At 41.7% G+C, this 144,179-nt stretch overlaps 1 protein-coding gene across 6 annotated transcripts; it reads right to left on the minus strand.

Moving 5' to 3' along the window:
- Positions 1-1,590: 1,590 nt before the first annotated feature.
- SEMA6A (semaphorin 6A) lies at positions 1,591-117,189 on the minus strand. 6 transcript variants are annotated; one of them, XM_052777343.1, is made up of 20 exons: positions 116,510-117,189; positions 65,760-65,897; positions 62,968-63,085; positions 57,740-57,800; positions 56,186-56,248; positions 55,227-55,328; positions 52,323-52,413; positions 49,250-49,369; positions 48,109-48,197; positions 46,988-47,205; positions 44,000-44,131; positions 41,016-41,171; positions 39,405-39,581; positions 38,544-38,684; positions 38,368-38,448; positions 36,896-36,954; positions 35,048-35,068; positions 34,865-34,915; positions 27,699-27,863; positions 1,591-5,692 (listed from the first exon to the last, which is right to left on the minus strand). In XM_052777343.1, exons 2-20 carry the CDS (start codon positions 65,857-65,859, stop codon positions 4,503-4,505), a joined length of 3,135 nt encoding a protein of 1,044 aa, XP_052633303.1. In that variant the 5' UTR covers positions 65,860-65,897; positions 116,510-117,189; the 3' UTR covers positions 1,591-4,502. The 6 variants fall into 6 exon arrangements, with proteins under 6 accessions (XP_052633303.1, XP_052633304.1, XP_052633305.1 ...); XM_052777344.1 differs by lacking the exon at positions 116,510-117,189 and adding an exon at positions 114,611-114,696; XM_052777345.1 differs by lacking the exon at positions 34,865-34,915.
- Positions 117,190-144,179: the final 26,990 nt, after the last annotated feature.

Consider the following 144,179-nt stretch of genomic DNA (forward strand, 5'->3'; position numbering starts at 1 on the left):
CCGCCCTCCCTCCTTCATGCCCGTGCTTTAAACGCACCTTCTTTCACTGGCAACGGATGAAGGAGCTCTGCAAAGGAGGCAGCCAGCGCCACTGCTGGAGGTGTTCTTGGGCCCTGTCCTCCAGGCAGCAGCCTGCAGTTGTTTATAGAGGAATATTATTACTAGTGTTAAAATAGAGGTAATCTTTGAATAGTTTCCCTAGGTATTGCTTATATGAAGCATTTCAAACAAAGCTGGACAAAGTAACTTCACAGAAGACTGGCTGCAGGACTGAAAATGACACACGTCTCTAAGCAGCCAGAGAGCTTTTGCTTTCCCATTTGCTGCGACTCTGGGAGCGTGCAGGTCAGGTGCAGCAGCATGGTGCACTGTGTGACTGTACAGTGCCCCCGGTCCCCAGACTGGTGGTCCCTTAGCATCACTCGGGGCAGCTGCCAGGTCCCAGCCCTTGTAGGCATCCTCCGTGCCCTCACACCGCACATCTGCATGCCAGTGTGCCTGGCTCAAAGGAAGCCTGCACCTGAGAAAAAACCAGACGTGTCTGTGGGCAAGGCACTGAAAAATGATGTTTGCACTGCTCTGCTCTTGCATGTCACTGCTACGCCAAGGCCGCCACCTTTGGAGCCCCGGTGTCCTTCAGGGCAGAGAGAGGGAGATGGAGCTGCAGAGGGGCCTGCTGCTTTCCACCAAGGAGAGCGTGACAAGGCTTTGTGACTTCTCTTTTTAAATCCATCATGTCCCACTCCTTAAGGAAAGCTAGTACTTCACCACTTTCTGTGGAGCCAGTGACAGGGCTATCCATGGTGCAAGGTGAGGGACTGGCATGTATCAGTAAGGATCTAAGTCCAGAACAGGGTGTCCTGACAGGGCAGGAAAGCCCAGGTATGTCCTGACCAAGGGTAAGTTACTGGATCGGATCTTGTGTTTCTACAGGGTCACACAAAACTCCTGTCACAAAAGAAAATCACTAAGCCCAGTAACCAGCGTAACCGAGCGCTTACCCGAACTGTAATGGCTGTGTATAAGTGATCCCCAATTACACAAAATCAATGTGGAGAATGCAGGTATATTTTAACAACTCCCAGGACTAGGGAGATTATATACTCTTTTGTTATTTAACGGTTTACTACCACTTTTTTGCAGAATTAGTCTCAGGCAACATCCTCTAGATCAGGCCCATGAAGCACAATAGATTTATGCCTGCTAAAAGAAAACACAGGCTCCTCCATTATTAATTTGTAAAGCCTGGAGATGAAGTCACATCTGTATGATGATCTATTTTGGTGGACCAAGCGTGCTTAAATCCCAGCCTTGATCTTTTAAACTATCAAGTCTGCCATAAATATTTGATGATGAACAAGCTCATAAAAAGAAAATGCAGAATATGAATAGAGGGAGAGCAAATCCGTGATTCAATTTTTAATTACCATCACCTTACTCGGAAGTCAAGCTCATCTTCCGTAACAGACATAAAGTAACAAATTTCTTTCTTGCCATAACCTGATCTAAATGATCAGCATCACATTGTTTGTATTTTTTTAAGGAAACGGAAAAATCATCACAGAAACAAAAGAACCAGGACACAAGAAATAAGGTAGAACAGTCTGGTTTTATTACCATATGTAATCAAGAGCTTTTATTTCCCCTTTTCTCCTCCTTTTTTCTTTTTCTTTCTTGCCTTTTTTTTTTTTTTTTTACAACATACATTAAGTTGTGAATCAGATGTTAGGGGGATGTGGAAATGAAGGGAAACTGGTGACATCACAATACTTTACAACTTTACAACAAATGAGAGTCTGAATTTGTTGCATCTACCAGTGTATAGCAAGGGTGGAAAGCAAAGGCACACATAGGTTCATGAACACCTCAAAACAGAGGGTGGAAGGGAACTGAGGGTGGGAAAGGACAAAACCAGAAGACCCACTGACTAGAAAATGTGTGTTTCAAGGTCAACCCGGTAACTGATGTGGTGTACATCGCGACAGCAGATCGCTGCACAAGCTGTTGCCATGATCATTTTGTCTCTACATTTTGGGAGAATGCTTTGCAGGGTAGTAACAAGGGGACCTGCGCATTTGGTGCTCCAGGGGTTTGGAGCTTGGTAAAAAGGTTGCAAGTTGGTTCTTTTAACACAAATGACCTTGCTACCTACTGTTTTCAAAGGGTTTTCTGTTTGTTTTTATTAAAACAACAACATTGCTTTGGATACAGATCTATCTACTCCCGTCTGCATAGTTCACTAAGGGTGAACAAAACTGTTTCATAAAAGAAGCCATGATGAAATGAAAGAACATGCGAGCACCCTTGTTACACACTTTGGTCTAGACCATCCAGACTTTATATATACCATCTATAAGCTAATGGACTTAAAATCTGTCTTTTCAATCATTCAGAAACAAAACCAAAACCCTGAAAAACAAATGGAAGTATAAAATTTTAAAAAACAAATTGAAACAGAAACAACCACCTTACTCAAACATACTGTTCAGTAGATATATATATATATATATATAAAAAGCTTAGAAGCGATCCCCATCATTTTTCTACAGTATGTTGACACAGTTATTGTAACAGATTAAAAACACATCTACGTTTTTGCATAAACTGAAAGACTGGAAAGGAACTTACACACCTGCGCGCACACACACACACGCACACACCTGTGTGCGCGCACACTCCCACGCTAGCTACATGCACAGTCACACAAAAGAAACAAAGGAAAAAAAAAATTACGTTTTTCCCCAAAGAAGTATATGCAGCATCCTTCTGGAGCAGCAGGTAGCTACAGCAGGAGCCTGCCTGCCTGTCCTAGCTCCATGTGCACTGCGTGCTGCAGGATGTGCAGCCGGGCTTTCTGCAGGGCTTGGCCCCTCTCACCGGCGCTTGTCCCCAGCCAGGGGACACACCAGCCCCGTGGACAAGGGTGTTGGTCACTTCCCTGCTGCCCAGTGAGAATGATCCCCATGCTGACATGTGGTAAAGGGGGAGCAGGAGGTGGGGGAAGGCAGAATCCCCAGCATGGTGCCTTGGGAGCATCGCTGCTTGTGGGTGGTTTTGAGAGAGGACTTGGCACAGCTAGAAAGTCAAGTTGAAGTGGAGGTTATGGTGCTAGCCTAATTTCTTGGGGGGCACGGGGTTATGACAATAACCACCACGTTGTTCTTTCAATGTCTTTACTCCAGTTCTTGAAGGGGCTTGGAGGAGGAAGGATCAATAAATATTTGCATTACTCAAAGGGGAAAAAGAAAAAGGTTTTACATACTACAGCTCACAAGTATACACAACTGAGGGTGTAAGGCACAAATTTACATGTGGAAGAAAACAGGCTATTCACAGATATATTCCCACGAAAAACCCGTGTGATAAGACCATAATTTATGCATGGTAACAGCCGGCATATTAACTAGTTCACACTGTTTGAGGATTTTGTTTGCCGTCTCACATGCAAGGTGAAATGAGATGGCACATCACAAGCTGGTGCCTTCACAGAAAGTATTAGCTACTGACAAAGCCATGTTGATAGCAATGGTGCACAAATGTGCGGCTTTTAAGAGTTTCTCTTGCAGTTAGAAGTTATGAACTTGCAGTATTTGTTTGTTGCTGTCTTAGGTCAGAGGCCCAGCCAGCTAATTAGCTGAGAGACTTAAATAGATATCCCCTTTTTTTTCAGCTAATCAGGCAGTCCAGGCACAAAGTTCAGAATTCCAGCTCCAACTTATCTAACTCAGTGAATTTATTGGAAAAATAAAAGAGTTTTAATTACTCCAGTTAATGGGTTTCATGTTAAATAGGTATAACTTTCAAGGTACTTCTCTGAAGAGCTGCTCACAGGATGATACGCAGAAGTAATTTCCTTAGGAAAAACAAAAGTTGAACAATAAATAAGAGGAGTTACTTGCGTTAACAGTCACATGTTATTAATTAAAAGAGAAGGGTAGCAGAAATCTATGACATAGTTTGCCCAACATGGCATTTAACTGCTGTAACCAAATGGCTGTAACACTGATGGGCATCATTTCACAGTACCTGCATGTAGTAAACTTCTGCCATTGTTAAGTCAGAGTTAGCTTTATCAATGGATTCTTTTTTTTCTTCTTTTTTTTTCTTTTTAAAATTTGTTTGTTTTTGTAATTATTTATTTTGCTTTTCAGAGCACTCCTTCCCAGTTCAGGAATGCGCTGTGCAGTTGGGGGCGGGGGGTGAAATGTCACAGTCATCTTTCACCTGTGTGCTTTTGGCTCAACGTTTGTGATGGAGGGTTAGTCTTTTGAGCAAGGAACTAGTGGGTTGTGGGGGTGAGTCCTGCAATTGCAAACCTTCAACCATGGGTCATATGGCTCGGGTCTAAAAAAATATTCCACTTTTCCCAGAGAGCAGAAATCCAACACATCTTCAGCTTGCAACAGCCATCTTCTCAGAGGAGCGAGTGATAACAGTTGCAGAACACTGGCTTTCAAGGGCAACCTCTGCTTAATTGCCGCCCCCCCCCCCCCCCGCCCCGATTATGTACACGCATCATTGGGCTTCATGGATGTGGAGAGCGGCGCAAAGGAAGGTTTGGGAGGTACGTCTGGCTTTAGCGAGGGTGTGCGTTTCAACCCTGACCTCGTCAGTGAGTTGTAGGCAGTGAGACTTGGCTGCCGAGATACAGTCACAGCCTGTGCCTGGGCAGCGTGAACTTGTATGGAGTCCACTCGCTGGGGGGCCGGCGGTGGGTTGTCGCCCCGGCCAAAGCTCTGATTGCGGGAAAGATGGGACGAGTTAGAGGAGTTAGTGTTGTTTCTTTTGAGGGTCGACGTCTGGTGACTTCTCGTGAGTGAGTTTGTAGGGTAGCTTCTCTTGTAGTCCACGTTGTAAGCAGAAGAGTGCATCTCCAGCCGCTTGCTCAGGCCACTCTGTGACAGCGAGGTGCTTGGGGGCCCGAGGGAAGCTTCCCGCTGGGGTACTTTTGGTGGCATGCTGTCGAGATTTTCCACCAGGTTAACCCCGTGGCTGGGACTTTTGCTACTGAGATGATCCTTGATAGTTTTGTACTCGAGGGTGGCATTCTGGTCCTCCACAGATACCTGAGCCCCATCACTCATTTTTGGCTGGTCAACGTACTCGTGCTGGTAGCCTTGCTGGGCTATGGGCAGGACCACAACACTGGGAATGTGGCTAGGAGAAGCCCTGAGCGGCAGGTCGGTTGGAATCACGGGCGAGGCCATCGGGGGGATATCTTTTGTGCAGGCATTGATGAGGTTCTGGTTTCTCTCCCACTCCCTGCTGCCACGGCTGGGCTTTCTCTTTTGTTGCAGGGTTGGGGTGGACTCAGGGGTTGGCAGGGCAGCCAGGTCCAGATGGTGCTGGTCAGCTTTGATTAGCATCTTGGCAGTGCTGCCTGGGGTAGCCAGCTTGCCATTGTGCATCAGAGGCGTGAGGATAGCTTCAGGCTTTGGCTCCTTGGACTGAGCATCCCCAAAGAGGCCACTGAGCTTGGTAACACTGCTCATGGAGCCGCGGCGGGAGTGGGTCAGCTCCTTCTCCTTCCTCTGCACAACAGCCACGTCTCTGCGGCGATGGTCGCAGACACAGTACACTATGATTCCTGAAAAGACGGCCCCCATGACAAAAGCAAGAATAACAGCAATGGCTAGCAGGGTGACTGGCACCAGCTGATCATGACCCTTCAGGTAACTCTCACGAATCACTCCTGTAATAAACAGCATATGGTGGTTAAACAAACTAAGGACAGGGAAAAGCTATTTATCATTAACTACTTTGTTCAAAGGCACGCCCTGGGAGGTTTGTTTGTGTTTTGTAAGGTGATTTTTGATCAGCTTGCCCAAATTTGGAGACATACTGTACCTGCCAGCTACATCTAGCATGTGCAGCCTTGGGCTTTCAGTACAGCTTTCAGATCTGGAGTTGAAAACTACAAAGTTCAGGAGGGGAGAGAGAATTTACTTGCAGGGCAAGTGCAATCGGTTTGAAATCCTGGCCCTGGGCAACTCACACTGACTTCAGCAGGTCAGAGCTAGTATTTCTCCTCCTTTGACATACTGCTCATTCCTCCCCTCCCTCCATCCAATCTCTCCTCAGCTAATACCGTATTATTTTTACTATGGTAAACCATTCAAATTGAAAAACCTTTAAAAGGAGGAAAGAAGAGAGAAGCTCTGCAAGTACCAGAGAAGTGCATCCTACATTGTTTAAGGCTGCTTTCTCTGTTCATCATTCTGTTATCTTTGTCATGTGTTTTAAAAGGCAGTGTCACATGCCTGAGCTTCAGGAGGATGCTTAAATAACTATGAAAGATACAAAACAGTGTTGAAATCTGTTGAGCCTGCTAGATGACTGTCCTTGCTATTTTAAGTTTAAAAGCTCTCTCTTGTTCTGAACACATGAATAGGTCGACCTCTGTGCTGAAGCCTATGCTTTCTCATCTGAAAGCCCTGACTCTGAAGGCCTCATTTTGTGGTCCTGTGCTATGGTCAGAGATCATTGTCAGATCTTACTTGGCCCTCCAAGCGCTCGCTGTCAGAGAAAGCATCTTTGGCAGAGTGCACCTTCTCCATCTGAAGTCCCTAATACAGCATTAATTAATACCCTGAATTTCTGAAGAAAGTAGTTTTTTCTGACATAGTTGGGCACCAAGCCAGCAGCACTAATGAAACATAAGCACGGAGCCTCTAGTTTTCTTTTTTTTTCATTTCTGGTTTTGTTCTTAGTGCTTAACAAGGAGCAGCCACAGCCTGACGAGGAGCTGAAGGAACATCTCTCCCACCTCTTTCTCCAGAGAGGGTCCAAGTGCCAGGGCATTAAAAGCTCCACATGCTCTAAGGAAAAGTAATCCTTGTCATTATTACAGGAGAGACAGACAGAAAAATGTACCTCCAAGGCTCTCCTGAGACTTCGTGAAGATAAAAAACTTCCATGTTGCAAATCAACTCCTTCTAGAATAATGTCTTTCCATGTATTTAGCAGAGAAGGTATTAGTGGCCCAGAATTAGAACCAAATGCAAAATATTCCTCAGAAAACTATGATGTCAAAAGAGCATTGAAAAGTTGCCACTATCTCACAGAAACCTTTGGTAAGTATTCTGGCTAGATACAGTTTTGCTTCTATAGCATATATTTTTCTGTCCTCATTTAATTGCAGTGTTTAGGTGGACAGGGGATATTTGCTTACAAGATAGGAACTTTATATTTAAAAGCAAAACAGCTTTTGAAATCATAAGCCCCTGCATGTGACATCACAGCTGGTTGCCATGGAAACTGTTGTGCTGTGACAAATAAAGGATTATGATTTCATGAGGAGAATAAATAGCAAGAGCGGATGATCGTTTAAGAAAGCAAGAGCCTACATTCATATAAATGTCTTAATAGTAAAAAAGTAAAGGGAGGAAAGCAAATCTCAGAAAACAATATATAATTAGAAACAATCTTCAAATTAAGTGTTTCTAAGAGAACCCTCTTTTAAAGCCCAGAAGCTTTTTAAGAGGCAGATTTTTCTATTCTTTGCCATCAGCACTTAAAAAGCAACAGTAGAACCTAGCTCTGTAATTTCAATCCACATGCAAAATTGCTGTATATAGAACAGAAGCACAATCTAGTGGTTACGGCACAGTCAGCAGTAACTACATTTCACTGCAAAGGTGTTGGTCCTCTGTGGACTTTCATCTGTTGATATTTACATGCTAGACTCTGCAGCATTTTGCGATATTTATTTACACTTGTAAAACTATCTGCTGTCATTAACTGGAGAACTGGAAACAGAGTCTTAAGTGGGTGGGAAGGATGGTCAGGGAAGTGTTAAGTCTTACCCAGAAATGCATTGCTGGGCATGAAGTTAAGAAAAGCTTCAACTTAAAAAGCCTAATTTCATGGACACCTTCCATGCACAAACTTCTCAAAGATATGCCCCCTTGAGCACTTAAGTCTAATGTTTTTTGCATGAAAAAGACTCAAAATCCTGCGAAGTGCCTACTTGAGGGTGTAAGCACCTACACCTTTTATGTATAGACTGGGGGAAAAGAGGCTGGAGTGCAGCCCTGCAGAATGGGATCTGGTAGTTTTGGTTGATGATGGTTGGTTGACCTCAATACAGGTCAACAATGTGCCCTTGTGGTCAAAAAGGCCAACTGTATAAAAATATTAGAATGTGTCCAAAGGAGGGCAACAAAGATGGTGAAAAGACTACAGGGCATGACTGATGAGGAGCGGCTGAAGATACAGTTTGTTCAGCTTAGAGAAGAGGAGACCTCATTGCTATCTAAAACTTCCTCATGATGGGGAATGGAGAGGCAAGTGCTGATCTCTCTCTCATGTGTCCAGTGATAGGATGCAAGGGAATGGCTTACAGCTCACATCTGTGCCTGACACTTCCTACTGGCTAAGTGAGGTTGTTCTACACCCTCAGCCTTCTGCTTTAGGCTAAGTCCTACTCTGCGAATGGCAGCCTTAAGCACAAACCTGCATCATTGCATACAAAAGCCATATGAAATCTTCAGTTCTACATTACCAACAGATATTGAATCATTACAACTCACTTTTACAAAATTAACACACAGTTCAGACTGAGCAACCATGTGTGTCCAAGAAAGGGGTAGCTGAAAGGACACACTGCAGGTGTTTTGTCAGCAGAAATTTATGAGGGTCTTAAAACAGCCTGATTCCAGCTAGTTCCTCTTGAGCTCAAACCTTCCTGATATTTATTATGTTTTCTATACTAGAGTTAAAGGATATTTAACATTAGTGGCTTTGCTCTAGGCAGGCAGATCTTCTCAGGACACAATGTCAGGTTAATGATGTAATCTATTTTTTATGATGGATCTCATCCATGTGTCTTTAGTTATGCAAGCAATCCCAACAAGTTTAACTTAAATGAAATAAGATGGGCAAGATTTGACCCTGCATTAATGTTTATGGAACAGATACAATTAAGTAATGAAAAAGTATGAGGAATGTTCAGCACCCGACTGTCATGACCACAGGGGAGGGAAATGTAATACGAAATAGGCTGGTAATTGCAGTCATTGCCAATCAACTTCTCAAGCCCCTAGCATCAGTATTAACTGCCTTCACAGGCTGGGATGAATAAAGAACTGTGTGATCCCAACTATGTCCTCAAAACAAGCCAGTTTGAAAGGAAACAGATAGGACAGTGTTCATGCCACTTTACAGACTGCATTGTGTACACTTTTACCTATTCTGCAGTTCTTAACACCACAGTCCCCAAGGCTCAGTCTAGCATCATTCACTAGCACTCATTATTCAAAGAATTAAAATAAATGGAGAAAATAATCAGAAAAATGTAGGGCCTACATTTTTGAAAGTCAAGTAAAGTATTCGGACTCCCAGCTTTGAGGAAATAGCTGCTATTGAAAAATCTTACAGCTATATATTATCTGACATCTTTCTAAGACATTGTGTACTGGAAAACTGACTGGGCTGGCTGCATAAAATGCTATGGCACCAGACTGTAAAATATGATTGATATAAATATCAGTATATTATTTTTATCTTATATTTAATAATAAAACAATTATTCTAAATTAAATACTTTTACTTTTAAAATATTATGTCTAGCACTTTCTTGTTTGCAATATCTTCTTTCCAAATGTGAAAATACATTGCTTATTTTATGTGGTCTGAACTGCTCATCCATGACTGTTTTGACTGTTTTCTGTAGTGCATGGAGATGTATCACCATGGATAATAACCAGCTATTCTTTGGAAAGGAATATTGTTGACAGAATTACCTGTATTAACATTATACTTGGGAGAGGTCTGGCGGTAAAAATAGTAGTAAAACTGAAAAAGCTTCAAAGACACAGACGAGGTTAAACATTCGCACCTTTGAGGATCAGACCTTCCATGTTGCTAATGCCACAAACATGCTGACACTTATCTATCTCCCTGAAGCCTTCCAGTTAAGTCAAGCTCTGTCCCTTGCAAATCACAACTGGGCTTACGACTTCAGGGTCTTCCCACATGCGATGTACTATTATTTCTGGCCACTACAAGAGCCAGGCTAGTCACCTGATATCCTCCACTTTTCATGGCCATTCTGATTGCTGTAGACAACCTGATCCTTCCTCGTCCACTAACTTTCTGTAATTTCATCCCATGTCCTTTTGTCTCCATCTCCTAACATCACCATTCATTTTCTCAGTCAGTATGCCCTGTCCTGTAACAATCTAGAACATGCAAAATCACCTCTTTTAGTCATCTAATGAAAGAAGACCTGATATGGTATTGTATTATTCTTTTATACATAATTCATTCTTTCTTCCAGTGGAGCTTGTACGTAAGGTACACAGTGTTGACTGGCTGGCTGGTTAAGAGGACATTAAGAAAAATGTTTCCAAACTTTCAAAGTAAGTGTTTCAATTCTGAAATGAGCTAGTGCTTGGCTAAATCACATGAGAAGAGTATTGATCTAGCTTGTTCATTAAAGGTAGCTGGGGAAAAAGAAAGGAGATGTTAAATTTTATATCAATAATACATATACTTTTTCTAAAGTTCTGGAAAAAGTGAGAAGCAGACTGTTGAATTGTCTCTGGGTGAAAATAGGAGAGAAAAGAAAAGACCAGAGGTGATACAATGATATAGATCTACTGTATACTAAATCATCATAAGCAGAGAGGGGATGAGGCTTCTTATTTTCACCAATTAACAAAAGTATTCAAGGGTTAGGACTGTACCTGTATATCTGCTAAAAAACAAGTTAAAAAGCAAGATGTGCACAGTGCTGAAAGTGTTATCGCATGAAAATGCTGATGAAGCTATTCTGGGCATGTTCTGCTCCTTCTAATTCTAACAGGAAAGAACTTCTGAGGGCAGAAATGTAATTAGGATGAAATAATCACAAAGGAATAGAGTTCATCATTCTAAAGAATACATGGCATGAGCATTGAAGCATTTACTCCTTTTCCTGCTTCACTTTTCAGCAAAAATTCCCACTCTGATCCGTGATCAGAAATGTAACAAAGTCAGGGAATAAGTGTCAACCAGAACAGAGAAAAGAGGTAGAAATATTTAGATAATGTATATGTTTTCAAATTGTCTAAAGGAATTCATCCCTGACTGCTTAAGGAGCTAGCCAAAGCAATTTCTAGACACTGTGCAGTATCTTTGAGAATGCTGGAGGAAGTATGAGCATCAAGAGCTCTGGAAAAGGACAAACACATTACCTGCCTTTGAGATGAGCTGAAGGGAGGACCTAACACAAGACAGACCTGCCAGTGCAGTTTTTAGAATGCGAATGACAATAGAACAAGTGATTCAACAATCAATTTTATGAGCATCCAAAGGATGATAAAGTAATTATAAAAAAACCAACAAAGCAAATATGCCAAAATTAAATTACATTAAACCAGATAAAGTTCCTTTCTTGACAGGAGAAAGGCTTACTTTTTATGGGGAAACATTAAGTATGATACCCTTTGACTTCTGTGAAGTCTTTGACCTATTTTCTCAGAAGCAAATGAAAGTGAGCTAAAACCTGATAAAAAGCTGCAGTTGGAAAGTACTGATCAAAGGTCTACCTGGAAAGAGATCTGAAGTAAGGTGTGTGTCTCAGGAGAACAGGAATTAACACGCATCTGCAGAAAGGAGACCTCAACTCCAGAGGCCCAGCAAAAGAGACCTCAACTCCAGAGGCCCAGCAAAAGAGCTGTGTCCTTTTAGCATGTACAGTGTAAAAAAGAACATCCCATGATGAAGCCTAAATTTCTTTGTCTCACCTGTGACCAGGGACAGGGATGGCAGAACATCAAGAAGAGCCCCACAATCACATGCTTCTACGCCTAGGTTCTGGCGTATGCTTTGGAGTGATCACAAACTGAAATTCCAGATTATAACCATCATAACTGCTTGATGAAAGAAAATGAACACCAAATGACTTCCCAGTTTGAACAGCTTAATGTGAGGCTGTTTTAGTGATACAGTAGTCCAAACGCTGCCTTCTTTCACAACCAAGCTGAAGTCAGTGAGAATAACTCACAGGGCAGAGAGCAGTACCTGGTCCTGTAGCTACAAGTTCCCATGTGTAAATAACTAGTTACCTGTCACCAAAAATAATGCCTTTCAGTTTGAGCATTACAGTTAGCTGTAATGTGGAGACAAAGACACCTCTGCCCCAGAAATGATTTATGGCTGTGAGAGGTGTATCCTGTACAATGAGATGACCACATGCCATGTGCACCAACACTCTGTGATGACCTCTGCAGGGAGCTGTCATTGTCTATACTTTCTAAAGTTGCCTGCAACAGATGGTAAACTAATAACCCAAAATGGTGGCACACACCAAGCCGAAACACAGAAGTGGGAAATGACGAATGATGTTTTGGCAGGGAAGTAAGGGAATAACTATCAGGGAATAAGGTATTATTTACGTCACACATTTACCACACATTAACAGAAGTCATGGAGTGAGTGTCATTGCTGTCTTAAACTTCACCTCTCTAGCTAAATGGGAATGACCCCACTTCTATCTCCAGCACCTACAAAATCACTTGAGACTTTCCACAGAACAAGTCATTGTTCTAGAAAGGTACAATGGTTTCTTTACTGTTGTTATTTGAGGGGAAAACCTTGCAGTTAATTTAATTCTTCAGTGCAAGCTTCTCTGTATGATGTATGTCTCCCTCTGCTTAGACGTGCAAGAAACGCTGGTATAGACTCATTATGAATGGAGGTTTTTATGGGCTTCAGAATATCTTTTTTAAATACCACTGAATAGGTTTTCAACATGTGTCTCCAGGTGTTAGAACTGTGTTTACAGGCAGTCTCATGCTGCTAAAAGACTATTTCAGCCTGGAAAATCCCTGCAGGTATTAACAAGGTTTCTCCCTCCTTTTTAACCAGCAATAGGAATAAAAAAAATTCAGATGAATTTAGACTGGACACACAGATTTAAAGTGATATCAAATTCAGGAATGACCAGAGTCTATCATGCATTTCTGAGATCTTATCTCACGTTTTTCTTGAAGGAATAATTTCAAGGCTTGACATAAACCAACCGCATTATAATCCCAATGATTTGATGTTGCCACTTTATTGGAACTGCTTTGCTGAAAACAGTAAGTAAGCTTTTTCCTTCATCTTCCTTCTGGCTGCAAGGACTCGTTCTGCTGACTCAGTGCAATTCTACCCAGTATCTGCTTTTCTGGATTCTTGGTGTCACCAGCTAGAAAAAAACAGCTCAAACATTCATAGTTAAAGCTGCTGGCATATGCTTTTTTTCCCCCTCCCCTTGCAGTAAAGCAGTATTGTTGATTTATAAAGGTCTGCAACTGTAAGTTTTGCATGACTCTGCTGAGAAGAGCAATCCATCTCCCCACAGATATTGCCCTATGGCTCTCAAAGCCAACTGGCTAGCCCAAGCTAGCAGTCTGAGATGATACACAGCAAACAAAAAGGACATGCATGTGCTTGGAGAGAAGAATGAATTTGGTAAAGAAAAAACCTTCAATTACAAGAGGCCTGGGGATCATTGGAAGTATGAGGAGAAATCGTACTTCAGAACTATGAAAAGAAAATCGATATATAACGTGCCTGAAGTAACACGTAACAAAGCCTTGAAAAGGATCTAAACAATCAGATCAGCCACAGTGGCCTCTGTCTGGGCTTTTTGGCCCTTAATCAGACATACTTCAGAAGCAATCCCTCCAGGATAGGTTCATCTATTGATCTCTAAGGGTGGTTTTATTTCTCCTTTCAACTGGTCCAAATTATATTACTTCTCTCCACTTTTGATGAATGACTGTCAACATGACTCTCTGTAGAAAAAAGGTGGTTGTAACTTACTAAAGGAGGGGAGATCAACAGGTAGCTTTGTTCTCAATGGGAAGATGGAGAACTCCACAATGTCCATATGAGATAACCTGTCAATCTTGACATAACATTTTCAGAATGGATTTCAATTATCTGTTTTTAGTTTGATTATAAGCCTGCAATCCAATTTTTCTGCATGCCACAACACCCATGCAAAACCTACGTGATGGCCACACTTGTGAATTTTGAGAAATTAGAAACAAGCAGTTCTTTTTTGAAAGGGATTATTACAGATGGAAATTACAAGATCTGAACCAGCAAGTTCATGCTCAGACAACTCCCATCCCCACTGAAACGAAGGGGAGGCAGACCTGAAAAAGACTGGAATAGCAAGCTCTTAGAGCTTTTTAAATTGCGTTACTTCTAAGCAGTATCTCTGTAAATAAACCAGTTTATTAAGTTTGCAGGTGTGGGAGAAGATTTGAGATACACAGCCTCCTGGATCTATATTGTAACAATGAAAGTCATTACAGTCCTGAAGCCAGCCTGATTTTATTTGTCCCAGTGGCTCGGCTCAAGGCCAGCTCTTGCACTAGAAGCACTTGCTTGACAACCTTTCTCCCACTGGCAGGTGGTATGCAGTAGCTGGTAATTTTGAACTTCCCTGACTTCAGTACTTTCCTTCACCTCTCACCCTTTCCCAGTGAGCACTGATAATTTTAGATGCCTCTGTGTGATGGGGAATAAGCAGACATAGCAGGTCCTTTAAAAAAGTAAAACACAGGCATTCACAGTAGTTAAAACAAGATGTATAAAATCCAAACGTCAAGGAAAATTAATTCTTTTATAGCTTGTCTCAGCAGAGGCAAACTTTATGCTGCTTTGCATCTTAAAACACAAATTTCCTTTAAAGTCTGCTGCATTTCCTCTAATGACGTAAAAAAAGCTCAGTGCACATTCTGGGACCTTTCTACTATGCCTGGGATGAGCTTAAACATATCCAGCTGCTCTTTATTAGTTTACTTTAGGGGATCTTTCACAGCTGGGCTAAACCAGATTTACATATGTTTGGCTGAATATGCATGATTTCAGGGCTCCAGAGAAGTTGTTGTAGCCTGCAAAGTGAATCTCTCATCCTCACAGTTCCCATTTCACTGCATGGAGTTCCTCTGATGGTGCAGAACAAATGCTGGTTGTTTTTTTTTGTTGTTTTTTTTTTTTTGTTGTTGGTTTTTTTCTTTTTCTTTTCCTCCTGTGGGTATTATGTATTCTGGGCAGCCCAGTGCCTTTCTAGAAGCAGTTTTTATGAACAGTGTCAAGGATAGGGAAGCTGTCACTGAGAAATTCTGTGGCTTTTCCTCTCCTTTTTTACAGCCTGTTTTGAACTATGGCCTTTCTGTGCAACAGGGAAAAGTGAAGTTTGCTGAATGTCAACATAAGCAGCTCTGCTTAGCAGGCTGAAGCTCAAAGCACCCTGATGAAAGAATTGGGGTTAAATTTCAAACACTGCATATGACCTAAAAGTAAAAATTGTTTCCTCATCAGCTCTGATCTTCTTTAAGGACAGAAAAATGGAAATGCTAGTTTTGAGCTACTAGCGTGACTGAACACATCACAGCTGAACTAAGAAAGGAGCCATCTATTAAACATCCAAGACATTTAAATAGTAAGACTGTACCCTATACATCCTATTCCCTGAGGTCCCTGGAAATGACTATTAAACTGCTGAACAACTATGTGACCAAGCCAACAATGTTTACTCCTGCACATAGACTGTATTTCTTAGGGATAGTCCTTCTGCCCACAGCTGTGTTGCTGGTGCACTTTAGGAGCATGGCTGGACCACATGTTAGGCCTGCTCTAACACAGAGGAAGGATGAAACCTCTTTTGTCGTTAAAACGCCAGCACTGTATATTTTGTGACAGAAAGCAAACACTGTGGATTAACTCTTCATTTCTCCTACACTCATGAACACTGCAGGTGTAGTCAAAAGACCTGGACTTAAGAATTAAAACATGTCCCCAAGTGATCAATAAAAGACAAGACTGCTTCTTCTAGAAATATTTGCAGGGCTGGTGTTGTAGGCAAAAAATAGCTTATACAGGTCTGTTGTTAGGTTTATCATTTCCCTCTGCACTGCAGTCCCATAGCCTCATCTGCCTTTGAATACATTAAGTGACTGAGGAATTGCAATGCGTTTGAAACACTGGCCATAACAGCAAGAATAATTGTACCGCTAGTTGTTTTTCTGTATCTCACTACTCTTCCAATACAAATATCAGAAGCCTTCTTTCCTCTCAGTTACATTCATTCGAATCCACAGTATCTCCAGTAAACCAAGCATGGTTACTCCAGCCATATCCTGAGGTAAAAGATGGCATTTCCCTGATGGAATTCTTGTCCTGGCGCTGCTATCATCTGTCTCTCCCTTCATTTTCTATCTCCAGTGGTGGCTTCTTTCATGCATTTTTCTGTCTGTCAAATTTATAGTTCTCTGCATTTTTTAACCTGATTTTTTTTTATCACCTCCCCACGTTGCAGGCACTGCATGTACATTTACACTTTGGTGCCATAACTTCATTGATGTTTCCTGTCTGTGCATTTTTTAACATGCTCAGTGATCACTATGGCCAGTCTGCTTCCCTGGGTGAGGTGAACCTGTAGCTTCATCGCAGAAGACATACTTTGGCAAGCAGGTACCTGCCCCAGCTCCAAGAAAGCTACCCTGGGGCCAGCAGCAACCTAACCACAGTAGTGTGTGCAAACCAGTGTCTTCTCCAACATACATTCAAACCCAATCCAGACACACTCTTGACTGTCCAGTGACAGGCCAGGTAGACATACCTGTGTATTTGCTTTATCACACATCTCACAAACAGCAGTGTTTCTGCAATACAACTCCCCTAGCCTTCCACTCAGTTCTGGTACTGGATCAAATCTCTGTTTTCTGGATTTACTGTAGTGTTTGTTCAGTTTCTGCTTATGCTCTTCCTTTAAGCCACTATTTTCCACTGCTGCAGGCAAACCAGGCAGCTTGCACTGCTAGTTAATCAACATGAAGGTAGGTGCTATAACAAGGAACATGACTGGCTTTTTCGTATCTGTAGACTGGTTCTCAAGATATGTTTACTGATCTACAGATATACATACTTCCATGTGAAAGGTTAAAGCCTCATTTTTTTCCTAGCATTGGGACCCTCACAAATTTTATCACAATCTCTCTTCTCTCAGGGATACATATTTATTCCCTCTCCTTCTTTCTAAACACAGTGTAGGTGAGACCAAACCTTTCAGGGAAGCACAGCTGATGTTATCAAGTTGTCTTGCCATGAGTAAGTAGAGATAAACTGTATTGTCTTTCCAGGTCTTGATGCTGGGTATATGAAAGTACCCGCTGATTTGATATTAGTAATTTAGTTCAATGAGTGAGAGCTGCACACTGAGATACACAAATCCCGCTGGGTATGGAAAGTTAATTGGTCTTACTGGATGACTGCCTCAGGGCATTGCCTGTAGCTTGGTCATATTTAGACAAAAAGCATATAGAGTGCTGCAGGACTGTAAGACCTCTTTAAGACACTGAATAGAGACTAGTGTTTTGTAGAGATAAAGCCAAATGCTATCTGCAAAAAAAAAGCAGTGCTCTTTATGTTCTTTATTATGAGCCATGATTGCCCAAACCTCTGGGCAGCCTCTGTGGTGAATGCAAGAGGTTCAGTAGGGAGAGCAGGCAGAAGAAGGGACAGAGGGCACTCCTGCTCTGATTGGGACTCATTCAGCAACGAATACACATGGAGAATTGTTGAACTGTTTGATGGGAGCTATAAGCTGGTTGCAGGAATTAAAATTTCTCAAGTGCTGACCACAGGCTCAAAGAAATTACCAACGGCCTTTTCTGCACCACACGACAAGACCACTTCTGTTAGCTTCTTTAAAAACAAGTGGTACTCAGTGTTTACCCAGCATTATGGCTTCTGTCTCACTCACGCTGCTTGCTTCCAAACAGGAACTCAGTATAGTTTTCTGGCTTAAAAAATACGGAAACACCTGGAAAATATGTGCTCCTCAAAAGACATCTGGAATTATTTTAATGAAGGCTTCGGTGTGCTGCTGTTCAGGAGGTGTTTCTGTGCACGCTTAAATTCCCTGTCTGTGCTGGTACTGTTTGTGTTTAGGAATTGCAGATCTTTCAGGCTCTCCAAAAAAACCCCTCTGTTTCTTTCTACAGGAACAAGATAGTGAATAACAGTAGCTTTGTAGGGCTTAAAAAATGTGCCTGCTTCCCTCCCTTTTTTTTAACAGCTGTTCTTTTATTTTCTATCACAATTGTGGGTAAGATGGGATGGAGCATGAACAAGATGGCATATTACTGACAGCATGCAGCTGGTGTTATTTTCCAATTAAAAAAATCCTTGTTGGGCATATGAAAGAACTGTCTAGTTCATGCCCAGTTGTGATAATGCTATCAAGCTGCACCTTCATCTGAGATTTTATTTCACAGAAGATAGCAATGTTTGGTTGCTGGTGGGAGAACTACAGTTTAATATCCAGGGCTAACCACTTTGGTAGATGTGGGAGGCTGGAACTGGTCTGGAGGCTATCCACTGAGACTCACTATTTCAGAGTGTTACAGGTATTCTTCCTGGCCAATACAAAGTTGGTGATGAATGTGCTGTTAGCCATTTCCAAATGTTTGCTGAGTTGTACAGCTGTGCCAGAAATGCCTCTTAATGCTTCCTGAGCAACTTCTCTATAAACTGCCCTAAGCTCTTCTAATGCCAATGGAGCTGTTAAAATCTACTTCAGCAGGGACTCTGACTTACTCTGATCTGCTGGGGCAAGGAGAGCTGTCAGACTATCAGCTGGTGGTTGAAGTGCTCATCAGTCACAGCACCAATGCTCAATGTATACGGAGTTGTCTGTGTGTTTAGTTGCCTAACTGTGACAAGTCTCTTCTGGGTATGAGGGACTGAGATTTTTCAAGAACTTACAGCTTGGCCAATGAAGTTCTTTTTTCCCCTCACAGAAATGTCAGGATGCACATGTTTGATATAATAGTAAATTTGCACTATCATCTGCTTCAAAACCTCTCAATAAAATGCCCTTGAGACTCCTTTTTGTAACATGACAATAACAACATATTTTTCCCTATCCTCTTTCTCAGCTACTGGCACAGAAAATCTTAGAACACATGATTAAAGTCTAGCAAAAATCATAGCAACAGTAATTGGATACCAGAGACTAGAGTGTCTCACTGAATGACTATTAAAGAGCTCGAAGTAACACCTGCCTAAACACCTGACTAAACTAAGGATATTCATAGGAATGACTACTTTCCAAATGCAATGACATTTGTTATCTGTATTTAATGTTCAATAAAATTAACATGGCAAAATCTAAATTATGCCCTCTCCGGGTTTTTCTTTTTTTAATTAACTGCATGCTGTTAATCAGTAAGCACCAGCCCATCCTGACATAAAGAATTAAGCTCGCCTTTTTGACAGTCTTAAAGAAAACTAAGAAAAAACAGGAAAAGGGTCAGTCAGGATCCTTCCTACATACTGAACGGGATGTTGATACCATTCACTAAAAGGTTATCTATATGAGAAGAATGTAGGTGGTGTTTTGTACAGAGCCATGTAATTAAAGAGTTCACAGTCCGCAAATCATATTAAAAGTGCTCTGAACCAGGACCGTCAAAGTTTAGGTTGTTGTAAAATTACCACAGGACATCTTACCTATTAATTAATACAATTGTTGAAACTAGGCACATCCTATATGAGAAAAATTAATTATTCAAATATCTTTAACAGCATACTGACATTTTAATTGTACACTGGCATTAACACCAAAAGGTGCTTTAAGCATCTTTCAGCTACTAGATTTTCTGCTCTTAAATCCCTTCAAATTTCAAAGCAGTTTCAGAAATCTCCTATTTAAAGGGCTAGGTTGCCCTCCCAATTCAGCATCTTTGCATGGCACAACATCTCCCTATACTCAATACAAACGCCACAAAATTGAAACTGGGTGTTACTTAACATCCTGTTCACCAATTATGCTTTGCTATTTCCAGATAGAGTAGTGGCCCTGTGTGGCCAGCATACCCTACAGCAAATTCCCAGCTCTTGATAAATATGTCAGTGCTACAAGGGTCAAACAAGAGCATGAGGCAGTCTGTGTTCCTCCACCGAGCTGTCCTCACCGGGTGACTGTGGATGAATGCAGCTGGGGATCTAGTCCATCACACAATAGCTCTAATGGCCTGAACCCTGAGCAGCTGCCTTGACAAATTAGACGTGGCCTCTTTTATTGAAAAAGCAGATCAAGGTCCTGGGGCAATGACAGTTTTTCTCTGTTTTAGTAAGACAAGGTTCTACTGCTCATTGCAGCCTGGAAACAGATAGCCTGACTCTCAGTCTATGCAGGCGGACAATTACAGGTCAAGGACACCTGCTGTTTCCGGCAGCCACATTTGACATTTGATGAGCTCTATTTAAACTTCACCCTTCTTTTATTTGTAGGATCCAGTAATCTGGGGACAGAAAAGCTCTGTTGATCGTTTTCATACCCAGCAGTTGCACATTGACACAACCTCTTCTATTACCAATGACGGTTTTTTTTCGCTACTAAATAGCAAATGGCTCTTGGGTCTAATCTTGCTCCTCACGTTTCCACTTCTGCTAGTCAATCTGAAATCCAAACTGTTAGTGAAACGTAGAAATATTTTGATTTCTGAAAATTTTAAGTTAGTGCCAGTGCTGAAGTATAGGCATTTCTTTAGGTGGGGCACAGGCAGTTGGTATGTCTTGGAATATACCCTCTCCGTTATTTAGATTTCCTCATCCTTGCCGATCTTTTGCAGTGAAAACTGTTCCTTTCCTTACACTTTCAGAAGGTTACTATGGAAAATCTGTGAGTAAATGAGCTGGGGCTTTTTTACATAAGGTTTGAAAAGAAGACTTAGTCACAGAGAAGACACACTAAATCACTGCCCTGTATTCTAATACAATCCCCAGGTTTGATTAAAATTGGCTTAAGGATGTGGCCCTGTCCGTGGACTTAGTTTCTGTCATCTTTTCTGCATGCCTTGTCTGCTCTGTCTCTTCGCTCTTGTTCTCATAGAAACTCACAAAAAGATAATGAAAACAAGTTTGAAGAAAGTCTGTTGTCAGAAACATCCTTCCAGCATTCTTCTTTCATCAATTTTATGTACAATCTCCATTTTATTAATTAGTATCTAGTTTTCTACTGCCACTGTTTGAACTGGACGATGCAGTCTGAGATGATTACCTGACTCTAGCCCTGGGAGCAGACAGCTCGTACATGCAAGACAGAACAGAGGAGGGATCAGTGTCGTTCCTCTGGACAAGTCTGGTGTGTTCACTTAATCCTGATTGCACAGCCCTCTGGTGTGTATCACAGCATACCAGTGACTCCAGCGTGGTGAGGTCATCAATCTTCTGGCACGTTTGCTAGTTATTAGCCTGGTCTGGTGACACAGGTATCTGGCCATTAAAAACTCTGCTGAGAAATTTGGTCTCATTTAATTGCTAACAACGGCTTTCTGGTATTTATCTGATACGGAGCTAAAATGGTGCTCCACAGCAGGTATGCCATGATTAGTCTCTGAGACATTCAGTTCCTGGACAAGTTGCTCATTAGAGCCATTCTAGACAAATATAGGGTTGTTTCTTTGTTTGTTGGTTTTTAAAAAACGATTTTTTTAGTATTTCACACAAGCAGCTAGTATATGCGACAAATGTAAATAAGGCCCCCCCTTCTAGAAACAGGGATGTTTACAGTAAGCTGATGCTAGTTTACCTAAGAACATTTTAGGAAGAAAATCTATAGGGCTTTGTGTAGCACAGACTCATCCCACCAACCTCTGATTAAATCCTAATGGGAAAAGTAAGTAGGTTTTAATCTAGATGTGGCTCTATAAAAGTTTAAATGGACTTAAGTCCCATGTCATTGTGTCTCATGTAGGTGAAATCTGTTTGTGAAGCACTACAGCTCTGAATAACACCTCTCACTTCAAATCTCAGCCAAATGCTACAGAATCATAGACAGAATCAGGGCAAATTCCCTACTCCCTTTCTCACAGCACTATTTTACTAGACTGTGGGCAAAAGACTTAAAAGTATAGTAAGTGAAGGATCTGGTCTGATTCGATCTTCATTGTTTCCTCAGCACTTGAAACTGTTAGTGAACTGCAAAGTACTTGCAATCTGCTTTATGTCTGAGCATATAATGGATTGAGACAGGGGAAAGTATAGCAATGTTTGCATAGCTTCCTCCCAGGCACACATGCTTTAAGTTTATAGCTCTTCCTGAGCCCCATCCAGGCAGAACTGACTATGGTGCAACTCCTTCTCCCATTAGCCTAACAGGTTTTTTTAGGATCAGTCAGTTTCTTCTAACAGTGCCAGGATGATGACACAGATCAAATACAGAGTATTTGCTTCAGCTTCAAAATCCAAGCTCTCCCCCTCAGACCTGCATACACCAACTCAAAAGATAAGTTTTGATAAATTTTGTGCCACTTTAAATCCTCTTCTGAATATGACAAAATGCCAGCAAGATAATAAAAACTTCTCCCTGCTTCCTCTGATATAAAATGCTTTGAATCTTTTAAATCCTTGCACATATTAGCATATAACAATATTTTTGTGTAAAAACATACTCTGCAAATGTACTTCCTGGTGCAAAACTCAGCCCTCCCATGATGAACACCAGTTGTTTAATTTATGCAAAAAGGAGTCCGAAGCTTTGCTTTGCCACAGATTTTTTTTTTCTCGTTTCATGTCTACTTGTAAAGTATCTTGTTAAATCAGCACTTTACATTCTTTATCATAACTGTACCTGAAGTTTCATATAAAACTGTCTCACTGCAGCAGAATCTGCCTGAACATTTGCAGACTCTCTGGAGACAAGCATTGTCAGCACTTGGCAAATCTTTCAAGTAGCGATAATCACAGTAAAATTTAGTAACACTGCCACTTGTGTACAATATGAAATATCTTCTGGATTCAGGTTTTGAAATGAACAGCCCTTGAGCTCCCCAGTAGCACAGCCCTCTCCAAATACAGGAGTTGACTATTGCTAATGATGTCTAATTCTGTACCAGAGGAAGGGCTGCAGTTATTAATAATATAGATTTTACAGTCTATAAAATAATAGGTGGTACCAGATACTGTATCGATAGGAGCATTCTTGACATCCAAAGACATCAGCAACTCTTAACTCTGTAAACTGTGTCCGCTTCTAATCAGCTTTTTCTACTATAGTTACATGGATATTGACAAAAGGCTTGTTAAGGAAAGGAGATACCACCTCATAATCTTCACTTAATGAGTGCTGAGACAAGTAAGAATACAAACATTAAGCCTGCTAACAGCAACGCTACACTTTCATCATTCAGCGCCCAGCTTGGCCACATCCACCTGAATGCTGCGGAGCAGAAGCTGTAGCAGAACCACGAAATTGTAAGCTGAATTTGCAACTGATTTATCAAAACTGTGATTAAAAGCAGGCTCCAGGCATTTAGGGAGCGAGTGAGAAAACTGAGCAGTTGGCTACATTTGTGCTAATGAACCCAGGACTTGAAAAGCATGAAGCATTTCTGAAGGGAGGCAGGAAGGACAGGAGGCAGCAGAGAAGGGCAGCAGGGTAATAAGGGGCAAGGCCAGCTACTCCTGAAGAAAATCACTTTGTTTTCTTCACGTAGGCCTCTCTATGAGCAGTACGTGCCTACTCCCCCCTTCGTTAGTAGGACGACTACAGAGAGACACAGCGCTATGGCACTACTGGGGTGTAGAGGGTAAAGCCTTGGAGTGCTCCACAGGAGGAGCATCACGACTGCAGAGGAGCCGGGGAGACCAAGTACAATGGCAGCAGGGGGAAGGTTAGACAGTGAGGTTAGGGAAACTGTTTCAACGAAGGTGAGAAACACACAATTAAATTAACACTAAAACACAGCAAGAAAGGAAACAAAACGTAAACATACTCCAGAACATGTTTTTTTTCTTTTTCTTTTTTTTTTTTTTTTTTTTCTGGGGAGGAGACGGAGGAGAAGAGGAAAGAGGGGTGCAGTTTGCCCAATCAGAGCTGATTTTTTTTTTTTTTCCTGTTCTGCAACAGGAAGGGCAGATTCCTTAATGGCCAAAATGAAAATGCCAGTTGAATGGCAACGCATATTCCCACTCTATGGGTTGCACTACACATTTTCATCTTGGCAAGATATGTGATGTAGCTCAGAAACAACAATCCCAGAGTATATTTAGCTACTAAAGCTGTGGCACACAAATGTCACATTCCCATGAGTCAACCCTTTCAAAGAACCCCCTTTTCACGCCCCCACAGATATTCCCCAAGATGCCTGCACTGAATTAAAAGTGAAGCATATGGATAGATGTGACATCATCAAAGCACCCGTGTTACAGAAAAGAAAGCAGCAAGTGAATTCTGTACAATTAGTACAATCAGTAAGAAGCCATTTGTGAGCACAGGAAAAGAAAGAAAACACTGTCCAAAGGATTAGACACAACCAATGACGAACAGCACAAAGCACCTTGCAAAACAAAGAGAAAATGTTAAAAAAAAAGAGAATATTTTTTCTTTGTGAATGTGTGAAAATAAAAGAAATCACAGCAAAAGTGAAAACAAAATCTTGATAAAAGGATAGCAAGCGTAACATTTTCTGATTTAATTTTGTGCAAGAACTCTTTCCTTTGCCCTTTTAAAACAACAAATCAATAGTAATTTTGGAGCCAACCGGCTCTGACTGGGCAAGGCAAGGAGTAACAACACACAAGTAGATGGTAATGGTAACAACCATGCGGTCACCTCTGCCGCCATTGTTTTGATTGCATGTAGACTGCTTCCAGCTTTGTCAATATTCATACTTAGGCACCAATGAATGCATGATATTTAAATGATCCCATCAAGTGCTACTAAGGCTGTTTGGTAACCATCAGTCCCTGGGTAGGGAACTATTGAATGTAAGCCACCTCATCAGTCAGTGAATTGAAGCGAAAATGATTAGAATCCATCAGCTATACATTTATTAATATTTTCACTGCATGCTCTTCTGAAAGCTGCTACTGGCATACAAGATGCTTTTAAGAGCTAGCTTTCCATCTATTAAGCATTGCTTTGCAAAGGATTTGCAAAGTAGGGACCCACACATAACAAATAGTGCCATTAAAATGCATACATGTCTCCGCATTCCTCTGGGTACATAAAGGGCCAGATCTTCCACTATTGGTGGTTTCTGACACCACTCCCCTGTTTGACGCCAGCAGAAGAGCTGGGTTCAAGGATCCCTTCCATCCTTCCTTCCTTCCCTCTTTTTTTTCTTCCTCCTTTCTTTCCTCCCTCCCTTCCTCCCTTCCTTCCTTCCACATCAAATCTGCTTAATGACATCCCCTCCTCTCAGGGTGGAGGAGAGAACAATATCACTTATTTTCAGAAGAGGGAACACTGGATTTTCTAAGAAGTGTCCTCTCACCTCAAGCATTTTAAATACCAGGTGTTACTAACAGACTGGACAGAAAAAGAAAAAAGCCTTATTTTTTGGCTGTCAGCATTATCACTGATTTATTGCTGAGAGGAAAGAGGAGTGCTAGGTAAATCACATGCCATCTTTAGAAGGGCATGCAGGTTTACCTGCCTTCTCTCCTCTACAAACACGATACCCAGAAATCACTTTTTCTGAATTGCCCTTCTACAACTGAAGACCAAGGGCTGACGAATTAAAAAATGACGACGATATCTCAAACTGAGCTTAAGTAGGAATTAGGAATCTGAGCTTTCATCTTCAGCACCCTCAGTCCCTCGCACCCTAAGTTACGGTTTTGAGTTTTGAGTACTGCAGCTGCCTGAAACTTTTCCTCTGCCAAGGCTCAGCAGCCCGCAGGTCTGCAGGGTGCAGAGGAGCCCTGTGCTTAACTCACATGTAAGTCTGATCGGGTTCTAGAAATTCACCTTTTTGCTCTGAAAAAAATTGTTTAAACAGGGGCCACTTCTAAGACCCAGTCGAAGGAAGAAGAGCAAATGGCAGTTTTTCCCTTTTTTATAGGAAAAGCTAATTGCTGGGAGGTGGGAGACAATCTCTGCCTGAGGGAATTCAAATCTTCATATTCCATTTCCTGCCATCAAGCCCAAAAGCCAAGGCTACAAGATTAATGTTTGCCATGGCATCTCAGGAAATTTTACTGCATCTCCTGCCTAATTTGACTGGTCTCCTCAGCTTGAAAAGTGCTTCAGGCTTCATTTCTGCTGGGCCAGCCAGGTGACACCCACTGCCTTCATGGCTAGGAACCGTGAAGGCTCTTTAAGGTCAAACCTGGGGAGTTCAGTGAGAAATCCCGGATATCCCAGGACTGTGGGAGTCACCATGTACTTGGGGCTGTTGTGAATAACAGGCACTGAGTTCACAGTCTGGGTCCAAACGGTCGCCAGCTGTTTGTGCAGCTCTGCTGAAGACTGTTCTGCAATGTTAACGTGCTCATCACCCTCTGCTGAAAGTCTCCACAGCTAATGCAGGGAATTCAAGATTCACTGGGTCAGACGGAGGGGAAGGAATATGATTTAGTAACCGACTAGTTTGGGCAGACAACGCAAAGCAGCAGGTCTGGCATGCCAGTAGCTTCTCCAGGAACAGCTGATGCTTTTGTCTAATGAGTTTTTCATGTAAAATGCATGAACAATAGAGACTGCAATCCACATTTCAATTAATATTTTAAGTGTTTTATATCAAGTATTCATAGCAGAAAGGACTGAAGCTCATGTGTGTTCTTGCCCCTGGTGAGTGCCCTAACCACTCAGCAAGTGAGTTTTGCTCATACCCATCCTCCTTCTGGCCCACTGAGTACTTAATTAGTCCATATAGAGTGAAACATCTTCAACAGAGAAGAGATTGAAAGAAGCAATCTAAGAACACCCTGGAGAAGAATAACAAGGACTCAGATCTCTCCAGGCAGTGGAGCTATTTGAACCTAAGTCCCCTATTTACAAAGGAACCATTTTAACCTCTTTGAGACACAGATTAAAAGGAGCTGGGAGAACGATGGAGGGCCAAGATGGAATGAGGGGGCACCACCACCCTTACATAGGAGAAAAGCTTCTTCTTCTCTAAGTATGTTCAAGCGGCAAATTTAGGCAATTCTCTGCCTAATTCTCTGTATGTATAGCAAGGGGGGACTGGAGGGCAAAGGACAGGGCTGTCACTTGTATTAGACCCAAGTGTGCTTCAGTACAGGTCTGAACACTGTGAAGTGACACCTAAATCCCAACCTTTTGGTGCTTTAAAAATGCAACACAGAATCTTTCTCCACCAGCAGTCACCTTCCCATCTTTTAAAATATGCTAATGACCTCCACAGCCCCCACTCTCAAAGGTATTTGATGCTCAGGTCTCACTGAAGACAGTGGGACTTAGGCCCAGTGGCTAGGACTATTGTCAGTTTTACTTCAATGGTTAAACTAGAGCAGACCTTCAGTATCTCTGTCTGTTGTCGAGAGACGGAAATAACGTGAAATTAGCTGAGATTTGCTGTCCTGCCCTGGGAATTCAGACAAAAAGGCATATAAAAGTGCACCCTTAAGAACAATGGGAAGCCACGGATCTTCCTCTGCCAGATCAACAGGGTAGATCAAGTTTAAAGAGAGCTAAATCCCCACTGTTTGCCTCCTTCCCGTACACATGCACAACACACTCTGCAAAGGCATACACTTCTGTTTGTTTTGTGTGGTTTCCTCAGGCAGTGAATTATCTAGGACTGAGTCTGAGATTGGCTGTTTAGTTTTAGGCTTTACGATAAGCTTTTAATTATAGCACAGGAGTTTCATTACATGTTACTCTGAGCCAGCTGGAAGCAGTTACACTTTAGTCCTCCCCCCCCCGCCACCACAGGACGTCATTTCCAAGGCCTTACCCTTCTTGTCTTGATGATTATGGGATGAAACTGCCACATATGGATCTGTATTTTCAGATGAACCAAGCGGATCCTTCCAATCCAGCATGCGTCCCCTAGCATCATAACCCTGTCGAGCGCGAGAGTCAGAAGTGGTGGTGCTTGGGACTAGGGAACTGGAGTGTCCTGTTTACATTATAAATACAGGTAGGGAAGACAAGTCTCATTAGTCTCTTACCATGCTACCTCTCCACGCTCAGGAATGCATGCACTGTTTTGCTTCCGTGATGGGTGAATGTCTCGTCTTATGCTGAGCAGAGCAATGTTTCAAAAGTCCTTCAAAGCATGGGCCCAAGGAAACAGGGGATTTGAACGTTCCAGATCAGGGTGTTAAGGGGTGCGTGCACGCCTCGGGCTGCCGCTGAGCTGGCAGTTGTGTCCTTTTACTCAACAGAGTTAAATGCGTGTGGAAGAGGGTGAGCACACTTCATCTGAGTCAAGCATCCTTCGGCTGGATTTGGTACACATGCCTGGCTGACACTGAAGTGTCGGCCCATGGTGTCTGGTATTGGTTTAGTTAAAAAGCAATTTTAAAACCCATTTAAAATGGAACAACTTCTAATATGGCCAAAACTGAAGGGGAATGCCAGAAGAGCTACAAAACGGTGACGTCTGTGGCTCTCTGCCCCATGCCCCCAAGGGAATGAAGGACTTGCCCAGCACCGGTGTGCTCGCACTGTGGCATCGCCCTCCGGATGGGCAATGCGCAGGACCTGTCAGCCGCTCGCACCCGCTTGCACCCTTGCCATCGGTCCTGTCTGAGCTGATGGTCCAAAATGGCTCTGAGGTAAGGATGAAACCAAACATCATTTCTGCTCAGAGAGACACTGAAGACAGCACCTTACTATGTGGATCTGCCCAAGAACCCGTGACTCCAGGGACTGCTGGACAAAGGTCTCGCATGCCTTTTTTCCATTACAACTACTCTAGACATTCTTACTCTTGTCCTGAATAAGGCTGATGAGCTCCTCGCCTATCAAATACACCCCAACAAACAGCATGTTCACAGGACATGCCCTGCTGGAAACACCGCACAATTTTAACAGTGGTTTGGCTGGGGAGGACACATGTTTGTAGACTCATACATCCTTTGCAGCTAGATCCTGAGAACTACGTCAGCACCCAAAATGCTTGGACTGCTTGGAGTCTACCGTCTCTGAATGATGGCTCCAACCTGGACTTCCCAGTGGCTCAGGCTGCTCCATGGCTGCCGGGGAGGGAGCACCAAAACTCCATCCACAGCACAACATTTTGACTGCAAAACCGCACACGTCTCTGAAAGTTCCCTTTTGGCACATGCACCAAAATGAATTCTTTTCAGCAGGACTCAAGGAGCTCTGGGCCTCTTAATTTGATGTGGAGTAACTATATTTCCCCTTAGCTATTTTCCTGAAAGAGCCAATCAAAAGAGGGGTTTTTGAAACATGCTCAAACACAAACTAACAGAATCAGATTATCCACAGACAGAATGGCAGATAACGCTTTCTCTTCAGATAACGCCAGACAGACTGACAGCAGCCCTCCTTTCTCCTGCCTCCTTTTAACAGCCCAGCAAATTAATTTTCCTTCCTTAAATGTGAGTCTCGCTTGGAGAGGAGTCCAATCACCAGGCTACAGACTACCCTAGCAGGGACCCTCTCCCCACTCCTTTCCTTGATGTTGTTTCACTGCTCAGAAAAATAATTTGAGACTCGCTGGGGCAGAGATAGAGCAACACAAGGAGACCAAATTTAAAGCCTCACGGAGAGGGCACAGAGCTGGGCAGGCAGAGACTGTGCTTCTGTAGTTTATTTTAAACATTCACTGGATAAGCATAAAACTTTTGGAAGCTGCATCTCAAAAAGGCTGGTTTAAATGGCTTCTAAAGCCATCCAATCCCAGCTCTCAGAAGCACACAGAGAGCTGATTAACCTAGCTCCCCAATTCCACTCCAGCAATCAGCAATAAATGCTGGCCACCAATGCTCCCAAGATTTTCAATGCACCCATGCGCTTTGTTTTATCCAGCCCTTTCACCAGCTTCATGGGGTTGAACTACTGATGAAGTCAGCAAAAAAAGCTGCAACTTCTATTAAGATGCTGCTATGATTTAAAGAAGTCCTGCTGAATATTAATGGTCTTAGAGGAAGAAAATGTCTGTGCTCCTCCATATATTTTTGAGGAGCCCTTTCGATTTACTGCACAGGATTATATATGGCAGCACTTCAGACTGGGTTTTGCATAGGACATTGACACAACTAACTCCTGTAACTGGCATGCTTAGCAGGGAAAATTGGTCAAATTCACAGTGTTCTCACCACAAAGCCAACCCTCAGCTACTACAGCTAATCATTAACACAATTTAGCTCTGGACCTCAGGCTGAAGGCTTATACTGACAATGGCACTGGATTATTTTTTACCTTTCATGATAGGAAGTGTGGTTTCTCCCAGCCATCTTTCTTTAATACATCAAATTAGAGGCTGCATTTTGTTGAAATCAGAGCTTTTAATGTTGCTGTCGCTCAGATAGAAAAGCGAAGCCAAACATTATCCACTTCTAAAAGGTTTCCATAAGCCACAGCACGGCTGGGAGCATTGGTAACACACAGTTAGTTGGATGATGGACTCTCATCCAAACGTACTGCCTGTTCCACAGCAGTCCTCCAGCAGGATGTTTGTTTCCAAAAGGACAGGTAGAGAGGTCCAGCAACTGAAAACACATGCCCTCTTGAAGTAAGAATATGCTGGAGCCTGAACGCATGCACCCCTACACCATTTTAGGCTTGTCAACTCCTGTGCCCATCCCCACGAAATATGAGAAATAATGGGACAGAGAACAGGCCAGAAAATGGAAATTATGAGATTTCCATGTCTTCTTTTCCCTAAGGAATAAACCACAGTGCCAGCATTCATGGGGTTGCAGTCTCCAAGTTAATACCCCATTCAGCAACCACAATAATCTGTACAATATTTGGTCAGCCTACAAATAGTGCTGCACTCAACATAAGAAAGCAATTAGTCATAGCTTGATAAGGAGGTAAAAGAGAAGAAAATCTTGCCAAGTAGCAATCATATTTTATGCCTGTGTTTCATATGCATTTATATGCCCATATCTCTGTCCAGACACTTGCACTTTAGGTGTGCTTAAAGGGGGAATTCTAAGGAAAAGCCATAAGTATGGTTAAAGAAAAACACTTCTTAATACACTAATCTAGAGGAAATATATGCCTAAGGGACACATTTTCTGAAGGAAAAAAAAAAAAGAAAAGATTTCCTGAACCATATGCTGCAAATACATAGAGAACTTCTTCGTAATGGAAAGCTAAGGCTTTGTGAAGATATTAATGTGTACCATATGGTTGTTAGGTAGAGAAGGGTTTCACACAAATGTGAGAAATCAGTCTATTCGCTCTGTTACTAATGTGTTAGTCTAGTACACACTGAGAAACAACCTTCCACACCTAATTGAGATAAACTTTCTTCCACTTGATTTTGAGGAAGCAGGGCAGAAGCAGATTAGAACTTAATAGCCTGTCCCACTTGCGTTAGAGCTGCATTCTGCAAACACTTAGTACTGGGCAGTGGCTGCTCCCGTAAGCAGTATCACTGTGTCCTGTAAGTGCCCAAATAGCCAGTCCTGCTGAGTGAAATTCACCTCTGAGCAGAGTGGCACCACAAATGTATGAGCTAGTTAAGTTTCTCTCATAAACAGAGAAAAGACTGAAGTGGCAGGCAACCCAGTCCTGGACCTCTCACACAAAGACATTATTAAACCTTTACAATCTGGTGTATAGTTTGCAACACGCAGTAGGCCTTTTTTTCCATTACACCATTTTTATGACTCTGACTGTGGAAATAGACTTTGCTGCAATTTAAAGAGGCTTTAGCATATCTGAGATGTGGTCAGTACCTCTATGTTAATATCGGTTAATACCTAAATATCTAAAAAACCGATTCTGCCTTTGTTTTAAAACAAACCATCTGAAAAACTGCAGACACAGTGCTTTTGAAACTTCTTTGTTTAAAGCAAACGTAAAAATCAAAATAGACACACTTTTAAAAGATCTGTTTTAGGTGCTTCCATTATTTGCAAAAACTTTTCATTTGGAGTGCTGTAATCAAGTAACAGAAGGAGAGTAAAAGCACTTAGTGTCTACAGGCATGGATAATGATTCAGAAGGGCTGCACTTCTGAATATAGCTCATTCTGAAGTGCACTTGTAAAATATAAGCAGTTTTTTTCAGGTTTAAAACAAAGACAGGGATTCAATACGTATTTGATAGTTGCTCTAATAAGCACAAGTCATTAGGTTCTCAGAGGTTAAGATGTCTGCACACTATCCTATAACAGCTATAGCAACCTAATTAGACAATTAGAGGGAAAGGCTAAATCAATACAACAGAGGGAGAAAGGACTATGGCTAGGGGGTAAAATAAGGGCCCAATTCACTAAGAATTGATGTTTCCAAAGGTAATTGAAGCCGCTTACAATTTTGCAGAGGAATCCAGCCTAATCTCCTTATTTAAATATGTGGCTCTTGCATCACTTCTCTCTGACCTTCTGCAGCCAGACCTTCAGCCTGCTATCTTCTCCTTGGGTGTCAAAAGGGATGCACTTGAACAGTCACCTGTGTGGACTTTGCACTCTACTTGTTTACAGCCAATCACATGACACTGCCCCAGAAAAGGGAGCCCACCTGCCAAATTCAGGAGGAGGCTGATGCCAAGAATACAAAGATTAAGGGCTTGGTTCTTGTTTCATTCACACTGCTACGGGTCGGCAGTAAGGCTGTTGAAGTGAGCTGATTTATAGTGGAGTAAATCAAGGGAATCAGGCCTTAAAGACTTCTTCTGCAACTGGAGTTTCAGATGCCTTTGGATATATTTAGCCCACCGGATCCAAAAGCACCGTGAGCATTCACTTAGCTGGTATTCTGGTATATCCAAGTGTTCTGAGGTTTAATCTATTATGAAATACCATTTACTTATGCATTTAACTGTACTCAATAACATTAAAACACACCATTTATAAAATTTTCATTTTCTCAAGAAAAAAATGACTCAGAGCAGTCACTACAGTTAGCAAATGTGCATGTTACTGAGACTGGTTTACTACCTCATGCTGGAATTTTTTACGCTCCTCACGTGGAAGATCAACAGAGGTGACTAACACATTTCCTTTCATATTTTGCCATGATAGGTGAAAAGAAAGACTGCCTGCAATAATATCAGAATGGGTATTTTAACTAAACCCATAAAAGGAAGAGACCATGATATCAGGATGTACCTGGGGAGGGTCAGTGAAATCATCTGTGAAAGACAGGGCATGAATGGGAACCAATGTTAATGTTGGGTCAGCATTTCTCCATTGCATCTGGCCATAGGGTCCTACTTTAAGAGTGGGTTAATTCATGGAGTCTGTCTTCGGGCTTGACATGCCTGGACAGTAAAATGGACTCCCTTTTGTTACCTGTACTCCCTGGGACTGCAGCTTTTTTCGCTCTGCTGCTTACTTGAATCACTCTTCTGCTTTCTTGGTCAGATTAAAATATCAGCTTTTGCTAAAGTCCCTGCTAATATGATGGCTGACAGGATCCAGAACCACAGGCCCATAGCTATAACTGTGCAGTCTATGAATGCACTTAGAAGCAGGAACCCTAGAACATTTCTGGCACTTCAGCACTATGCCCAAGGCCATTTTCTTTATCTTTACATTCAGCAGTATGGATTTTATTATTACTGTTCTTTAATTACTGCTCCCTGCATTGGAAATATAGCAATTTTCAAATGAAAGAAAGTACAAGCTGTATATGCACATGAAACCATCAGTCTTCCATACATTATGAAGTCTCAACTTGTCTTTGGTTTTGGAAGTTCCTTTCACTGGTTGTCATTATCATACTTTCAAACAAGTTTCACCTGCACCTTTTCCATTTCCTGGTAATAAAAAACATGGGGAATTTGATTTTATTTTTACAAATGTTGAACAGTGTTACTGTGCCTACAGTTATTTATATTCTGCTGTACTGAGCTGTCATTGGTTCTGTTTTGTACCTACGTATTTTGCAGGCATGAGATGAAAGGATCAATCAAATATTCATTGCAACTGCACGCTAACCTATCTCTTGCTACATTCAGCCAAATGTAAGGTGAATTTGCCCTAGCTCTGATGAACTGCTAGTCCTGTACAGTGTGAAAGCAACTTCACAAGCAAGATCCCATCCCACATGGAAATTTGCCATTGACTTCACTGGGAGCAATACCACACATCCTCTTAGCTTGTGAGTACTTGTCTTTGTTCAGGATGTCTATAAAGAGAAACTATTGCAATCTAAGTCTAGGTTTGAATTTAAAGTGATTATTTATTCTGCAATAATTCCTCATGAAGACACTTATTCTGCACTCCCAAGTACCAGCGTAATCCATTTCCAAATATACAGAACAAAGAGGTGGAAAGTACTGTGAGCACAGATTAACAGCTGCCTCATGGGAAACTGCTACTCTAATGCTCCTTGTCAGCTCAGGTCATTTAATTTGGTATGCAAATCCTTTTTTTTTACAGACCAGGGCTCATTCAGGCACTAAGATACTGCAAGCATGGACAACAAATGACTCACCCTAGAGGTGACAGGAACCTTCAGGAATCGAGGCATAACCCAGTCTCAACTCACATGGGTAACAGGTTAATTTTCCTTATGAGGTATCTTTCTGTAACCCAGGGACAGTTCTGCTCCTTTCCCTAAGGTATCTCTGACTGGCTGCTGTAGCAGTCATGACACCAGCCTGGACGACTCATGAGTGGGATATGAGCTGCTATCTTGTTTTTCCTGGTGAACAGATAAGATGCATCACTGTACCCAAGTGTTCCTTTGTCTGAGTGTTCAGATGAAGCATGCTCTTAATCATGTCTGCTGGCATGCCCTTAAAATAGCCATACCTGACTTTAATTCAATGGAGACAGTTTTGAGGGAGGAGTAGAAAAGAGGGATTGAAAATCAAGAGGTATGACTGAATCCTAGTTGTGATTAGTGAATCAGGCCCTCAAAACCAAGACAAAACAAGTAAAAAAGGGTAACGGCTATTTGAGTACAGAACTACTAGCTAACACAAGGATCTGGGGAGAATTTTTAAAAACACCCATAAACTGACCATACACTGTGTCGTAAGACATTTCATGATCAGGTGAAGCAGTTGAAATGTCTATGAACAAAATAAATTGGGAAGAAACATTAAATAAAACAAAACTATGAAAATACTGAAAAGTTTAGTAAAAAGTGATTCCTCCAAAATGGGTTTGCTGTCAGTAAATAATGAAACTAAGAACTTCCTTACCATTCAGGGCTACGAAGGAATCTGAAAGACAAATAACAGGGGAAAAATCATTATTTCTCTCTCATTTTTTCTTTTAATAGTTTGCTGCTAGCAAACTTTTATGCTTCAGCTGATATTTATATGTTTGTGATTAGTACCCTAAGGACCCAGGCAAAACTAATATTCAGACATACCTGACAACAATGTCTGGCTTTAAAAGTGTTCTGCACCAGCCCTGTGCAAGGGACAGCAAATGGGAAGGTCAGTGTCCTCCCTGCCATGGCTTTCTTTGCAAGTCCTAATCTAACGCAACGCACTACAAGTGATGCAGCCAGCAATGTGAGTCAATGAGGACAAAACTCACATGACCCAAGACCACATGAAGTAAAGATCAGCTGGCTTAGCAGGGATTGAGATCTACCCCTGTGCAGTGTCGAGGTTCAATGCATCATTCAGGGCTAAAGAGGGATTTAAGCAGGGTATGGGCTTTGCTCCTCTCTGCACAGGAGCAGATCTCTCTCCATGAGCACAATGTGCTGTTTCTGAATAATTTCTTACCCTTCTTTTATATTTAACTCATATCAGGTACACTCCACTCCCGTCTAACCTATTTGCCCAAGGAGAGCAAAACTGGCTGAAAAGGGCAAAGTTGCACCAGCTGGGAACTGACCTGATTTTGGTGCTAGCCCATTTTACAGGGAGCACAGGAGGGACTATGTGTACACCTCCTTCAAAAAACTTAGAGACAGCCTACATAACCCTATCTTAGCGCAGAGGCAGAGGCAGGTGTAGTTGAGATAGGGGGCATGCAGAGGCTGAAATCCTTGTATCCCCTCAAGCACAGTGATCACAGTAATAAACGGCTCTTGAACAAGGATGCACAAGGCATGAGAAGGCTCTGGCTTCCTCCAGAGGAGCTGGCCTGCACTGTATCCCATGGCACACTCTAGCCCTCCATCATTTTGCTCTGTATTCCAAAAGTGATGACTCTCTCACTGTACGTTACTTCCTCAGCTTCAGCAGTTTTATTGCATCTACAGGCATCAGTGCAAGCTGGGCTGAAAAGAATGTGATTCTTGATTTCATAAGGTTTATAAATAATATTTGGGGTTCAGAATTAAACCAACCCTGGCAAGAACATTTGGAACGAGAGCTATCCTGAACACAGATGTTGGTATTCCTGAAGGCTCAGAAATCAGCACACCAGGTTTCTTTGCATGCAGTGCAAGCTGTGCACTTTTAAGCACCTCAGTGCAAAATGTAAATGTTTAAAGACTGTGTTTAAGCTTCCAACTCATGCTGTCAGTACCTCAGGTTTCCCATCAAAATTTCTTAGGCAGAATCAGTAGTGCCTGACCCATAATAGCACTATGTTGTCCAGCCTGTGTGTAAAATCCACTAAGATTCACAAGCTAAGTAGTTGCCACTTCTTGATCTGGATCCAAAACTGAAGCTTTAGTTCACTGTCTCCCTGTCCTGTATGGGAATGTAGCCCAAGTCACAGTCTACACCAAGAAACCAAGCCACTTCTGTACATCTACATAAACAATCCAACCACCATGGCTAATTAAGGCAATGAACACCTAATTCATTATGTCATTTGTATAATCAATATCCTGTAGAACTGAGGTTTTCTCACTACATAATTGCTTTGAAGTCTGATGTTTGTATAAATCACACCACCTGGGCTATTTTCTTTAAATACATTTAAACAACCGTTCCTCTTCTGGACCTGCATTATTAGCCACAGTTGCTGCCCCTGTTGTGGCTTACATTGCTACAAAAGAACACCGGACAGGTAATGGTAATTTGAGGCATTCAGAAGGATGCTGTGACACATGGTAAACAGAGGGTAAAAGCTTTGCTTACTTTGGCAGTCACCCAGGCCATCTGTATTGCCATGTTCTATGTCCTGTTCAAATACCAGTCTAAATAATAGAAAGAAACAAAACAGTATGAATAACACTCACAGGCACTACCAGAAAGAAATTATCACATGTGCAACATTGAAATAAAGCCCCACCAGGAAACTGGCTGTTTCTTTGGAACTTCCACGCAAAGGCTGAAAAATTGCCACACAGACATTCGAGTTATTTGTCATTGATAAATGATTTCTTATGATCTTCTGATGATGCTTTGTCTTTTTTATTATTACTTTTTTTAAATCTACTGCATGCCTCATTGTCAAGGGAGGCGAACATTCATATTTTTTGAACTGTTAACTCTATAATACATGATATTATCAGAAGCAATTATGATCCTACCTTAACTTGTCCATATAGTAGACAAGGTGCACTAATACTTTGACGTGAGAAGGAAGCTAACCCATTGGGTAGGTACTGTGCTGGGGGAAGACAACCTGCAGTCCCCTACAACTTGCTATGGAAGTGCAAAAACACTCAAGAACTTTGGGCATGCTGAGAAAACCTGATAAGGACACAGGTGCATTTTAACATTATTCTACCAAATGTCCAGTCAGGAACAGTCCACACTCTTGTAGTAAAGCATATACAGACAGATATAGCTATAGCATCCCTGGCGGACAAAACAATTTGAACTGAAATAGCTAATTAAGAACAAGACATAAGCACAGGGATGGTAACTCATCCATTATATACTGAAGACCTGTACAGAAGCAGGGTTAAGGGCGACCAGCTGTGGGGCTGTCGAGGTTGTGTGATGTTTGCGCTACACTTCCACCACTACCTTGAGGAAGTACAGCTGTACCTCCGAGTGGGCAACCATGAGGTGTGTCAGATGTGGCCAAGAAATGAGAGCTCTGAAGTGGAGCTCCCAGCAAGGAAGCTTTAGTGACCACATTTAAACAAACCTTCACAGACCTTCATCATTATAAAATAATTAAATTCTACTGTTAAGCAAGGGGAGATCCAGCACTTCTCTGAATCTGCTTTAAGCTCTTACTGTGCTCTGTGATTCCTCTTAGTGATGCACAGTAAATTAGAAAGACTGGTTTTGTTTTCAGTGGACAAATTGCTTCAGTAATTTAATTTGGATTCTATTGCCTCTTTAATCAGCTGTGATGGCTCCAGTGTGGGCTGGTCCAGACATACCCATCCAGTTCCCTCCTTTCAATAACACGCGGACCTTAGTACAGCTCTTTCATTTTCTTCTTCCTCCTCTTTCAGCAGTTACCAATCAGCTGAGAGTTCACATCAAAAAAATTTGTGAGACATTTCAGAGGTGAATGCAAATGAGGTAGAAACAAACACTTCCCACATTTTTCCTTCCCTAAGAGCCCCATGTTTCACATAGCTCTGCCCAAGACCGCCTGGCGCCAACACCAGAGCTTCACGGCCCGTCCCGCCAGAGCCCTTACTCACTTGGAGCCAAGGACCAGCTGTGTGCATGACCCGCTCTCCTTCACCCACCCGCAGTAAGGGTCTCTGGACGCTATGCAGGCCCTGGAGAAAGAAGAACACAAGGCGGCATGCGTAAGCGCTCCCGCCTTCCCCACGCCTGCCGCGTGGGCTTCTGACAGCCACCGGAAAACACATACTTTTTGCATTTGCTGTGACGCTCGCAACGTCCCAGGGGAACCTCGATGACACAGGTGGAGAAGGCGACGTACAGGGCGCTGCTGGGCTTGTCAAGCTGCATGCCCACGATCCGCTTGTCCTCCATGCCGTCGTAGCTGCACCTGATTTGAAAAAAAGTGAGACGAGGTTATAAATAAGTTCTGCTGGGAAACCAGATGAAAATTTAATGATTCCACAAGCTGAACACCTCCCCTCCCCCATCAACTCCCACAAAAAACCCTCAGAAAGGTAGAATTGAACAAGTCGAGGAAAAAGAACACACATTAGCCACTAAAAACATTGATAGACATATAAGCGAGTATTAAAAATGCATGGGACAGGGGAGTAAGAAGTGAAGAGACATAGCACACCAGACAAGCTTTCTGAGGGCCCTTCATTTTTTCTGTTTATTTTTTTCCAGCACTCAAAATAGCTGAAATTTCTGCGTGATTATGGGCCACTTCAAAGTCCCCTTAGGCATATTTAAGTAAGGCTCAAATGTGGGAAATTTCCCTTGGAGAGTGGCTTGCTGGTTGTTGAATTATTTGGAGAGGAATCAGTTTTTTTCATAGGATTAGAAAATTAATCTTCCTTTGCAGAATTTCACTTTTAATTATCCATCAACTGCTGCATAGGATGGGCTATTTTCTACACATACTGAATAAAAAATATCTTATTGCAATGTAGAGACTGATAAGCAGACATCCCCTCCTCAAACAATTTAAAATTACTCAAAAAACTTGGCTTCTCTAACCACTTCCCTTTTCATGGGACTACCTACTCTCTGGGAAATCTGAAGTTCAAAGTCACCCATACATTAGTACAAAGAATCAGATACACACTTTTCAGGATTGTAAACATTCATCTCCTCCAGGAAAAGGCTGTCATTTAGGAAACCACTGTTTCCTGTCCGTGCCAAGAACTTCAGGATGATTCCCTTCTCCGATCCCAAGAAAACTACAGTGTAGTTCTGATACGGCCCAGCAGCAGAGTCCACAGCAATTTTGGTCAGGCGGTATCTAGAATAACAATACAGCATTTTGCATCGCTTGGGATTAGATTGCCATTTATTTTATCACTTTTTCCACTTCAGAAAATTGTGTGGTAGCCTTCTAGCAACCATATAACATATTTAAGCACTTTTCCTAGCTGAATAACCCTGTAAGTCAACACAAACTGTACCAGTTTGGCTCCCCAAATGGTGGGGAATTTTCCTGTGTTTGTCTGCACATCCGTATGTCCAATAGATAGCAGAAGTGTTTGCAGAAAACTGAAGGGGTACTAAGAGTCTCAGGCCATTTAGGAATTATCCTTCCAACCAAAAGTAAAGTACTAGCCTGGTGACTTATTCAGGCAGAGGAAGAAAATCAGCACAGTGAATTTTTTTTTTAATTTGAAGCTCTGTACCATTAAAAGCAGCAATAACTGTAACTGATCTACATTCAACTTTTTGGCAAGAAAAGCTGTGCCAGTGCAACAGTGAGACATTAAACACCATTCTACCTCACTAAAATAATCACACAACTGCCACTAAGCGAGTTCAGTGCTGAGATGATATTGAATCTTGGGATGACACGATTTATTGAAAGTGAGTACTGGTGATTTGGCACCAGTTATCTATCTGGTACTGGCGATCAAAGGAAAGTGCTCCTCTGCAAGACTTTGCTGCTCTCGTCTTTGGTTGGAGGTACAGCACCTGACATAAAAACCTGACAGAAGATACATTACTAAAACTAAGTGAGACCCTTCCAGAGCTAATCACTGCCCGGCACGAAACTCTACCCTTGTACGGAGGAAGAAAGGAAAATACGGAAAAAGTTAGTCACATTATTCTGTTCACAAGTGGAGGGTAGATAAGTAGTGTAGTGACCACTGCAGAGAGTGGGAATGTATTTTGATAGGAAGGGGATGGCATATTTGAGGCTTGCTGATTTATAAGTCTTTGTTCAAATCTCTTCATTATTATTTTTCTCTTGTTGCCATAGAAAGGATACAGATTATGTGATTACTTCTGCCTGTACACTTCTGTAAACATTAAAACATACCAGTACATATCCCGACAGACTTCATATCCTGTGAACATATCCTGGCAGACATGTTTGTACCCTGTGTACATATCCCTGGGTTGTCTGCTGATCCTTGCCCAAAGTTTTCTACAGAGCTGTCTCAAACACTGACCCATGAGCCAACAGGCGGGTTAACCTTCCCCACAAGGCATTTCCTCCAAGAGTGGGGTTTCAGCACAGCGTGGTTGGAAAGGACTGAGGTTTTTTTCCTATCTTGAAAGCTGCTCAGGGAGTTCTGAGGCATCTGCTCAGCGCTGCCATCATTCCTAGCTGGATTCATGCCCAGCATACCAAGGATGTTTACAGAGTTTGAGAGTATTCTGAGCAAGGCTATTAGCACAACTTCACAGCTACAATGAGGACAAGAGTCTACTTGGAGGTACATACCTGACCATTGTTCTCAGGAACCAGGGTCGATTGACAATGGAAGGTACAGCCTCATCCATCAGTGGATGTGTTTTGATGAAGTTCAGAGTATCATCCGGGAACTCGTTAGAGGTTACATATTTTTCTAATGATGTAGAGCCAGCACAGCAACCGGGCCTAAATAAAACAAGAGGGTAAAGCCAGAACACTTATTTGATGCCTAGTGCAAATCTCATTTTGTAATGAGGCCCTCAGTGAAATCTGATGTGCATTACAGGGGTTTAAATGGAGGACTGAGAAGTCTGGTGGACTTTTTCAGCCCCTCAGGGGAAGCCTAAAATCCTGCTCTATCCTCACTCAGCAGGACTTAAGATGTCACCGAAAAGCACAAAGACATTTCTTCAGCAGGAGTGTGACACACACAGTTTGTAGTTCATCCTCACATGGAACCTAATCACTGCATGTATGTATTTGGCTTGATGCTGCCCATTGGCATAGGTGCTTTCTGATCTCTAACTTGCCTAGCTGACTGCTCTTTCCTGGAATAAAAGCAGTCCCTAACATACAGAAGGAATCTGATTTTTTTAGAATGTGTGAAGGAATGCTGCTTTCAGTCCCGTCTGGTAGAAAGCCGACTATTAGAGAAGACAACCCAGCAAGCATCCATGTAGACATTGGTTTTACCCTTCTTTCAATTCGGATGAGACAATTTCAGTATGGTAGCACATTGACAACTTTCACTGAAATGTTCTCTAATTATTCTTCCACAACTTAAATGCAAATCTGCTCACCCTATTCCTAAAATCTACCCTGCTCCTCAGAGGCAACTTAACCTTCCTGCCTGGACAGGTCATCTCTACACAGGAAGCAGCAAAATGCTTTGCCTGTTATTAATATTTTTGTGGGTTATTTTCTCCAGCAAAAGGTCCATTTGATCCCATTTCCTAGAGCATTACGATTCTTCAAGTCTTTAAGCCACTGTGAGATGGGATGATGAAAGATGGACCACCCACTCATCAACATGCTGCAGTGTCCCATTTTCATCTGCTCTAACATGGGTAGAGTCACTGACATCAATGTAGTAATGCCAACTTGAACAAAATATAGTACGAGTCCTATCATACCTGTTGCTCAGATTTAGATAAATATTCAAACCTTAGGTAACTAAATGTTATGTAGGAAGGTAGCATAGGACTGGAGGGGACTAGCTGGGTCAATGAGTCGGGTTCAACACAGCTGCACAATGAACACTACATGCAGAGACTGTGTGCTCTTCCTCTTCGTATCCAAAATATTTTAGTTGTCTTGTAACGGCATATTGAATTAGGAATAGAGGGAAAGAAGGAGAAACCAACGGCATCACCTGGGTCCTTGCAAGGGCACTGATTCATGAGGTGACATTCCCAGAGAACTCTAGGGAGCAGCCTATGCCTTCTGGCAGCGCGGTGCCTAGGGTTTCTGTATATCTAATCTGGAGGCCTACTTCCTCCTAAATCCTAATCACACGATTGGATTAATCTTGTTTTAATCTCAAAACTGGTTTAATCGAGTAAACATAAAACTGAGTAAACTCTGCTGTGCACCTCAGCAGAAAAGGGAAGCGAGGCCCCTGAAACGCTCTGGTATGTTTCTGAGAAATGTTAGGATCATAGGAGCACTAATGTTTCTGCACCATACTGAGATATCCAAATAAAAATGACCTTATTTCAAAGGCGTCTTGTGCCTCTCATGCATTTCAACATGAGTTAGAAGTAATGATTATTTCTATTAAGCAGATTTGTGGCCAAATGTTACATGAAACAGTGTTCACCAACTCAGTTCACATTATCTCCTGATGGCTTAGAAGGAGCACTATTATCCTGTCCTCATCATAACTGTTAGCCTCCTATAGGCTCATCCCACAAACTCATAATGCAACTTTCTCTTCTTCCTTCCAACTGAAAGAGAAGATTTCTCTTTCTCCTTTCCCCCTTCCCTGCCAATACTTTCTGAGTAAGTTCCAAACATATGACCTTGGAGCCCTGGTGCAGCCTTGCACTACCAAGGCAGCCCATCATGTCAATGAGTTGTTGAAACACTGCAAAAAGGAGAATAAAATCCAGCAACAGTACTAGCAGGTGCCTTACTAAGGCTCAGACTGAAAACACACAGAATTTACCAGATTTTCCAGTTACCTCCAGTCTCTTCTCTTGAGTGACAACTTCAGAATAAAGACAGCAGAGGAATACTGTACTTGGCAACTCTAAGACATGATGGGCCAAATTTGGATTTAGGCAGAAGCTCAGTTGCCACCACAGAGCTTCAGATGTGTTTTTCTTTTGAAGTTATGTAAGATATCACAAGCGATGTAAAACATACATTAAAGTGGTAGAGCCTGACTGAGATAAACGAATTTGCTTTGTCTACATTCATATCATATTCTCAGAGCAAAATGCCACTGGTGTAAATGAGTTAACAAATGGCTGTCAACAGCAACTTGTACGAAATGGGTGCTTGTAGGAAATACAAATAGAGTGTAGTAGAGGAGCCACGTGCAAACAGGAGGGAAGTGGAAACAGGGAAAACAACTCATAGGAGGAACGAGGTAAACCGAATCTCCATTTTGATGGAACACTGTTTTTTTCTCCTCACGATGTGTCCTCTGTGGCACATAAATTGCATGTTAACCGCAGAACAGCAAACCACAGAACTGGTGCAGGTTTTGTAATGAGATACATCCATTACCAAACCAATTTGCAACAGGTGTGTAACTCACACCACTCTTAAGTGACAGATTATTCTGACCAAGTGGATCTGATGCTGGCCTGATTTATGTTACACAAATCTTGTTTAAGTGGAAAAATTCTCACTTGCATACCTTGGATCCAAATGCAACTCAACTTCTATTTTACTGTTACAACATGTATCTTCAGTTGTATTTGCACCTTACAAGGCTGTTCAAATTAGCAAAAAGTACTCTGTTCTGCATACAGGAACAGAACAGTATCACTATGCATGAAACATACCTGGGCTTGGGCACTCGTTCATCAGGAACTGGTGTCCATGTGGAGTCTGGAGACTTTTGTTCTTTGAATCTCCCAGTAAATACATTGGCGATGTCAAGCATGTCATAGGCACAGACTGCAGAGCCAGGGATGCTGCAAAGTGACATTTCCCAGAAATTGTTACTCATTCTGCAGTTATGCATAAAATCTTGAGTGAAAAACACGCTGTATAGAAGTCTTCCTGTCACAGGCTACTCAATCCTGAACTCTGTAACCTCTTGAGTATTGACAGGAAAAGCCAGCCCCATGGAAAAGCCTGAAATATACCAATCAGCAGACAGCTCCTGCCAGCACAATTTGTTTCAAAGCCTCTATAGAAACAAGTAATTACAATCATCTTGAAGAAGGGAAAGAATCTGGGAAACTCTGGGTACCACTGGCAATGCATGAGGAGTAATAGCTAGTCTCATTCAAAGCCCATTATTTGGGAATTTAAGTTCTTGTAAGTCACAACATCTCTCAGTATTAATTCTCACAGTCCCTGTCACGCGCCAAAAATACACCGCAGACAGTTCAGAAGTTGGTGCTGACCAAACTGGGAGCATGCTGCAACATGCCATTGACCTGGCATTTACACATTATTACTCCATCCTCCCACAGCCTGATCTCCACCAAATTTTCCCCATGGAAAGGAGTTAACTATGCTTAGGATTTGCTTAACTCAATGAGGTGTAAAGAGCTTAAAGAAGCAAATTCAATTTTATTTTTAGATCATAAAGTTGTAAATTTCAACTTTTTGATTATTTGCAAGCAACTGCATGATAGCATTGTCTAAATGTAATTATATCCTTACCTACATACTTTCTGAAAGGCTTAGGGGTTTCCCACGGTCAGTCGCCTGGAAGCATGAATTATTCATTTATCTACCTTTCATTTTTTTACACGTGAACTACTGTATTTGTGTCTGACTTTCACCACTTGATTTTATCAGGTAAATAGCATGAACACAGCTGGCTGAGGCTTTCAATCCTGCTTTTAGCTAGTAGGTTATTATACACCAAAGAAAAAATGTAGGAACTATACTGTTCCAGAGAATAAAACTAAACTCGTAAAGGTATATAAATTGATAGAAAAATAACTGTTTGAATATTAAAAGGTTTCAAAATGCTTATTACTGAAGGAAACAAGTAGGGAGTCTTACTTTGACCTTCACAGATTGGGTTTTTTTATATGGAAGGAAACTTCAAAGCTCTATATTAACGTGATACTACATAGCAAGAGTTTTAAATGGAGGCAGCCACACATATGCTGATGCAAGAGTTGGTCAAAGGTATATTTGGCCACACACAGGACCTCATCTTAAAAGACACCTCAAGACCCACACCAGCTAGAAGATTTTGCACTTTGCTAAATTAAGCCTTAAGAAAAAACAACCCTAAAATCTTGAGGTGTCCTATACAGAACTAAAAGCGCTGAGAACTGTGCTCAACACATAACTACACAGTGATGGAGGGATTGCTGCGGTGAGAAGACTGCAACAGCTTTTACTCTTGAGGATGGCAGTTTTCAGATCCACAGTGTGATAAAGCCGTAAGGATGGACTACTGTGGGTTGCAGCCAAGCCATCTCCCAACCACTGGACTACAACCCATCACCAGTTCCTACTCTGGGTGACCTCAGGTTAGACTGGGGAATCTCTTCCAGCTCACACTAGGGTGAGGCTTTGTTCCAGAGATCAAAGATATTTGTTGCAGCTTTTCCTCAGTGGAGGAGGAATGAGAAAGATGCGTCCATGTCAGAGGTAGGTCTGTTAATGAGGTGTCTCCAAGCCTATGTGCCTTCCTGTCATCTTCAATGTCTGGCAAAAACTGGAGCCTATAAAATAGTACCTTGATTTTAACACCAAGTACTTAGATTATAAAATTCAGGGTTTAAGAACAAGTATTATCCATGACACACCACAGGAAATACTAGCAGAGTGGGAGGACAATCTCAATTTTGAGATAATCTCAAGATACAACCTATTTTCTGATGCTGAATCTCTGTTCACTTGTTTTTATTAAGCTAGTTTGCATAAGAAGAGATCATCTTAATTTAAGCCTGTATTCCCTATTGGTGGCATAATTATTCCATTGCAGTTCCTATCGTTTTGATGTTAAAAGCAGTGATTATACATTACAGGCCTGGGCTTACTCTCATTTGAAGTCAGTTCTGTGCATGACCTCACTGAGGTCAGGCTTTGACAAGAGGTGGCGAGTGTACAGCAAAACCAGATGAATTTCAGCAATAAAGTTCCCCTTTCAGCTCAAACATTACTCTGTGAAACAGCAATATATTTTTTAATTAGAATGCTACTATTTTTTTAACTTCTCTGGGAGACCTCAATAATTAGATACAGTTACTCTTCTAATAACTTCTGGAGAAACATGTTATAATGTGTAATGGTAATAAATTCTTTGCAGATGAACTTTTGGAAAACCACGCGAACAATGAAATACGAGTGTTCTGGGGACCTCCTCCCCAGCCAGCAGGACAGCTTAAGATCTTGACTGTCCCAGGAGAAAATGCAAGAGTCAGTAGGGATGCATGAAATAAAGGGAAGGAGCACTAATGTGGTTCTTGGAGGTTTAGATGTAAACAGGACAGACCCAGTCCTTTTTCTGTGAGAAAAAACCTCCATATTTTCTCATTGGAATAACATTCTGCAAGTTACATGCTGCAAAACTTCTTGGTGGCTGGTCTGAATTATTCCCATGTAAAGAAAAGTTCATCCAAGGAATGTTTCCAGACAGTAAATGGCTGAAAGCTGCTCTAAATTATTAGGTATAAAATGCAGTAAGCAATATCAGAGTATCTTAAAATGAAACACGAACTATCGATAAGCGCGTGGTATATAATAATTACATTGTATGAGCAATCACTTCTTGTACCTTCATAAAGTAAATAGAAACTGCAGTGAAAAGCAAAACATAAAGGAAACAGAAGGTAAAAGGTTATTGCGCCTATTACCTATTATATGGAGTGGAGAAGGTTGCTAAAACAACATCCCGGCCGTTGAAATGGATAACATCTGTAACCGCCTGCAGTACGTTAAAGTAGAAGTGTGAATCGCCAGGAACTGAGCAGTTCAAGCGAGCCTTGAGAAATGAAGTCCACTGTTTTTCCAGCACTCTCTGAGATCCTCCCATGTCATTTTTGCAAACCTGAGCCACCCTTGGGAAAACTACCTGGAAGAAGTAGAGCAAAAATAATGGAGAAAATGAAATGTTTGTTTGAACTAAAATATTTTGTTGGAGTTGCACTTTTAGAACATTTGGAATAACACAGCAAGGTGCTTAATTTAATCCCATGTTTCCATAATCTGTGACAAATAAGAAACAGAGAAAAAAATTCAGCTTTGGAACAGTGTGCTATAAAAGATAAGGCTGTGGCATTTACTATACAGCCATAAATCCTTCAGGAGATCTGTTCTCAACCCATATAAAACTCATTTCCATACAGACTGCTTAGCTTTCTATTTCCCCAAACAAAAGCACATTTTATATTCACAGTCCCTGCAACCCACGCTGCCTGCTCTGACTCTTGTGTTTTCAGCACTTAAAACCTATGCAAATCTTGCTGGGCTTTTATTCCTGCCCTCCACCTTTGTGACCTTGGTCAGCTTTTCTGACTGCTTAGTCAGAAAGCTATTGTGAAACTAGCAAAAATGCAGAAAGTGTTTAATTATTCTTTGCAGAACAGCAGAACACAAAATTCCTGCCCCTGTTTACTCAGCACTCCAGATTTCTTAAAGAAAAATATCTCCCTGCTTTGGAATCCATTTTTAACAATTACCTACTATGCTGAACTAATTACATTTGCCTTGTGCTTTTTACGATTTGAGAAAAGAGATTCCAGCATACACGGTCACCATAAGAAACCACCCTGTTTCCTTTCAAGACAGTGCAATGTTTCACTCCAACCAACCTTTCGGCTTGAGCGATAGGAATCTTCTCAAAATGATGACCTTGTCATCATGATTTATAGTTCTCATTTCAAGGTCACTCCTAACAGCATTGGTCCAAGAATAGCATATGTTTTCCTCCTCTTGAATCTGACAAAGTCATTCAAGGCAATGTTTTTGCCCTTACCTTTCCCATGCTGTTGTACTCCACTGCTATTTCCCGGAAGAAGAAGTAAATGTAATTGCCATAGTCCACTGCCTGGACAAAGTATGGTTCTAGAAAGAAAACCCAGGCATCCTATTTAGGCACCATGTACAGCATATAGCATGCAAAGAGAAGCCAAATACATTCACACTAAACATCCAAAGGTGAAATGCCCGCATTAGGCAAACTTGTTCAGTTTTCAGAACTAGCAACATCACCACCACAGAAGAATCACTGTCTGGGGACAGGACAGTTGGGGTCAAGTCTGTGCAACATCACTGCAAGGTAGTTGAGGGTTTGTCAATAACACATCTGCCCCGCGTTGTACGAGGAAAGGTAAAGAGGCAATATATAATGGTATGCCCAAGGGGTCCAAGCAGTGCTCTTTATGGCATGCAGGCTGTGTGTGGAGGGAATAACAAACGATGTAACTGTTTCTGCCCACACATGTCTATAGCAGCAAGCAAAGTGGGACAGCTAAAATCGACACCTGGCAAAACATTTCTGCATGCAGAAAAAGACTTCAAACTATGGCTTTGCTCACTGTTAAAATCACTCCAAATGCTAACTATTCATAACGCCTACATGAAGCTAAACAGCTCCGTTCTTAACAATGAGGGCATTTAGAGCACAGAAATTGCCTAATTCAATGGCAGCTGTACAATCCCTACGACCATAAAAGAAAGGCTTTGTGCAATATTCCCACAATTTTATTTTCATTGATGAATCTTAATGTTACAGGACAAGCCCTCTATACTTCATGAAGCCTTGACTGTTACCTAACACAGTGCTGGGGCAGGAATATTTTCAAACACAGCCCAAGCACACCGAGCCCTGCAAGTTCCAACCTTTATATCCAACAGCTGTAAACTGATGGATTTCAGCTTGGAAAGCTTGCTGGAATATATATTCTGATCTACCATGCTCATAGTTTCTGTCAGGTCCAGTAACTTGGGGTCAGGAGAAGAGGGAAGAGATAAACACATCAGTGTAAGTAAGAGATGCAATTTACTTTCTTCTTGCTGCCAGAAAGCGTTGGTGAAATGAAACGACAGAAAGGTCTGTCAGGAACCCAAGACTCTCATCAGAGATGCCACTTTTTTCATTTTGTTTGTTTATCTACCTTTCAACCACTTTGAGTCATGTTTAACTGTCCGCAGAGTTGGGCTGTCTCCAAGGCTCCGGTATATGACTGCATCTATTGCAAGGAAGTCGGTCACTGTGGCAGAATACAGCTTTCCCTCTGGGGAGGAAGGAAAGAAGAAACAAGAGGGGAGGAGCACTGGAAATAATATAATGGCCTTCTCTCATCAGTAAGATGAGATGGGGCAAACAAAATCATCATAATCTCCTTAGGAACACGGAAGGGAAAAAAATCCAGCTAGGTAAATGGGACTGAGCACTGAACAAGCAAGTCACCAGTTTTCAAAACGGTAGTTTCAGAGGGATGCTGTGGGAGAAGAAACCTTATGGTGTAATTCTTCTCCACTTTAGGTAGGTCATACTGAACTACCCTATCCAGTTTCCCTACACACGCCTCTGGTTCAATGCTCATAAATTCTGCCTATGTATGTGAGCAAAATAATTATGGGGAAGCCGTGACAGAACCGTTAGTTTTAACTGGGAGGGCAAACCAGGCAGGTCTTAGGGACTGTCAGCTAATTGACACTTATGCAAATTTCTCCCTTTGAGAGCACTTCTCCTCTGCCAAAGATCACTAGCAAAAAATTAAACAGCGTGCAGGGAGCTCAGGCGAAACAGGGATGCAAAGAGATGGAGGAGGATTGCCTGTCTATGTTTCTTTTCTACAATGTGTTTTAGGCATTTCCTGCATGAATTATGCATTCCTCTCTCTTGAAGAACCAGAGGACAAGCGGTAAGAAAGGGTCTACAAAATGGCACCCCAAGGACAACCAAAAGATGCAAAGCTATCAGTAAAAGCATGAGCTCCAACAACATTTTTAAATGCTAATCTGTTTGTGGGTCACGGTAACTGTACAGGGATGTTTTCATGTGTGAGACAGATCTTGGAACATGATGTCTGGTAGGAGCACAAGCACCGTGGTATGAGGACAGCAGCTTGTGTCTCTGTTGCGTCTACATAAAAATCAGAATGGCCTACATCTCCTTTGACAGAGATTATTTTGGGTGCTGGGCCTTGAAGGCGCCAGTGCTGAGAACATACCAAGGACAAAGCAGAGAGGCTTCTATTCGTCAAGCTCTCCTCATTGCACATACAGACAATGTTTAATTTCAGCTCAAGATTTAAAAATCAGACTGTTTGTTATTAGCAGGACTGTAGTCTTTGTTCTGAGTCCCACAATTCCCATCACTATTTGGCTCTTAAAAAATGGACTTTTTTTCCTTAGCAAAACCAGAAAAAAATAATTACAAAAAAAAGCAGATACTAAAACCAATTTTAAAATAGAATAAAAAGCTGAATTGTTTAGATATGGATGTCTGAACTCATGTTAATACAATCACACATTTATTTTCTTTCCTGCCAAGTTCCTGAAGACTATGTGACCAATTACAATTCGCACATATCAGCTGTAATAGCTACAGTCTGCAAGAAGAGCCATATTCATCTAAGTGCACCCAACAGACTCAGATGACCTGGATTAGTGCCCTAAACTGCTCTGAAACCATTTTTTGCTGCACTCTGAAAAGTTATCATGGGTATCAATATGTATGGCATATCAAACAGTGATTTTCTGAAGCTAGCAGATTTACAAGGTATATTCTACAAGAATTCACTTGAATAGTATCAAATTTATTCTGAATCATCATGAAAGATTATGATCACTTCTATAAATATTCTTTTTATTTTCAAATAAAGCGAGGAATTCTTCAGTGACAGAGTAGGAGTTATCTTACCAAACTTCAACTGAATGCAAGGTAAGTGTTTACATTAAGTTGGTCATAAATGCTTTCTTGGCTAGTATAGTGAGAAAGGCCCTTCTGAAAGGTCATTCAAACTGCCCTAAGGCTAGGGAATCTGAGACACATAGGGTAAAACTTTCTCTGAAGGTGTCTCTCTCTTTCCATCATTTATGAATTACCTGCTACAATCAGATAATTTCTACTTTATGTTCTTTTGACTGTAATTAAGAAATTACATACTACCACCATCATCATCACCATTATTTTTGAAAAAAAAAGGACTGATTTATTTACACTATAAAGAGTAAAAAAAAGAAAAATAAAATTGCAACCTCCTATAAAATCTGTCCTTTGTGAGGCAGATGCCACCTCAAACACAGTAGTGCTTAATCAAGCCCTCTGGCTACAGACTCAGTTGAGAGTGGCTGAAACACTTGCCCTCTCTTAAATCTTCAAAGGAATAGCTAAAGTATTTCCATGTGAGCGCCCAGGCTCTGCTTTCTAGCATCACACCTGCTGAAGAGGACTGGCATTATCATAAGTGGCTTCTGTATTATCTTTACCACCTATTTTACAGCCAAATCTAAGAAAAGATAGGCAAGGTTTACACTAAGAGAAGTTCAATAAAGAAACAATTTAATCAGGAATTCATGAAGAGAAGTACCAAAATACCACATAATCAACAGCCCAAATTAACCCCATTAATAAGCACTCATTTTTTTTTTACCTATTGTAGTAGAAATCAGTTAACTGTATTCTGCTGCATGCAGCATAAATCATTATTAACCAACACACTTCTCTCCTTTGTCTACAACAGCTGGTAACACCACATTGAGATGTTTTCTGCTTGAAAATAAAATCACCTTCCCTTTCCTTCTAGATCTAGAAAAGGGCACATCACAGCATGTTCCCTAGCTTCCTTTTATTATGAAGATTACCTTAAGCTTACAGTTGTTAAAGAGCATATCCTGCCTGCTCCTCATTAAAGTTCACTCAAGCCTTGACTTCCCTTGACTTTCGCAGAAGCTGGATGCAGCCAGAAATGGTGCCTCACACTGGTCTGGCATCATATTATCACGAATCCAGGAAATACTGAACCAGGAAACTGAGGCTTCAGGTAATGTTTATGATAGTGAAGTCAATCCCAGAGAAGGGAAGGCTTCCATGCTAGTGACTCATGCCTCCTATTTTTAGCCATTATTCACTCCCTTGGCCACCTTTTAGATTTTGGCATTCTGGACTCAAGAGACACAGTGCTATGGTGAGCCTGGCTGCAGGAACAGAAAGAAAAAAGTTTATCTCCGTCACTTTACCTGCAAACAATGCAACATTGGCATGCTTTGCATCATAGGGACACCTGGCCATTCCACTGAATTCATCTCCCAGGAACTCCAAGGTATCCATCTGAAAAATGAAAGGGAGCTCCTCAGATAGAGAAACAAAACTTCTTATCCAGGATGAGGCTTATGACAGTGTTTCTTCTTTTCTGGGCAGAGAGGAAGGTCCTTTCTCTAACTGTGCTCCTGACTATGAATTAAAAACCTGACAAAAATCATGGTGTTAAATAAAATCAGTCTGAAGAAAACGTATCCAATAAGTCAGTCATTCTTTTGCAGCTAATCACTCTTACCCCGACACATTTTACAAAAGTCTTCAGTCTATATTTTATCTATACACAAGCTTCCTGTTGAACTACAGCAGGCTATGTGGTCTGTGGTTCTGGCAGAGATTCAAAATTTATCCTCAACAGTGATCCAACAGAAGCGCTCTTATACACAGAAAAGACTGCAAGCCACAGCAGTCAGAACAACACTAGGACAATTATCTGTGTGTGCATTTTTCTCCCCAAAGTCCGGAGATCCTTCTTGCTCTAGTCTCAACAGTGGTGCTCTCTTCCTTGATTTGCATACTCAGAAGGATGCTCTCCAAGTCTTACTGTATCAGTTGAGTCTGTGTCAGGGAGAAATCCTCTTACCATCAGGCAAGAATTAATCTGTGCAGGAATTGTAAAATCTGAGGCTTAAGTGTAACTCCTGGGAAATAAGTTCACCCGGGCACTGATAATGATACAAATACACAGATCAACTTTACGCTAAGTTCAGGAGGGTTTAGTGAGCTACAGGGGAAAGGTACAGCTCTTACCTCTTTAAGATTCTTATACCACCGTATTTTGGGAATAAGAGTCTTTCTAGCATATTCAAGTAACTTGAGCAGCTCATACTGTATAAATCACATACAGTACAGGTTCACAGAGCATGAAAAATAAGACACCCAGCACCATCAACTACTCCAATCAACTTTTCGCTTGTATGTTACAGCACCCAAGTCCTCCAGTGGACGATTTGTTATTATTTGTTTTCTGTCATGTATCCTTCCTGTCAAAATCCACTCTGAAGGGAATTAGTTGTGTTTACTCAAGGACTGAAAAGCATTTCACATGATAGTGAGAGGAAACGAGTTACAGCCCTGAGCAACTTTCACTGCACTGAGCCCCACACCCCAGGCTGATCAACACTTCCATTGTTAGAGTGAAGGGACAGCCCTGTTTTCTGTTCGGCACATCTTTTGTGCTCTCTCTATATAATGCAGAAATACATGGAGCAAAAGCCAGGTCAGGTGTTGGAGACCTGCTGCTGCCTCCCAGAGGTATCACTATCCAGCCCCTGCAGCTCAGCAACTGGTGAGGCAGTCTGCAGAGGCCATGCATCCATCAAAGGGAATGAAACACCTGCAGTAAGGATAAGGAGGGTGATTTATATCCCTCACATCAGGATGCCAAGGAAATCTGTATTTGTATTAAAAGACCTATAGCTTTCTAGCAAGTGGACTGGTTGAGATTTGTTAGCCACATTAATGGTATTGAGAGCTAAAAATGGACAAACTGTGCTGGAAGACTAAAACCAGCACTGAGAACGAGAAGCTTTGTTGCATGCTAGGAGCAGGATGCAAGGAAAATAGGAAAAGAAGAAATGGCTGTTAATAGAACAGCTATCTGTACCACACAGTTTGCAAGCCACAGGCTTGTATTTTTATTCAGATCTGATTATTCCTCCACAGACTGAAAGAAAAGACTGCCCTGAACTTCTCTCCTGTGTTTCCTAGACTATAGCCATCACAGTGGCTAAACAAGGTAAAGCAGCATTGCAGAAAGAGCAAGGAAGAGCAGCAGTCACAGCAAATACCACTAAGGCAGTTGTTTCCCTGGATGTTAATGTCTTTATTCTGTTTTTTACAATAACTCTGAAACCAATGACATGAATGAGAATTGTGCTGTGACTTTATCAGAAGCAGCACTAGCAAGCTGTTTTCTTTTTCCTAAAGAAGGATGAGAAACAACCTGTTGGACATAACAGTGCCTGGAAAAGAAGAGTCTGGATCTCAAGAGCCTAAGCAAATCAATTTCAAAGCTACTCCAGAGACATCCACTGTTGGGGGTTATATCAGATTATACTGGTGCAAGCCTGAGAAAATGGGAAATATTTGAATAAATGGGCCCTGTTAAAATGCGGATAACAGGGACACAGTATGTCGAAGGAAGAAATTGGGGTCAAGGAATTAATGTCAAGTGTCTATGGACCAGCACAGTTTTCTACACTGCTCTAAATAATGTTTTGGCTTTGCAGATCCCCAGCTAGTGAGGAACACATCACCTTCCTTCTGTACCTTTCCCTGTGGAGATCTGCTGTCAATCACTTTTACAGCATACAATGCCATAGGACCTCCACAGCTTCCATATCTGTGGGGTCCCCAACACTAATCTTCTCAGCTTTTTCTGTGCTAAGCCCTCAAGCATCTTGAGAACTGGCTTTGGGATTGAGAACAGTACAATAGAGACATTTAAAACATGCTGCCCCAGAGGTAATCCTCAGCATCAGTCTATGACTTGATGTGGGTTCAGTGAACAAGCTGAGAAACTTTCTGAGGAGTGACTACATCCCCAAGCCGGGGTCTGAAGGATTCTGCACCTATGGAGGGCAATGTAAAGTGGCAATAAACTCTTGACATGCAGGAGTTGCAAAGAAGTAGGTAATCTATGCAAGCAGTCCTCAGAAATCCACTCAACATTGAGGTCTGTAGCACTGAAGTGAGTCAGGATAAATGCTACAGAGTTGAATGATGCACTGTTGAATGACAACCTCATGCTGTTGCCAGCATAGTCACAATAAATCCAACAGAAAGACAAGGCATAAAGGAAATCCCATAAACAGATCACATACCTTGTAGTTCCTGCAAGAAGGGTTGAATGCATTTGTTCCACAGATAAACAGTGTATCCTCATTTCTTTTTAGGAGAACCTTAATAAAATTATGACATTCATCCTGAAGAAAAATAATAAAAAGTATTTTAACTACTGCATTTTGGGTGTCTGGTTTTATTTTTATGCCACGATATTTCATCGTCAGGTTTAAAATGAAATTGGCTGGTAGCCACTGTGATATTCTGGGCTTTATTTCAACTATGTTTAACTGACAATGAGCAAGACGCAACTGATTTATATTCTAGTGGATTAAAAATGGTTACAAAGAACTGAAGATACGATATTCATATTACAGCTCAGATTTTTCTATTGTTCACATAGGCGAATTTTGTTTGAAGGCTGTTGCTTTCCTCATGAGTGAAAAATCTGATCTTCTCATCTATCTTGCTGTAAGACAGTAGCATCACCAGTGCAATGTATTGGCATAAAGCATCTGTAACTAGAAGGGGAAGCAGGTGTAGAGAATCAAAGAGTCTGCATTTAATTCTGATACCACTTGTGCTAGTCATAGGTTACAGTAGGGTGAAATTGGTGTGAGAAACAGTCCTTCTATAACTGTACACATTCATGCTTTCTGATGCTTTACACAAACTTCTCGGTAAATTCTTGCAGGAGGATGGACAGCAGCACTTAGCTTTTGAGGCAGTAGTAAGCAAAATCAGTACACTAAGCATTATGTCCAAAATCCTCAGTGCTTTAAGTATTTCAGGATATTGCTGTGGCTCCTGTCATAATGTTTTACCACATTAAAAGTAAACTATTTTTGCAAATTAAAGCCTTCAGTAAGTTGATGAAAAAAAGCAATTATTGGCGAGAAGTGAATGGCATGATCCATTCCACATCACAGCCAGCAGCCTGGGATAATAGTGAAGCAACTAAACTAAAGTGGCAGATGCAGAAGAAACGAAAATTGCCTACCTTATGTTTTCCCTTCATTCTGCATGTGTCTACATCAGCTTGTCTAGATTTCCATGTCAATTTCTGCAAGGATCAAGAAAGAAATCAATTAGAGCCCAGAGGTTGTTGCATTTGATTTCAGAAGTAGAAGCCCCTTAGGGGAGAATAGCTGTTGAACATATATTTATTGAAAGCTTTCTGCACCCTTTCTCCATGATTAATTCACCACAACAATGAAAGATCAGTGATGTGGAGCATTCACTTAATTTTGTGTTGCCATCTATTCATTAGACTAGAAACCTATCCTTTCTTTTTAAAGCCTAAACCAATGTAATTCAGCAATAAGCCAACTTTCAAAAATATGTGCACTTTTCTTAAAAGTAGTAGATGCTCTCTTCTTTTGATTTGAATTTCTTCTGCACATAAGAATAAACATTTATGGACTATAAGCCCTAACTGGATTCTAAATGAAATATGTATTCTAGAAGACAACATTTTAGATTAGCAAAGAAATTAAATTCAGGTAATTCTTATCACTTCAATTCAGCTAAGAGGCTCAGAGAGCCCTCCACCTATCAAGACACCGCTGACTTTATCTGCTAACATTCTTTCTCCAGAATATCCAGCCTGGATATTTTTGCGGTGAGTTTCAGGAGTGGTCAAATGTGGTAGGCTGATTAATTATAATAAAACTTTATTTAAAACACATGGCCTAAGATAGTAACACCTTAGACTCTATTGCCACAATAGTCCTGACAGTGTTTGCCACCAGTAAACTAAGGCACAGTGCATTCATGAAGTGCTCCACATTGAAAGAGTAACCATGGATGTTTATTTGCTTTACAAGCCTGTGCCCTCACTTTTTGATGAGCAGTTGGGCATAAGCTCATCTTCAGTATCTTTCATAGTTATAATGAAACGCTCTCTCCTCCTACAGTGGAATTCATCCAATGCCCAAATTCATATGAACTTCTGCTGGACCAAGGCTGTGTTTGGCACATATTACACAATGTGAATGCAATGCAAAGGAGCTGACAAGAGGTTATTTCTAGTATGTTTATGTTAATACAAAAAATGGTAATGCAGACAAAGCTCCTCTTAGTTTGAATGTAACTTCCCATGGAGATAATGTGAATACATCTACAAAGTGGTGTTATAATAAGATTTTATTTAGTGAGTACTTGCATGAGTGAATAAAATTTGTGTGCATGAAAATATGTAAACACCACTTGCTTTTTATGATGAAAGTTTCTGTATACTTAATTGGGATAGCATAGCTGTTATAGAAAACTGCTGAATATAAATGAATAGATGTTTGACAGATGTTCCATCAGGGACCTCACTGTATTTAAGTACAGATTGCTTATCAGCCCAGCTAAATCACTTATCAGAAATTCACAGACGACATGATTGCTATTCTAGCTTTCCCCAAATATGATTAGCAATGCCATCTTACTTGCTTATTACAGTTTTTACAGCAGCACTCACAAGTTGTTTGAAACAATGTCATCTTCCTATTTATTTGAAGTTTGTTCTAGTGTCCTTGGTTTCTGGATGATGATAAAAGCTACTTACTTTGCTAAAATAAATTTCTTCTGTATGTGATGTGTCCATATCAACAGTATAAATATGGTCCCTGTAAACAAAGGCAAATGAATGCAAAGTCAAATGGAGTAGTCAGACAGTTCATTTTCTATGAAGAGAGCTATCTATCACAAGATAATCCATAATCCATTCAAAAAAAGATCACAGGTCTTACCAGGGAACATTACTGGCAGCATCACCTGCTTCTCCGAGAAAAGCACTTTCATGTATAAACTGTTTTCCTTCCCATTAAGAAAAAAGAAAAATGCTACAGAACTTCGAAGCAAGATTCTTTCCCAAAAGCAATTATTTGAACAAATGAGATTTTGGAAAGGCGATGAGCCTCATATAATTTCTGCTCTATAGGTCCTACAGCAGATGCCATGATCTAGCATGCAGATGTTTTTGCATATCCTGACATCAGCTGCAACAGCTCTTAGGCAGCCTTTGCCAGATTCCTGGGCTAGCAGTCAATGTGCCACATTTAGCCATTCAGGGTTAAAAAGAGGTTAATGCTTCTTTCTTTCTTTTTTTTTTTTTTTAAATTATGTGTCTAACCTCAGCTGTGATAATTTGATTGACAATATGGTAGGCAAAAGGCCGACAGCCACAAAACTATTCCCAGAAATCATTCTTTTCTTCACACACCAGTGGCCAAACTAAACTAAACTGTAAAATACTCTTCTGAAAAAAAGTTCACATTTCTTTCTTCCATTTACTTTCCTGTTTTCCTCAGAACCTGTCCCTCTCTACAATTAGCTGCCAATCTCTCCTTGGAAAGAGGAAATAGACTCAGCTACTCAGGTAAAGAGATATTTTTAAACATTCTCCTCTGTGTAAGCTGAGAACAAGGACATCTTTGTATGGAACCTAAAATTTGAAAAACCCACCAACCCACAATGCTGTCGCAACCACCACATCCAGTTGGGACTGAGCATCTCATTTTTCCTTGAAATAACACTGACTTTTTTCAAAATGCAGGAAGCTGTGCAGCTGGAGCATGATCCACAGCATTGGAGGGGTCTGCTAAAAGTAGGGTACAGACTGTTTCCAGTCTCTCAAGGTTAGCTTCATTTTATTGGGTTTTGGGGAAACAGTGCTAGTCTCTTAAATAAAGCAAACACAAAATACTACTGTAAGAGGAATAAGCAACACTTCTCTCACGTGGAGAAAAGAGGCAGCATTGTTGTGGGAACTGGCTTTTAAAAATCTACTGTCTGCCACGGCACTTGAGGCTGTTTGCTTTGTAAGATGCCAAACTGCGGAGCTGTGGGTTTTCTTCTCCTCCAGACTCTGTAAAACCAGAGCTGTCATTTACTTCCAAGATTAGTTTAATGCTTCAGTTTATTATTTGCCTGACTTTACTGGCAGAGCAGTGGTCAGGGTTGGTGCTTCACTAAAATTACCTATTAGCATGATACCAGCTTCAAAGATTACTGCACGGTTCCATTTTTATGTACATCACTCTTTGTTGCTGTCACTCCTACTATATAAAAGTGGGAACAAGACTTCTTGAATTGCAAATTAGGTGTGGCTGGAGCTCTAAAAACCTTCCAGCACAGCTCTTGATTTTAAGCATCAGTCTTGTTTTCCAGTGGTTATGATGCTTTCTTTTTAAACAAGACAATTAGAAAATATAGTGGTGGTACTCAGAATGAGTCTTGAGTTATTTAGTTGCACTCTCAATAAAACAACTCTCAGAGGACTTACTTTCTGGTTCAAGAAACCGCTCAAAGAAAACTCAGATGCTAAGTTACGGGATCATCTGAAAGAGGGTTAGTATCACGCAAATTACACAGCATTTTCTCATGCCGTTTGTGAAACATAGTTGCTGACAGTGTCATCAGCGAATGAAAGAGCTGTCAAATTCAGGGGAGAACTCTAACCACAGACAATGCAGGATTGTCCTTGCCCTCCTTTTCCCACTGCTGCCCAACTCCTACTATCTACTAGCTGTGGTATGTGTACAGCTCACTGCTAATTAAGTTATTCTAACACAAATTGACTTAATCCTAGGGCTTCCGTTTTTCCCACCTCCAGTCAGCAGAACCAAGTTTTGTTGCCATGGCATAATCTTGTGGAGGAAGGGAATTTAAATAATGCCACCGGCTGTGCATGACCCTTGGCCACTCAGTGCATGTCTGGAAATGTGTAACTGCAAATGAGGAGGGAGCCATCCTGATTCCTCGTGGGCTCAATAAACCATTTCGTACATACACATGAGGGGAGGCAGATAATGTGAACAAAAGCTGCCACCATACAAGACAATGGGAGGAGGAGACATGGCAAACTTAGAAAAGGGGGTGTGTGCATGGGTGTGGGTAAGTGTGAGAGAGGCAGCGAGGGAGTACCCTTCCCACCAGGAGCGAGAAAACAGAGCTGGCCCTTTGCAGACGGCAAGCCAGATATTCGGACAGTATGGGCTTCATGGGCTTCAGCTGAGTTATTCTAATTTACATTGGCTGGATATCTCTGCCTGATAACATGAAATAAAGCCTTTCTGAAGCAACACAAAATTTTATTTGGTAATAGCTAATACAAGAGTCATGTACCCCATACGACAAAATAAGCAACTGACAGACAGAAATTTTGTTTTATGCCAGTAGCTCAGTAATAAAGTGTTAGCAGTTCTCAAATCTGACTTTGTCCGCTCCTGCACACAGAAACTGTCTGCAAAGTAAACACTGGATTTTCTAAAACAAGCAAACAAACAAAACCACGCAACCCAAACCCAACAACCCCAAAATAAAACCTCTCAATGTTTAATAATTTGTTTTGATTGCTTTTCAGATAATTGGGTACAAACATAAACTTAGCATCACTATATTTCAATGTCTAAAAAAACCAGCATGAAAGCAACATCTGATATGATAGCTAAGGGATTTATGTTAGCTACAGTTTTCAATGAATCTTGTCACAAAACTCTGAGAAACACCTTTGACTGTGTACACGTTTGCTTCAGTCTCTAGATTTACTACTACCTCTAAAGGAAATGAGGTATTGCAGTTACAAACTTTCATTCACACTAGTTATCAAAGGATGACTCATTTTCTGAAGTTTATTACTTAAAGATAAAAATGACCTTTGAATTTTAACTTGTATCACATAGGTTTCTCAGCCCAGGGATTTTATTCAGTAACATGTGGAGGGGGAAAAGAATATGTCAAAGAGTTTTTAAGTTATCAAAGGAAAAAAGTATAAGAAGATTTTTTTGTGCTTGTGTAAGTACAAAACAGACCAGGTCTTTATTCTTTTTTGTAGGTCACAAGACCCTAGGAATATATAAGCACTCTCATTGTAGTAAACTGTTTTATACAAATATATAGCCACATAATATGTAAGAATGCATATTCAAATACCAGTACATATACTATTCCCCAAATATTAGCATTCTTTATCTAATTTGTGCACACAGTGGTTTCATATCCCAAAATGTTTCACTGGGTTTTTCTGCTGTAATGCCAGTTGCTGGGGCACTGCACCAGTCTAATTGCGTCACTCTCAGTCTGGGAACAAACTATGAATACAGCAGAGCAAAATCCACAAAGCGGATTTACCACCTTCCAACTGCAAATGATTTCCTAATTTAAAGCAAAACAAATAAGGAAAGCAAAGGGAACTCAGCCATGAAAAGGAGGAAATCCTGCCACCACCTTTCAAACCCCTTCAGCCTGCTCCCCCGCCTTGCTCATTATCACACTAAATGCAGCAAAAATACTAATCCCCAAGCTCAGGCAAAGTGCAGGGAGGCCTTGCTGTGGGGTTGCCTGCACTTTCTGCCCTACAACCAACACCACCACAGCTCCGATGGAAGGATGCATGCTCTTTGTCCAGACTTCACGTAAGGGCTTGGCATGAGTGAGAACCCAGAGCTCCGCCACCCAGACCCCATACAAACTGGTGTATACGAGAAGCCCAAAGAAGCCATGCTTTGCCATTACAGCTGCAATGCCTGGGTAGGGGAATGGGTAGAATTGTGCTCTTCTAGCAGCCAGGGACACGACTAGGTAAAAACGGCATTCGGTGACTTTGCTGGTGTAGCGCAGCTGATCGATTACTTGGTGCCGAGTGGAGATCAACAGACAGATCTCCACCACAGGACACATCTGACCACCCAGAAGACGGAGAGTGTCTGTTTGAGAAGAAAGCCAGGCAGCTCCCGAAGGCTGCCAAGGGCTTTGCGGACAGGGCTGGTAGTGAGAAGCTGCCTGTTCAGCAGCTGTTCCCTCTCACCTCCTGGCCATCCCACCCACCACCTCTCCCATCTGCATGAACAGCCTGGCTCTCTGTGGCACACGCAGAAGGGTGTGTATTTCTCCAGTGGAGGAGAAGGACCAGAAAACATGCAGGAAACAAGCTGCTACCAGAGGGGCAGCTTGCAGGGAGGTCCCAGACAGGATCTGGGTGCAAGAGCTCCTAAACTGGACTACCCACCCTTGCTAATTTGGACCCTTCTTGCTTTCATGCTGCATCCATCAGGTAATTCCCACTCTAAGATCGTCAATCTCCTTTGCTAACAACAGACAGGGAGAGGAAGTGTTAATGGCTGAGCTGTGCCAAGTTGGCAGCTGTATAAATCGGTATAGCTCCACTGAAGCTGATGGTGCCACGCTGAGCTATGCAAACTAAATGGGTGGCTTTAAATGCAATTTTTATAAAAAGGTATGTGCTTGTATCTGCACAGTATAGCTCTCCAAAAAAATCCAGACACCAAATTCAATTAACCTTGCTGAGTACATTGAAAGAAGAGCAGCAAACATGTTTGCCTCTTTTTTGTCTTAAGATATTAAAAACATGGCTAAGCCAGCAACATTACAGTTTAATAACTCTTATCTGAACATGCATTTGTGCACCATCAGACTCATTCTCTAAAATATGTTATTAATGGTGTGCACGAACAAAATTAGAGGATGAGAATGGACTCTCTCCTCTGTGGGGCTAAACAATTTCTCTGGCAACTTCGCTTTTGCCAGACTCAAAGGGAGGGAGAGGTGCGTACTCCTGAAAGGCCTGGCTCAGCACCTTGCAAAACTGAACCTTAGTTGACCGACTAACAAGGTTTCCAATATGTCTTACTAAGAGCCTGCAAAGCTCTCTCTGAATGTGAGAAAATCCTAAAAATAATGTGTCCGGCAGAGAACAACTCTGAATATCCCTCATCTTCTCCTTCCTCCTCTGAAAGCAGCAAGGGAAGAGTAGCAAAGTAGGGGACTACTGACCTAGCAGCAACGTAGAGGGTCCTGTTCATGACCATGACCAGCTGGATGTCCAGCCGGTGCCTCTGCGTGGTGTTCCGCCCTGGTTTGTGACCCACAAACACTGGATACTGTCTTGTATCTGCGGGAAGGGAAAAAAAGATCCAGGGTCAAAAGAGAATCGCAAACTGAAACAGTGATAACATGGAGCACCATGGACCCCAGCTATAGCCAAACCCTGTGGTTTCTGTTCTGCTCTGGCAGCACAGCCTGGAGTTGGAAGGCACGAGCATAGAGGGCTGGAGAGTTCTATAAGTTTACAGTCTTTGCAGCTGCAAAGGAGAAAGTCATGACGTTTGTAGAAGACAAAAATTGTGAGGTTTTTTTAGAGCGTAAAGCTGTTCTGGAGCTCTTGGCACACAGGTACACAGCACTTTCTCACAGTTTTTCTTTCACTGGTTGCAGAGCTTAAATGTTTGCTCCTGGCTGCCAAAGTGTGTCTAGCAGGACAAAGCTGTTTCACAGTGGCCCATCAATCACCACAATGACTGGACTGGTAGTGGTTAAAGCAAAAGACTTGGCTCTCCTTGATTCAAACTGCCAGCTCCCTGGGTTTCCTACAGAATTGGACTGCCGTTGTAGAACAGCTGTGGGGATTTCTGAGAAACAGTGGGAAACGACCACTTGGACTTTATAAAATGAAAGTCACTGCGTATTATTTTGGCAACCAGTCTGATACTCCAGTTCTGGCAACTGGACAACAATACTGACTGGAAGCCCTGTACTGAGCTTATGCTATCAACAAGTCAGCTTTCCCTCCCACTCTACAAGTCAGCAAGAGCATTTATTCACTGTGTTCCCATAATTTTTTTGGTGAGACCTCAGCATACATGGGGTGTGCTGCTGCTCCCCAGATGATCTGTGTGTACAACCTGTAACAACGGCGAACGCTTCTGACCAAGTGCCACCTTGCTGTTAGACTTCATATGTACATGTGATCATGACATCTAGATGCACAAACTAGGGAGCTAGTTAAGTAAACAAAATGACAGATGACAGCAGAGGATAAACCTCTGATGAGCACCATCATCAATGCAGAACTGCTGCATGTGCATGTTATACAGAGCTGACTAGCATCTAGCTATGCCTAAGCCTTTTCCTCATTAATATGCTTTCCCAGAAACCTGGAGCTGTTTGAGGGAGTCTATTTCTCCAGAAACTCATCTACTGCTTTAGTGTTTTCAGCTGTTTTCCTCTAAAAGTATTTTCCCTATTAAGCTTGGTCAAAGTATTGATTCACAGCATGGCTTCAGCAAAGCACCTGAGAGTGCCATGTGTCAGAAAGCCTGGTGATAAAACTGGATAGGAACAGGAACTTCCCTGCAAACCAGATGCTGAAAACTCCTGGAGAAACAAATTAGGACAGCCCAGGCAGGATTTACGTTCAGAAGCTTAATCCTTCTGACCAAGTCCTACATGCAAAATGCCAAGTTGAACCGTCAGGCTGTTCTCTGTCCAGTACCGTTTCCTCTGTAACTCATGGATCTAGCATGAGCCGGGGGCCTGTACATTCATGTGCACTTCAGCATGCCATGCTGCAGAGGAAAAAGTTATCCCATGTTCCACTGCTCCAAAAGCATCAAGACTGGCTATTTCTGCATTAGCAAGGACAGTTAGCATCACCCCTCTGGAGGGTGAAAATGTTGGTGCTGAAGACCCGGTGGTCACACTAGACATGTTTTAGCAGGGTTTGCTTCAGAGCAGTGCTGCCCTGTTCTTGTATCCCAGATGCCTATTAGCATTTGGAGCACATCAAGTGTGCCCCTGGGGTCTGTCTTTCAGCTTGCTGTTACCCAAGACAGACAAGTTTACGGGTGCCAGGGCCACCCCAAAGCACAGTAAGCAAGGACAATCGAGAGATTCAGTTTAAAATCAAATTCCTGACCCAAAGTAAGCTTAAACATAACCCTACTCATTGCTGACTTGCTACTCCTTAGCATACTTTTACAGACCCAGGCGCCAAAGACTTCCTTTTAAACATCTGAACCTTTGGGAATTCGGAAGCCTTTTCTTTGCAGTAATCATAATTGAGCTGAGGTAAATGTGAAAGAATCAGTTATGCTAAGCCTGACTTGCACGGTGAAATGCACAGAAAGCTTTCCACCTGTTTTGCCAGCAAATCTCAATACTAATTTGCAGCTGTCTGTGTTACCCTAGATTTTGGAGAGTTTGCCAATTACTGCTAGTAAGAAAGAAGACAGATTCTGTTACAAAAGATTCTTTGTCTTGATTTGGTTTTCAGCTACATTTCCAGCTCAGCAAAAAATGCCTAATGCTAAAGCTGAATCCATCAGAGTTTAAAGAAGTTCAGTTATTTGTGTTAGATCAACAAAGTATGTTTTCAGAGCTCGGTTTAGTGTGCTATGGTTGAAACTCTGAAGTGCTTCACTGGTTATCCAGAACTATATTTTCACAAGTCAGGTGAGGTCACTTTGATTATGGGGCAGAGCGGAGAGAAGGCTTCCTTCCTTTGCTGCTGGATAGAGGAAGATAATTGGTTTGATCATGCTACTGAAGTGTCTCTGTTTCAGGAGAAAGGATGTGGTTTTGGAAGATCAAGGAGTTTACCACCCAGTAGTCATAAGTTAATGTGAAAATGTCATGTTCCTATATTAGTATCTGAGAACATAAATTGCCTGATGTGGAAGACATCAAGAAAAACAACTTTATTCATTGCAACAGTAACAAAATACTGTTGATTTGAAGTCCCCTGATCAGTATTAAGCAAATGAAGTCCTCTGGCCTCTTATACTTACAGTTGCCATGCGAAATACTGATCGGCTCAGAATCTTCTGGGAAACCAGCCCCAGCAAAGTGTAGCAGTATGAAATATAGCAGCAAGGCTTCTGACCTCATAGTAGTTCAGCTGTGAGGCTTCACTTCTTCACTTCACCCTGTGGAAGACAAACAAGGGCTTAAGCACGTTCTGTCTATGCAGTTTTAACGACTGCATACAGAAAGCTAAAAAGAGTCAATGGGAAGTAGAGGGAGATTTCCTTCTCCTCAAGCCTCTCACCATACCTGAGGAGGTATGTCACGTTTCTCAGAAGAGACTGCCCTACCAGACCAGTTTCCCTTTAGCCCATGCCCCAGCAGTGCCACGTCTTGCTTGAGGGTAGACTGAAGTATCTGTGAGTTATGAAGAATTTTCTGCCTCAGCTGCTTTTATGCAATAAAGAAACTTTGTCTCCTGCACTGATGGACAGCTAAGAAGAGTTTTCCGGGAAATATTTTGTTTTCCCCTTCTTTCATTTACATAATTAGATGATGACACAATGACACACACCATAAATAAAAAAACCACACCACATTATTCTGGTTAAAAAGAGATTAAGGGTTATACTACAGGACTGATTCATACCCTGCAGAGTTGTGAATCAAGTGAAGAAACACTGAGAGAGCTTGATGGAGCATGCAGTGCATGTCATTGGGCTTTACCATAAAAATATGTACCCATAGATTTAGGTGCCATAAAACCGATACTACAACTTGTGATAAAATAAAGGAGAAAAGAACTGTCTAAAACCAGTGTTTTTTTCCCTGTGTTCCACTGACGCATTCACTCATTCACATTTCATGTACAAAAATATCCCTAAATCTTGAAGATAAAAGGAACCACAGGGGCCATTGGATACAGTGAAAAAAACCAGCACATAATACAGTAAATAGCTCATAATTCCCAGGCAAATTTCACAGAGACGCTGATCTGCAGGGGAAATCAGTGTAAAAGTGGGGTTTTCTTTTCATCCCTTCCAGAGTTTCAAACCTTTGATGCCGCCTGCCAAAGACTCCTTTTGAACAAAGCTATTTTACAGTAGTCTGTCAGTCATTCAAGATTTATGGGCAGAAAGTCAAACTTCATAACCTACATAGTCTTTGAAACTTAATTTGGCAAACAAAGTGCTAACTTGCTCTTCTGCAACACCATTTAATATTAGATACCTATGTCTCCTTTCTTGATGCCAAAAAAACCATTAACAAGTCTTGAGTGTTGCATTTTCAGTTGTAATTTCACAGACACAGCTGATTCCTCATCTTTTACCCAGTTTGAAAATGTCACAATAATTAACTTGCCTTATCAGATACTTGCTTTCAACTAAAATTTCAGCTCCTATAACTGGATTGGAATAGAGACTCTGTTGCAGGGCGATACAGTCCATAAGGACTAATGATTTATTACACTCTGTGTTTGCCTATTATTATTCAAACACACAAATTGGAAACTTGGCTGATTCTCTATTTCTATTAACAAAATAAGTGAGAGACTGAGTTACACTGAGACTAGAAAAAATAAAATTTAATGTAAGGCAATGACTGACACCTTAACTGAACGAAGTGTCGGATGGCAAAGGATAAAAATAACAAGAATAAATGCAACACAATGCAGACACTGTCTGTTTATTATACCTTGTATGAGAATGCATACTAGAAGATAGTACATACAAGCCCCAAGAGAAGCACTTCCATCTAGCGCCGATTAGGCCGATAGCTGAGTATGATTACTGACACAGCTATGTCTGCCTGCAGACACTTTCTTTACCTGTTTCCTCCATTTGTCTCTTTAAGCACCTCTTACATTTTCTCTTGACTGTTACCTCTCTGGGGCAGAAACTGTTTCTTTCTATTTGTTTCCATGCCCAGTGAAACATCATTTGGGGCTGTTAGGAATGCCCAAAGTAGACATAAGCAGCAGAAGTAAATATAATACTCGGAAACACAGTTTTCCCCCAAAGGTTTGAATTAAAATTAAGATATACACATTAAAGGGGTTAATTCCTTTCTTTCTACACAATTTTTTGAAATGTAATTTTGCAGCTTTAAAAGTTTTGCCCCTATAAGTACACTGCAAAGTGACAAAACAATGTCTTATTACACAAATACACAAATACACTTAATACACAAATAGATCGAAATTCTTTACTTCTTGAAATTGTTACAGCCCAATGCAGCAGTCTTTCCAGAAACGCACATGAAGAGCAACAGTTTAACTGGAAGAACTTATCAAGCAATCCAATTCTTCCACTTAAACTGTATTCATCCACTGTATCAGTCTGCAGGCTGACAATTTAAATCACTTGGCTCACAGTGAGACTCTGGAGCATAAGAATAGCTGCTTGCTGCTACTCCCTATCAGCACATCATCCACTATCTAACAATGTGTGTACGCTATGAGGAAAGCATTACAGTACTACAGACGTATCGCTGCCACTCCACTCTAGAGCTTGAAAAACTTTTCCCATGGGTGATTCTGCACCACCATTCCCTACTTGTCATTCACACATGTGTACTGCTCCACGTAAATATATAAGGGAGACAGCTTCCAGGAAAATGAACAATGAACAAGCCCAGCACGCTTACTTTGTCATTTTAGGTACATGTTATCAGGCCAGATCTTTCTTCTCTTACCTGAAAAGAATTAATTGACAAATGAACTGACATATTGCCTTCTAACAAAGACTAAAAACTTAGTAGGTTTTTAAGTGTATGAAATTCTCTGTTATTCTTAAGGGTACCTTCTGGGGAAGAAACGAGGGAGAAGAGAGAAAAAAAAAGCATAATTCTCTGCTGCTCTAGTGCTAACACAGTTGTTCAAATTCATACAAAGTAAATGCAAAGTGTCTACTTTGATCTGTCAACAATTCAGTTGATACATCTGTATGAATGCCTGTGCCAATAAAGTAACATTGAGTACGACTCAAGTTGCATCCAAAGGCAGCTTTTTACTAGGAGGTAATTATTCAAACATAACGTTACTTTTGCTGTTCTTACAATGGTGGAAAGAGCTGTACTGTTTCAGTGGAATTTCAGAAAAGTGCTGATTTGAGAAGGTCACACCTATTTTTAGTACAAATTTCCTTTTCAGCAAATACTCAGCTTTGGTTGGGCTCCTGGGAGTGATGCAAATGTTCTCACTTGCAACTGTGCTGAAACTACTTTCTCATCAAAAGTGCTTGTGAACGCAGTGTCTGATGAAGCATGAGCGAAGACAGTGATGCTGAGTGAGTACAGGCACTGTCTCCAAATGGAAGTTTTGCAAACATCAGTGGAGAGATCTTCAGTCACTGTAGACCACTGCAGTTCAATCTGGCCTCCATTAAGCCATACTGGTTGAGAGAGAACTGGCTCCGAGAACTCCAGTTCTCCCTGTTAAAAACATGATTACTGCTCCTGTTGAAGGAAGCTAGTGGTGACAAGAGGAATGCATTTTGGTGGTGGTTTTTTATTAGCAGACATGCTAATAAAATACAGCCCTGGAAATGTTTTAAGAGCATGTTTTATAATCTATGTCTAATGTAATGACTTGTAGACATTGAGTTGGTGGAGCAGATCAGATTTCTTCCACACTTCAGAAAACCCCCAAGTAATCTGCTTCGTGCATCCCTAAGACCAATGCAAATACAACTTTATGCAAGATACTTGGTGCTCTGATTCTTCTTTCTGAACCTGATGGTTTCAAATACCTGCGTAAGATGACTTGTTCTGGTTATTTCTGTGTTCCCTCCTTTTTGTCATACTATGATTAAGTATAAATAAACCATATGACCTCTTAATGTACATAGAAATTGAAGTTTTGCCTTCCTACATGGAGTAAGTTTTTCTGTTTGTACACTGCAGCCCAAAGGTGAACCACTTCCAAGTAGGACATTTAGATACTAGTGCAATATAGTTGCTATTACTATTATATTTACTCACTCAAAGCCTATGTGTACATATAAATACACATATTCATATACATATACCCCCCATGTAGATGCTTGAAATAAGGGCATTTAATTTTTAAAAATCGTACTGCTGGCACGAAGGGGTTTCTGAAGCTAAGAAAGTAATGATCATTCCAAATCAAGGAGAAAAGTCTGATTTTTCCGTGCCAAGTGCCCTCCACTATGGCTATCCACAGCTATCTGAGCCAACAAGAAGCCACCATGATGAGCTCTGCTTTTTGCTGTCTGATATTTTTAGTGTTTAGTGAACAACACTCTGGGTGGAAATGCATATAGAGTAGCTGCTTGGCTAAGGAAATATTTACATGGCTGCTGCCATAATACCCTAGTAACCAGGTTATTGTATCTATAGCTTATGAATTCCAGAAAGGTTATACAAATCACATGAAAAATCCTAAACGGAACAGCTAACTTCTTGGTAAACTCTATAAAAGTGTAAGGCCAGATTTGATCTTGAGAACAAATTCAACAGCAACAGCAGTGACTGCGTAGACACATTCTATAAATAACTGTTGAAAGGGACGTCTTCCATGTTAGAAAACCTCCCATGTTGTTGCTTTGGTCTCACTGTACTTTCAGCTAACCCCAGCGTAACTCCAAGTAAAATCACAGTATGTAACCATGTAAGAATTTTCCCATGGCACAGTAAGCCTGCTCAGTAATGGATAGATCTTGTTATATTCATTTATTACAAACCTTCTTTATACCATGATGGGTTGTGTTCATACATGACAGCTGCACTTCGATCCACAAATTATTAAGCTTAATGTGAGAATTACCAGACAAAATTCAATGGTCTGTGTTATGCATGAAGCAAGACCAGAAAACCTAATGGCCATAAAAAACCATGACTCTCTTAAACAAATTCTTTTGTTTCTACAAACATGTAGAAATAACTTATTCTTCAAAAAGACAGCAAGTCTAGTAAGAAGGAACAGCATTTAACCAAACAGTGAGGAAACTAAAAACTGAAGCTGGATGAATTTGAACTACTACAAAAGGAAAAATGCATGACCAGAAAAGTAGCAGCTTCTGTGAAGTGACCCTGGAAATACTCAGCAAATAGCCGTTCTCATCACATTCAGCATTTCTTACCCTGGGAAAAACAAAAGGACCATAAAAAAGCAGGGAAGAAAAAGATTTGAATTGCGTAACAGATGTAACAAAAAGATTTGAGATTCTCCTGCAGTAAGAGGTTTAAAGGCATGCAAGTGAATCAGAAACCTATGTCCTACTTCAGCGTCTCATTGAAAGAGACTTACAGAGCAAGATCTGTTTGCCTGTACATAAAAAAATACATATTCATCTACACAGCACATGCTTTGCCCTGCTGAAGGCAGAGCACAGAAACCAGTCGGCTGACCTGACTGCTGTTCCCTGCTATGGTGCAGATTTGCCATGAGATGCTGGCAAGCATCCTTCATGTCCTTTGGCTAAGTCTTTGGAAATCTCTGAGTGGAAGACGCTGCTACTGCTATTTACCCCTTTAAATTCACAGTTCCTAGAAAGTGAAAGACAAGAGTTCTGTGCAAGTCAGAGAAAGGAATTAAGAATAATGCAACAACAATAACAAAAACAGAGGAATACAACCTGCAGGCTGCAGCTTCCAGAAAACGAGAAAAGTTAGGCCGGCACAGCAGAGCTGTTCAGGAGAGCATCCTTTGTCTATGTGTGTTTGGGTGGTGGGCTAGCTGCTGCTCAGCCACCTCGCACGGCTGCACCTGGCAGCAGAAAGGATCATGCAAAATGCCCAGGCTGTGTGGTGCCAAGGGGATCAGACAGATGTGAGTGAACAGAAGCTCAGTGGGTGCTTGGGGAGCGCAAGAGAGAGGAGACACAAGTGGCTATCAGCAAGACACAGCATGGTGTGCCAGACATTACAACTGAATTGGCACGTGGCAGGACAGTGCCCAGAATGGCCAGCTTTTTTCTTGTGTCATCCTTTCCCTGACAGTTGCTGCTCAGTCACCTGAATGGTGGTGCAGGTGGCCACAGAGACTTAATGCCAGCTCTGTGCCCATCATGTCTACCAACCTCCATCATCTTTTTGTGACCGATGGTGTGGCCATCATTCATCCTTCCTCTCCTGTCCTCCTCCTGTTGTCTCTACAGCTGGCCATTCATTTCATGTGGCCAAAAAAGCACTCTAGCACTCCAGGTAGCTGGCCCTTATGCCAGAGAGGCTGGTGTGTGAATGCATTGGGGTAATCACCTGTACTCCTTCAAATCATGCAGTAACAAGGGGTTGCTCCTGAATGCTGGTGAGGGTAGGGAGGCAGCGCCCAAGGGAAGCCCCCACATGTCTAGCATCCCTGTTGACCCCAAATTATGTGTATGAAGCACACCCTCTCTCATCTTTTGTGCACTATCAAAAAATTCTCCCCGACCGTAAGAGGAATGCATGGGTGCCCTCTGCTATACACGCTTTACTACCATTTTAATTGGATTCAGTACTGCTTACTCATTGCCCAGCTGCCGCAGGCTGCACGCCAGATGTGACGATTAGGCCCAAGGGAAAGACACCAATGAGAGCGATTTTGCCTCATATAGTAAGCAACAGCATCCACCTCCATTAAAAAGCATAATATGAACTTCATTACTAGTCTGATGAAACACAGACGCATGGACCATGCGGATCTTCCCATGAAAACTTGCAAAAACGTGCGTCTAAAATAAAACTTCAGCCAAAATACAAAGTACTTTTCACGCATGTTTCAGGGGTACTTGCTTATTTTGTTCAGGTTTGTGCAAGCGTGAGTCCTTACCAGCTTTCCTCTCCCCTCATTTGCAACTTTACAAGGCCATACATCACGCACAATAATGTCAGCTGTGATACGTAACATCACTACCTCCTGCTTCAGTAAGCGATAAGTTGAAAAGATTTGGACAACCCCCAGGCAGCAGTGATGAGCCTCGGTCTGCCGAACGGTAGTAGCAGGTGTCAAGTCAGTAGGCAAAACTCAGCATGCTTAATACTGGCAACCTGTCTTGTCAAGATCAACATTACTGCTCGAGCCAGTGCAGTGCAAAAAGAAAATGTAAAGAACAAATGGAGGCCTAAATAGGAGAAACCTTCTGCTGACCTGAGTGAGACATCCCCGATGACTGCAGCATTAATAGGATGCTGCTGTTCAGAGAGGGAACAGTCAGATGGAAGATTAACATCTCCCAGATGGAATTAGAAGCATCTCAGGCCTATCGATTTTGGTTGTAACCTTTACTGTAAACAGTCCACGGGGGCCTCATCAGCCACCTGTTCAGTGATATCTGCATTGAAATATAGAGCCAACGCAAATGAGAAAATGGCCACAGTTCCTCGCTAAAGCATCTGCTCTGTTCCATCCCCCTGTCTATGCATCACCAGCAGCAGCAAAGGTACAGGTTTTAGAGGAAGGGGTAATGCAGTGGCACTAGCTCTCTGACACAGCACCAGAAACAATGAACGCTCCATTTGTCATGATGTTGATGGTGGCGGTAGTCGTATTATATCATGCAATATTTCACTTTCTAATAATTGCTCAGTTTTATACTGAAATCAGGCTTGCCAAAACTGGGAGGAAAGCCATCTGTGCCTGGAGGATGACTGCCAGAAACATTTGCAATTTTATTTTAGGGTTATAAACCTGCAGAATGGAACAAAGGCAATGCCTAAATAACCCCTTTCACTCACCACCCCCAACCACACAGAGCAACAGACCTAACTCTGGAACAGCTTGGTTGGTCATTACAAAGATGTCTTTATTGTTTTTAAAAGCCTCACTCATTTAGGAGATAAAAATAGCTCTATTGATTATTTGTGGGACTTCAGCAAACCTCTGTCAAGATTTTGAATTGATTTAAGAGCTAAATGTAGCAATCAGTGCCTTTTGACAGGAGAGAACGCCATCTCTAATATATACTTTGCTGTTTCTTCTCAGCATGCTTAATAGAAAACAGATACACTACCAGCAACACCATTACTCTCCCCAACCCTCTCTTTGCCTGGGAAATATCAGTGCCAGTCAACTGACCTTCCATTCTCTCATCTGATGGATGGAATAAAAATTATGTGGCTGCAGGTAACCCAAAGCGGTAATGGGAAAGAAATGTGGCCTCCCTTTGTTTTCCCCTCCTTTTAGATAATAAAGGTGAAACACGAAGCCAGATACATTTTCACAACAGTATTGACAATTGTCACTGATTAAAAGTTTGACACAGCCCTGCAGACATTGTCTCAGCTGCCACATGCCTGCTGTAAACATAACGTTAGTATCAGGCAGTAATCCTAAAACAATCCCTACAGCTCAGCCAACTCTTCAGGTCAGATTCCCTCAGATACTTAGCATTTGCTTCCTTTCACTGCTGGTACATACTTAAATGGATTGCAGCCCTCCTCCACTCTCTAACCAGGCAGAAAAACTTAATTTCCAGTCCTCTTACGTCTGCATAACAGATCAGATCGATATACAAGGGCATAGGTTAACTTTGAAGAAAAAGTTAGGATCCCATAGATCATATCACTGTGTTCAAAGCTCAATGGAATCACAAACAATTCTCCTTTGCTTTTTGTTAATGCAACAAACGTTCATGCATTTAATGCATGAACTGTGGCTGTATTCTTCAGGAAACTTGTTTCATTTATTTGAAACGGAATTGACCATTTTTTAAGGTGATAAAACAGTAGAGAAATGCAAATCCTCACATTTAAGTCAGCTGTTAAGTAATCAGAGCATACTGCTTAGCTTTCGTGCAATTTGGCCAGTTCTGGCCCTAAATCCATTTATGCAAAAATTGACTCATTAACCCAGCTTCATTCACCTTGAGTGAAACAGCAAGTTTTGTCCGAGTATTTTTTCAAAAGGCACCAATCAACTTTGGCATGAAGTGGTCTGATACAACATCAAACTATGTCCCTACCCTCAAAATGTGAATGAAATCTACGGTAACACTGCAAATGCTAAGAACAAGACATTACCATTTACATATTAATTACTCCAGCTGTGGACACCCTACTATCTAAAAGTGCTTGACCCCAACAGCCACCTCTGGAGAGCCCACCGCTTGTTCCACACTGCAATAGTCTAGTTGTGGCAGCAGGAAAACTCAGGCCAAACCTCAGCATTGTATTCTGGGGAAGGCTGCTCAGCGTAAGGACATGCAGACACATTGTGGTCAGGCAAGCTGACTGCTACAGGTGGAAAAAAGGGTAAGGCTTTTCCCTCTGGAAATCAGGCAAACTCATCAGGATAGGTTATGTTTGTCTATGACAGATAAAAAATGCAGGTAAGAAAAGAGTTCTCAATATGTATTTATAATTTAGCCCCTCATTTGTTTATGAAATCAGTTTCCTCATGTTTCTCTGCACCTTGCAGAAAAGCATGAACTAGATTACTGCAAAAATGTCCACAAAACAAATGTAATCCCTGAGGGAAATTTTAAAAATGCCTGTGGATAAGCACAAGCAGGTAGGGAAAAAAACCAAAGGACTCTGAGTGCTAAGAAAACAATCAAATTAACTGGTAACGTTGTCTCTCAGCACTACCTCTAGCATCTCCCTCTCTCAGACATCCATCCATTCACATATGCCCATATATTCATAAATATTCACCCAAACCTAAAAGGCTCAGCTATCACAGGAAAGGTTTTTTATTAAAACTTTAGAGAAATTTCATAGATTTCTATCTTTCATGATTACTCTTTGTTGCCCAATGTTTTTTGCTGATATTTTTGGAAACCTTAAAGGGGTAGAATAAATCTGACTCTGAGACAGAAAATCTATGTAGTTTGCTTTTCCTCTGAGATGAGCATGATGCTTGCAATAATACAGTTCCTGCAGTTTGCTAGTAATTGCTAGCTGCAAGTGGCAGACTCTGAGCTTTGCTCCGCCTAGACTCAAGCCCAAGATATTCCCAAATTTTACATCATATATAATCCAAACAGATTCATGGACAAGTTAATATAAGAAAGTACTCTACCCTCAAGAATGCCTTTTGAGTAAAGGGATCACCTCAATATCCCAACATGGCACATTTTTCACTCTTCTCTTCATTCCGCCGCTTCAGGGTTATGAAGAAAACAGAAGGCAAAGCAAGAAGCCAACAGATACATAAGAAAAATCCTACTTCCAGGATACTGCTGAGACAAATGATATTGTCTGTTAACCTGGACATAAGGTTAATTACTGTAATTCAATTTATTTTAAGGGAAAATGCTATATGCAGATATCATCAATTAACCTCTGAATATAAAAATCACAATTCCTGTAATTAATAGAACGGTGCAAGAGGACTTTAACTACTGGGGGTCTGTTACTGCGAGGCAACATGAACTACCTGATGTGATTTCAAGGGTGAACTTAAAATTGAGGTGGTGTGGGTCAGAAAAAGTAAAAGAAAGAAGACTACAGTTAGACAGAGATGAGCCCCTGCACCACATAAATATACTACTCTCTTCTGATACACATTCACCCACTTACTGAAGAATACAGGCATCCTTACACATTTGTTCACACCTGCTTCTCAGCACAGCATGAGGGAATTAGAGCAGCATAGAAAAGGAAGTCAAAGCAGCATTGACAAATGCCTGTAGTACAAGTCACAAAAGCAATAGCTCTGTTATTATGTGCTTTACTTCTTTGGAAAAGCTGTGGAGAAAAAGGTTCAGTGTAGCAAGAGAGAACAAGCCCACAGAGTATGACTGCCTGAATGGGGCATGATAGATGAGCTTCCTTGCGGATAGGAAAAGCCTCTAATCCGTTCTCCGGCTCATTGGTAGAGCAAGGCAAAGTCGTTCTCTTCTTTTGCGGGAAATATCCTCTGTCTTTTTGATACCATGTGCAGGGTTTTTGCAAAGGACAATCCAGACTGTCACCCAGATGAGACAGCAGCCTGTTTCCAGGTCCTGCGCTAGGGCAGGCTCAGCTATGCAGCCCAAAACCCCGCAGCAAGACAAAGACGTTTCTATATTGCTCACACGTCCTACAGCTATGTTAGGAATGATTGGCTACATTCAGGTTCCAACTGCAAATAATGAGATACACGGGAAGAGAAGTCATTGTCATGGCACCAGCACACAGCTAATGACTGATGCTGAAAACATCATTACTAATATTCCAGCTAATTTTGTGGAGTTGAAAAAAACCATGCTGTGTGCAACAGACAGAACGCAGGCATCATCCCAGTGATGAAATAACATCCACCAGCACCAGGACGGGAAGACTCTCGCTCTGGGGTTCACTGAAGAAAGTTTGGCTCTAACTGAAATACTAAGGCTTTCTCAGACAACCAAAGACCTATTCCCAAACCTCCTCCTGCTCTCCCCCATCCCTGCAACTTCACTCCTTAAAGGTGGGGAATGCAGGAAAAACAATGGTTCATTAGCTGAGTGCATCTATGTGAATTCAGCAAGATTGCTTGATGAGTAGACACACACAGTTACATGTTTTTAACAAGTCTGCCAGGTGTTTTTGAACCCAAATGAATCCTTCCTAGCTTGCCTGACAGAGCAGAAATTCCTGTGCAGGAACAGGGAAGAAGACAGCGTAGCTGGCAAACTGCTACTCTTATTTCTTACTCTGCAGTTCTGCTGCTTACGTGATTTATATCAAATGCTGCAGGGAGAGTTTCCTCTAACTTTGCGTTGGCCTCAATAATGTGGACATTCAGCTGATCAGCTGCCAGGAGCTTATCTACAGCCAAGACCCAAATTCCTGCCAGCAGATAGAAGAGGAAAAAAACACAAAAGACATTAGACCAGAAAATCAAATTACTTTTTAATGAGACTGAAGGCTGTATGCACGAACCATGCTGAACTCACTAGAAAAGCTTGAAGAGATCCAGGTTGGCATCAAGGTGTGACGTTCTCAACTGGAATCCAATCCGGCAACCCCATGTCAAGTCTTGCCTACATGTATGAATGATGTCTCACAGATTATGCTTCCTTGCACCAGAGAGCAGTGACTCCCCAGCGTGCAGCACAGTCACACAGTTAGCAGTAAAAACTAAAGGGCATTGCCTTGTTTTTATTTATGCCAGTGGAAATGCTGACACTGACACCTGCTAGATTGTGGGGGTATTGATTCCCACTGGACTTCAGAAAGACCTGTAGCTGCTTACAGCTCATACCATCTGCATCAGCTCAAGGGTGATGTTGCTTTACCTATTCATAAGCCTTCCAGTTATAGAGAACTGTATATATTTAATACTTTGATCCTCGTAAAAGTACATACCCTTACATGAAGACTCAGTTAAATTCTGCTAATTTTATATGGCTTATGGGCAAAGTCTCCCATCTAATGTGAGGAAATGGAAATACTGCATCCAAATTTCCTGTGAAATTTGAGGTTATACTTTATCTTTTAAAAGAAGAAATTTTTGGTTTGGTTTGAATTCTTGCTTTCTTAGAGTAAGCAAATTAGATGCTCTTGGTCATATTCCATGCTGTATTTCCTCTTGTTAAAATTTGCCTGTGAGCAATTCAAAACAGAATCTCATGGGTATTATCCTTCTGTGCTAAACATCACTACATTGGCTTTAAGTAAGAGACTATTCTTGCACATGTATGTCCCTACATTCAACCTGTGCTTGTGAAAAAGTCAATTTTGCAGTGTCTATGACTATATACATTGATAATTTCTGGTATCCTGAACAACAGGACTGTCCTGGTTTCAGGTGGGATAGAGTTAATTGTCTTCCTAGTAGCTGGCATAGTGCTACGTTTGGGGTTCAGTATGAGATGAGTGTTGATAACACACTGATGTTTTTGGTTGTTGCTAAGTAGTGTTTAGACTAAGTCAAGGATTTTTTAGCTTCTCATGCCCAGCCAGCAAGAAGGCTGGAGGGGCACAAGAAGCTGGGAGGGGAGACAGCCAGGGCAGCTGACCCAAACTGGCCAAAAGGGTATTCCATACTATGTGATGTCATGCCCAGTATATAAACTGGGAGGAACTGGCCTGGGGGGATCGCTGCTTGGGAGCTAACTGGGCATCGGTTGGCAAGTGGTGAGCAATTGCATTACGCATCACTTGTTTTGTATATTCCAATCCTTTTGTTAGTATTGTCATTTTATTATTGTTATTATTATCATTATTAGTTTCTTCCTTTCTGTTCTGTTAAACTGTTCTTACCTCAACACACAAGTTTTACTTTTTTTCCGATTCTCTCCCGCATCCCACTGCGTTCGGGGGAAGTGAGTGAGTGGCTGTGTGGTGCTTATTTGCCGGTTGGGGATAAACCACGACAAGGACCAATACCACCTACAAAACGGTCTGTGATGGCTCACTGAAAAAGCTTTTTGGAAGAGGTCTTCTCTCAATGACTTGCAGCAACAAAGAGATCCAAAGGACATCCCTTCAGGCACTTCCCCTCTCCTGATGGAAAAATGCAACTTTGAAAGAAAGCACCTAACCTACCAAATCTTTTCTGGAAGCTCTGAGGGACCCTGTTACCTATTATGCACTTTACCTCAGGGTTGTCAGCAATAGCTTTTTCTAGACACCAGCCATAGAGGTACCTCAGGGGGATGAACAGCCCAGAACAACTTCACGCTCTCACAAAAATTCCAGAAAGGAGAAAGGTCTTTATTTAGCTCACTTCCCAGTAAGCTATGCTTACTGCATGTGGAGTCAGAAACAGGTCCAGCCACAGAACAAATGGCACTCTCAGAACATGCTGAAGAACAACTTTATTAAAAAAAAATAGTATTGGAATATTGAGTGTGTTCTCACATATTTAAAAAAACGGGGAAAAAGGTGGAAATTCACTGATAATTTACAATTACCTCATTGAACACTGGTGCCTATCACAACTCCCCTCCTTAATTTAGAGCTAGAAACCAATTTTTTTCCCCTCAGCAAATTACCATACTTTTCTTCCCTGGTGTCCTAAAAGTATTACTTACTGCCCCAGACAGGAAGAAGCAATCTGCACAGAGTCTGCATGGAGGGGCATGCAGCCAGGAAGGGCAACAGAAACCTGTGACTAGCAAGACGAAATTGCAAACTGGCAATGCTTTACAATAAAGTGCTGTTATAAAGAACAGAATTGGTTTGTGAGACTGAAAACTCCGATGCCTCCCTGGTACAGGCTGTGAGAAATGCTTGCATGCTTCCTTTCTGAATCCTAAGGAGCTCCCCACAATCCCTTCCCTTCCCTGCACTTATCACATACAGGGTCTCTCTCTCGTAAAAGGACTTGGCTTTCCTCACGCAAGAACAGATTTGGCTTTCCTTACACCAGAACAGATCACACACACCATTACGTTCCCCAAAAGCTGAGAACATTATTTTTGCTTCAAGCTTGTGGGGACAGATGGTATCTTCCCTCTTTTTTGGACAGCTTTAAGAAGATAGCTAGTGCTTCACATAAATAAAAAACCAGCTCTTGATGATCAAAGGATGACTAAACTTGGAATATACCTCTTAATGTACATTTTAATAAAGCTGACTTGTGACATCATTTCTCTCAGCTGGATGCTGGTAAGCTCTGAAGGCAGGTGTTAGATGGAGAAACTGGGATAGAGAGATGTGGTACCTTTCTTCCAGGGGCTGGACAATGAAGAAGATGGAAAGAAAGCTGCTTCCTCCAGGAGCTCACCAGACATGTTCCTTCTTTTTCTGTCATGGAGACAGATCAACTGCCGTGCTCTTTCTCAGTCAATAGAGCTAGGCACCCTCCTTTCCCTTGACCTGCCAAAGGTAACCATTTCCCCCTGCCAGGAATGAAGTGCATCGCCCTGCTGTGTGTTCCCCAGGGGCTGGACACAGTCATCCAGAAGAACATTGCCTGACTGGAAACGCAAATGAGGACAGAAATCTTTTCAGCACAACTTCCACTTCAGTCTCTTCTCTTGCTATGCATGCTTAGAAATACGCAAGGTCAAACATATTAGAAGAAAAATGCTAAGCCACACATCCTCCATAGGGTCCTCCTGCCTAGATCTCTCTCAAGTAGGGTTAATGGTACTGCATGAACCAACACACACAAACTCCATAAAAAACTTTCATTTCCAATATGCCACTTTCAAGGTATTTCTAACGTAAAAGCACACAAAGCTCTCTTTTATGACAGGCCTGAAACAAAGCAGCTCTAATTAGCAAAACCAGATATGACTTTAGAGGTAGCACAGTTTTGAACGCAAGGATAAGAAACCTCTCCTTTGAGCCTATTCAGCAGCAAGCAGTCTTCCACCTTTCCTCCTTCCTATATCCTTTTCTCTTTGACTCTGCAGATCTATACAATAGATGAATTGATGATTTCCTACAACAGCAATTTGATTACTGATTCCTGCTTTGTCACAAACCAACTGCACATCATCTACAGTCAACCAATGTCCTGCATCAGCTGAACAAAGTAGTGCACTACACAGCCCTGTCCACGCTACCCCTTCCATTGCTGGCTGGACCCAACTACAAACTAGAAGACTGTAACCTACCTTCTGTCTGTCACTGGTGCAATAATAAAGTTTGGGCTACAACCCACATGGCAAACTACCGCTTGGGATTAAAGTAATGCTACCAACAGAAAGAGAAAAGTATCTTCACTGGCAGAAGATATTACTGCACTGGAGCTCCTTTTGGTTATTTTTTCCTAAACTTGTATTTTACCCCAAGAATGCTAGGCCTTGTCCTGAAAAGTTTACAATCCACATACATATGTGGATAAAGGAGGTTTTTTTAATTTTTACAGGTACAAGAAAAGCTGTTCCTACTTGCAGTTCTCTTGATTCAAATACACAAGTCTTCTTTGGCCCTGTTCTTTCTCTAAGCAAACATTTCAGTTACTAAACTGTAAAAATACTGACAGCATTTCAACAGCGTAACAGTGTCCATAATAACTGAATTCCAACATCCCAAACTGCTCAGATCAATGTTTTGGGCTTGAACAAACGCATTCAATTGCTGACCTCCAGTCCAGCACCAAGTCCTTAAAAATTGAATCACGCACACATGCACACACATGGGATGCATTCCCCAAGATAGATGAGCTATTGCTTGCAGTTTTTGTTTCAGCAGGGACATGGCTTCAGAGCACAGTTTAGCAGTTCAAGGAGCACAAACGTGACGATTCATCTCACTGCAAATACTCAGCTCATAATCATGCATTTGTTTAGTTTTTCCATCACTACCAAGTGGTCAGTCAGAGCTCCATTTTTTCCTAGCTATACCTACCAAAGTTATTCAAATAACAAAAGAGTTGTTATCAAATATTCTTCCTAAACAGCAGACTTTAGAAACAGTAATGTTTGAAAAACCCTGGGCAGGGTCTGGGAACGGATTGCAGAATTCATTACTCAGTGTTGGTGCAATAACAAGAGAAATGATGCCTCACATTTTTTCAGTTGTCTTATGAAAGTTTTTGTTCATTCTGTCTAATCAATCAAATTAAATTATGTTTAATTATTAGACTCCAACAGCTGGGCTTAACCAGAATAATCTAATTATCACAACAAATAAAAGCAAACCTCAGTCACAATGTCTTGGACAAATTGAAGGTTTAACATGCAAACAGTTACCAGATGATAGAACTAAAAGAATATGGTTTCACTCAACAGTCATTAAGTTTCAATTCTAGCAGTAATGAAAAGGAAGATTTTAAATATTACCTTTCTTTTTCAGAGAAAGACAGACAGACAGGCAAAAATTCAGTACTGAAGGAGGACAGTGCCATGAGCACCAGGGACGAAACAGAAGAACAACAGCCATCTCGGCACATTGCAGCTTTCTGTTAAAGCCATAGCTGGATCTGGTACGATATAAACAGCAGCAGCAATTCCCTTGTGACTGCAATGTTGTGTGAAGCTACACACAAAACACTTCATTGATGTCTCTCAGGGACCAGAGGAGGCTAAAGGTCTATTTTAGCTAACTATTCTAATCCTCCCAAACCAACACTCACCTTCCTCTTCAACCACAGCAGCAGCTAAAAGCCTAACTAAGCACAGCTTTGAAGATCTTGCACTTAGCAAAGGCCTGTAAGTTTAATTTCTAAGTAGAAGTTACTAAAAATAAACTTTATAAAGCTTACTAGTCTGTATCTTTGGTATCCAAAAGCTTCTGAGAGACTTCTGAGGCTTCTGAGAGACTAGGAACTATCTCTGAAAAAAGTGACAGACACTACCACATCTCAGTCTTGCATTGCTTACCATTTACTCCTCCCTCTCCCCTTATTTTGCTGACAGCAAGGTGGACAATACATGAAAATTTGATTCTTGGTAAGCCGAGTCATGTAAATTAGCTTAATGAAATAGATGACTTTGTGTACGTCCCTTTGATACTGATTAAGCTCAAGTATCCACTCAGCTAATGACTAAAGCAATACCATGAGAGCTCTTGTGGAGGTGTCATAGCTATACTTTCTTTTTTAAACAGCCCTTTACTCAGCACTTATTTCTATCATCTCAGATCCCCCTGGCCAGGAAAACAGGCCAGCTTCCAAACAACAGACAGAAACAGTTAGCAGCTTAAGACATGACTGACATAACATAAAAATCTGCAGCTACTTTGCACAGCTTGGGCCTCAACATACAAAGGAGATATGCTTTTGTGCCCCCAGTTTTCAAAGCAGATTACCAGTGCGCTGCAAGGGGCTGCTTTCACTCTGTAATTATAGCCATCTTAATAATGATCTGTTCGATGGCTGCCTACTGCTGGTGCCCAGACAGTTTAATCACTATGCATTCAACTGTAGAGAACTAGCTATCCTTCCTGTCTTTTGAAACATGGGACATGTTGTGTGAAGGCGGTGTAAATGAGTTCCCCCTGAACTAGCTGGCTAATATACTTTCATCATTTAAAGCCTAAATTATAAAACAGACCAGTAAAAGTGATAATGCATTGCCTCTTACTACAAAAAGATGTTTCACCTCAGCTGCACTAGATGAATAGTCACTCCTTACCAAGCCTATACATACATTATTTATTGAGCACCAGCTGTGTGCTCGGCACTGTACAGACACAGAGAGATGCACTCCCTACTCCTGGGAAGCTTTTATACTCTAAAGTAGTGGAGTTTGGCATTCATTCTGCATGTAGAAATCCCATTGACTTCACTATGGGGAGCAGTTGCAGAAGCAGGTATTAAGGCATTTTGTACAAGCCAGTATAGTATCAAGTAGTAGGTACAGTGAGAAATAAAATTCAAGCAGTGCTCCTACATGGACTATGTTTTAGGCCTTGTGGAAGCCACTGTGAAGAGCGACACAGAGGAGGTATGAATATACCTGAGCATATGTGATGACGCAGTGTTACAAGTTACAACGACCCTTAGTGCTGATGCTGGCTGCATCTCTCCACACCTCACTGCTGTGTGGTTGCTGTCTTAACCTGTTCTCATACTGTGACGCTTTCAAGGCAATACTGATCCAGTCATGTCCACTGACGGAAGAACAAATGTCCAGTGTCTCCCAGTGCCATGGATTTGTTAGGACTCCTAGCTAAACACTAGGAGTGGGCCTAATGTGAGAAGGAGACATGAATCACCACAACCTCCAAAATGTATTTTATGCTTGGGATTAAATCCTGCTCTCAGATTTCTACAAAAGATTTCCCACACTAAAGAACAGAAGTGGCTAAAGGTACAGTTACATTTACACACAGTGGATGGAAGAACCTGGAAAAGAAATGGGGAATAGCAAGGCTAAAGTGGAAAAAAATAACAGGGAGCAGACCTGAGGACAGGTACTGGGAAGCAGAGAACAAAGACTGAAAACTGGGAAGCTGGAGGTTCAAACAGGTGAAGCAGGCTAGGGAGGGAGAGCTGTTGTGGCATCTGGGCATGGAGGGAGAGAAATGGTCGGTGAGTGGGAGATGGAGTGAAAAATACAAAGATGAAAAGGACATTTCAAAATTAATATAGCTGTAAAAAGACTGTGAGGCAGGAGGACAGGTGCAGATATGTGTAAAGGAATCTTCAGAAGTGAAGGAAGGCAATTACGGGCAAAGGGAGAAGAAAGGGAAAAGATTCAGAGGAGAACCCTAAGAAAATGGAATAAGAGAAGGACATCAGCTGGATGGAAGGAACTGAAAGAGTAAGAAAACACATTGTTAAAGCTACTGTTGTGTAGCACACTCATTTTCATTTGGAGTCCGTTCTTGGAAATTGGGTCTCATGGGTGTGTGTTATTTTGTTCCTTTACTAAGTTGTCAACTTTTTAATCTTACAGAAATAATTCAAGGAGAGGGAAGGACACAAGGAAGTATTCTGCATATTAAAGGAGGCAGTGATGCTGCCCTCTCAGCAGCTGGCTCACAGGAAGACTGTAGGTCCCAATACTATGGCTAAATCCAAACACAGGTTCACAGCTTGTGTCCCGTGGGTCACTACTGGATGAAAAGACAATTCCCCACCACTTCCGTCAGCACCTGTCTGGTCACAAGCCATCTAAATACATTAAAATACATTAAATACTTTCTTAAATGCACTCTTACATGCCAGCAATCACTGTAGTTGTCTGAGATACATTCTAATCATAAATGAAAGGGAAAGTAGCTTTCAGATCATGGGTGGGAAGGCAGGTGGTCCACCAAACAACCATATCACTCTTGTGAGATCCAAACTAAAAACACCTGGAGACTTACTGAGCAAAGGGAATTTTGCCTGTGCATGAGAATTGTCCTTATGTTTCAGAGATGAAGGATTTCGAGTCTGGGCCCAGCTCCTTGTGTGTATCCATGTGTGCCTTGATTTATATAGTAATTGTGTCTGTTGCCTGCAGCACAGGGACTTGTTATAAAAGCACAGGAAAACGTCCTCCTGCAGACCACTACCGTACACCTCAGTCAGTGGCTGCATCAGAGAGGACTGACAAATGGCCCACAAGGAGGGGAAAAGAATTCTACGCTGCAAGGTGGGATGGAAGAGGACCAAGATGGGAAGGACAGAGTTGGGGGAGAAGCACAGGCAGTGGGAAGGGAACCTGCAAGAAATGAGAGGGAGCAAGGATATATAGAGAAAGCCTAACACAACTTGTACCTAACTTGGCTCATGGGAGTTGGGTAGATAAATCTAAATGGAATAGACCTCTATTTTCATACAGCTGCAAAGATAAACATCCTTCCCATGAAACCATTATAAATCCCTCATCTTCAGGGTTGATTTAAAAATTGTAACTCAGCTGTTGCAATTTGTATCGGACTGGAATTTGGCATTCCCAGACATCAAATCAATTCCACATGAGAAGGGGATCTACAATGCTCCATTTTACAGCCTGAAATTGTACTTTCAAGGGTTCTAAATGTTTCCTACGCCACTCCAAAGTGAAAGAAAGACTAGGCTAATTTTTAAAACGAGGGATCAGTTTAGCTCTCAGTAAAGCCAGTGGACAGATTCCCATTGGATTTAAAGGATCCAGTCAGAAATACAGATGATGTGCCTTCAGCATTCTTCCTCACAAAAACAACAAAAAAGATGAAAAAGCAACAAAGCACAAATATTTAAGATGAGAACATTTAAGTCCTGAGTACATACAATAGATAGTTGACATTGGTATATCACTTACCAGCCTGCCATGCTGTTGTCCAACACATTGTTGTTGCTTGCACACAGTCATTCATTGATCTCCATGCCGTTTTTCCATGCATTTTTCTCCTAATACTGTCTTATTTTAATGGGGTTACATCTCCCGCACAAGGTTAGTATCCCATATGGCAAAGATGAGGAGCAATGCACTGTTACACTTTCAAACTGCTAAAAATACGCAAACTGTGGGTCTGGATCCTGAAAAACGCAGGCAGACAAAACTGCCATTTAATTTAATAAAGTAAATGGGAGTGTAGCCAGCAAGTCAGACCTTACAAAATTAATATTCTGCACTAGCTAGTCTGCTAGTTTATGTTACAGGATGTGTCGGGCACTGCAAAACGCAACATACCAAATTCAGCCTCACACAACCCTACAGCAGGAACGTTCTGTTTATTTATATGGAGACGTTACTACTAAACAAGCACTGGAACCAGTGAAGCCTAGTTGTTAGGAATTTGTGTCCTGATGCTGATGTCTTTAAAAGGACCGAGTTTCCCACATGCCCTTCGCCTCTCTGAAGCCACAATCTTCCACCTGCTTGCCTGGTTTCAGGAGAGACCTTGGAAAACCACTACTTTGCAGCCTGGGCTAAGTCAACCCAAAAACTCACAAGTTACTGGGAGCTGACAACTGCGTGTACACAGACAATACAATTACACAAGTCTTGTTTCTTTAGGATGCCAGGCTAAAAATATAGCCATTCGCATTAATTGCTCAGAAGAATTTCAGCCCTGAACTACAGTGGGAATTGTACCCCCAGTTGCACAGAGCCAAATTTAGCCCTGGAGACTGAATGAGGCTGAGCTTATCTCTGACCCCCTCCCTTCTGTGGATTTCAGACACTTCCTTCACCCTGTCCTCACACAGTTGTTTGTGCTTAATTGGAAACAGTTGAATTTCCTGTTATCTCATAAGCAAACAAAGCACCCTCTCCACCAGCACAGGGATCCCTGCTTGGCTGACTTTAAATAGATGAGGCTGACCAGATACTGACCATCAGTTCAGTGAAGAAAGGGCTGTTGTGATAGAAAGCTGCATTCCCCCCACCAGGGACACATGCGGCACAGGGCTGCCATCGCCCACCGCAGCCCCACTGTCAGCTCTGGAGAAGCTGAAGACGAGAAACATGGACCTTCATCACATCGGGAAGACATCATCGTGCAAAAATCCCGGATCAGATGCTGGTGGGTGGACAAAAATTTGTTACTTATTTACAAGGATTTTAGAATGGGAAAAACGCAGGGGGATAAAATACCTCAGCTCTCCATGAAGGGATCTGGCAAATCCCCAAGCCCAGCTCCTCCTGCAAAGCTCAGTGTGCCAGTGTTTTCTGCAGGTAATACTTCAGTGTCGACAGCAAGATGTTCTCAGCAGGAGAGTAACAGCTGCACAATACAAGCAGCAACTGAATGGGTGAACAGCTCTTTATACAGGCATGGTGTGATAAAAACCTGGTGTTCTTTTGTGCTTTACAAAGCCCCTACTTTGCTGACTCCAAGTTCAAATCTCACGGGCTATTAGGAGAAGGAAGAAGGACAATGCATTAACATGCATGGTAGAAAAAGATGTGCTTTATTCTGGAAACCAAGCCTGTGCTAGGAGCTCTGTTACATCCTAAATACCAAGCCAGAAGCTGCTTTCATGTCAATTAGAAGGTATGTATTTTGGCATGCAGGATCAAGCACTTAGTCACAGTGTAACTCAAGCCTGCTCTTCATGATGAGGTATAAGTGGAGCACTTTCCCCTCACTAGTTACGCTCCCCAGTAGGGGATACAAAGCTGCCAACAATTGGTGGCCTTGCAGTTTAATTTTTAAAGGTTAGGAAATGTATGGTTTTTCCCAGTTCCCAATCCTTTCTCCCAAAGGAATACATCATAGCCAAATAAATGAAAGATGGGAAATTCCCTTTAGACTGCTGAGTCGAACCCTGTATTAGCAGAGACAGTTAAGCCACTAATTCATTTGAATTGCACTGGAAGAACAGGAAGAGAAACAAAATGAAGTATCAGGAGAGAAAGGCAGAGCAGGACTGCAGTGGCTGTTCAAAGTGGCAAGCTAGTAGCCAACTGATACACCAGGTCTCCAAACTTGTTCTTTTTTGAGAGAGTTCTTTAATGTCCTCTTCACATTCAGAGACAATTTTCTCCGGGAGAGGGATGCCAGGCACCCATGCCGAATTAAGACTCAGCACTGTATGGGTGGTCCACCAGTAGGTATCGGTCCACCAGTAGGTATCAGTCCACAGTACATTAGTTCGTCTTTGCCACCCCTTCCCAGTCTTCTCTTGAGAATATTTATGACTTTGCTGAGAGTCCCAGTATTGCACTGCGCCTTTGTTTATTCACCTGCAAATCAGTATCGTAATGCAGTACCTGCCTCACAAGGAAGTTATGAGGCTCCATTACTTCTCGTAGTAATGGAGTAAACTTCAAGATAATCAAATAAAGGATGCTAGGCAAGTGTACGGTAATGTTATTGCTCCCTGGAAATTCCACCTTTTCCTAGTTGGCACAATTCTCCCTTTTCCTTGCTTAATTTTAATCTCTCTTAGCCCTTGGGCTACAGTTTATTGCTCTGTCTCTAAATCGAGGCCAAAAACTCTGCAAATGAGTTTCCACTAGCAAAGTTGAGTCAGAGTTTCTAGTGTAAACTATGGGAATTGAAACACACTATACCAACAGTAACATAAAAATTCAGTTCTCTCATCCTTGCTGCAAAAGCTCTTTACAGAGCTCTCTGAAAGATGACAAAGTGTTTGAATGTCAACAACTGGTTTTGTGCCATATGGGCTGAAGGCTGAATATCCCTGTGAACACTTGCACAGATTTGGGGGCGGGGGGCAGGTGCAGGGTGCAGTGAGAAAAACCCCAGCAGTAAAGGAAAGCTTGAGTTACATGCTGGCCTTGCTGAAGCAAATTACTACTTAACTGGAATTAGCTTAGTCTAAAAATCCTGAACTTGTTGGAAGTGAAACTAGACAACGCAGTCCTTCTATCTATCAGTCTTATAAAAACAAGGTGTCCATTTTGAGAAGAAAAAGAACAACTGCAGAGAGATTTCATTTGAAAGCCATGATGTCGGAATGAATAAATCATACAAGATGGCATACTAAAAATATAGTTGAAGTAACTGCTAAAAAGGAGATTGCCGTGGCACAGGAAAGGGTTAATGATTATATACTGACGATGATAGTCCACCCACATAACTTTTGTGAGCCAGTACTTAAGACACTATTGCCATTACAGGTTCAAACACTGTAGTAATTCTAACACACTTACTGCTATCTTACACGCGGCTGGATATCTAGGACAGGAAGAAGCTCCAAGTTCTGTAAGCCTTAAAGAATATTGATTTATCCACACAGGAATTCTCCTGTGTAACTCTACCATGCCCTTGTTCACGTGTTTTTTGCTTTCTGTAACCCCCATTACTAAATTAGTGTTCTCTTATTTCAGTGAGCTATTTCACTCTGCCAGATTTCATAAAATCCCTTCAATGACAAAAAAAGCATTCAAAAATGCCCAGCAGACCCTATGCTGGCAGACTGCAGAAAGCACTTCTGAAGGCTCAGAGGCTCTGAGGACAACCTCAGTCCTCACAGATATTTGTTCACCAACATGCTGCTCCTTTCAGCAGAACAAAACAAAGTACTTTAAGCTTCATTTTACCAAAAAATATGCATGCCGCTAATCCCAGCAAAGAATACCACACTAGCAGTAGTGAAAACTGTGCAGGAACTCACGCTGTTTAAATTCTGCTCTGCAGGAAAATTCAACGTTAGGTTCCCACCGAAATTAAAGATTCTTACCTAAGTGCCACCAGGTTGATTCATACTCAACAATGGTATTGGCTTGGTGGTATAATTCCTGACTTCCTCTGCTGTGAGAGAGAAATGAAGTACAACATGCTTTTTACTAGAATTCAGTGGACAGCTAATCTCCATGGTCCTCATTAGAAAGTGTACATTTTTAGCCTTCGCAATGCTTAATAATATGGTGTTTTGCTAAGCCAGCTTTGGGGCCTTCCCCCCTGAAATAATAAATAATAAATATAATGCACAGTGTCTATTGCCCTCACGCTCCAATTTATTTGCTATTTTTCTCTTTGCCTAATGAAAGCCTGGTTTACAAATGACTAAGAAGAACACGTAAGTTCAAATATGAAGAATTTTTTTTTTTCAAGAATCGCACACGTGAAGGTCATGGCATTTTCCATGTCAAGGAACTTTCAGAATACCTTAATTCTACTTTTTTTCTGAGTTTTTGAACTTCATTCTTTGCTTCTTAAAAAGTTCAGTTATCTAGTTACAAGGCTGCCTTCTCAAGACTTTCTGCACTCATATTTGTTGACTTTGCTTGTGATGAATAATCAACATGTTAAAACAGGCTAATAAATCTGAGTTTCAGTAAATCCCAGCACTGTGACTAGAGACCTGTTTAAGCCTAAGTGGCATTTTTATTTACTTGAAGATTATAAAAAGTTGTGCAGATGAAACAAGGGGAAAAGCATATGCCTTCACCTTTTAGCAAAACGTTCTTTCGAAGGCAGTGAAGGTGATGACAGGTTTGAATATGGGCCAGCTGCAACTGGCGCAACTTTAAAGAGTACCAGAGGGTGTGCTCATTATTTTTTTCTGGCCAGACCTGAGCAACTGTATCTTGGATACACTCCTTGCTAATGTACTGAAACAACCCCTGTCACTAGTGATTCCAGCTGGACTGCTTCTGGGATCCACTTGCAAGCTGAACCTGGGGCATGAAAGGTGTTCGGACTTTACCCGTTTTTCTCATCCTCCATTTCTCTTTCCCTTTCGAGAACTTATTTTCAGTCGAAGGGTTACCTCCATCTCTACTTTCACCTCCTTTCATCATTAAAATCAACAGTACAAACTGCAAGCTATGTATGCACCAGAGTTAATATAAAACTCCTTACACTGCTACAGGCTTTCCAAACCAGGAAGCAATATATACACACCCCTCTTAGGCACCGCACGCCCCAACGTGTGCACCAATACTTCTGAATTCCAGCTTTTCAGAACAGCACAGAAAGCTGCCTCATCCGAGATGAGTTGGATCTGCACAAAGGCAGCTCTGACTGCTACCAGTTCACATGGCTGAGAGCACAGACCGCTCTGACAGCCAGTAATGAAGGGCACCCCAGCTGCTTCATCCCCAGATAAATCCACACGTGTTCAGAACAGTTTGGCAAGAACCTGGAACAAAATCACAGTTAGTGAGAGTTTTTCCACTGACCTCACAAGAGCAAGTATCTCTCTCTTGCTGTGAGGCTCACAGAGTGAGACTCTGATGCCAACAGGAAAGCACCCATTTTTTATTAAGATGAAGAACAGGAAAGCAACCGTTCTTTTAAGATGGAGATGTGTTGGTGGATATTTCTGCCTATTTTGTACATAAAGGTTAATAACCTAAACAAAAGCTTAAAAAGGTACAAGTTTTGCAGCTAATCATGTAGAGAGACCTGCAGATGACTGGTCCCTCTGACACTCATTCCCAAGCACACACCACAGCTACCGCTTTCTGTGGCTGCAAGAACATGCATTATTAAAAATAATTTAACTAGCCAAACAGCTCTGCTAGTGATGATTCTGTTCAGATTAGCAGGTTATTTATTTGTCAAAATATTTTCGATGACAATGAAAAATGAACACAAGTCTTTTCCTTCAATACAACATTAAATTTTTGGTTGAGTTAGCAATAGTTGCTTTTGTCTGGGGAAAAATTAAGAACCAGCTGCAACTGGAACTCCAGCTCAAATCCTGAACCCCATCCACATTTTTTTCACATTTGTGTAAATAATGCTTTATCTCTATGCCTGGCTCACCATTTACAGAGAAAGTATTTTTATTAATATAATGTTGGGATCAGCAAATACAACGTTGTCTGCTTCTCAAAGATCTCCTAAATCTCAGATGATTCAGGTTTTCCTCAAAGACTGATGGTACAATGCATCAAAGAGCCTGAAGATCAGATCTCCTGAGATGTTGTCACATACTGGAAGACAAGGGCAAACATCCCTCATCTCCAAGAGGTAAAGAGTAAGAAACCAAGCAAAAGAAAAAAGAATATGGAGGAGCAGGCACCACTGCAATCAACATGTAGAGAGAAAAGCAGCTGCAATTACAGAGAAGAAAGGAGAAAGGCTTGAAATATGAATCCTTCAGAGGAAGAAAGGATTTGGTTGAACCGCAGTAAAGATTAGGAGCCTGTCAATACTGGGATCCTGAGGAAAGTCAAGACAATTGAAGAAAAATGTGAATTCAAAGTTAATTCTCAAAACACACTAATCTTCCAAACCACGCAGAGTTAAGCTGACGTAGGGTCACTTCAGAGTAAGATCACTCATACAGGGATCAATGAACTTTAATTAACGCATAGTTGTAGATAATGAGTCTTAACCTACCTATGTCCTGGAGAATAAGGTCATGGTGACATACAGAAAAGAAGATATGAGAAGATGAAAGACACAGGGAAAAGAAGAGACCTGAAAAAGTTTGGTTGGCAAAAAAATGGTAAGACTTTATCTTAGCTGACCAGATCTTTGACATCCTCGTCTGCACTCAGTTTCTCCAAAACCCTTATATGTAGGAGTAATATTTGGCATTGCTGGTGAATTCTAAAAGTTTATTCTGCAGGTTCAGCAAGAGATTACATCCTAGAAGGTTCCTGTAGATGTTATGAAGATCACATAGCCTGCTATGGCTAATCAGCTGGATATCCTGTGCGTTACTACAGGAAATAATGAAAGGAGCAAAGGCATTTCAAGTAAGAGCACAGGATATTTCACCTCCCTTGTTCCTGTTATTTAAAAATTTAGCTGAGGCCGTAAGACTGCAGGACTTTGACACACATTGGACTGCTCCTTCACACACGAACCCACTTCCCACCTCAATCCTGCCAGCAGCAGTTTGCAAGTTCCCGTAATTCCTTTCCAGCTACACATATGGCATCTGCACACACAAGGTGTTTGTTTCCCTTGCTCCTTTCAGACAAAAGCTTTTTGAGATGTTTTTTGTCTATAAACTACAAGAGCTCATTGAACAAATAAAACAAAAGTACCTTTTCTCAAGTAACTGCTGTTGAATTCTCTGATAAGGATAAAGCTAGTACAAACAGCTGCCTGATGTGGGGTAACTCTTCCCACTGTTTCCAACCAGCCACGTCTAGAGTCTCTGTTTGCCCTGGTAAAACACGGCTCCAGCTCTATCAACAGAGAATTCAGTCCTGTGGAGTGCAGGTGTTGTACTCCATAAGGCATGCAAAAATGCCTTAGTTTTCAGATTAAGTCTGGCAGTTTAGTATGTTTTATGTGCAATGAATAAAAAAAATAAAAAACATGTTCCAAAATTAAAGGGAGTTGAAAAAAAAAAAACAAAGCTAAGAAAAATTTCCTTATCCCTTCTTGTTTGATGACATTCTGCTTTTGAACTGCAAGCATGAACAGCGCTTTTTTGGCCAGCTCATGGGAGAAGTTTCTTTGGTTCAGTCCCTTTCAGTGCTGTCATCCCGGCTCTGGAGGGTAAATTGGACACAGACCTCTGCAGCTGAGCTGCAACACAGCTTTTTCAGAAAGGGAGTTGTCCAATGTTGGCACAGAGCTGCCAGGTTGTGTCCTTAACTATTGGTTCCCAAAACACCACAGTGTGGGAAATAAAGAAGGGAAAGAAGCCATGAACGTCTTTGCGTCCTACCAAATTCCAGGAACAGTATGGCCGGCCCCCGGCTGTGACACGTTTTTCACACACCTCTCCCCAGCACATCCTCAGCCCAGGCGTTTGTAACCAAGGGCTGCTCTAAAGGCTCATCATGCCACGTGCAGGATTCCCACAGGTTTCTGCCACTCTCTGTGATCTTACACGCTATTACAGGCAACTGGAACTTTCCTCTATAGAGTCTGCAGTCAGGGTCTGTAGCTTCCCCTCCTCCTTTCAAACCCTGAAAATTACGGTATTGTTACTTCTCTAAAGCAAGGGTTTTCAAAGAGCCGCAAATTAGTTATGTGAGACTGGGTTGAATAATACCTTCTAACCACTGTGAATTCCAGTAGGAAATTCATTCCCACTAACTGAGTTTTATTTCAAAAGTGTTCATATACTACAATGGTTGGCTGCAAATATGGTTTCTACATGAACTGAAGAATTAGGAGTTTTTTCATGACAAGTAATTATCAAATATTTGGTCTTTCTATAAGGAAGAGAGATACCACTTAGCATCGATTTAACTTTACCTGGAGGCTATATCCTGTTTTTGAAAGCGGGTGCAAAATCTTAATATCCGTAACATCCATAAGCCTATCTGATTAATTTGTGAACATCACCGGAAAATAATTCTGTTTACAGCTTTTATACTCCTTTTCACTTTCTATACAGAAATACTCAAGTACATTAGTTCATTTCCTGGAATATTCCATAGGAACAGTAAGTATTACTTTGTCCAAGCTTCTATATATTGATAAGGTGAAACAACAGTGAGCCTATCTCAAACAAGGGAGTTTATTCACCCTGGCAGAACCCTGTGCTGACAAAGCCGAAGGGCTTCTGCACAGAACCACTAAGCAACAATTTGCACACCTCAGCACACTGAGCCATGATATTGTTCCTCCTGTTTCTACACACCAGTGCCTACATACAGGGGGTTAAAAATGCTGTTCCTTGTCAGTTTGCTCCACAAGAGCACCTAGCTGGTGCGGGCACAGGGCTGCTGCAAATCCATTCACCAGACAGTGAATATACTTGCAGCAAATTTACTGGACCAATTCCCAGCTCTTTAGCAGATTTTTTAATAGGGTCATTGCTACATGTGCTGGTGACTGTGGAACTACCCTCAGCCTATTCAGAGCGATCTTCACTTTTTATATTTTTTTTCTTGGTCAGCCCTGATTCAGTAGCTTTGGTTCCTACTTTCAAATACAATAGGACTGACAATCAGATACAAGTTCTGAAAACTGTTCCTCTTTTTTTTAAAAAGGATTCACTGCAGATGATACTTCTTTTCCCAGTGACAGTCTGATTGCTGATGACAGCCTAAATTTCTTCTATAAAGTTCAAGAATCAAACTGCAATGTCACTGCTCTTCATATTCTTTACGAGTTGCAAAAAACTATTTCCCAAGAGTCACACTCTTCCCAATTTCCCTCTCGTGCTGCCCTAGCACTCCTGAATTTTTAAAGTTATTCTTAGTTTCCTCTCGGAAATACACACCCACTGTCTAGAAGACCCACAGAACTTGAGATGCTTTTCCTTTTTTTTATATTGCATTTAAATATGCAAAGCAGATGCAGATGTCTGCCTGCATTTTTCAACCATCTGCTTTAATAACTACAGGATAGACTCTACACTGACCTTGCTTTCCAGTCCCATAGTCTATGAATAAAGCTGTTTAAAACATAACTTAAATCCAACAACTGATTTGCAAGAAACCCATCGCTAAACAGGCCTGGGGTCTGAAGGCACACCATTAGTTTCACACACTCTCTGCTCACAGGGAATGTCTCCTTGTTTACTCTGACATACCTGACAATGAATGAACAGTAACACAGAAGTTTATAAACTGTTTATTTCTTTATTCATCAAGTCATCTTTTGTGTTAAGTGGCAGCTGACAAAAACATACACCTTTTTGAAGATAACTTAAGAATCACCAAAAGATCACTTGCCAGCTAATGCAGTGCGTATTTATACATTTGAAGAAAAGTTTTCCCGTGTGCCAGTGTTGCTAATCCTACAATTTTTATCACATGGCTATATAACATTGGGTATTTTCTTTGATGCTCTGGCTTCTGGAATCACGATATTAAATGAATTTCGAGGAGTAAGAGAACTCTTTGGTCCCTTGGGAGCCATTGCAAGCTTCCCTATTTCATCATTTTGAAGACCTGATCAGTGGAGGTCAGCAACAGTATGTCTCTTCCTATTTCCAGAGACTCCAGAAAAACAGCACGCTGCCATGAGTGTTAGGAAAGGCTTGGTGACATATTTTATCACCACTTGTCAGACTCAGGTTAAGGAATTCAAACCACTGATAAAAACGAGCTTTTCGAGTACCACTTCTTGCAGACAGAGGTGAGCTTGTTATGGCCTCGGGCAGAGCTCAGCGCAACCCAGCAGAGCCTGGTGAGGGGCTGAAGCGGGCTGGGGCGGCTGCACCGCGTAGGCTGGCTCTACCTGATGCCAACAGTCCAGGGGGATTTTGCATCAGCAGAAATTGCAGGATCCGGTTAAAGGGAAGATCTGTGCTGCCTGTTCTTGTAAGCGAAAAGTACACGTCTGTGGCCTGCCCTTCGAAAGTGTGCTGCAGCTCCCAGCCCCACCGACTGCACCAGAAGTCTTGAATATTCAGCAGTTCTGAAAGTCATTACATCTCCCTTAAGCCTCCACAAAAGCAAACGAAGCTAAAGTGGAAGAGCAAATCCCTGGAGAAAATAAAACATTAAAATCTCTCTATTTGTAAGAGAGGGAAAATTTTCAAATGCATCTCCAATAAAACATTCGCTTTAGCATTAAGCTTTATTATTACGCAAAATAATAAAACTGATAGCTCCTTAGTATTTTCACTAAAAATACAAAGCAGGCAATTAATATTACACTTCTTCATGTCCCTACATAGAAAAGAGGGTGGGTTTTTTTTCTGTTTTGAAAAAACTGGACAATATATTTAGTGGTCAGCACCAACTCATTATCACTTAAGGGATCAGAATGAAAATAACTCTACCTACAATGCTTTCCCTTGCAGTCCAACTCTCCCATGTGCAGCCTGTAAACAGGTCTCTGATGATTAACTCACACTGCTCTTCTACATAATTGTACAAAGAAAAATTATTTAGCCATATTTCCATTGTACTTTACAATGTCTAGATCAGTTCTCATACATACTGAATACTAATGAACTACCAAGAAATAGAGAGATCACCCTATATAACGTATATCTATCCTTCAACACCTTTCACCTGAATACAAATTTTAGTATCTGCAGATTTCCATAATCTGCCTTAATATAATCTGTTCCTAATGCCAATTTCTGAACTCACAATTTTCTCATACAGAAGACACAAATGTAAGCAGCACTTGTTTCCATTTAATGACTGCAACTGAAATAAGCATCTAGCCTGATGGTCGCCACACACTCAACAAGACTTACCAGGATTGCCAAAAGGTTGCAGAGAGATCTACTCTCTCAAGTATTACTTGATACCAGTAGATCTGCAGTCCTTTAATTCTTGGGCTTGAAATTAGCACTATGAAGTAACCGTGGGAAGTCACGAATCATTCTGCTGTGTGGAAAGTCCGTGAAAATTACTGTGTCACCAAGGTGGCATACGGTTACCTCAACTTCTCCTTTATTATTTTGTTGACCTCACCCCAGCAAAGAGCTGGAGTAGTAACATTAATTTTTTTCATTCAGTCTGCATACAAACCTCCACCAGTAACTCTTGCTGAACAGCAGACCACGGCACATGCCTGAAACTCTCCACACCATCAGAACATTGGAATGGACATACAGGCCATTACAACCAGAAGTCCACCTACCCTGGTATCCCATCTTTAGCAACAATTATGAACAAACCTTCAGAGAAGAGCCATGAACAGAAGAAGCATTCCTGAATGCTTGTAGCATATCACCTATTTAAACTGTCTTATGGCTTTGTACCATTTTTCACATATTTTTGTGAATATCCAACTTTAGTGCTTTAGCTACCTAGCATCTATCTACAGAGGTAGATAGAGAGAGCAAGGAAGGAAAAAACAGTAATTAATTAAAAAATATAAACTGTAGCATGACCCAGTCTAGGTTTTTTTAGGCGCATTAATGCTTTACATTCTGATACCCATGTAAGTCACACAACTAGAAGGCAAGTAGTGTGTTTCTCCTTGGAGGTACGGAAATCTCCTGCTCTGCATACTGCAGAGCACTGATGCTTGATAGGGAGCAGTGAGTGAGCACACACAAATCACCTGGGGGTCCAGCCATCTGCCTCTCACCCTACCAGATCAGAGATCTCGGTTTTAAACCTATTTCCTACCTCAGAAAAAAAATATGTTTTACCCTTGGCAAATGTACATCTAGATAGGACACTCTTCATTTGCTGGGTAAAAAGGCAACCTTCCTGTCCTGGGCTGGGTTGGGTTTTTTTTCCCTCTAAGGAAATGGCAGCTGCCTGAAGCTGTTCAAGGAGGCTGAAATGGTTAATGTAATCTTGGGGGAGAATTAGGAAGCAAAGTGCAAGTAAGGTGGTCAAAAGTGTGTAATAAATGCTATTTAACCTCTGACTGTCATTCATCATAGATGTCGCTGAGCATGTGTGGCATACACAAAAACGTTAATAAATTTCACAAAAGGCCTTTCCCACGCGGCTTTTTTTGCTTCTAAATTGTAAGTTTGGTCTGGGTTAAGCTTTACTTTTCTAAAATTATATTGCATTATCTGGCTTAGAAGGAACAAAACAATATTTTACAGACTTTATTTCAATGTTGATAAAGCATACTGCAAACTCAGCAATTGCTTACCAAATCTCTTCCCTCAAGACCACCCTGAAACTCTAAACAAGTCAAAAGGGCCACACTGAGAATAAATATCAAAGACATTGCCAACTTCGTCTTTCTATTTAATTAGCAGACAAGCTCATTAGCAGAAGAGCTGTATAGGAGAGTATGCCTGCAGCCCTTGCTCACAACAAGGATTGCAGAGAAGTAGGTTGCAGTCACACATGCAGAAAGCTGCCCAGCGCTGGCAGCAATAGCAGTAGATGGCAGAACTGGGGCCAGGGAACTCTGTCCTCTAATGAAGGCAAAACTCTGCAGCACACTGTGCTGTAAAGTGAGATTTGGCATCTTTGGGGGGAAGCCAAAGAATGGATTCAAAAGCACAGAGCACATCTGGCTGAGCATATCCTTGCTCCGTTAACTGGGCGTATTTTCAGCCCGAGGGAGGAGCAGGTGGGAAAGACAACCCATGTCCTCAGCATCCGAACACTGTCTTGTCCCACAGAGCACCACACCTTCAACACAGACACGGGTGGTAAACAAACACTACCACCAGAAAAGATATGCGATATAGGTGTGTGTGGGAGGGGGCGAGTGTCTGTGCCTAGCCCGAACAGGATGGGGTGGGGGTGGTTCGGCATGTAGCAACTAATACTCACAAAGTGCTCCAGGAACTGAAAAGACTGTTTGTCTGAACTAAAGGCAGTTCATTGCAGCCTCTCCAAGCAGGAGCATGTCCACCTAATTATTGCTGGGATGTTGTCAAGCACATTTTAGCTTAAAATACAAACAAAATCTTCATTTACAATAATTTGAGGATTTCTTCAACTCTCTTCTATTGAGAAAATAAAATTTGGGGGACTTGAAGAGTCACAGCTGTTACTAATCAAATTTATTTAAGAGAGTAACGTGAAACAGCATGTTTGCAAAAGTTCATAATCACAGCAGAATTAAATCATTTTTACAGAGCATTTATTTGAAAAGTTCTGTACACAAACTTTGAATATGGCAGAGAATATTTCCCTCGCAGTTTAGGTTTGATTTCATTCCTGGAAACGGCTATAAAAATCCTGCTTGCTTGCAGCAGCGTTCTTTATTTACACTCAGTTTTAGTTTTAAGACCTGTGACAAACACCAGATTGCTCACGTTCGCCACAATGCAGGCAGAGCCCCCACACATACTGCCCTGCCTCCTGGTACTACCCAGTTGGCGTGCTGCACTCCTGGCTCACTCCAGAGCAGCCGTCTCGGCAGGTTTTTTCTCTGCGGACATCCAGGTCCGGAGCTGGAAATGGGGCTTTGAACTTCACATGCCTACTGGCACATCAGCAGTTGCAGCTGCGGAGTGACAATCACACCTTAAAATGATGATCCTCGCCACGATGTTACTCTTCCCCTACTACAAAGACCAAGCCTATACTTGTTGCCTGCACAAAGGCAAGTCCTGCTCATCTCGGCAAGAGTTTTGCGTCCAGCAGAGACCTGGGGGCCTCCTGACTCCAGAGCCGCCCTTTCCCCACACCCACCCCCAAAACCCCTCTCTTCAAAAACACAGGTTGCCATGTTTTTTAAAAAGGTATAATATATCAAAATCTAACTTTTACGAATTTCAACCCCTGTGTTGAGCTAGGCTTTTGCTTCCCCACTGAGGCTACCCACAATTTTCCTAAACAGTGCCAGGTGCGGGGATTTTTTTTAAAGGAAGTTTTACTAGTTCAGTGGAAACTGGCCAAAAGCTATGAACTTATTCCAGCCAGCTGACCAGCCAGCTGCAAAGGGTAGTGCCAATGCTCTTCCCTCATGGCTGCAAACACGTCAACTAACCGTTGGCCTGGCAGCAAGGAGATCATACAACCCATTAGCAGCTTCCCTCAAAATGGACATATTATAAAGCCTCCTTCCACTTCTTTGCCCAAGATTTATTACAACAAAATTGTTTACTGTACTTCTTTTCAGTGCCTCTTCTCTCTGCACTGCTACATATCAATCTCTCTTCCCGCAGAAAAAACGCCTTTCCAAGCCAATCATTCGAGATGCTCAGCAATGATGGAAAACCTTCGAAGGAGTCTCGTGAGATTTCCCAGGGCAAGGAGGAGGGTGTGGGGACAGAGAAGAGTCCCATCTGGGCTTTCTCCCCCCCCGTCCTCCCCAAATTCTCTATGAAGGGTAAAGAAATCAGGCAGAGAGACAAACTATGTCACTTGCATCTCCCATGTGCCATCTGTTTTTTCCACTCCAAGCTTCCTATATACTTAGGCAATGACAGCTCATCAGAAAGGAATCGTCCCATAGCATACTGCCAGTTTGTAAGGTAGAGCGAGCAGTGAAATACAGCACTTTCATCCTGCCCTCCCCTCCTATACCTTAGCACTTCAGCTATCCCTCTGTACCAGTATGGATATACACCCACAGCTATTCCTTTAATCCCTCTGTTTCTAGAAACCTTCCACCCCTCAGCCTTGACCTCACAGCTACTTTCCTTGCTGCCTATAACCATTTCTTCCTTAAACATTACTCTACATATCTGTGTTTGTTCCACCATTTGTGGGGGTAGTTGGGATCCAGCAAGAGCAGTATGGTACCATAGCTGTATCTGCTCGTAATTTCAAGGTTTATGGGTTTCTTGTTGACTTACTCAGTCATGATGTTATCTTTTCAAAGATAATGTTTTTGAGAGAGTACACATGCCAAAACCACTGATATGCCTCCATAAATTTAACTTCAACTTAATTGGGGAGCACTTATCAAAAACATCTTTCTCTTCATTAAAATATTTTGAGTGAAGCTTCAGTCAAAAGAATGTGGTCAAGATAAAGTGATGTCAACCTGGACCATCTTAGTAGTTTTGCTATGGGGGAAAAAAAAAATCTGCAAATTATTCATAGCTTTCTTGCAAACTGTCTCACAAGCTCACAGAACAGGCATTAACCTGACATACAAACTTTTCCAAATATTATTAACACTTCAAAAGACACCACAAATATTGAAGTAGATAAATTCTCTATTACTTATTCTCTTCCAATGTATCCTTCAGCAGGACAACACAGCTTCCCATCTTTTGCCCGAGTTAATGCTGAAAATATGTACTAGGTATGAAGTACTCGGTTCAAGAAGAAGGTTTCATTTAAACTGATAAAAAGTGAGGATTTTTCCTGCAGTTAAGGGAGACATCTTGTCTTTAATCTTGCTGGCTCCACAAAAAAGTTTAATCTTTTCATATCCCACGCTATAACATAAAGTTGCAATGGAGTTGAAAGCAGAGAATGACAGAAGTGACTTTAAGGTGCCCTAGTGTTTTCTAAGCCAAAGCCATGGCCACAGACGGTGCCCTTGTTTCACACCTGTTGACGTCTGTGGAAATACTGTATACGTTCCTAGGAGATCACAGGTTCCATCACGACAGTGTAACATTTTATGGAGTATCCCACCTGTTTCTTAGAAGATAATCAGTCTAGTTAGCGTGAGCTGCCTTGTCCCTCAGTGGCACCTCTGTTTCATCCTAACTGGTTTCCCCACAGAGTTGCAGAAAGCACTTCTCCTTGTCTGAACTGGCGAGACCTGAGCCGGGGCTGGCAGCATGTCTATGGAGCCAGGGCTGCTGGGACAGCACTCTTGGCAAGGTGACTTGGTGCTACAACACATTCTCCATCTCTCTGCACCTTGTGTTGGTCACACTGAAAATCCAACACCCTCTCCAATGTACAACCTCCCTATTATCCAGGCTATTTAGCAAGTATTGAGATGGGCTTGGGACAGATGCCTACACAGTCTGTGGTTTGTACTGAGAAGAACTGGAAGATTCCAGTCTTAACTTCTCCAAACCTGAAGTTACTAACTCACACAAAGTAGAAATCTAAATAAACAAATGCCTGGTCCGAAAAGTCTGGTTTACTAGCAGGTAACGGGTACGAGTGAAGCAATCAGGCAACATCTTTATTTGCAGATGAATTTCCCTGCATCACCAGTGTATTTCCAGTGCATCACCTTCATGACATACCCAGGAAGAGAAAGCTTGGAATCCTTCATAATGCTTTTGGCATGTCTGATTTATTTCTGTATGCATTTGAATTGTTTCTGTTCTGAGTCTCTAGACATTTTAGCCACCATGCATTTAAGCACATGCAACTCTTTTTTTTTTTTTAAGTGAGACCTGATCAGATGAGACTGAAGAACTGAGTGCTTGCTTTGTGACCACATCACCTTTCTTCTGCATGCAATGCCAGCTGCTTGGCAAAAAACCCGCAAAAAAATGCTAACCCCTGCAAGTTCTTTTTGTTAAGACTTAAGCACCTGGGCTTGAGTCCTTAATGCAAAAGTAACTCTTGGATGGCTAAAAGCACCACTTTCAGAATCTGCACTTTACCTGTTCTGGATCCATAATATGACTATTGTTAAGAAAATGAAGGCTGAAAGATGCTGTGTCTCAAGCAAGACACAAATGAAATGGTTTAAAATAAGCACTGAGTTCACATGGGATTGACCTGAGGCAAAATCCAAATCCAAGTGCACATTATTTCTCAAGAAGTTAAAAAAATTGTTTGGAAAATTGAAAATTAAAACGGCCTTAGATTTGTGGGTCAAACATATTTCTAGCTGATTTCTAAGTCACTTTTTAAAAAAAGAATTACTTAAATTACTATTTATTTATTCTTCTAAACACTGGAACAACATACAGCTGCTGTAGTCTATTTTTCTGCATCTTGCAAAAACTTTATATAATTCTAAATTCTGGAAGCTTTTTAAACGTAAGAGAGTATTTAAATACTCTTCTGAGCTACAGAAAATATACTCCATACAAGCAAGGGGAAGTGCTAGAACTACTGCCAGAAACTATTTAATAGCTTGAAGCAATTTCTACCCTCCTGTTTGAACAGGAGGGACAAAAAATATTGTTTAAAGGACATGGAATCTCTTTCTATCTTCCCTTCTCTCTCAAAAATTCAACTAATTTGCCTTAACTTGAGCTGTGCTTTTAGCCTCAGTTCCCTGTGATTATTGAAGAACTAAACAGTAAGATAACAGGAGCTCAAGATAGACCAACCAAATGTTAACCTCGGACACCATTTTGCTAATGTGCACAGTCACTGTTTCTGCTCAGTGCAAGTTGTATTATTTTGTGTTCAACTGGTTGCACTTGTATAGTTTGATTGTCTTATCTATCCTGTAGGGCTGAGCAAAACCGTGCAACCACTGAAACTAAACATTAATTTATTTTCTGTAAAAGCAGGGCTGAGACATGAAAGCTGTGAAAGAATCTTGTTAGCAGTTCCTCGTGTAGGCAGCATGTCTCACTTTAATCATGTGCATTACGGCCTTTACCCATCGCTGCGAATTCACTCCTAGAGCTTTTCTGCACATCAGTTTGGCTAACCCACTTTCTAATGTCTCTGTCTAAGAAAGCTGAAAACTATATTGCTTCTTATACTGCAAACAGCAAGACGACACACACTCACAGACACAGACAAAATCAGTGCCTTTGAAGAGCATGGCTTGTGTCCATCATTCCTTGGTTTTGTTCCATGTTTTTCACTACCCTGAAGCGTCTGCACTGAGATTTTGAAACACAAGAGGGCAGGCTACATGCAAAGGAAAAAGTACAGTGCATTTTCCTATTGGTTTTCACAATGTAAATAGCCCAGCTGAACAGACTGTCGGAAAGAAGCATTTCTCCCTTTCAGCATAAAATATACGTGACCAAGCTCTTCTTCTGTTTCTCTAGACAGCATACTATTAGTTATAGCTGTACCCATGCATTTAGAAACTGTGTCAAAAAGTGAAAAGCCTTTTTCTCTTAAAATCTGTAGCAATTTCTGAGGCCACTATGTAATGGTGAGAAAAGTTATTTGCCTCTTTCCAGGCTTTGACATGCAACCCAATGGAAATACAATGGATTCTCTCTCAGTAAATTCCACCCCTTGAAATCTTTAAGGCCCTCCCCCCATAAATGTATTTCAGTAAAAGTCTTGTGCTCCTTCTTACACAACCCTGTTTTTTTAAATGAGGGTAGTTGTTAGAGTAGGCTGTCATATGATGGTTGTCTAGAAGTAGGCAGCGTAGCTGCAAAGTAGCACTCCAGCCCCCCTACTAACACATTCTCTGCTGGTTTACTGCTGAAAAATTTCCAGTACTAGACTCTTTGAAGCTAAAATATCAATTCAATGTACAGATGCCATTACAGTACAATGCCTTCTTGATGGTTTTGGTATGGTCATAAGTTAATTTCCTCCAAAGAATTTAAATTTCAGTAATTAACAACTCCTACTGAAGTCAGCAAGGTTTATGTGACCAACATGAACAAGTTGGAGGTTAGGTTTTCTAAACAAATCCCATGCCTGGTGAAATAAATATGGACATGCAATCTGAAGCAAAACTGTGCCCTCATTTTTCTGTTTGATGTTTAACAGATCAAAAGTTAGATCCTGCTAACCCATATTCTTGTGCCTCGGCCCAGTTCCTCTGCACCTATCTACATGAGCGATGTAATTGCTTCTGATTACGTATTCACGTAAGCTAAGGCGACTTGTTTGAATAAAGGTTTACAGCTGGAAATCCAGATATTTGGATCTTGGGAGCCTGGCACAAAGAAGGAGGTCAGGATTAGTCCTTCTAAAAAAACAGTGGTGTAAGCATCTGTGTAGGTGTTCCAGGTTTCGAAAAGTTTTTTAAGTTCTTTGACTGTGACAACAACGAATTCTTTCATCTATTTCAAACTAAAACAGATTACTGACCATTTATGGCAAAAAAAAAGAAAAAAAGAAAGAAGTCTAAAGAGCTGATTTGCTATTCAAGGTAAATCAATGCCAGCATTCTTACAGACTCCTTCTCCAACATTAGCAGTCATTATACAGTCTACATTTTCCACCCTTCTGCAGCACATCACCAGCATTTAGTTGCACCAACATGTCACCAGAAAGGGCCTGGCTGAATTGCCTCTGCTACATAAACAACACTTGAGTTGGGTGCTATTTGGGTTAGCAGATGATGTTACCTCTAGGTTTTCAGCTACACAAGAGAGCTTATGACAAAAACAGATGAACACAAACAAAAACAATTGGTCAAAAATGTAAAGGGTGCACTGAAAAAGAATTAGAATTTGTGTGTCAGAGAACTTACTCTATTCCACACTTTGCCTTTTATTTTTGAAGTTTTTCTCTGATAGATAGTTTAACACATGTATGTAGTACTCTAAGAAAAATGTTCTGACAAATCAAAACTGCATTATTCTCACAGCCAGTCACCAGCCTTCATCTCACACCTTCAGGCTATTAGCTCCAGGTTGGCTAAATTTGCCTTTCGGACTATACATGCTGTTGAACACGAAAAGGAATGAATTTTTTTTTTTTTTTAAATCTTGGGAAAGGAAGTGTTCTAGCATTATCTCTAGGTCTTATGCTTAGAACAGGATAAAGTAAAAAAGACGACACCACCCTGCAATATATGCGTCTCGTGACGGAATTAATCAGTGTATCTGAACATGCTGAACTTCCCTACAACAGAATTAAAAGGAAACACCTTGCAGATAATAATGAAAAAGTGTAATAGCTCATGCAAAAATCTTTCCTCTTCCCACAGCAGCTCTTTAAGGATTCAGTTCTTGATTTCTTTTTAAAGAAAAACAAATTCCTATTCAAATTAAACAATAATTTCACCAGCTGAGAAAAAAAAGCATCCCAAAGAACCACTAGAAAAAAGTTTGTCTTCTTACTTCTCCATGAAACCCGATAATATTCTCCTCTTTAATTGCTTTCCAAGAACAAAAAAAAAATCTGCACAATGTATTTCTATAAAAGAAAGTCTTACTGCATGGACACAGTTCTTAAAAAAATATGTTATCTAATCACGCTGCTACAACAGACTACAGTAAATTTTTAAAAATCAATTTAACTGTGGTCATTTCTGATTAACATGGTTAGGATCAGTTAAGTTCTAATTGCAAAAGCTGTGCATTTGTAATTAATAAGTACAAATTACTCAGAAGCAGAATGGGTTGAACACTATTATAAATTTATACACATAGTACCAAATCTTGTTCATATGGAAAACTAAATTCAGAAGTTTATTTTAACGCATGATGCTCTTCTTTCATTAGAGAGCTATGACAAAAAGCCAGTACTATAAAGACTATGACCCAAAGTTCAAGATTGCAGTTAAACAGCCTGTGATCCTCTCTATATAATAAAAAAAGGCATTTGAATCAATTTGATTTGAATCAAATACCAGGCTGCATTTCACCATGCTCATGGCGTGAAGTACTAGTCACGGAATATAATCCCATGGGACTCAACCTCTACTTTGCCATCAGGCGGCAGACGCTGAGCTGTACCCTGCGTGTAAAGCAAGCAGCGGAAAAGCAGCTCCAGGCGGCACAAAGGCATCCCATCCCATCTTTTTCCTTGCTCTAGCATTTTGGGACAGGATGCAGTAGTATCCTCCCATCCCGCACCGACGGCGACTGCAGCATTTCCCAGGCACCGCACGTGGGCCAGGGCTCCAGCAGCCTTCCCATCCCTCCTCACCATCCACCCGCTCCGAAGGACCAAGCGGAGCCGGGGGGGTACTCTCCCCACAGCTGGGGACCAGCTACAGGCACCGGGAGCGCTGAGGCTGAACTGGGGGACACCTTTCCTCTCTCTCATGTCCCTTCGTGAGCATGCAGCCCAAGCCAAGCTTCAGCCTGCCAGGAATATTCAGGCAGCAAGATGCTATTCCACATGTGCAGATTTGCAAAGCAAACTCCGTAACACTGCTAAAAAGACACAAATACATCAATTGCTTTCCCAGAGATTATTATTTTCTTTCCTTGATGAGATTAGTACATTTGATGCTAAAATTCAGCTGCTTGGGGAACTTCTATGACCAACCACAAACAAACCAAAAGAACTGTATTGAACTATAAATGGAGTAAGGGCTTGTTGCTGAGGTGTTCAGTAGAAACTCTTCTTTACTCTCCAACAGGAACAAGACTGGGCCTCTATACTGACTACACAATCACTTATCACTCACTTCTCTGTTTCTTGGAGGTAAAAAATAAATAATAAGCAATAAAAATCATTAATTAATGTTAAAGAATGTACAAACATACCTTACAGAACTGCTTAAATTAATTTGTATACAGAGCAATTCTATACCTGCCCTGAAACTAAATGGAGTACAATAAATTCTGAAAAGAAAAACACAACTGAATTTGTACCTCTACAGCTTTTGACCTAAGATATTTTTCCACTGTAACAATTTTTTTATGCAATCACCAGCTCCCTTTGAAAGGGAACTACAAAATGACCAGGGCATATTATTTTGTTCTATCAGACTGTCAATCTGCTAGATACATGCACATTTTGCGTTTAACAGGAAAAAGGCTGGGATTAATTTTATGTAAAATATGCATATACAACAGAGTGCACTAAATCCAGACTATAAAAGAGAAGCCTCCGTACTATGTGAGAGTATAAAACTACAAATACAAATTTACTGTGCATCTACCAGCAAACAAAGCTTTGTCATCTTTAAAATTCATGTGAAATTTTTGGACTTCAATTTGTTCAGTTGGTAGCACTCCTGAGGGTGGATTACAAATAACAGGCACATGTTCTCAATCTGCTTGTTGATCTCACTTGAAAAATTGACAAGATTGGGCAGTAAAGTCCCAAGCTGAAGCTTTAAAACTCATCTTTGAATGCAAGCTAACCATCTGAGAGTAAAAAAGTGGCTAATTTTCCAGATTAGTTCCAATTATACTGAATTCTTTAATCTAAACTGCACAGCTTTTAACATCATTCTTTGCTTGATGTGAATATTCAAAGCTTTTTTTTTTGTGTGTGTGTGTGAACAGAAGATAAGTATCAAGTTTATCTGTGCAAGAACCAAATTGCTTTATTAGAGCTGGAGGGAAATCAGTTAATTCTGGAGACACTGTAACGTAAAGTGCAAGAGAAATGGGATTTAAGTATCTACTAAAATGTGAGGCTTACTCCTGCTCACACAGAAGTGATGAAAATTTTTTCTCAATGGGAAAAGAAAAAGGAGACCATGATTTGCTTAGTGAAAGATGTTTGTGCATCATTTTGTATTGCGCGTAACTGACACAACAATATTCAGCATGACATTGACAAGTCAGTCTTCCAGCTACTTTCCCGTTAGACCTATTGACTACTTGTCCTGGTTTCAGCCACGACACTACTTTACCATTATTCTCATTTGTCAAAAAAGCTATTTCTGACTACTCACAGCTCCACATTTCTTAAAGTATGCATGTTTTAACGCTGAATTTGTGAACAGATATTGAAACATTATTAAAAAAAAAATACTGCCAATGCCAACACAGTGCTGAAAGAGCACTAGTTCTATCTGAAAAAAGTTTACTTCCCCTTTTCTACTTTGTAATTCAAGCTGCTCTGCAGCTAACAAAAGGGTACTTACTGTCATTTTATTAAATTTAAAGTAACAATAAATATTAACTCAGTCTCAAACATGATGTCATGCTGTATGTAGCTAGGTCAAAAGAGAACGTAAAACAAATTACCTGGATTGCTTAGGAAACCCTAAATGCCCTAATTTACCCAACCATTTATCAGCAGAACTAATGAAAAGCCTTTTTTTTCCCTTGCAATGGATAAAGGTAGCCATTAGTCTCTGAAGGGTACAGTTTTACCAGCAAGACAAAACAAAAAGCAAATCTTGGGAGTAAATATCAGCTGGACGTTCACATAACAAGGTCCAGAGAGACATATCCAGAAGTTTCCTCCCTCAGTCCAACTCTGAATAACATTGGATGCTGTTCTCTCTTCCTTCAGAGCTCTTCTACTGCCAAAATAACTGCAAGGCTTGCAAGTCCGAGTATATCTCAAGCCTTTCCCAAGGCACCCCAACACTATCTGAGGCACTGAAACTATGGCAACCGAATAAGCAAGCAGCTTCCATGATTAATAGATGAAGATCCCAGCGACAGTGCCTAGCTAGGCCATAATTCAGGAATGCAGGAGGAATTAGCATAGAATCCATCTCAATCCACCAATAAAAAGTAGATTTCGAAAGGCATCAACAAAACAGCAATTTTTTTTCTGCTAAAAAAGAAATATACTATAGAACTATAAACTGTTCAAATTCTCATTAACATTTCAATGAACGGCTGCCTCAAGTGCAAGTAATGGATAAATGTTCATGAACAATGGTGAAGGAACCAACATAGCAGATTTCCCATCTGACTATCAAAGTCATACATAGGAATACTCAATATATAGAACATATGAGTGAAGCTGAGCAGACAGAGATAAGAAAGTAGAAATAAGGTTTGCTGCAGTCAGGAATATATTTGGACACAGTTTTTCCTATTGTGTCGGGGATTCATATGAGAGAGTACTTTTTCCACCCGCTGAACTGGAACACCCGACCATATCTGTTATATACTCTACACATTTTCATTACTAGAAGGCCCTGTGAGTCTGTCAGGGTCATTGCAAAATTGATGAGGGTTAGGAATACCTTTTTTCTGAAGTGCATAATCAAACTTCCGCTATTATCTCCAGTAAAAATACTAGTATTATAGTCTTCATCCACTAGACAGTCTCAGGCTAAGGTGAAAGGGTGTAATAAAAATATTCTTTATTTCCTTCCACTTTCATAAACGTTAAGTTTTCACTAAAGGCAACTGGCTACAAAGATCATAAAAGCATCGGAATGCTTTTTTTGCCTGTATCACACAAAGGGTATAACCCTGCAGTCAAGGCACGGCTTTACCTGGGGAGGGTGAGGGAGAAGGAGCCAAAGGCTTCCCATACCGAGGACAGCACACATGCTGCCATGTCGCATGATATGCTGCAATGCTGTGCATCTGCCCCCAGAAACTTTAACTTCAGCATTGCATGAATGTTGTAAAACTGTATTTCTGTAGAAAGCTCCTCAGTAGCAGTTTTGTCAGTAGCTAAAAAAACAAAAACGAAAAAAATGGCATGGGGTAGTCCATGATATGTGAATTTCAAGTATCTAGTCTAAATACTCTATATAGAAATGCCTATTATTAACAATACTTTTAAAGGAAAGGTCATCACTGAATGTAGTGAATTACCATATGTCTTCACTCTAGAGATACAGCAACTGGCAGTTCTGTTAATAGCTGGTTTATCTACTTCATTTTACATCTCTATTTCAGCCACTAAAGAAACACTTTGGGGCTTGGGGAAAAATTCCTTTCATACAAAAATGACTCTGTATTCACACAGAACATAGTATACCCCTCCTTTTGGCTGATAAATTACTACAGTTCTATACTGGGAAACACTTCAAGAGGTTTTGCAGCGAATTACGGCGTAATTCATATTGGGTTTTTCTCGTTTTCTTCTTCCTTTTTGGAAAGCTGTTTTCTTTAAAAAATGGTATCTACTTCCTCTTTTTATTAAACTATAGCTGGAGCTAAACTTTAGATTTCAGAGGGCATAAGTCTGGCAGCCTCATTTATGTTCATCTGGTGCAAGAAAGCTGAGAATATGATTATTTTATGGGGGGAGGCATAAATCTCTCATCCCCTTCCCTATTTCCAGTGGCTCCACTAATTGTTAGCAGCCCTTGTAAATATGAAGTGACAAAACCTGCAAATGCCTCTATGCCTGTCTTTCAAGGAAGCCCTCCTAAGACTTCCAGAATACCCTGAAGGTGTAGGTGCATACCTCTTTCCTTCTATGTTTTTTTCAAATCCCTCAGTTTCCATACCACACTTAATTTTGAATCCTTTCACATCTTCCAGCTGCTAAAATACGATAGGCAAATGAGCAGCCTGGGGACCCACAGAAGACAGGCAGGACATGCAATATGTGTAATTATAACACAGTAGGTGGCACTCTTCCCTTAAATCCTGAAGCAGCACCTTGGAGCTGTGCTGCCATACTTGCCATCTTGCAGTCAAGACCCAAAACCAAAGCGTCGTTAACCATGGACAATTAAAGATCCCTTAATATTGTATAAACGTGAACATTCGGTTATTTCCATGGCCATAGGTAATGGTTCAGTTGTCTCACAAGACAGCACATTAAGAAAACAAAGACAGGCAAACTCCAGTCTGCCAGGTTTGCACTTGAACTGGAGAAGTCCACTTCTGCCTTCACAGACCCTATACACATCTAAGCTGTTCCTCATTCAGAAGACTGGTACGACAGGCCAAAAATAAAAATATTCCTACAGAAAGGTGTCAGGCTCAGGCCCAGGCTTCCCCCCAGATGCTTGTTTCTGCCTTTGAACTCTGTTCATGGTTGCTGTATGCTGTTGATCAGCAGCCAGATTCCATGCTACCACTGACTGTATTGATCTCTGTGTACGCCTCACCCACCTCAGAATAATCCTGATGCACAGAACTAATGAGCATAAAATGCTCAAACAGTCACCAGTAAAAAGCGTTGCTTATTCCTCTTATTTTTCTGTTGCCCAGTCAAGACAAAGCCTGTCACAATTTGTCAGACGCGACTTGCTCTGTAACACGCAGACCTTGGTCTGACTTAACACTGAAGGTTGATCCAGAGCGAATGTACTCGCACCATAACTTCAGGTCCTCACCACGTATTGATTCCTAACAGAGAACAGTATTTTCAGATTGGGGCCTAAACGTGAAAAAAAGTCCCTATTTGAGTAAAATTTCAGCAACTGCCTTTAATCTCAGAAAATTACTCAAGCAAGCAAGGCTTCGCTGGGTGAGCAAAGCTTACTTGGGTCAATGAGACTGGGAAGGATAAGGGCTAAAGATTTACCTCCTCAGTAAATGAATAGTAGGAGGTAAAATACTGCAGCATCTGTATCAAATTTGGATAGTGAAAACTTCTTTTAGTATGGTTCAACTTTTCTCTAGCGTACGTTACGTGTAATAGAGCTGAATGTTATTTTCCAGAATTTACCCAGTTGTTTGTTTTCAGCACTCTGCTATAGCGTATGGGAGTCAGGTACTATACACAAAACATTTGTTTGGGTAGTATAACAATGTGTTCTTGCAAACAAGTTGGATGTGAGGCATGTATTAGCTCAGGTCAATTTAATCCTAAAACATTTTATGTCTCCCCTGCTGTAAACCATGCAAACTCCTTTCATGTGTATTTATGTATGGCTCTTCAAAACAAGATGACAAATTTCCCCTTCCCTTCACAAAACATGCACAAGCAAGTTCACAATCACCTACTTCCTTTTTAATGCAAACAGTTCTAGCCTGGATTTATCACAGGTCATTAATTTGATCTCTCTCCTTTTCTTTTCCTTTTTTCTTTTTCCTTTTCAAAAATTCAATGAAGGCAACTCCTCATCCTTAGCCCGACCTATCTCCTTCTTCAGTCTTAAACGCCAATAACTGCAATCCTCTATTTACAAACATTATGAGGCGATTATGGCTAATATTCACTGTCATCTTCAAGTAGCTAGAGATGTTACCTAGTCATGCTTCTCATGGATGTCAGTGCCCAATTATTTTTTGGTTCAAGTAGTATGAGTTCAGTTGATAAGGTTGGTTTTGTCATTAAGTAAGAACATACAGTTTTAATGTAGACTAATTGAGAATACATAGAACATCTGTGACCATATGATTCATCTTCCCTGAAAGTATTTACCCATGCTTCAAGCATTCAATTCCTACTACATGAAAAGCAAGTGTTGCAAATATACTTTATGGTATTACTTACTATTTTAAAATTCATTTAGCATTCCAACAGAAACCTCATCTGGGCATTCTGCTCCTGAACTATATTTCCACGAAAGCCAGAGATTTTCTCCAGTGAAGAGTGGAGGAGAATGGAGATCAACGTTTTTATGCATAGGAAATTGTTTGGCTTTAAAGAGAGTTAGTATATATTCTCTTTGTCTTATACCTTATGAGAAGCTACCATATTAAAAACAGGTTCCTTTAGATAAAATTATACCCTAGACAGTGAAACGCCTTGGCAACTGTGCTTTTTTTAAGAGTGACAAACCTTCCCGATCTTACTGAAGCTAGTATTTGCGTTCAACCATGTACTAGGCAATTCCATGAAGAAAGGGGTTTGCTGGAGCAGCCTCAAATTTCCTTGCGATGTACATTAGTCTCATTATAAAAAAAAAACCCAAAACTAAACACAAAAAAAACCCCAAAACAAAACAGAAGTTAACCAGAGCAAGATAATTTTGCTTTTCTGGTCCGAAAACAAATGGCAAAGGAAGCCCTGAACATGGTAACAGCTACATAAATCTTAGTCTGAGAGAAATGCCAGACTCCTCAAAATCTCCATGAGTTCTGTGATTAAAAGAGCCTGACTCTGCTGGACTTTCTCACGTTGATGCCAAAAGATTTACCCGCCAAATAAAAATTACTTGGATGAGAATGGCTCACTGGATGACACTTAGATTAAATGAATGCAAACCAAAAGCAGGCACGGAACTAATTTTTGCAAAGACTGTGGGAAAATCACACCTCCAGCTACCATCTTTGAGGTTAGCTTAATAATTAATATCGTTGCTGAACAATACTAAATGAAAGTTAGCAGAATCTATGTCAAATAATAAGCCACCGCATGCAGCCCTGTGCCAGCAAACGGCTGTGGACGTTTGAGCTCTTCGTTATTTTACAACGCCTGCAAGCCGCGTGTGCTTCTTTGAAAAATCAAGCGTTCACCTTGCAGAGTCAGGAATTAGAGTCCTTTACAATTTATCACAGAACTGACTGAAGCCTTTATTCTTGCCGTTCTATTAGTGAATCATTTTCTGTCTACAGCAGCTAGAGATCCGCGCTGCACAGACGCTGGCACAAGCGCGCATGTTTACAAACTTCAAAAGCTGCAATTAGCTCGGGAGAGGAGCAGGAGAACAAATTTCCCTCTGAACAAGCGGTCAAGCTTAGAAAAAGACAGAGCCATTTGCCTAAGGAAAACCCAGCAGTTACCGCCCTGCGACTCACCCTGGGAAGAGCCAGGCAGGACAGAGGCGGCGGCGGCGACGGGCAGAAGCGCATCTCCGCTGCGACTGACCGGGCTGCAGCCTCAGCCCCGCTTCCCCCGCCAGCCCCCCGCCCGCACGCCGGCCGGAGCCACCCCCGGGAAACGCCTCCCTGGGGCAGGAAGGAAGGAAGGAAGGAAGGAAGGAAGGAAGGAAGGAAGGAAGGAAGGGGCGGTGGGACGGTCGAGCCCTCGCTAGAAGTAGGTACTTTCCCCACGCGTGATGAAGGAGAGCCAAACTTTTCGCCCCCCTCCCCGCCGGCGGAGCGGGGGGCGGTGCTGACCCTCAGCCGGCCCCAGGGGCTGCCCGAGCCTCCGCCGCGCCCCCCCCCCCCCCGCCCCCCGGCTCCCCGTCCCCTGCGCACCGCCGGCGGGAGTACAGCCCGGGGGGACGTGCGGACTCCCGCTCTTGCGGAGCCGCAGCCAGGGTTCCTAACGCCATCTCGTCCTCGGCTGGGAGCCTTCCCTGCCCGCGCATACACGGGGATGGGGTGTGTACGTGTGTTGGGGGGAATGCCTCCCCTCCTCAGCATCCTGATCCCTTCGCAGCATCCCTCCCCACCTCAGCATCAGCAGCACGAAGGCGCCCCGCCGCCGGCCCCGGGGCTCCCCGGCGGCGCGGGGCGTGTGCGGGGCGCCGCGCCGCCAGCCCGCAGCCCCTCTGGGAGGGCTGGCCGAACAGGAACTCCTTTGTGCCGGCCGGATCTGTTATTCCCCCTTAGAAAAACTTTCTCTTTTTCCGCCGTTTCGCCCGGCTGCCCCGGGTCCGGAGGGAGGAGAGGGGCCGAAGGAGCGGCAGGGTGAGGGCGCGGGCGGAGGGCGAGGAGCTGGGCTGCCCCGCCATGCTCCCCGCCCGCCGGGCCGCCCCGAGGGGTCCGGTGTTCCCCGGGCTCGGCACCGGGCCCAGCCCGCCTGCCTGCGCTCACCAGCCGGGGAAGAGAGGCCCGCGGGGGAGAGGCTGGGGGCGCTCGGCAGAAAGGGGGGGGGCGGGGGGAGCAGCCCTGCCCGAGAGCCACCCTTCCCCCGGGGGCTGCGGAAGGGCAGCCGGCAGCCCCTCTGGGCCGGGGTCGGAGCGGAGGGGACGACGGCCGCTGTCCGCTGGGAGGGGAGCCCGCGGCCCCAGCCCATGATCGCGAACAAAGCCCGGGGCAGCGCCGGGGCTGCGCCGCGGAAGAAGTTTCCTCGGTTCCCGGCCCCTTCCCCCAAAACGCAAGCCCTGCCTTGGGGAAAAAAAAAAAAAAAAAAAAAAATCAACCGCGACGCAACTACCCCGCACGGAAGAGCGGAGACCGCGGGGTTACGCCTTTGCACGGAGCGCCCACATTGTCCCTGTAACAAAGACACCCCCTCCCCGACCCAGCCCCACACGATGCCCGGCGGCCCCGAGGTGAGCGGGCGGTGGCCCCGGCCCCAGCCCCGCCGGCGGCGTCCCGCGGCTGCCCCGCTCCCCGCCGCGCCCCGGCGGACGCGACCCCCTGCCGCCGGCCCGCTGCGAGCAGGGCTCGGGGCTGGGGAAGCGGAGAGGAGACCGAGCACCGCGCATGCAAGCCGTGCCAAGGGGCTAGGGCGGAAGGCTAACACGTTAAGGAGTTGGGGGGGGTTAGAAAAAAAGAGAAAAAAAAAAAAAGGCGAAGCCACGAGATGCCTGGAAAGTGGCAACAGCAAGCGCAGCGTGTGCACTTGCAGGCGGCTCTTCTCCCCCTCCCTAAGCGCTGCAAACGCTGTCGAGACAGCAAGCAGCAGCCAGCCTTAAACCACGCACCATCCTCGCTCCTCCCGAGCCTGCCGGGGCGACCCGGGAGCCTTCCTTTCCGAGCAACCCCAAAACATCATGTAGGGATACGGACGGGGGAGTACTGTACCTTTTCGGTGCATGTATCTAGGCAGGTAGAGGACAGAACTAGCTGATGTAGTGTCCCATTTAGTAATCCATTTAAGGGGATCTCTCTGGGAAACTGGAGCCACTCTCTCCTTTGCAATCCTTTGTCATTACTACATGTGTGCTTCCCGGGGGATGGAGTATTTAGTATTTCTACTTTCTGAATTGCAAATGCAATTTGTTCATTTCCAATGATGCGCGAAGAGGGGAGGGAACAGGGAGAAGAAGAACAAGGAAAAAAAAAAAACAAAAAACAAGCGTTAGCAACTCCTCTCCAGACCCAAATTCCACTACGGTTCCACTCCAGTAAGTCCCCTTCAGTCGCGCCTCGAGAGGTAAGTCATTTCGGGGTCTCCTCCTGCTCCCTCTCTACCACAAGTGCTCCCGGTGTGACGGCTGCTTCAGGAGAACTCCTAGGCTGGAGGCACTCGCCGTGCCACGGCAGGAAAGCGCAGTCGCTCCTCGCCCCGGGCTGCCGGGCATTGGACTGTGCGCGGCGAGAACGGGGGAGCCGCTGTCTCCCGCTGCCTGCCGCTTGCCCTGCCTCCCCTCGGCGCCCGGCGCGCGCCGCCCGGCCCCTGGGACGCGGCTCCGCCGGCGGAGGCGGAGACAAAGCCCGGACTGGATGGCGGCGGGCGGGCGGACGGGCGCGCCCCGCACCTCGCCCCTCTTGTCGCCCCGCCCCGCCGGGCGGTGCCTCCGGGGGGGCGGAGCTGGCGGGTGAGGGGCGGGGCCTCGGCGGCTCGCGGCGGGGCGGCAGGCGGGGGTCGCCGAGCCCCGGGCGGAGGGGGGGCGGCGGCGGGTGTCGGTGCGGGGTGGGGGTGGCGCGGCTCCTCGTTCCAATGCTCTTTACCGGCGACGCTGCTGCCAGCGACACTTCCCTGCCGGTGCTGAGCGTTACCGGACTGATGTCGAGCAGGTGCAAGGGGGGGACACCCGCTGCCCCCGGCCCCCGCCCGTGCCGCCGGAGCTCCCGCGCCGCCTCCAACCGTTGTGGTCGTTCCGTGCCCGCGGGGCGCGGAGCCGTGGGTGCGGAGAAGCCCACGGCCGACCAGAGTAGCCCGGAGCGCCCGCGGCGGCGGGGACACGGTGCCGGGCAGCCGCCCGCTGCCCCCCGGGGGATGCGCGGCTCCTCAGCGGGCCGCGGGCGCGGCAGCAGGGGCCGCTGCGGAGCCCAGAGCGGCGGCGGGGCCCCGGGCATGCTACCTCCTGGCAGAGGGCGCGGTGCCAGGCCGGGCCGAGTCCCCTCGGGCGCATCCCCCCGGGACCAGGGCCGCAGCTGGCGCAGGTCTCGTCTGACCGCTTGTCTTCCTCTCCCCCTTCCCTCCGCCTAAAACCCGCTTCCGTGGTCGGTGGCTGCGGTAATCCCCGTCTCGGAGCCGATCCAGCCAGGAGCAGGAGCGAGCGGCGCTAATACATTAATCCCCCTCTGCCCGGCCCCGCGCTGAGGCCCTCCGCCGCCGGCGGCTGTAATCCCCCCCCCCCACCTGACCCGTCCCCGGTGCAGCGGGGCGATGCGGCGGCTGGCGGGGAGCGCTCCCCACGCCGCCGCGCACGGGGGCTGAGTCGCCCGCCCCGGCTCCCGCGCCTCGCCCCCCCCCCCCACCGCTGCCGCCGCGGCGGCCCAGGGACGGCGTCCCCGAGAGCGGGCGGTGCGGGGCCGCCGGGCTGGCAGACCCGGCTGGGGCCGGGCGTCGCTCAGCCGCTGCCCGCGGCCGCCGTGGGGTCCGAGCCGCCCGCCCGCCCGCGGGTCCGGCCCCCCGCGCCCCGCTGACCTCTCAGAGCATGGGGGCCGGGACGGATAAGCTGCGGGAGCGGACTACGGTATAAACCCGACAAAACAGCCCAAAGTCGGTGAGCTGAAAGTCCGCGTGCACGTTGCTTTGGCGGCGGCATGCAGCCCCTCGGGAGTTCTAGCAGTAATTTCCACCCTCTAGATCTCGGCAAGGAGAGCCTCTAGTTATTTCAGCGCGAAGGTAACTAGTTTCCAGAGGAGTCATTTACATGTGCAATTGCTTTAACGTGATTTATCATGTTTTTGGTTTTGTTTTTGTTTTTCCCCAGACCAGATAAGAGAAAGGACAGACTGCAGCTAGGGGATTTGCTGTCAGGCCACGAAGTGTGGCATTAAAATTAAAATAATTACTTGTTTATGACAGCTGGTTTTCTGCCTTTTATTTTCAGATAATGAAAGGACTCTGAGAAATCGGTTTTCATTTGGTATTTGATTTGGGATCTAAAATTACACACACATCCATTCAATTTCTAGTTGTTAGATTACAAGGGAAAACATTCATCTGTATGAAGGAAAGGTTTCTTCTTTCCTTCAGACAGTTTAAACTGAATGTATACTTAGGATAATTTTCTAACCAAAGGAACTGAGACTTAATATACATTTTCTTTCCCTGAAAATCTAAAACAGAAGCGAGTTCTGTACCAGAGTAATTGCTGGGGACAGATAAATTTTAGTGAAACAAACTTACCCCAGATCTGAAAGCAATTAGAGAAACTGAACCAGTACAAATAATTTCTGCATACCCAAGCGTGTGTCAGGGGGGTAAACCAGATGAATGTACCTTGATTTGCCAAGACCCCTAACCCCATTTCCACAAAAAGGCCCCTGATCATCTCATGCTACTTCTCCCTCTGTCAGGAAATGAGAACAGAGACTGAACACAGTCAGGATTTGCAGAAAATACCCATTCAACAATACCAAAGGCTGGCATTCAATCATTACATTATGCTCAATCACTACATACGTTTTGAGGTGTTCAAAACTTCCACTGACTTTATTGTGTGTTAGAACTGTAAGCAGATCTAGATTGGGCCCTTACCATGTGCTTCAGATACTTCACAAATATTTCTGCAATACCGAATGGTTTATTTTACACTTGCGTTTCTTCATTAATCAAAAAAGCCTCTCTGACAGAGAACACTTTCCCCTCCTATATTTAGGGTTTTGAAAAATGTGGACCCGATTTTTATATTGTGAAAGTTCTGCAGGAAGCAGCACTAAAAAATCCTATTTTCCAGACACTGGTACTGCTAAGGCATCACTTGCTAGAAGGTTTATATTCAGGTTCTTTTACAGAAGTGTTTTCCATTCATCCATTTTCTTTCCCCATCTTTAATTTCCAAGCCTGCACTGCCTAATTTCTTCACTTAAATCACACATCGTAGCCCTTTTTCATTTAACCTTCTCCCCAAATGAAAGTTGGCTCTTCTGTCCTTCATTCCCTTACTGCTTCTTCTGCTCTTAGCTTAGTAGAATCAATCTGCAAAATCAGACTTGTCTTCATGGCTTTAAAAAAACACCCTCTTTTACCTGACTCCCTGTTCCCTTTCTCTCTCTGTACCCAATCCAGTAAACTATTCTCATCTTTTCTCCCCCACCAAGTTTTTTAGCCTATTTTCATGGAACTTTAATATCAATCTCAATTCTCCATGCTGTCAGATTTTCTGAAAACAGAGACACAACCTTATTTGTTTTGCCTAGACTAGTTAACAACTGTGGGCTACTCACACTGGCTTGGAGAAGGGAATTATTACCCTTATTGATGGAAAAAAGACATACTTTTTCACTGGCTGCTTTTTGGCAGCTGCAGAGGTAGGGTGCAGTGGGTTTTCCAGTCAGGAATTCTTGGTGAGGTCTCCATGGAGCTGTGCATTTTGAAAGCCTTATCTGACCAATTCACTCAAACTGTAGAGAAGTTCTCCAACTCTCTCCAGCTCCTCTTCAGCGTAGGACTTTTTACCAAAGATTTGACTTGAGTTCATATGAAAACATTACCTGTACCCCTCCTTCCTAATCACATACAAAATTTGTTGACTTGAAGTTCGTGGGACACCTGGCCTGTATGGGGAAGGGCATTTGGTTCTCCCTCACTGGCATTAGCTGACTCTTTCAGTTGGGCTGTGTGAAATTCAATGCAAGTTGGCATGCTGAGCCTCATGCTGTATACATATATATTTTCTACTCTACCAACTTCCCAGAGCCATGTGACTGTAGGAGCAGCATCCCATTAGATACAGTTCTGAGGAGCTGGGATACTGCAGAGGTGCAATGGTACTTTTTGTTGTTGAGCACATCCCCATTCATTATCTTCCCACATCTGAATAACCTGTGCAATGTTCCCCAATTTCTCTGTCAGTTGTTATTGTTAGATTCAGTTCATTCCTGCACCTATTTCAAAGGTTCAAAGTGCAGCAGAGTTTTATGTTGACAAGAAACAACACATAAGAGTGGCAGAACTGAGGATTTTGACAGCTGTCTGAGAAACACAAGGGGATTTTGCCCCAAGGAAGGTACGAGATGGTTTTGATGTCCAGGAGGCACTCGAAGCCTGTAATCTTAGGAGGGGTTGTAACTCCTTTTCCCCCTCTCCCATTCTGGCATCAGAGGAGATGCCTTTACCTGTGAGGATATATCTCACCACAAATAAAACCAAAATGGTGAGTGCAGGTACATCTTAATATAAAGAAGTGTTGACTTCTTTAATCTTACAGCAATAGTGAAAGCTCATCAAACTGTAAATATGATTTTTGTCAAGACAACATTATTAAATGCCTTGCAAAGTAATTACTCCTACACAGAGAAATATAAGATCTTTCTTTTAATCACTTTAGAGGAATTCACCAAACTCAGCTGTACCCTGAAAACGTGGTTGAAAGTGGACAGGTTTTTAATCAGCATATAGCTGTTCTTGGGCAGACTGCAGCTGAAGGAAAGAAGACTCGTAAAATCCAACATGGACCCAATTCTCAGTCTCTTAGTGTAAAATTGCAATGGGTCTTTTGCCCATTTAACTCCTGCAGAGTCAGGCTCATAGTTTAAAATTACGAGCGCTAGACATTTTACAGACCTCTGTAAACACGTAAAATGAGATTAGATTAAGAACAGGTAGGCCATGAACTTCCTCCATGGATGTGATTTTTAATGGTTGGTGAATCCCTGCAAAATCCCTTCTGCAACTAAGGACCTTACTAGAAATGCCGCATTTTTAAGTTGCTGGATGGCATATATGGATCTGCTTTTCTTAATCACTTTGTTCAGACATCTTCCAAATGGATACCCAGATGACTGTAGGCTGACTTGGGGTGTGCTCAGCAGGGGCACCCAAAGCATTCAAAATTCAGGAAGTTAGTTCAAAATATTCACTGGAAATACCGCAGACTCCACTGAAGGATTTGCCTCTGCCTGGGAATGCAAAGGGAGTCTCTCTGTGCCAATTCTGTGCAGGTTAGTCTTTATAACTATGGAGGATTTTGGAAGGCAAACAAGGCTGCAGAGCAGATGTTTTATGCAGGAGGCTGCCCTGGTCAGCCCCTGCTGTACTGTGCCAGAAAAATCAGCAGAAATTCATGTTGCGCTGTGAGCAACATTCACATGTCACTGTGTCATCTAGTTCCCAGAAGAGGAGAGTGTTACATGATGGTGAAATAAGCAGAGAATACTGTGGATAGTGGCTGGACCATATGGTGAAGGGAGTGGTTCCCTGTTAAAAAAACAACAGAGCATGGAAGATCAGTATGGGAAAGTGATGTAGAATTTAACAATTGTTAATACCAACAGAAATTTGCAGAGTTTCATTATCAAATTACTCTAAACACACATGGGCCAGATCCTCCTCTGGTGTAAATTAACATAATCCTGTTAATGTTAGTGCATCCATATCGATTTTACCTGCTGATGATCTGTTTCATTAAAATTTTGCCGGGAAGGGAGTGTATGGTAATTTTTAACTAGCCTATCGAGCTCCACAACAGGAATATAACTGATCTGTTGTATTCCATAGGCGGTTGTTTAAGTCACTAGAAAAATTATTTGCTATTGAACTCTATCGGATTTTCCATAAAGGGAAGCTTACTGTCTTCACACATTGGATGTTGATGATCTCACATTAGTCTCTTCTAGTTAGTCTCTGAGAGGAAAATTAATCATAAACTGTAGAGAGAGCATCTGAAGAGAGTTTTCAGGGTTTCTTTCCCATCAGTCTTATTATGGGAGAAGGCAGTATGGTCCTCAGTTACGTCATGGTGGTTTAGTTTCAAGTATTGTGCCCTACATTTTTAGTTCACTATTTCAGAAACTTCCCCCTCCCCCCAGCTTTTCCAGCATTGTGCTTAGATGTTGCATCCTTTTTGAGTACAATGAGGAACCGAACAGAATAAAATATGTCTGTCAGCTGCTGCTTCTGTTTATATGATTAAGGTTTGACACTAACTACTGAGTTGTTTGGACAGCAAGAGAAGAGGTGTAGAGAGACTCTCTGAAAACATGCAAAATATATTTTGATTGGAAAGTTAAGTCAAATTCATACAGTTTCCTTAGGGTAGATCCTCTGTTCTCATCAGGACTCCGTAAAATCAGGGGCTTGATCAAGACCTTAAGGAAAACAGTGAGAAAAGAGATTTATTTTGGCTTTGTCTGGGTTCTTGCGGTGGATAAATATGGTCCAAAGTGAACCATTGCAGTGCCTCCCAAAAAAGCAATGAGCAAGACAGATCTAGATGGGGGAACTAAATGTAAAATTATCATAATTGAAAAGACAGCACTAAAAGAAGTCAGTATTATAATAAAAATGTTTTAAATACAATTACAGCATCAAACTGAGTGCAAATCCAATTTTAAATAATAAGAAGTGGTTAGTTTAATAAGTCAAAATCATTGCTTTCAGTGTCCCTTCAGCTGAACTGAGCCCTTAGGAACACACAGTATGTGGAATTGCCAGGTAATACAATATTAGCAAAGAGAAGCCTTTAATGGTTTCAGTATCTGAAATAAAGAGGCTTTATTCCGTCCTCCTCCCCAACACACACACTTTAATTCATAACATTAAATCTCATCCAGCTGAATTCTTTTTTTAACCCTCAAATTGATGGCAGTGGGAAGAAAAAAAAGGTCTGTGACTGACAGTCAAAAAAAAGAGGAAGGAGAAGAACAGAGGGGGAAAGAGCAGCCACAACAAAATGGAAGAGACGAGGAGAAGGCTCCAGCTAAGAAAATTTATGAAGCAGAGTGTGCAGTGGGGGAGAGGGAGGGAAACCAGAGAGAAGTGATGGGGGGGAAGAGAAAGGAAGAAAGAGGACCAAAGAGAGAGGAAAGCAAATAGTGTCTATGTGAAGCAAAAGATTAGCGAGATATAGTAAAGCAATGTAGGAAAAAAGGGATTGGTTAAACACTGACAAATAAGCAGCTGATGGAAAATGATCTTTTAGTCAGGTTTTATCCTTTGATCCTGCAAGATGACTGAATTAAAACAACAAGAAATGAGAGGCTGAGTTGCTCTAGGTTTACACCAGCTTTTAAATAATATGAATATATTTACATACTAAAGAAGAAATTAATGTCAAACACATTATGGCCTGCTAAGATACAGAAGAGTGACTGAAAATGTGTTGAAAGACATGACAAAGTATTTGGGAAGAAAAGTGCGTGTCCTGGTTTCAGCAAAGCAGTCTCCATCAGTGTCAGGCACCTCCCCATGCAGCCTGATGAGCTATTTGGACCTAATTCTGTGTGGAAAAAGTGACACAGGATAGTTGGGAAATAACAGTGCTCTGCGACACAGATGGGATGGTGGATCAGTCTGGAGAGGCACCAGGGTGACCAGTGGTCATCATCCCCAGGTAGGCTGGCTGGAGTTTGGCTCCTCATGGCTGACGCCTGTGAGCAAGGTGAAAACAAGAGGTGAGTGGAAACACATCTCTCCCATCCTCCCCATGCACCTGCCCTCGCCAAGGGTGAGTTAATGTTTTTGGTGTCTCACGGGGAAGAGCAGAAAAAGATTCCTCTCCAAGGGAGGATGTGGGATGAGCTGTCAGTTTGTAGCACAGTGTGGCTTTTACAGGTTACGGTGGGGAATCGGCAGTGGGGAGTTGATGGGGGTCTTTTCAGGGATTCCCGAGTATGCTTTATGTAGCAAAGATATTATTCAGGAAAAAGAGCTGAAATGGATATTTTTCTTCATCTGCTTGTCTGTAATCCTTTTCCTAAGAGGAAAACTGACAGGATGGCATTTCTAGCTCTAGTTCTGGCATAGAAAGGGCTCTTATTTCGCTTTTCCCTGTATTGCATTAGGCCAGGAAAAGTAGTAAGAATGCTGGAGACACAAATTCAGTAGTCTAGATTTTTCCAGATAATTATCTGTACCCTGCCAATGGTATTTGTATTTAAAAGGATTTTAATCCACAAGAAGTTGCGCTGAAGCTAGTACAGGTGGCTGTGGAGTTAGATGTTTCTTACTGCGTGCAGAGGTGATAGCTTCTGGCCCGTCTGAGGATGATGATGACAACAGCATTACTGCCAGGTACAACCCCTCCCTCCCTCCAGGCTGGTTGTAGCCTGGAGTTTCCTGGTGGTTATTAGAGCTGAAAAGCATTTGCTAATGAAGCCTGCACTATTACCAGGGAATAAGGGAAGGGGAGCAGAGACTTCCTGTGTTTGCTCATTCCTGGCAATAATTAGCTAAGCCCTGCTCCTGAGTGTGACTGTCCCAGGTAAATCACAGCCTAGACATTCCAGCCCTGCCTAAGTGAGTTTCAGCCACTCTGCTGCGCCTGATACTCCTGCGGCAAAATTGAGAGGAAGTGAGTGAAAACCATTTGGAAGATTTGTCACTGATCAAACAGAAAGGGCAAGAGAAACTGACTGCTAGCAGAAGCCTGTTTGACTCACTGTAAAAGGAGGGTTTCCATTGCTTGGAGACACGTTTAATTTCTGAGTCAAACCATTGGCCTTTCCTTAAACCATCATACCAAACATGGTTAGAGTGTACTTACCATTCCCTGTGTGGAAGTTTAGTAGCTAAAGAAGGATAACTCATAGGTGCAGAAGTGGCAAGACTAAGTATAAAGAAGAAGAAACGTGGAGGAAAACATCAACTTGCGTGAAATAAACCACAGGCGTCCTCATTTATGTGCCATCAGTGATGAAACTCCCACTAGCTGAAAAATAAATTCACATGTTATTGCCCGGGGTATCATTTATAGCAACATACTTGGTGACTAACTCTTTGTTTGGTCTGTCCTGAAGACAACATTATTTCTCACTTTTGGCAGGGACTTCCTGTGGATGTTGCTTGAATTGTACATTCAGCCCTGTGTGGAATATGCATTAGTGTTCACAGAAAATCAGCAGAAAACATATGTGCATTTTAATATCTACTTACATACTATGTCAAAGACACAAATAAAACTTGATTTAAGAGTATTAAGTTTTTGCTTGGGCCTCTATTCTATTGAAATCTTTAATTTGGGTGTTCAGTTGAATAAAAAACAAAGTAGATTTATAAATGAGCTATGTTTGATGTGAGCTAGTGCTTGGGGTAAAAAAGTGGCCCTACAGAAGTCTTTGGGAGTTTTGTCACTGACTTTCATGGGACCAGAAAATCACATGAGATGCAAAATCTGTAACATTAACCAGTTTGTAACCATGCCTCCTGTGAAAAAAGAGAATTAAGAAGACCATAACTGTAAAATAAAATAAATAAAATAAAATAAAGCAGGCATTAAACTGGAAGATCCGTTTCAATTCTTGGTGTCACGGGAGTCAATGGCAAAACTGTAGCTGACCTCAGTGTGGTGAGACACTGATTTTCAAGTCCAAATCCAGATTTTGGCATGGTCTTTGTGTATGTCAGATAAGACATATAAAAGCTACCTTCTCCCACAGTCTACTTCATGCTAATGAAATTAATATCCCATTCCTGCCTCTTGGGAACTGGTTTCACAGTGACTTTACCTATACTATTTGCTCTCAGAGCAGCATCTGACACCAACGGACAGATGGTTTGGTTTGGTTTTCGGGTTTTTTTGTTTGTTTGTTTTGTGGGGTTTTTTTTAATGGCATTTTTGTTGTTCTTTTTGTTTTGGCCTATCCAGAATTTAAAAATAGACAAGAGCACTGCAAAAAGTACTCCTTGGTTATCCTTAAATTTTCCAGCAGAGTTATAAAGCCTTGTGAGGGGGCTTATAGTGAAACTCTACAGTGACCTTAATGTTGGTGGCAGATTATAATATGCAGGTTGCTAAACTGTCTAGTTAATGAATGTCAGTAGGATTAGAAAATGATGAGGGCACTTTTTAAGGTCACCATGCTGTGATAGATTTCTACCACTAATAACAATGAAAGGTGCACAGGAATCTATGGACACTGCCTCTTTCCTCCAGAAATCAGCAACCATCTCTTAATAATTAAATTGAATACAGAACAATATAAATCTCCCAGTGTTTATTCCACTCATTTCATACATACTAATGAGGATGAGCTTCTGAAGCTGGTGGTTGGGATCATTATTCAGCAGTGGGAAGAATAACATCAGGATTCAGACCTCCTGCTGACTTTGCACACTGTTGTGCTAGATTTATATTGGCCTACTAATAAGTAACTGAATACATTAAACGAGGCGCTCGTCACTGTAAGGGTTACAAGGGACTCCTTGTTTTTCTTCCTTGTGTATTCTTTGGTGAGGAGATTAGGGGAGATGGGTCCATTATGTAAGTCTCTCCTCTTCGTATTTCATCCACCAGTTCAAAGCCCTCTTTTCCAAACAGAAACTATGCCAAAGCTCTCATCAATCATTAAAAGTCCCAGCAGTTACAAACTCACTGATTTTGATGTGAAGTGCAACAGTCCTGCCTTTTTTTCACATAAGAAAGTGAATCACACTATGCTTAGCAGTTCAAACTCTACATCGCACAGTATGCGTGATTAGTGAAGAGAGAAAATACAGGGCATTCAGCAGCCAAAGAAATGTCCCTTTAGAGCTCCTCTTTGGGAGGAAATACAATGGAACAAGCAAGCTGGATATTCCAGTGCTGCATATGTGGCTGCAAAAAACCTGGGGGAGTCCTGTAGATCCACATTTAATTTTGAACTGATAGACTCAACTTCTCAGCCTTCTAGATTTAGGATGCGAAAACGGTATGTACTGTGATGCCAGACAAATGGCTTATGTTACAAACCTAAAATACAACACTATTACCACACTCTATAGTGAATGCCCTGTGTAAGTTGGGTAGGGAAGCATTGAAAACAGTACTGTATGGCAACTGGCAATAAACGAGGACTTTTAAAAATCTGTGACTGCTGTATTTTCTCTATCCACCAGTTGTTAGAAAACAGGCAAAACGCACCAGCTATTTAGATCAGCAGACTGATCCCTTCTACAGATGAGTTTACAGTGTGACATGGGAAACTCAATTAGCCTTATTAGCTCAGCTTGTGTAACTGCACAGGTAATTAAGTAAGGGTGGCCACCTCTTTGAAAAGCCCCAGCTGCACTCTTTGGCTGTACACAAGAGTGGGAGGCGCTTTTAATGTGTTTTGCAAGCAAACTGACAGGAAGAAGACAATTCCTGAACAACAGGTAACATACTGGATGCAGATTTGTGCTCCTACGTAATGATTGTCTCCAAGTGGCTAAACAATTCACTTTTTTTGGATGAGTTGAAGAGAGGGTTCCAGTACACAACTAATTGCCCTCAAGTTATGTGACTGGAAGATCAGGACTGAAGGAATTCAGTGGTGGATGAAGAAATAAAAAAAAAAGTAGAGAGTAAATACAGTCTGTTCCTTATTTGTATTGTGTGTAGCAATATATAAGTGAAGCTTTGTAAGAGATTTTATTATATGTTCCAGTTGACTTTGCACTGTGCATAACACCCTCTGAAAAATACTAAAAAATAAAAAGTTTTCTCTAATCTTTGGGGTTTTTTTTCTTTTTTGGTTACTGAGGTTTCTGTATCCAGTGTTAGAAAAGCAAGGCTATAAAATTCTCTAGAGATAATGAGAACAGGTGGAGGTTCTCCTTTGTATATCATGAAGGAGATCTCAGTAAATTTACTTTCCATTTTTCCACACTTCTAGCTTGCTACGTTTCCTTCCACCTGACAGCTCTTGTTGGTGACCTATTTTGTGAATGGAGCTACTCTTTCCTTTGAAGTTGTAATTTGTCTTAGAAGAACTACCTAGGAAGCACTCTTTTATTGTTAGATCTTGAAGCAAGGTGGGGATTGTTAGTCACCTCTGAACATGTGGGTAAATCACAAATAGTATCTTTTACCTTAGGAACTCATTTTTACATTATAACTTTCTCCTTGAGAGATGTTGCTCTTGCACACACTTTCTTGTTTATGGAAGTTAACATTCCAACAACAGCGGTAAATATGATTTGTTTATAACATACAGCATGTCAAATGGTAGTGTGTATAAATAGTAACTATGAAGTAAAACATTGTTTGGAAGAATTAGGTGAACAGTCAACAGTCAAAATCATTTTGCTGTATTGATAGGAGAAAGATGTACAGTTTTTTACATAGAGCAGATCTTATCTCACTGAACTTACCTCCCTTATCTCACTGCTGGTTTTTTTATTGCTACCTCTTAGAATCACAGGTTTTATGTGTGTTTAACTATATAGAGGAGGCACTTGGTAATAAATGACTTTTCAAAACCATGACCTCTTTGTTCTGGCTCCAGTAGCTGTAGGACAAAGTTTTTATAATGCATCAGTTATATGCCCATGAGAAAAGAAATAAAAGAAACTCAAGAAAGCTCTGTTACTTGAAGTATGTGTACTGAATATGGAAATAGAGCCTTAACATCTTTTAGTTCACCAGTCCTTTCTCTGCAATCTTAAGAGTCAGTTGCCCTATGTATTTACTGGAAGTATCTATGAGTACATCCTCAAAGTATAGGACAGAAAGAAAGCAGTCAGCTGTATGGATGGGGCGGAGATGGAAATTGCTATGGTAAGTCTGTAAGAAGTTGTGGGAGCCTGAAGATCTTCTCTGGATGACATCCAACCCTGGGATGCAAATTTTCCTGGCTGCAGTTTACAGCACTGAGCCCCTAAAATTATGGCAAATACTTAGTACTTTAAGCTACTTCCTACTCGAATGTCTGATTCCTAGACTTCTGGATCATATCTAAAATTACACCATTGCATGCTGAAGATTATAATCCATTATCCATTAAAAGAAGGTCCATTAAAACTACATATGTTATCATTAATCACTTATACTTGCAAGTCTTCTACATCTGTGCACTATTTAATTTTTGCATTACAAATGTAATGAGAAAAATGATGTGTAGGGATTTGCTGAGCAAAATATCCTATGTAAATGGCACACAATATACATAGGGCAGTCAGGTGGAGTCAGATCCAGAAAGGGATGTAGGTATCTAGTATGCAATTATGATACCACATCCATACTGTAACCTGTATTTGTGACTCTACTTCTAAAGCAAGGGACTTAACTAGCCACAATGATACTGACTATTGCCAGTTACCTCTACATTGTTGAAGCTGGGATTTAATTTACAGTGTTTCCCTGGACAAACATATCATGTGCAAGAGAGGCCATACTTAAACATGTAAACTTACAAATGCTGGAATTCCCTGTTTTAAATCGGGACGACTATAAAAGAAGGACTGAGCAGCAAAGCCGGACCCAGATCCAATGCAAATTTCCATAAAGAAATAAACCTATCCAGATAAACATCTTAGAACAATTTCTGCAACTCAGATATGTTGTAATCATTACCAGACCTGTTTTTATATGGATTTGAATCCATTAAATCCCTTGGCATTATTCCTGATTTCCACCTCTAGTAATATGCATTATATTGTTAGTATCTCATATTGGATAAATGCTCTGTTCTCTCTCTCTCCTTCTGTTTCATGTATATGCATATATTAAATGACATCCAGGAGATGTCGTCTTGTCTGTGGCTGATAGAAATTCTTAATGCATTACACTGTGACTGAATTCACCTGTTTATTCAAGCAGTGCACAAATGTCACTTTGCTGGTTTAGGTCTCCTCCCTTGGCTGCTGTTTTCTACCCTTGCAACACTCATACACCTCCTGGAAGGATGAGATAGGCAGCTCCTCTCATGGCCCTTATCTTATTTCCCCTTTTATTAGGAAGCAGTAAGGTAAGAATGCGCCTGTGTGCATGATCAATAGGCCTTGTGGGAGGTTGAGGTGTTTAATCTCCAATGACATGTGTCATGTCGAGCAGCCCTAGGAGATGGGATGCTGGGGCTGTTCCTAACACTGGTCATTTGGATATGACCACAAGGTAAGCAGGCTGGACTGACCTCCAGAAAATAATTTTTAGCTGCAGCTAGTAGTAGCAAAACACTGTCAAAGTTTCAAAGGATTTAGCAACATTTCTATAGGAAACATTTAAAGGGTCTTGTTAAATCAAACATTCACATCTAGCTCCAGAGACATTCATGTCCCAGGTCTGCAATGTTTGGTTACACTTCTATTGTTTGATGTAGAGCCTTAGATCTTCAATTAATATGCAATTCAGTGTTCACTGAGACAATGCCAGGATCTACTCAGCATTTTGGCAGCTTGTGAAACTCAGATAAACTCTAACCTTTGCCAAATACAAAGGATGATAAAAGCAAAAGTTGCTCTTTCCAGCTGAATTAAAGTGCCAATGACTTTGTAGTCCTCATCTTTTTTGCAGCTTTACTGTGGTAACCTTCAGCTGGCATTGCATGGCGCCTATAAAATACCCACTGCAGAATTAATAAATAGAGCTGCAGCAGCAAGCGGGAAGCCAGAGATGTAAGTCTGCCCTCAACCACATTTAATCCATTAGATTCAAAGCGAAACATGTGTTGCTAGATTTCTCTAGGCTGTCCCTGGAAATAGGTAAGGAGTCCAATGCTACAGCAATCTATGTTAAAATGCCTTTGAGTTCAGTGGGGTAGGATTTCACTGTTAACTAGAGGCAGATCAAGATAGCATCATGAAGATCTTTCCATGTGCATATCTCAGGGCTGAGATGTTGAAAAAGCCAAGTACAAAACCTGTATGAAAACCTATTTTCCTGTAAAATTATTTGAAAATTAAGAGATCACTGTTCTCTGCAAAGAAGATAAAATGTAACGTTATTCTTTACATGGGAGTCAGTAGACAGTACAGAGGCAGAAAAAAAACCCCAAAGGAAAAACAGAGACCTAAAATATAGTTGAGGGTTTTTGGTTTGCATCTTACGAAAACCTATGTGTGTGATTTGACAGTTTATGACTATATCTTTGGGCTGAGATCTAGTCTTGTGTAAAACAGGACAGCATATTTATGATTACTTTTCTCTCATTTTACCAGACATGGGGAAAAAAAAAGAAGTTCCTATGACATGCTATTTTTAGTCACTCACAAATTCACAACAGTTCTACATTTCTTCTGCTTAGTGCAAGGTCTGTTTTGTCTCTGAAATATTTTCAGGGAGATTAAGTGTGAAAGGCCCTCATGTGCCTGTTTAAACAGTGTTTTATCTGACTTGAACAATTCAAGTGGTAGGGTTTTGCCCACCTGACATGTCCAGATCGAAATGTATTAAAGAGAGAATCACACGATTGGCTCCCCTGGCAGATCAAATACAGTGGTAGTCCAGGCGAGCTGCAGAAAGCTGACCTCAGACAGCTGGAGTGGGCACTGGGTGATGGAGTTCTTAAAAGATCAAGTGATTAACCACAGTCATGTGGGACTGTGCACCCAAATGTTAACACAATGTGGGTTACAGCCTGGGTAAGCAGACCCGGAGGCTGAAGGGTGAAAAGAGGAAGACTTCACATGCTCTGCTTCAAGTCGCATGGAGTCTCCTTTCATTGGGAGAGTTTTTAGTAGCGATATGTTGGCATCAATGTAGTTGCAGCAGCTGCTTCATCCATCCGGTAGGCTGGGGACTAGTCTGATCAATGGCTTGGGCAAGGCTTGGGTTCAATCCTCTTCTCTGTCTGAGAAGACTTGGAGCTCGGAGGCCCCAGGGGAGTGCTGCTGCTGTCGCGTTATGGGGCGTGCGAGGCTGAATTACTTCCAGCCTCATTTATGACACTATTCCACTTCATGTGACCTATCCAAAGAGCCGTTGCACCAAGACAGCAGTGAGGCTGACAAGATATGAACAGGGAGATTGATCATCCTGGAATAAACTTTGGCATGTTGATAGAGGCAGCGTGCTGCAAGAGACGTCAGCTGAAATCCCCATCAGGGGGATGAGGGAGCTGATCTCGGGTGAGTACACGTATCACTAGCCCATGAGATGAAAAGAGGCATAGGTAGCATCGATATCTCTTCCTCAGTTTTCTGAAGCCTACTTTGAAGATTGCTTGCTTGCCTTTTTTTTTTTTTTTAAGTCAAAATGATTTAGCAAGTTTGTAACTAGTTTCAGGATCACTAAGGCAGGGTTATGGCTTAAATAAATGGGCTTGTAACTGGTTTCAAAAGAAAAAATATATCCAGATGTAGTTCTGTTATTGTCTAATTTCTGTTAAGTGATCACATCAGAAATCATGCTACATGGAAACCAGTTTAGACATATAGCTTATGCTGAGATATTTCACCACAGGGATATGAAGTCAAATGGAAGCATTTATGGAAAAATATTTTAAGATTATTTTTACTCATGGTATATGTATTAAGTAGCTACTGCACCCCCAGTGATCTTAAAGAAGTACTGGCAGGAAGGAGGGTGAAGTTCACATAACATATCCATGATCAGAGGAGATGATACCAGTTAAATCACTGGCCATTTAATTTGGTTCACCTTTCCTCTGTTGATTTGCTGTTTTAATTTCCTACATTTGATTTCTCCCATGATTTTAAATTAGCTCCTCTTCAAATTAAAAAAAGGCTAGATTGTCAAGCTTTCAAGTGAGTTTGCTGACCAGAAGAATCTCTTAAGAGGCTCACAGTAAATCCAGTGGAACAGTGCATTTTGTTTAAGTGCCTGTCGTTAAAGATTGGAGTGCACAGTAGACTTGAAAGAATTTGGAAGTCTGATTCAAGTAGCAGCATTATTTTTCACATAAGTGGATCAAGAAAGAACATAAAGGGTTATAAGAAAAAATTGCAACCGTGGAAAACAATCGATTAATGTTCTCATCTCTTTTTAATTAACTTGACTTCTTTTAGTCTTTGTCATTTACACGTAACTAGTAAGGCATACCTTGGGTCCCACTGCTTTGACAAGTAGAACAAGGAATTCATTTAGAGCAGTGATTCTGCCTATATAATTATTATATCACTGAAACAGGAAAAAAACAATCTATGAAGACTTGAACAACAAGGAAAATAATTAATCTAGAGTAAACAAGAAGATATTGCTGGTTGACTGACATGAATATGTTCGACATCCACTGAATATCTTTTCCCTTTCTCTTGGTTTATGGTGTCTGAAATTAGTCACTAGCACCGTCTTTTCAGCTTCTTGCTTAAGAAATCTTTATGATAAAGCCGTGAAGTCTCCAGTATAAAGCTTTACTCACAGAACTAGCACAAACCATCACATCCAACATAATGAACTTTCACTGACGCTGATGATTTCTGGCACAAACCTGCATACCTGAGAAACCATAACTCACAGCACAGCACATTACTGCTGGGGTGATTGGAGGAGCATAAGCTGTTGCTCTGGTGATTTAAATGATAGGGTTGCTAGTGGGACAGGCTTGACATGTCCTCGCAGGCAAGAATTTCCTTCCCCCTCTCAGTCCACTGCCTCTCTGCCTGCTTTTTTACATCTACCCAATGGTACTGCAGAGCCTGCCTTCTCTTTCAGGCTTGTGGGAGTGATAGATGTGAGCAGTGTGAGCAACCACAGTAGCGGCTGGAGACAGAACCACATCAAAACTGTCACCACAGCCAATGGTTTCACACCAATGCCTTCAAGCTGCATTTTCTGTCTCCCCAGTGGAGCTCCTCATAGCCAACTGCTGCTAATAAGTTGCTTTTCCCCCCCTCACCACTGCTCCTTCTGCACTTTGAACAACCATTGTCTCCTCCTTTTCTCCCTCCTCTCCCTCTTATTCTCACTCCTTTGCTCTCTCTTTCTCCTGCTCACCTTCTCTCTCTCCCTAGTGCTCCATGGTGACTAAAGGTTATAAATGTTGCATAGCCATACCAACAGGCAGCGTATGGCACATCTCCAGCTGCACCAATACACAATCTTCCATTGCAGTGCCTCTTACCTACCTCTCTCTGATGGTGTGTTGTTGGTGCTTCTAGCCCTAAGCCTGGCAGTAACCATGGGGATGAAATGAAAGGCATTCTGTTTAATATGAAAGGCATTAAATATTTCCCTATTAGTACAGCACCTAGATCAGCGGAGCCCTACACTTGATGGGAAACACCAAAGCAATTGGTGACTGATGCTATATATCTGTGTATATATTTATTTAGTGACTATTATGGGATTAAATGATCATTGCCTTGTATCTAGATACATACACTGACTGATGCTTCATATTATGAACCATTACTACATGACAAAGTGTGCAGAGCTTAAAGACTGCAAAATGGGTGGTTTTGTAAATCAAAAGAAATAAAAATAAATTTACCTCAGGAGGTTCACAATCCTTCTGCTTTCCAAATAAAGCAATACAGTATAATACACCTTTCCCTATTTCAGTTTTTAATGGAATTATTGGTCACCATTTTTATCTGACATAATTCCCTGCTTTGCAGCATTTGGTTCATCCAGTGAGTCAGTCAGTAAACCACAAATGATTCAGCAGGACAGAGCCTCATCCAAAAAAATGGGCTACTTTTGCCATGATGGCCCAGCCTTTCTTGCTATCCAATGTAGATATATGACATACTGTATGTGTCTGTCTAATGGATACTTTGTGCAATCTAAAACAAAAGCCAGTTCGTTTGTGTGTTGTAGAGTGGTACTGTTATAGCAGTGGTGGTAATGATAAAGCATGATGTACTAGGAGACCTTATCACAGTTTTTGTCATCATAAAAAAGTCTTAAAAAGAGAGTTACACTGTTATGGGAGAAAAATAATGTCTAGGTGCTTCAGAAGTGTTTATGGAGGGTAAGCTAGAGCTGGGAACTTAATGAATAGGTGCAGATTTAAAAAATCCAGGTATCTGGAGCTGATATTTTAGACAACAGCACACCTATTATAAATCTTTTGCAACAGGAACCTATATAGAGCTAAAGCAAGTGTACAAGGTGCTGAATAGGAGTCAAGAATAAACCTTGCACAAATAGCTCCAATAATGAAGAATATCTGCTGTAGCTTAATCTTTGATTTATGGATATTTTATCTATCTCTGAAAATTAATTACAGAATCTCCTATTATGATCTTCAGTTCTCTGATCTAAAGTGTAATTTTGACAGGATATAGTTATTGTCCAGGCCAATTGCCTAAAAAAGAAAAGCAGAATGGAGCTACATCTGCAACAAAGTGGATTATGAAGAGAGAAGGTACTTGCAAACCACATAATTCTACATTGTGATTAAAAAAATCCCTCATAACATGATAACCTAATTATTCAAGATCCAAAAATAATTTATATTCTCTTCTTCATGAACAAGCATTATCTAAAGCATCTAAATATATCTTAAGAAAACCAGGTTTTGCTTCAGATATTATCTTTAAAAGGTAGAGATATTTATATTAAGAAGTCATTGCTTTTTCATAGAGGCAGATGTTTGGGTATTCTGAGGACTAGAAAAACATACCATAAAAGAACTCATAAAAGAACTCTCTTTTATCTCTGAGGGGTCTTGTGAACTCTGAATTTTAGTAATCACAATCACAACTTTAGTTTGCTGAATACCAATCATATGCATTTCCCATTACAAGATCCTTATTCAGTTTTACTTATGACCTTGTAAATCAAAGAGTCGGAATGATTTTTTTTTTTTAGCTCCTTGGGCTAAGACCAAAAAAAGCTTGGCTGTCAACTGTGAAAGGAAAAAATGAGGGACAGGCACTCTGGGGACAGGTGTGAACACAGGAGTAAGACGAAACAGCTCACCCAGAACTTATGAAGTGTCATGAAATGCTGTAAACGTATGCTGTGGGTTTCACAGGACACACACCTGCAATTAGCTAAGACACTTGATGGTTATAGCTCTGACCCCTGCATTTCAATTCCCTCTGCTAAAAATGCAGGAGATTCACAAATGTTTGTGTAGAAATAAGGTACAACAATGTGTTCATGCCAGAAAACCTGTCTTTCCCAGTCAAATGATATAAAGAGGCTGCAGTTGCTCTGTCGCACATCCCAGTGTGAGCTGACCTTACAGAAGTACTGTGTTGCAAAGTTATGGCTATGCCAGCACAACTCATATAAGACTGTCCTCCAGAGTCTGCCCAGGCTCCCGTATGGATGTTTGCTTCCCTGCTAGGTGCTCTCTTTGTGAGCCTGTGTTTGCTTAGGACCAGGGAAGGCAACACAGAACAAGTCTTTGCAACAGAGACCTTCACAGAACACAGGGGAAAGCTTGCTTAAGCATCCTCCCTATTTCTAGGCATGGACCTACTAGCAAACCCTGACTGCATTCTCATAGTGCATGCATGCATGTACAATACAAAACCTCTGTTGCAACAGTTGTTTTTGAAGATGATTATTGTGGAAACTGAGGAGGAAGACAATTTATTGGACCATTTGGAACTAGAAGGAATGTAGATCTTAAAAACTAGAGTAATACGAAGGAGATGGTCTTGCATTCACAGCTCTGCAGACCACAGCCATGGTATCAGCAAATTTAATAAGGCAGGCAGTCTATGAGGCAGTTTTTACAGTCAGGCAAAACTCTTGACAGGAGATGCAGCACTGAAATTACATAAATACATACATGTCATGCCCCAAACTATATATGAATGAGTGACTTTCAATTGCTGTTTGTGAAGATGTTGAATGTAAGTATAAATTCTGACCCCAACTTTATTATTTTCAGAATGATCTATTTCTTTTAAAGTCAGTTATTTCACAAACAAGGTCAAAATTACAAGGTTCACAGTCCTTGGGTTTAAAAAGATTAGAACCCTCTTAATTCCCTTGACAGTTCCAGAAAGCATTCTCACTCACTGCCTAACACCACAGATGGTCTTACCTCTTTATAAGCCTTCCACTGATTGAGCCAGAGAGCTGAACAATACCATGGGAATCAGAAGATTGCTTCAACAATGAACAAGGAGAAAGGCATTCCCTCAAAATTTTCAGCAGGAGACAGCAGCAAAAGGTCCAGCTATCTTTCAAGAAACTTTGTGCTTCATGCAAAATACCCCAAACCATCAGTACTTCCAGTTGCATAAGTCAGGTAGCCAGACATTTCGAAGTTATCTATCCCCATAATATCTATGCATCTTTTTTTTGGGGGGGGGGGTAGGGGGGAAGAGGAGGGTAGAAAATAGTATCTCCTTTTAAATTTGAGGAATGAGGAAGTTTGCATGATATACTGTGAAACATAAGGTCGAAGAGGTAGGTATTCCTTTAAGCAAATAGATTAGATGCAACCACCCAACACAATATATATTACCAATTAACAGCAGAGTTAGACTGTGCCAAAGAAAATCATTGATTTCTCTTTAATTTGCAGCATTACTCTGGTGTACTTATTGTTTAGGAGACTTTGAGGCCCATAAATTTCCTCACTTATGGCATTATGTTATTCAAGCCAATGCACATAAAGTAAAATATAAAATCAAAACACTTAAATCAGTAGACAAAGAGATTTCACTAGGAGAAAGCAGAATAGCAGCAATTTTTTAAGTGGAGTTTGTTCAAAGTTAGCAGACAAAGCCTGTGTGATTTGATATCTGCAGCAGTAGTGAAGCTAGTGACAGGAAATGACCAGGTGCTTGACAGTTTCTGTTGGCTGCATCAGGTTGTCTTCCTGTAGGATGCAGCTGTTCACGTATTCTTTAGCAAAAGCAGATGGAAAATTCATGTAGCTAATTGGTACTACTGACACGGGAGTCAAAGAAATGTTGTTACTTTTTTTTTTTCCTTTTGACTTCCTTTTCTTCACACAGAGTATTAACATTCCAGATGGGGAACATTAAATTATGTAGAATTTCAAGCAGAAAATGTCTGAAAGTTGATGAAAAATGTCCATAAAATAAATAAAGGCTGCTGAAGTGAAGACACATGTTATCTATTTCTTCAATTAGCAATAAAGTCCTTGTAGTATTCTTAAGGAACTGTGGGAGCTCTGACTGAAACATTCATTATTTTTGAGGATACCACTGTTGGATAAAGGGAAAATAAAAGTCCCAAACTGAGCTGTGGAAAGATGCTGCTTTGTAGATGCAGAGGTGCTGGTAGTGAAGCTTTATGTGAATATGGTTAATGAAGTATTTGTAAAATTCTGTCTTGGTAGGACCCTAAGAGATTATTTTAATCTGCTGAGTTGAAAGTAAGACAGATCACTTGATTTCACTTTCAGAGAAAATATGAATTTATAAAAAATTAAACTTCTTAAGTATACTGTGTCTAGGGCTTATTCGCAATGACTTCCTCAGTTTAAATATGTAGGATCATTAAGAATAGTTCTAGAAATAAAATGATGTGACTTGTCTACCTTTCCATATGATTTAAATACTCAAAAATATTAATGTATTTTGTTTTCTCACAATGGCTAGAGTTTTGATTTCCTATATATTCCTACAAACAGAAACAGAATTTTGTGGAAAGCTTAAGACACAAGAAAGGCTGCTAACAACTGAACAATGAAGATAAGAGATTTTAGTGTAAATGCTGATTTAGCTAAAAATGCTGGGAATTGATAAACATATGAGATTCCTTTTCGTTAACAACCATTTTTAGCATCATCATTTTTCACTCAAAAGCAAAATATTTCAGTGTACTAGTTGAACTGATAAAACTGGGTTTTCTAGGGCCCCTATGGCTCCCTTCCCTGTTCAGTCAAAATAAAGTTGAATGGAGTTCAAACAGAAAAAAAATCCTTAATTTTTCTTTTATTTTCCCTTTTACTAAAGCCCAGAGAGAAAAATCACACAGCCTCATTTTTCAACAAAGTGCCTGATAAAATTATTAGCTTTATTTACATGCTGTGTATTTCTTCTAATTACTTGGAATCACCATCCAAAACACTGAGGTATCTTAGAAACCATAATTCATTTACAATGAGAGTCTGGATTGTTCCCCTGAGAAACCTGTAATGAAGTGACCTGGTTTTTTTTAACCTTGGTGAAGGGTGATCTTAATCACCTTCCCCTGCCTTCCCCCACCAAATCTGTTGGAGGTCTCCCTGCAAGACAGGAGTGTAATCACAAGACAGGACAAGGCATCAAATAGGAATGACAGCATTTTCTTCTAGAGTTTTCTTGGACTGCGGCTATTCCTCAAAAATTATTGTACAGCTTAACCTTATATTACTTTGATATGTTCCTGGGAATAAAGGGCTAATTCCAGAGTTACACTTTGAGGAATGAGGGAATGGGGCAATAAATGGCTGGGAGACCTCTAGGCAAACATACATCTTTTTGGGGATCTATACAGATCTTGGAGAGGGGTATAGTGACCGTTTTCTGCAGGTGGGCAAGCTGTGTGGTGTGAAAACCTTGGTGAAGGCAGGCCAGCAGAACTACAGGGTAAAATCAGAGTGAACTTCTCTGATGTGTTATTATAATACTGATAATATTGAAAGTGGTAATGCCTTGGCACAGAGCTTTAGTAGAGCTTTATGTTTCATTTCAAAGCTCAATCAAACTTGCCTAAACGTCTTTGGATCAGCAACAGGCCTGTAAATTTCTCAATTGTAACTCCACTAAAGATTTTTATCTGTTGCAATATTTTTCTGTTTGCTTTGGCTGAAATTAGAAAAAAACCTGGGCACTTAAAGAAAGGAAAAGTAAAAAAGTAAACAAAGCAGGGAATCCTGCAAAAAAAGCACACTCAGAGAGTGAACTGAGTTCAACAAAACCAAACACACTCCCACCCCCTCACAACGGGTAGACTTCTAATGAAAGACAGGAATCATTAGCCATCAAACTACAACTAGTTTTTCACTAAACATACATTCATCTCCATTAAAAAGTGAAAGTCATCAGGGAAGACAGTCCAAGGATACAAAATACCTGTGCTACAAGCACAGTAGTAGGTCTGGTAGCCTGTCCAATGTCACATTAACGCTCTGAGGGTATAACTGAGATCTAATTGACATTTTCACAAACTAGTGATGAGTAGCATTACAAAACATAGAAAAAAGATTTCTTTCTCTCTCTCTTTCTCTCTTTCTCTCTTTCTCTCTTTCTCTCTTTCTCTCTTTCTCTTTTTCTCTCCCTCTTTCTCTCTTTCTCTTTTTCGTCTTTCTCTCTTTCTTTCTCTCTTTCTTTCTCTCTCTCTCTCTTTCTTTCTTTCTTTCTCTTTCTCTCTCCCTTTCTTTCTTTCCAAGAAAAAACCCAGGAAGGAGCGGCTTGGAAGTCCTATACCTCACTGACTGCCTCATTGACTGGCGTGCTGGAAGGCAACATATGACACCAACCAGACATCCCACAGTGCAGTTTTGAACTGATGTAACTGAATGAACACTCTGAATATAGTTCACTGTAATCAAATTCCTTTAAGTTATTCATACCTTGCAATGTGCCAGCAGGAATTTAGAGCAGACAGTCTGCCTTATTCTTCCTACTTAGTTGTATTTTATATTAAATGGTCATTTGGTAAAATATCTGATGTTAGTACACAGAGACTAGGGTCCAGGGGCAGGGACAGACGGATATGCTCTCACGTAGTATCTGTCCTCACTTTATTTTGACATACTCAATAATAAGTGGATCAACAACAGGAAAACCTGCCAATAAAGGAGTCCCTCTCTTACTGCGGCAGGTGACAGGAGACGAGGGATGGATCTGGGCAGATAAATATTTTGGGATCTTCTCAGGTAGGGAAGAGAACCAAAATAGATCTTCCATAAACAGCAGGAACAGTGGTGTACCCTGTCCATCATCTGACACTTTTGGGGGCAATGCAATGGCCAAGCCTTCTGCAGGACCCCATCTGGAAGATGCACTCTCACAATGCAGATTGTATTGAGCCACTCAACAGACAACAGATCTGGACTGTGGGACTCAGTGGGGCTTGCATATGAGACAGAAGGTGCTGTGTGGTACTGTCAGGGTTTCCCAGTCATTTTAGGAAAGACCATAAGCCGAGGTTTAAGTCAGCATAATGCTAAAAACTTGAGCACTTTCCAGATTTAGGCAACAGCTGAGTGATGTTTCTGAGGACTGCAATTTGTATTTACTCATCTAAAGCCTATCTTAGATCCCTAAAGGCTTTTCTGGATCCTGGCTTATGGTCTGTGAGACAGGAAGCATTTCGTACAATAGGGCTTTACACAGCAGAACCCTAATCCAACTTGGATAGTAGGAGGGACTTAGGCAAATGCACAGAATTTCCTCAATGCCTGCAGCCAACAGTGTCACTTGCAGACTATTTTTTATTTATTCTTTTCTTCAAAGAGGAATAGATCATTTAATGTTGTTATTAGATCTGAAGGGCAAGAAAGACTACAGGGAACATCTGAAAAGTGAAGCTTTGGAATACCACATCCGTTTTCAGGGCAGTAATGCCTTAGTTGTTGGAGAGCTTCTATGGAATAGTTATAAATGAAGCTCAGACTGTCATAAAACTTAATATGCTCATGCTCAAAGCGAATTATGCTCAGACACACCTCTGAGATGATTTTCATTCAGTTTCCTTTTAGTGCTAAGGGAAGGTATTACAGAGTGGATTACCATTGTAGTGAGGTTTTCTTATGGGGATTTAGAAATAAAAGTGCATTATTAAAATATTTGTTAATGGTTTTCTCACATAAATGCTGTTTATCATATTAGTAATTTTATTTTTATGCCACATGCATATTTTGAAAACTTAAAAGGGAAGAACTTGGGGAACACTCAATTTCAGAGGCCAGTTTAAACTGAAACTGAACTTTCAGAACCAGCTCTCTATGCTACTGATTACTACTGAATAACATGAGATTAGTGTGAAAAATGCATCTCTCTCTTCACGTGCATCAGTGATCTTTGGAGGACTCATCTCACAATGACCACAACTAACAATTTAGAAAGCATGAGCACACTATGGCAATGGGGAACTTCCAAATAGTTAAGGGATGAATAATTTCACCCCAAACCTCTCATTGCATATGCACTTCCTGGAATGATTCAGAGGCAACTTCAAGGTTGTTTAAGGAGAGTCTTCCAAGGGCATTAGTTTGAAGCAGGCAGGTGAACATGAAATAGTTTCTGTTTCATAGGTCTTCATAAGGTGTAATGCATGCACATGATATTATAGGGAGAAAAACAATTACATAACTGCTGGTAGCAATTTCAAAAGCTGTGCAATCAATTGCCCTTTAGCTATATTTTTAGCACATTCCCTCTCACACTATGGGTAGACATACAAGGACCTCCATATTTGTTGGACTACTTGGGGCTTTTTTTGAAAAACTTTATTGACATCCCCCATCCCTTAATTAAGGAGTTATCATCAGGGAAGATCCTGACGTTTCCTGTCTTGTTGTTTTCTATATTTAAGAATTCTGCAACATTTATTCTGGAGTTAGGGACAGAAACTGTGTTTGCTAAGATGACTGTTCTTGAACCTTCCTAAACCCAGGTGCTGCTGAGCAAGTGGGGTTTTATGGATTCTGGAGCAGCCTATAGTGGCAACAGTGTTGAGCTCTCATGCTCCCTTCCTGTAGTTCAACCTCATTTTTCATCTCTTATACAGAAAGGCCTCCATTTATTTTAAGGTAAAAGGAATTTTTCTTTGGCATGTTATATGCAGGGACAGGTGAAGTAGAGATCTTGTAGATCTATGTGATTTAAAAATTTCTTGCATGCTTGTCTATACTTGATGACTAAAACAGTCCCTTCTAAAAGTTCTGTGTTGCTATGCAAAATCCATATAGGCATCTTCTTTGATATGCCAAAGTGGGAAATCCTAGCAAGTCCCTTCGTGCTCACATAACAAGGTCCATATCCACCGTTCAACATGGTTATTATGCAACTATGATTCTTCTGGGACAAGACAGAGCTGCCTGAAAACTTAAATAAAACTAGCACAGACTGGATGCTTTTCTGTGTGCCAGCTCTCACTTGCATCTCTTACCTTCAAACCTTTGTCCAGCCTCAGTCTATACTCCTGAATGGAACATTTCTTTTAAGCTTCTGAAGATATTCAGGTTTCATGCTCCTCTCCCATCCCCATTCTTGGCCTAATTCATGAAGGCCTTGTTTTTCTTGTGTCAAAGCAGGCCTAACCTATCTGGAAAGATGAAACACACAGGTATCACACAACATTGCCTGTTTTCTTACATTTTCAGCCAGGTTTGGGTTGTTTGTGTTTTGTTTTGTGGCTGGGTTTTTTTTCCATTTAGTATTTGAGTTTCACAAAGTCTTTACAAAGAAGAATATACCAAACAACATTAACTAAGTCCCATGACAATGCATTTCAGCTATATCCAGCTGAACAACCAAACTTGCAAATGTTTTTCCTAATACAAATCTTCTGTGAGAAGTTCTCATTTCATATTTTACTTGACTTTTGCAAGTGCATCTGCAAAGAGAGAGCCCAGAGTTCACTGGAGATCCGTTGGTCTAAGAGACCCCTTGGACCGCTTGCTAAGTCACAGCCCCACTTAGAAATTAAACTATTTCAGAGATAAAGTTATATTCCATGTCATTATATCATCTTAAGTTACTAACACAGAAACTCTGCATCTGGCATTGATGAAAAAAATCCAAACTTACTCTTTTAGAATTACAAGCTATATTTAAAACTGGAAAGTGATTCGTCATCAGAAACAATATGCCAATACCTAGTCTGATTTGCTCTTTTAATATGGTTGA

Source organism: Harpia harpyja, chromosome Z (genome assembly GCF_026419915.1).
Source record: "Harpia harpyja isolate bHarHar1 chromosome Z, bHarHar1 primary haplotype, whole genome shotgun sequence".
Taxonomy (NCBI): domain Eukaryota; kingdom Metazoa; phylum Chordata; class Aves; order Accipitriformes; family Accipitridae; genus Harpia; species Harpia harpyja.

Excerpts from the sequence above, each read along its gene's own strand:
- SEMA6A (XM_052777343.1), bottom strand. The coding sequence starts at position 65,859 with ATGAGGTCAGAAGCCTTGCTGCTATATTTCATACTGCTACACTTTGCT. Across the intron at positions 57,801-62,967 it reads ACCCTCTACGTTGCTGCTAG|GGACCATATTTATACTGTTG; the intron begins GTCAGTAGTCCC and ends CTTTGTTTACAG. Across the intron at positions 49,370-52,322 it reads CAATGTTGCATTGTTTGCAG|AGGGAAAGCTGTATTCTGCC; the intron begins GTAAAGTGACGG and ends CTTCCTCCCCAG.